Consider the following 144179-nt stretch of genomic DNA (forward strand, 5'->3'; position numbering starts at 1 on the left):
GTGGAAAGTCGCTGGCGTCCATCTGTGCAGCGAGTCTGTTTATAAAGGATGGAAGAAGTTGACAGACTCAGGGCGGGACTCTACGACATCACACCAGCGTCTTTGCCACCACTTTCAAACCAACCGGTCTTGGAGGCGATCCTGTGCCGTCTTTGGTCTTCAGGACCACTTTGGTACCACAGAGGGGGACATGTGACTAAAAACACAGACCAACACTCTGAAACCGCTGACATCACCAAACACATTCCGGGTGTGACCGTAACCAGAACCACACAGGCTGACAGCCAGAGACAACTTGTCCCACAGCATCACCAAAGGTCACAATCTAAAGACGGCAGAGACACACAGGGTCTATGGCAAACGCACCCCCTCACCAAATGCACACCTCACCAAGCATGAATGCAAACCTCACCAAATGCACACCCTTCCCACCCCAATGACTGAGTTCTCAGTCAACTACCAGAACCAAAATTGCAGTGCCTTGTGAAGCAGGTTTCAAATGGACACGTGGGGCCTCATGAAGCAGTGTCATGGTCCACATCAGGCCCACCAGCCAGCAGTTTCACACTACTTTAATTAAATGCCTTAAAAACATGAACATGGGTTCTGCTGAATCTGCTCCACTGGACCACGATGCAGAAGCATCTGGAAAACCTTCCTGCTGGAAAGAAAAGTGTTTTTGTGGTGAAGCATCAGAATGAGTCAAAACTCATCATCATCATCATCAGTTTATTTGTCCGCCTCAAACACGTCAAAGTGTCTCATGACTCACTTTTGTCTACAGACAATGTCTGTGAAGACCTTCAATAACAGCACAATGATCATCCGGTGAAACAAATCAAACCCAAGAAAAATCCTAAAGCAAGACCAATCAGAAAATCAGAATTCCAACCAATCACAGAGTGGATCATTAAAAAAATAAAATAAATGTTATTGAACTGAGAAACTTCCACCATGTTTACTTTTTATAAGATGGTAACAGAATAAAGATGTTAAAGCTCAGAAACTTCAGGTGGGTCAGGTTTGTGACAAAGTTCAAAGGCACTTCAGCAGGAACCAGGTGGAACCAGCGTGGGATCTCTGGGACACGAGCAACAGTCCTGCTGCAGGTCTGGGACCACCGAGGACAGAAGTCAGTTTTGGTTTGAGGCAAAATGTGCCGTCCTTGTTCTTGGCCAATCAGATGACAGCTTTCTGACTGCGATCGTGTCGTTATCTTGCTGAAGTGCAGCTGAAGAAGTTTTAATAAAGGTGTTTTATTTTTGGTCGACGTGAAACATTTTTAAAGTCTCTGTGGAAACATTTTATGAACAGACTTAAATTTTTTGACCAACAGCACCAACAAGGACACTTATTCAAAGCTGATTCAAAGCTAAGCTCCACCCCCTTGGACAGTGAGCCTCTCTGAGTCTCTTCCTGTCTGTTTGATGAAACTGTGAAACAGGTTTCAGAGGCTTCAGTGATAAATGTTTTCATAAGTTACCCTTTAAACGGGTGCGCGCGGGTTTGGTGTGGCCTAAAGCCGAACCGTTTCAAATTCAGCATCTGGCTCCAGAGCACGCAGCAGCAGCCGCCAGGGATTTGGACCCTGAGCTCAGACAGCACTGATATTTAAATATTTTTTGTCTCTGAAATCAGAGTGAAAAACACACTAGTTTAAGGCACATGTTGCCAAACTCGCTTTGGCTTATTTTTCTTCAAATAAAAAATTCATTTCAAGGCCAAACGCTGACAACGTTCATAAGGGTGTGCTTCAGAACCACACGTACGTCTGGCGCGAGATCTCAGATCAGCTGGACCACAGAGTTTACATACATGAAAGCTGGAGTGAAGACTTCCTATACAACTAATGTAACGCTGCAGCACAGCTGCCATTACCAAAGAGGGCAAAAAGGACGCAAAGTACCCAGATGTGCAATACAGCGTGTGCTGAGTGAATGTGGAGGCCATAAAGAAAACAAGAAGAACTAAGAAACAAAAATAAAAACCCAAGACAGACACAGCTGTTTTCCCCTCTCTGATAATGGCTCTTCGCCGGCACACGGCCAGGCGCAAGTCCTCACTCCAGCTTTCATATATGTAACTATGAGTCAGACACTGAATGCTACTGCCCCCTAATGAACATCTCGTTCAACCCGACTATACACTCTTCAACTCACCAGAGACCGACACACTCAGCAGCAAGCACCAAGACAAACCACCAGAGGTGGCGTCGTTCGCTCTGCGCCTGATGCGAGGCTGCCAGCTGAGCCGCCACTCCAACAGTGACGACAAAGCAACGATTCAAAGCTTCGCAACACAGAAGCAATTTGACATTTCTAAAAACACTCACATTAATATTTCTTCAAGAAGAGGTCTGCTCAGAGGGACAGAAGCTGGGACAGGAACAAATGGGGACAACCGCCGTGACAGTGTTTACACGGTTCCATGAAAGAAGGCGGGCTTCATGATTGTCAATCATATCAGAGATGAACTTTGTTCTGCTCATTTTCATCTCAGTGAGTGCCAACATGGGTCCAACGTGAACCCGAACCCAACGTGGGTCAGATGGGAAAATGAGGCCGACTTGCGACACTTGGAGGGGCAGGGCCAACTCAACCCGTTAGGCCAGCCATCTGCCTTTAAGCAGTTTTTTTTTTTTGTTGATTTTAAAATTCTGCTTACTGATTCTTCAAAGTGAAAATTTGGGCTTTCAACCCAAACTGAACATGAAATTAATCTAATGGGATTTAAAAAAAAAACACACCTGTTTTTTTTTTAAAAGTAACTCGAACGTCAGTCAAACTTTGATTTTATGTCCTCAAACATGTTGAAGCTTTTCCAGGGTGTCATGGCGGCTCCCTCTTTTGTGCATGTCCCCCTTTTTAAAACTCCACCTAGTAATAAGAGGACATGGCTCTAAACTTGTTAGTTATGAAGTGGTGACGGCGCCAATCTGTTCCTAATCTGACCGTTGGATGCTGATCGGCTGAGAGCTTCTACATCATCATTCATTCTCACAAATGAGCCGTCGCATGAATGACGACAGAGGAGAAACAACGCGTCACCGAGCGCTGTGCAATTTAAAACAAAACAATTAACTGCATCGCCTGATTGTGCAGCGTCTCCTGATGGTCACAACCAAAAACAGTGTCATCAGTCTGCCGTGTTGGATTCCTGTCGAACTCGCAGAGTGGGGGTGGGTCTCGCGGAGGAACTCTCAGACCAATTTGCACACTCTTTCTTCACCCTTTACTTTTTAAAAATGATGTCACACAAAGATGGTTTGTCTATATGTGGCCCTGCGATAGACTGGCGTCCTGTCCTGGGTGTACGCCGCCTCGCGCTCTGTGACTGCTGGGATAGGCTCCAGCCCCCCGCGACCCTTGATTGGACTAAGCGGTTGAAGATGTGTGTGTGTGTGTGTGTACACGTCACACAAAGAGATTATTTGGGGTTTTATGTTGTAGAGATTCATTTTCAAAGAGATTAAAGAGCATCATTCATTTTTATGTAAAGAAGCCCCCCCCCCCTTTTTTTTCTTTTCTTTTTTTTTTTACTTGATGTCATTTAAAAAAATTTAAATATTAAGGTCAGAGTGCGTACACTGTCCATCGTCACTGTCTGGGTCCCAGTCCAGCGGCTACACGCTTCGAAGGAGTCATCGTAGGCCGTGGTGTGAGGGGGCGGTCCTATTTCAGAGATTGCTGGTGAAGGACAGAACTTCACGAAGAGGACAGAAAAGGTGAGTCCTTCACAGCCCAAACAATCCCATGAGTCACTGCATGAGCCCGCCCCAAGACAAAATGATTGGTAAACAACAACAACAACAAAGAACACAAAAGACACTTTTAAGCTCCGTATGTCCGACTATAAATTAATAACATTTGTAAGTAAAGCATAAATAAATCCTGGAACGCTCACTACAATAGCTCAGAGCGTGCAGCTGTCCAGGGTGCCAAACGACAGGAGGAAGAGGCAGAGAAACGCAATGACAACAGCAAATCAGTCTCATTTCGCTGAAGGACTGAAGCCTGAAGCGTTTCAGGGGACACAGACCTCGGAAGGGCGTAGAACCCCGAACGGGGAAATGGACCTTGGAAAGGCGCATACCCCAAATGGGGACACAGACCTTGGAAAGGCGCAGAACCCCAAACAGGGAAACAGACTTTCGAAGGTGCACAACCCTGAATGGGAACACAGACCTTGGAAGGGCACACATCCCCAAACGGGGACATGGCTGCTGTATGTTCATTTACACTTACTGTTAAATACGCCGATTTTACACCGATTACGCTTTGATTTAAATACTAATACATTAAACATGACGTATAAAACAAATTATTTACGGGATTATTTGACTACTGTTTGACCAGCAGACAAACTTAAAAACATTCAGGGACACGTGAACAGATTAATGGTGTTCTTATGAACGATACAATGCAGTGATAAGAACACAAACATCTTAACAATATTGCATGTGAACTCCAGCGTAATGCCCATGTAGCGTCCGATAAAAACTTAACGATACAGCGCATTTAGAGAGCTAATTTGCTTTAACGTCATCACGTGCACATGAACTATATATATGTGACCGTTATTTTGCACAGACCTGAACGTTTATAAGTTACTCCAGTAGGGGGCGCCATCGGACACCATGACCGATAAATGATCGTACGACTCGGTGACGGCATTCAGGGAGAAACGCTCTCTGGCACAAACGTGATCAGTGAAATTTATTTGGTGCATAAACTGATTGTCTTTAGTTCTGGACGGCTGGTCGGACACATCAAGACACGAGAACCTGTAACCCTCAGTCCACATCCACTCCGACATTCAGGCGGGTTTCGCTTTGGTTTAACATTTTCCAAACTTCAGTGACAACAAGAATCAACAAGCAGAATCAAAGCTATTGATCAACACCCTGCAGCATGTCTGAAGGCGGGACCAGCTGATTGGATGTGGGTGGAGTTTAACCCCACCAACCCTCCGGTTTTGTGCAAAAAATGAAATTGGAGTAACAACAAACAAAACTTTATGTTGACATCAGAAGGTTCTGGCTGGTTCTAGTCCAGCTGCTCGGATCTACTTCAGACCAACCCCCCTTCTTCAAGTGTTAAGGCACGTTTTGGTTTTGACAGCAGCAAGACTGTGCGCTGTCGCTCGTTTGCCGCGGCGGCCGGCTCACGGCTTCCCCACGTCCACTGTGATTTTGGTGAACAGATCTGTCTTCTCGATCTTCACGACGCTGTAGGACAAAGAGTTGATGCCGTCTTTGTGCATGGTGTCCCTCGTGTGAGCGATGCGGTCGAACCTGTGGACAAAACAAGTAAAATCAGTGTTAGAACACGACCTCCATTACAGCAGGGGCGGGGCTCTGAGCATTAGACTCTGCTGTTTTAAAGACTCTTGACCTGAGTTTGACCTTTGACATGTGATAAGCTTTTTGGCTTGAGGTCACATGACCTCAGAGGAACGTCATTTGGGACCACTTTTGGTCGGCACTGAATGAGTTTTGAAGTCTTTGACTTGAAGCCAGCAGACGGTTTTTGGCTCAAACATGTTAAGAACTCGTTTCGATTTCATCATCAGCATTAATCAATAATCAATAAACAGACAGTTTTGTTTTTGTTCTCTCACACTGATCTTTAATCTTAAGCGGGTGTTTATGTTTCGCCGTCGTACTTCTGGATTCGTTTGTCACTCTGCTGACATCTTCTCAGACACGCCCACTCATAACAGGTTTCTTGATTTGGCCAACAACTGTCAAGGTTTTCCTTCATTGGGAAAATAATTCTTCACATCTTCTCGTGGTACATCAGGATGTCTAGACTTACTGAACTCACCTGGAAATGATTTTTGTTTTGTTTTTTCCTTCTTTTTTTTGTAGTAACAGAGTTAAAGGTAAAGTATATGTCGTATTTTCTGAAATATAAGTCGCCCCCTTTTTTTTTTATTTATTTGCTAGTTTTGGAGGTCAACTCCAGAAAACAATGTCAAACATCTGACAGATCAGTTTTGCTTATTGATTGATCGTTTCACTGACAGACAACAAATTAAAATAATCTCCAGAGTTTTTATCTGCTTACTTTTAAATTAAATGACAGAGTAAACAAACATGAAACAGTTAGAGCGTTTTTACCATTTTACTTTATCTGCTCCTGCCGACGGAGATGAACAAAGTTCGTGCTGAGTTTGTCCTTTGTGGACGGTTAATCTTTTTTTTTTTTTTTTTTTTATGACGTGCGGGTAAGTGGCACCGCTGGCTCACCTCTGAGGGTTTGGGTCGTTCTGTTTGTCTCGCTCATGTCGAATCATTCGGCATTTTCCAACACCACTGCTCGGTCTGGAGATGGACATTCCTTTAGACGCCAGCCTGCAAACATCAGCTTCATTTTAAAAATACACTGTAACACACGCCACTTTATTAGGTACACCCTGGTAGCACGGGGTCGGACCCTCTCTTTGGGAACCTTCACCAGGATTCATCTTATGAACTCTGACTCTTGGATGTGGCGGTCTGGGTTCGGCGCCCGTACCTGTTGTAGATGTCGTCGTCCTCTCCTCCCCAGCCCCAGTAGTTATTTGGAAAGCCGTTGATCTTCAGGTACTGCTCCTTACTCATTGAGGACACGCCCCCAAAATACTGGTTGTAGGGCAACCTGAAGACCACAGAGGCACCGTCAAGTCAAACCACAAACCCGCTCAGACAAAAAAAAGTCACAGAGTCAGTCTGATGTGAAATAAAACCCGTCAGAGGAGGAGTGATGCTGTACTTCAGCTCAGGACATTAAACAGGTTAGCAGGTGTTTCACAAAGACATTCAGGTCCAAAAGTCCCTCCCAGACACAGAGGGGGTCAAGTTCTGCTCTGTCAGAAATACGGCATTTCTGTCTGTTCCTTTAAATGGAAAGGAGCTGCTGCTTGCCACGCCCCTTTTTCTTGAGAGCAAAGTCATCTCTTCCTGTCAGTTAGGCTCTGTGGGCGTGTCCCAACAGGCACCGTCAGTCATATCATGTAACACTTGAACGGATTTTAACAAAACCTGATATTACTGCTATTAAAGACTAGACAGAGAGAGGGCGGAGTCAGGAAAGGACTTTCATTCATCATTCATGAAGGAGTTTCATTCACAAAGCCCGCGGGGGCGTTGGATTTCATCCGTCACGAAGCCCGCGGGGGGGTTGGGTTTCATTCATCACGAAGTCCGCGGGGGCAATGGGTTTCAATAGTCACAAAGCCCGTGGGGGTGTTGGGTTTCATTTATCATGAAGCCCTTTGGGTTGCATTTGTCATGAAGTGTTGCCAAAGTTACTTTGAAAAAGTAATGCAATTACTGATTACTCCTTGAAAAATAAGAGTTACTTTACTGATTACTCAAGTTAGATTACTAGTTACTTTATTAGTTACTTTTTCAGCAGCTGCCGACAACAGCCTACCCCCACCTCAACATGAAAATAACCCATTTTGCCAATACTCACTTTATAGTCTCCCTTTCTTGACTTCAATGAGCATAAGTACTTCTTTCTTATATATATATATATATATATATATATATATATATATATATATATATAAAAAGACATCTTTCTTGACCTCATATTTAACCACTGATGGCACTGTAATGGTAAAACTTGCAGTTTCTAACCTACACTCTTTATAAATGTAACTATTAAATTCATTCTAACATTTTTTCTAACATTTAAATTCTGTCTAAATTTTTCTTATAAGTAGTATCATTAGAAGTAAAAAAAAAAAAAGGCTTCAAAAGTGGCCCTTTAATCTAGGGCTGTTTTGGGGAGCACGCCCTCTTCTCACATGGATTCGCCCCTGCTTTGGTGTGTCCTCAAAGAGAGTTTAGGCGCATTTGGGTGCAAAGAAGTGTTAGTTGCGGATCAGCTGTTTTTAGCGAGGACACTCACAGAGCGGCTGAGTTTTAAATAAAGGGGGGAAAAAAGAGCGTAAAAATGTCTTTGTAAAGCTCGGTGCAGGTGTGCTGTCGTCACCACGCTTTGAGAGACATCTCAAAGCGTGATCAGTGAGCACCAGAGTGAGCAGCAGTGAGAACCAGAGCAAGCAGCAGTGAGCACCAGAATAAGCAGCAGTGAGCACCAGAATAAGCAGCAGTGAGCAGACGGTCGGCGTCTGGGTAGACGGCCGTACCGTTGTACAACTCATCAAAGTCTGCGGACCGCCGAAGGCCCCAGCCAGGACCAGGCGCGTCGGTGGACGCCATCAGCGCGCAGTTCGCTGGAGGCCCAGCTCGGCTGCGGCTCGAGGGAGGCCGCCATCAGCCCCGCAGCACACCGGAGGCCCAGCCGGGACTGTGGCTAGAGGGAGGCCGCCATCAGCCCGCAACTCGACAGAGGCCCAGCCGGTACCGCAGCTCGTCAGAGATCGTCACCAGCCCTCCACCGCCGGAGACGCCACCCGGGTCCGAGACTCGTCGCGGCCGCAATTACCATCAGCAGTCGGCTTGTCGGCCCCGCAGAGAAGCCGGGACGTCGCAAGCTAGGCTAAGCCAGCTTGGTTTCGGCTAACAGCTAAAAGCTAACAGCTGTTGCACAACAAACAGCTGTTAAATAAGACGGTGAGAATGGGGCCAAAGAAAACACCCGTGACGGAGGATCTGGACGATATTAAGAAGGTTCTGGATACTCTCATGGAGGAGGTTTGTGCCGTAAAAACTCAGCAGAAGGAGATACTGGCACTAGTGAAGAAAGTTAAGGACCTGCGAGGCCTTATTGAGCAGAAGGACAAACGTATCGCGTTATTGGAAATAAGGGTAACTGAGATGGAGCAGTACACGCGAATGAACGATGTTGTTGTATCTGGGCTCTACATCAGACCCAGATCGTATGCTCGGGCAGCAGCCTCTGGTAACGGGGGGAGCCCGATGAACAAGACCAACGCTCCACAGAGCAACAAGTTGCTGCTTTTCTGCAAACTAAGGGGATTGATCTGGATATAAACACTATTGAAGCATGTCATCCATTACCCAGGAAGAATTCATCCGACAAACCTACAGTCATCATGAGGTTTGTTAACAGGAAAGACAAAACAACTCTGCTCAAACAAGGATATAACTTAAAGGATCCAATGTTTACATAAATGAACATCTCACTAAACACAACGCAGACATAGCAAAAAAGGCAAGATACTTGAGAAAACAAAAAAAAATTCAAAACACATGGACATCAAACTGTAAAGTATTCATCAAACTGAACGGGTCCCCAGAAGAAGCTAAAGTGTTGCTGATCAGAAGCATGGAGGAATTGGAAAAATATGAATAAACATGGTAAGTGAACGCAACCAACTTTCATAATGACTGACAAACATACAGACCATTCATCAGTGCTTCTGAACAGTAATAGTATAACTGAGATCATACATGGTTATGAGAATGTGGAATTACAACCTTTTCAGTATACTGAGCATCATATACAGGATCCGGAACATGAGATAGATCCGGACAATCATTTCTATTCCTTCATAAATAGTAACTGTCAGTATACACAGAAGAACAATACAATAACTGCATTTCAAGTGATGGGAAATTGTCAATAATCCACTTTAATAGCAGGAGTCTGTACAAAAAATTTTGGGAGTATCAAAGACTATTTACAACAATTTTGTCGACCATTCAGTATAATTGCCATAACGGAAACATGGCTTACAGAGGGTGATGATACAAATTATGAGCTGGAGGGTTATGAATTTAATCATTTGAATAGACAAAATAGAGGAGGAGTGGCTTTGTATGTTGACAAAAGGATTAACTACAAAATTAAAGATCAAATGACTGTGGCTGTGGAAAATCTTTTGGAATCCATCACAATTGAAATAGATATGGAAAAAGGCAAAAATATAATTATTAGCTGCATATATAGAGCTCCTGGCTCTAAAATTGAAGAATTTCAAAACTGGACAGAGAAAGTGTTTTCACAGATGGGTAATAAGCAAGTATTTGTTTGTGGAGATATAAACATTGATCTCTTAAACCCACATCAGCATAAAGTAACTGAGGATTTCATTAACACTATGTACACTCTAAATCTATATCCAAAAATTACTAGGCCTTCAAGAATCACCTCACATTCAGCTACTCTCATTGATAATATATTTACTAATGATATCGATACCAAAACACTAAGTGGCTTATTAATTAATGATATTAGTGACCATCTACCAATTTTTATAGTAACTGATTTCAAGTTTAATAAAAAAACGTTCTGAGAAAAAACAATATTGCAAGCGCTTGCAATCTGAAGAAGCTATCACTGCCTTAAAAAATGATTTACTTTTACAGGATTGGAATTCCATTTACAATCAGCAAGATGCAAATTTAGCATATTCCGAATTTGAAAACATATTTCTCAACATATATAACAAAAATTGTCCAATTATACAGTTTAATAAAAAGTATAACTATAAAGCTAACCCATGGATAACAAAAGGCCTTCAAAAGGCGTATATAAAGAAAAATAGGCTATACAGAGAATTTATTAAAAGTAAATCAAGAGAGGCAGGGGTTAAATATAAGGACTATAAAAATAAACTAACAACTATTATGCGGAACTGTAAAAAAAATCATACTTTGGAAAAATACTAAACGATAATAAAAACAATATAAAGGAAACATGGAAAATATTGAATAGTATTATAGCAAATAAACCCAAATCAAATAACTATCCAACATATTTTACTTATGACAACAAAGATGAATATAACATGAGCCAAGTAGTGAATAGTGTCAATAAATTTTTTGCTAATGTTGGGCCAGATCTGGCAGCTGAAATTCCACACAGTACATGGGAAAATCAGCAGTTAATTGATCCACACACAATGTTTCTCAGCCCAGTAGATGAAAGGGAAATTATTAACATAGTTAGTACATGTAAAAGTAAAAAGTCAACGGATCATAATGAGGTACATATGTTCTTAGTAAAGTGAATAATTACTGAAATTGCAAAACCATTATCATATATTTTTAACAAATCATTTCAAACTGGGATTGTTCCTAACAGTATGAAAGTGGCAAAAGTGATACCTTTATTCAAATCTGGCAGCAAGCATCTTTTTACTAACTACAGGCCTGTGTCTCTACTGTCACAATTTTCAAAGATACTGGAAAAACCTTATAACAGCAGACTGGATAAATTTATAGATCGACACAACTTGCCTGATGAAAGTCAATATGGTTTCAGAGCAAAAAGGTCCACGGCACTGGCATTGCTAGATTCCATAGAAGAGATCAATAAACATGTGGACCAAAGGGTAATAGTTGCAGGTTTATTTATTGACTTAAGGCTTTTGATACAATTGATCACAATATACTATTTCAAAAGTTGGAACTGTATGGGATCAGAGGAGTTGCTCTGAGTTGGATTAAAAGCTATTTACAAAACCGAAAGCAGTTTGTTAAACTTGGGGAATACTGTTCTTCATATCTGGACATCGTTTGTGGGCTACCACAAGGTTCTGTGTTGGGCCCAAAATTATTTATTTTATACATTAATGATTTATGCAAAGTCTCAGATATGATTAAAACTGTGCTCTTTGCAGATGACACAAACCTGTTTTGCTCAGGGGAAAATCTGTAACAACTATTATCTGATTTAGGAACAGAAATGATAAAGTTAAAGAGATGGTTTGATATTAACAAATTATCATTAAATTTGTCTAAAACTAAATTGATGTTATTTGGAAATTATAAAAAAGACATACAAATTCAGTTAAATAGACATGGGGTAAACACAGAACGTGTCAAAGAGAATAAGTTTTTAGGTGTCATTATTGCTGAAAAAATTAATTGGAAAGCTCATATTCAGCATATTCAAACAAAGGTATCAAAACGTATTGCAGTATTAAATAAAGTAAAGCATGTTCTTGATTGCAGAGCACTACATACTCTCTATTGTTGCACCCTACTTGACTTACTGTGCTGAAGTTTGGGGCAACAATTACAAAACTACACTGCAACCATTATTCATTCTTCAAAAAAGAGCATTAAGGACAATTCATAATGCAGGTTATCGAGACCACACCAACCCACTGTTCATTAAATCTCAAATACTAAAACTTGATATGATTTTGTTCAAGACTGTTCAATTAATGCACAAAGTGAAAAATAAACAAGTGCCATTTAGAATTCAAGAATATTTTACTGAGAGAGAAGGAAAATATAATTTACAGGGCTTGTATCATTTTAAAATTGCTGGCGCTCGGATGACCAGGAAAGGTTTCTGTGTCTCCATGTGTGGCCCTAGATTATGGAATAACCTGACGGATGACCTCAAACGATGTCCAAATATCAATCAGTTTAAAAATCAATATAAAAAAATGATGTTTTCAAGATATGAATCTAATGAAGTACGGTGAGTTTTGTGTTGTCAGTTGTAATTGTGAAATCAGTAACATTCATTTGTGTATGTATATGTGTATATATATGTATGTGTGTGTGTGTAATTATGTATGTATGTGAAGGTGTATGTTGTGTGTATACTGTATATGTATGTAAATATGTATGTAGAGGAAGACATGGTGTTCACTTGATATGTTTATGATAATGGGATTTGAGTTACTCATCAGTACTCCAGGAGGGTAGGGAACCAGAGACTATTAATCGATGCCGCAATGCAGAAATAACAGTAACGCACAGTGACTTGGAAAAGTAAGTTTAATCCAATTACTGATTTGGAAAGATTTACACGTTAGACTACTCGTTACTGAAAAAAGCGGTCAGATTAGAGTAACGCATTACCGGCCTCATTGGTCATGCAGCCCGTTGTGGCGTTGGGTTTCATTTGTCATGAAGGCCGTGGGGGCGTTGGGTTTGATTTTTCATGAAGCCCATTGGAGCACTGGGTTTCATTTGTCATGAAGCCTGTTGGAGTGTTAGTTGTGACGTGAAATGAACTGAGCTGCTTTGAGTGTTTGAGCTATAACGGGAACTGTTCCAGTTGCGTAAAACAAACCATGTAAACAGGAACAGATGTGAGTGCATACAGGAAACAGTCAGCTGCTGGCTGCTCTTCTTCCTCTCTGGTGTCACTCTCAGCATTTTGCCTTCCTGAACACAGAAGCCCCGCCCACATTTCCACAGAGTGGTCACGATGATCTCTGGTTATCGAAACACTCAACCACCAAATAATTAAAAATAAACATTTTTAAAAGAAAAAACACCTCATCGTGTTTGCTGCCTCTGAAGTTTGTTTTGACAAACATTCAAATGACAAGCTTTTAAAATATAAAAAAAAACATTACCAATTATTACAATTACTTTTTCTGAAGTCAAAGTATGTCCATCAGGTATTGTCAAGACTGTTTGTCTGTCCCTCTGTCTGTGCTCAGTGTGAGTCCAGTCCTCTTATTGCCAGTCTTCAAATTCACAGAGAACATTTTGGGGACAAAGACCTCAGACAAGTTCAAAGATGGCTAACCTTGACCTATTTTAAAAGGTCAAAAGGTCACATACTGTTTCCTATGTTTGTGCTCATACAGCAGAGGGTATTTTAGCGTTGCATTACATTTAAAGTTTGTGAGGACTCCGTGATGATTACAAACAAAACAGGTGATTTGATTTGCTGTCATTTGGACAAATCGCTCAGATCTGATGAGCTCCGGTCAGATCCACGAACCAAAACTCTGACACCATCAGGAGCCGTTTTGCTGTACTTTGGAGTCAAAGGTCAGCAGGGAACTCCTGCAACGTTCAAGCGCATAACAACGTGGCCCAGTTGGAGCGTTTACAACATACAGAAAAATGCCCACAACTCGATTCACTTGCCACGACATGCCGTGCCACGCGATGCCGCCTTTCATTTCAACACGACTTCAGCAGACTGCTGTATTTTACGACTATAATCCAGTCTGTCAGACAGATCAGAACATAGTGTGATTACCGCTCCATAAAAAACACAGACTCACATTGGAGCCTTACTGTTCTCTCTCTACATTCATCTAAACACTTGACTTCTACAACTGATAATGTCTTGGAGTTCACGGTAACGGCAATCCAGTATAAGGGTCAAAATGCATAGGACACTGCCATCTACTGGATGGCACTGTGAATGACGCCCGGTTATATCTCACGGTTGTTGGTTAATCACAACAAAACAGTATTTTCAGTTTAGCAAATGCCTTTTAACAAATATAAAAAGTGACATATTTTACAAATACACATTTATTTGTAAAAGCCAACACACACGTTAACTTGTGTGTTGGGTTTTACATATAATGAATCAACCAATGAGTGATCAGAGGCTCAGTTTACCCATAATGCATTTTGGCATCTGTGTGTGTTAATGTTCAAAACTTCAGAATTGGTGCATTATTTTAAAATGAAAAGATATGTGTTATAGTTTCACTTTGTACAAATAACAGAGTTGACATTAATGTAGTTATTCTATCCGGATTAATTTGGTTTATAAATCAAAACCATAAGTCAACCCTGCTTTCCTTTTGAGGATGTCTGCCTCACGGCTGGACCTCGCTATGCTGTGAAAGTAAATGACTCTTCCTTAGAGCAGTGGGCAGGGTGCACAAAGACAGAAGTGCTGGCTCGTTGGTTGTGTTTGGGTTTGTGATCGGTCTTTGATTCTAATCAGAAGCGCTGGCGGTGTTTAAACTCAAAACCGGCTTGTCAGTAGCTGAGAGTGTACCAGAGACAATACTGAAAGTTAGTGGTTATCTGTAGCTTCCGCTAAACTTTTTAGTGGTCTATCGGTTTAGCGTTATAAAAGCTAACTTTTCAATTAGCTGATTAGCGGTTATCGAAGCTAACTTTTGGTTAGCTGTGCCCACCACTGATGGATTCTGACTTATGCTATCAAAAATAACCTGGAAGCGTTCACCACACAAGTGAATCTGCGGAAGACTTTCATCACTGGTTCCTGTGTTGACCTCATGACCTCAACCACAGAAACGTAAAAAAAACAAAAAAAAACACAACAGAATCCGTTTGAGGTTCTCGTGGTGGATTTCTGACCAGAACATCTTAGGTTTAATTCCCTAATCTGACACAATCACATTGGTGCCCGCGTTTCACCCCAGGCCATGGGGCCCATGTTCCATTCAGCTGCAGCAGATTAGTAATGGACCAACTGTCTGGCTGAGTGGTTGCCACCCAGGACCCAAGGTGGTTTTGTAGTGTGACAGATGAGGTGACGTACGGCACCAGCGCATGCTACCTGACTAGATGTTTGTGACAAAAAGCCCACAGTTATTTGGGGAAAACACAACAGGGTTGGAGTTATCCTGTGATGGATAAAAATAAAAAAACAAAATTGCAAACTATACTCACATTAATGATTATAACAGAGTCCACAGTCGCACTGAGACAAGTCCCTACAAGGAGGCGTGGTCGCCATTTTGTATCCAGGCAACTCAGTGGGTAGTGCGCACTGATGCTCAAAGAATCTCATCAAAAAACAGGTGCAAAATGCTGGAAAGGTGTAAATGTTGTCAAAGCCACAAACAGAGGAAGAAGGGAGACAACATTTGCTTCCATAATTAAGCAGTTTTGGTTATTCCTGTTACTTTTTCTGTGACATTTGGGCGATAAACTGGTGTAAAGCCTAATGCCTGTGTGCCAAATCTGAGGATTTACAAACCACCTGGAATGGAATTTTATTCAAAGCTGAATTTATTCAGTACTGTGCAAAACTGGATTTAATTAATGTGGGCCATGTGGAATTAATTAATGTACTCTGTATTTCAGTCTGGATTGTGTGACATTTTGCATTCATGTCTGCAGAATTTGGAAGCTGGAACATATCAGATCTGTTTAAACTTTCAACACACACAAAAAATAATAATTTCATAGCCGTTGATGCATTTACATTCAGAACTTTGCTGATGAAACCATTTACTCATAGAATCATAAATCATTTACAGCTGCAGGCTGTGTCGTCTACATCGCGCAGTGGAGAACACATTTGGAATCCTCTCCAAGTTTATTATTTATAATAAATATATTGCAACAGATTGAGAGCCGCGCTACACTGAACACAGCAGCAGGACATCCCGGCTCAGCTGCTGATTTATTGCAGCTGGAACAAATCAGATCTGTGTAACTTCCAACAATAATATTTGGGAATGTGGGTGTCACGATAAGTTTAATACTTTTCAGAGACAATTTAATGTAAGTTCATTTTACTGGCTCGATATCCAGGTCAGAACGGCATTTTAACATGTATTTTGTGAGCTTTTCCCCCTGTGTATGTTCACTCACGTATCTGCATTGAAAATGCATTAACAATATTTTGCCCGGTTACAAAGTGTCATGTCACTGTCCATGAAGGGAGACTCGTGTTTATTAGGCAGCATTGGGACCGCGTTCTCATATACGGCTCTCTGGTTTATAATCATCCCTGGTGAGAGGCGAGAGAGCTACAATGTATGCAGCTGGTCTCAGTCGGCTGACGGCACACATGGGGAAGGTGGTGGTCAAGTGGCTAAAATGGTGTGTGATCAGAGCATCCTCAAAGAACGCTAGGGTAAAGTCCTTAACCCCCAAGATGCTGCTGGTGTGCAGTTACATCCCCTGGTGGGCTGTGCTGGTACTGCAGGTGGGCCATGTGAGGTCAGTCAAAAGACAGTGCCATGCTCACCTAGATGATATATCACAGTTTCAGCTAGAACAGTGGGTGTGGCCAAACTCCAAAGGTCGTATCAAGTTCAAAATAAAAAAAATCTTAAAAACCCATCAGACATGTTCTGGAGCTATACCTACTAGCTACCCTTGTGCCAAATTTCAGCTCAATATTTTTAGAAACTGCTGACCAGTGGCTCTATGTGGCATTTTCAATATGGCCACCATGTTATTGGAATGTCTCCAACAAACTTTGGTGTCCTTATAGGATGAAGCATTTATGCCAAGCAATTTTGGAGAAAAAAGACATTTGCCACTGATGCCCACAGACAGGTGACCCATGACATAAGCCCACCAGACCACTGGTCCAGGTGAGCCCAACCCTCTCCTACATCTACAACAATGAATTGGCCAAATCTAGAACAGTCAGCATCACTCTAGTGGACACAGAAATCAAATGTCTGTTTTTGGCAGATGACCTGGTGTTGCTGCCTCCAGCCAAAGAGCTACAACAACTTGACCTTCGACACAATTTCTCCCAAAGCTGGGCCTCAACAATGAATCTAACCAAGACAAAAATGCTGATATTCCAAGCTCAAAAGAAAGTAATTACATTTGATGACCACCTTAAAAATAGTGACCCCAGTACGTTCCATAACAAAGCCCTGATCCACAGAGAGACTGTAGAGAGACGCCCCCTCACCCAGCTGCTTCTGGGACTCTCTACAGAAACACAAGCAGAGCCACCAAACACAAACTTTTCAATTTCAATTTCTTTTAATTTATATAGCGGCAAATCACAACAAAGTTGCCTCAAGGCGCTTCACACAAGTAAGGTCTAACCTTACCAACCCCCAGAGCAAGAACACAGCTGACAGTGGTAAGAAAAAACTCCCTCTGATGATTTGAGGAAGAAACCTCAAGCAGACCAGACTCAAAGGGGTGACCCTCTGTTTGAACCATGCTACCGACACAATTGACAAAATGAATATACAGGAAATGTTGCCAGCGACAGAACAAGACAGACACAGAAAGACACCACACCCATTTCTGAATGGAGTTGCACCTCAAACAGAGAAAAAAAAAACAAAAAACCAAAAAACAATCAGACGGCAGAAAGACAACAAATACAGTATAATTTGTCAGCATTAAACAAGAAAAATAGAAGAAATACTAAGGTGCTCGCCGGCCACTAACCCTAAGCTTCACTAAAAGACCCAGACTTTAGACAAAGTTGAGACTGCGGCCCGCTCCATTTACTAATAAAATGAATTAAAAGAGTAAAAAGCATAATAACATACTATGCCAGTATGATAGCCATACGAAAGGGAAAATAAGTGCGTCTCAAGTCTGGACTTGAAAGTCTGTACAGAATCTGACTGTTTTATTGATACAGGGAGATCATTCCACGGAACAAGGGCACAATAAGTGAAAGCTCTGTGACCCCACATACGTTTTATTCACCCTAGGGACACAAAGTAGTCCTGCACCTTGAGAACGCACAGCCCGGGCCGGTACATAGGGTTTAATTAGGTCAGCTAGGTAGGGAGATGCCAGTCCATGAACAATTTTATAGGTTCGTAGCAGAACCTTAAAATCTGATCTCACAGGGACAGGAAGCCAGGGAAGAGACGCCAAAAGTTAGTGAAACCCTGTTAGACTAAACCAAATTCTAAGAAAACAAAAAGAAAACTGTGTGACGCATTGGGGAAAAAAAAAAAAATCTACCAAAAACCCTAAACAAACAGAACTCTGTGGCGGAACACCTGTGTGACAGAAGCTCCGCTGACTGATCTGACGGAGCAACTGTTGCGCAAAGTGCCCAAGAGGGACTGTTCTTCAGCCACAACAAGGAATTAAAGTATATTCAGACGTCATTTTCCAAAATCAGGAGGCTTTATGTGGATCGTTTTTCTTCAGGATGTGTTGATGAATCCACTAAAACGAACAGGGAAGACTTTATATTTACTCTGTGTATGAATTTATGCCGCATGAGAACCACAGATTTCAGTCAATCAATGCACAGCATCAATTGATGTATTTTGACTTATGAGAAAGCCTGTAAAAATTCATAAATGAGCCGCATCATTGTTTAAGCCTCAGTGTTCAAAGCATGTGAAAAAAGTAGCAGCTTATAGTCTGGAAATTACGGTAATTTTTATTTGTTGCTCCATGTAACATATTGACAATACAAACATATATTTCCCATGTGTGGGGGGGGTCTCTGACGACATTCTGGACAAAACGTCACCAAAGGCAGACAAAAAAAGCTTACTGACGTTGCCTCCAGCTGGACAGAAGCAGGAATGACAAAGTGAGAGGCCATTCTAATGTCCAAAATTACATGTGAAACAGAAGTCAAAGACTCGGGCACTCAAAATTACATTATATCCATTTTGATTTTTATTCATTTACTTTTATCAATTTAGCTTTGCTAAGGGACTATAATTTTTACTCTTAAGTTTATATCGTGATATATACCGTTACTATGAAGGAATTTATACCGAGATATGAATTTTAGGTCATATCGCCCAGCCCTAGTTATTGTTATGGTTTGGGGTTATTATGGTTAGGGGTTTTTGGTTGTGGTTTATTGTTATGGGTTATGGTTATAGTTAGGGGTTACAGTTTATTGTTATGATTAGGAGTTATTTGTTATGGTTATTGTGACGGATTATGGTTATGGGTTATTGTTATGGTTAAGGATTATTGTTATGGTTAGGGGTTATTTGTTATGGTTATAGTTAGGGGTTATTTGTTATGGTTAGGGGATATGGTTGATTGTTACGTGTTATGGTTACCAGAGCCTTAAGGTCTTCTGACCAACTGTTGCTGGAGGTGCCTAAAACCAGATTAAAGATGAGAGGTGACAGAGCCTTTGCAGCGGCTGCCCCCAGGCTCTGAAGTAGTCTCCCCTTTAATATCAGATCATCCCTGGCCCTTTCTTTTTCTCTGGCATTTCTTAAATGATTGATTACATCTCTATTTCATCTTAGTATTTCTTCTGTTTTCTTGTTGCTTAATGCTGACAAATTATACCTTATTTGTTGTCTTTGTTTTTTCTCCCTGTTTGAGGTGCGGCTCCGTCCAGAGGTGGGAGTGGGTGTCTTCTTCTGCAACCCTCCCATCCTGGACACCAGTATGACTCCCAACATTTTGTGTATATTTGTCTAGTGTGTTGGTAGCATGGCCCAAGCAGAGGGTCACCCCTTTGAGTCTGGTCTGCTTGAGGTTTCTTCCTCAAATCATCAAAGGGAGTTTTTTCTTACCACTGTCACCTGTGTTCTTGCTCTGGGGGTTGGTAAGGTTAGACCTTAGTTATGCGATGCGCCTTGAGGCAGCTTTCTTGTGATTTGATTCGATATAAATGACAATAAATGAAATTATATTATTTCCTACTACTTTTTACTCTTTATTTTACTTTGTCTTTATTTGTTTTATTGCCTGTGGCAATTTTATCTTTACTTTTATTTATTTACGACTGGGGATAACTTGGTGACCATTTTTTAATTATGTACAGCACTTTGGTCGTCTGCTGTCATTTTAAATGTGCTTTAGAAATAAATGAGTTGAGAATGGTAAGGGGTTATAGTTACGGGTTATTGTTATGGTTATGGTCATGGGCGCAATTTGGTAGGGGATAGGGGGACATGTCCCCCCCACCTTTTCAACCAGAGGGGACAGAATATGGTATGCCCCTCCACCTTCTGACATACATGTGTGTACTTGAAACATGCTATGCCAGTCTTATGTGCAAACCATGTCAGTCTTATGTGCAAAACCATGTCAGAATAGTATCTTTGTTTCTGAAAGTTTGTATTTTTAGCAGCATTGACGTGTTTACAACACTGTTTCTTGTTTGTCACATTCGGAATTTTCTGGGACTGCATTTGCCCAGATTTGAAACCAAAAATAGTTGCCTCTAGGGACTAGTGTCTACACGTAAGTATCAATGGACCATATGCTAATTTACTAAATGCTGAAAGTTAGAAAAGGAAATCAGAAAAGCTATCTGGGACCTCAGAAAACCCACCTGCAATTATTGCTTGATCTCCAAAATCAGTCTATGCAAGCGAAATTATGTTCAGTATGAGTGTTGTCATTAGTGCCACTTCGAAAATTAAATTCATAAGTAATTTATCCTAAACTTATGATCTGTTGTTTTTCAAACTTATGCAAAAACAAATCTTTAGAAAAAAAATACAGTATGCGATAGTTAATAATTATTAAGAGCCTGTTCTTTCATATTTATGAATACATTTTACCACATTGCAGTTGTTTTTTTTTTTAATGAAAACTCAACCTATCATTCTTTTTGAGTTCTACACATGTGGTGATACCTTATTTACACCAGGATGTTAATAAAATCAATGCTGGCTATTCTCAGAATAAACTACTTATATCCACAGTTTCAAATTGCATAAGTCAAATAGTGTCCACTTTATGGTCTTCCCAAAACATTAAAATTACTGTTCTGGATGCTCAGACTGCATCTGAGCTTATCTAGAAACCGTTGGCTTTTGGGGGTTAGGAGTTATGGGTTATTGTCATGGTTAGGAATTATGAGTTATTGTTAGGGGTTATGGTTATGAGTTGTTGTTGTTGTGTGACGACTGTAGTTTTAGCTGATGGACAGCAGAGGGCTTGCTCAGGGTAATCTGTGATGCTGAGACCGACACAGCGCTGTGTCTTTAAAAAATACAAGAAACACACAGCTTCACTTTAAATACACAATAAGTCTATTTCAAGTGATCAGACCCCCCTCCTCTTTTTATTAGTGGTGGGCAGAGCTAACCAAAAGGTTAGCTTTGAAAACCGCTAATCTGCTAACTGAAAAGTTGACTTTTATAACGCTAAACCGATAAAAAAAAAAAAAAAAATTTGCGGACGCTACAGCTAACCGCTAACTTTTACTATTGACTCTGGTACACTGTCAGCTACTGACAAGCCAGTTTTGTGTTTAAGCACAGCTGACAGTTCTGAGTAATGTGCGAATTCTTAAGGTTTAGCATTAATGTGCACAGATGGCAAAAGATATTATGGGAAAATGAACAGAACACTGTCATCTACTGGATTTGAGTGTGAACAGTGACCATCAATCACACGGTTGCTAAATGCTGCACTGGATCATACTTAAACAGAATTTTCAGTTTTGCAAATGCCTTTTTTAACAAATGAAAAATAAAAGGCATTTACAAATACACACTTATTTGTAAAAACCAATACACGTTACAGTAAGTTGTGTGTTGGTTTTTACAAATAAATGAACCAACCAACCAGTGATAAGAGGAGACTCCCATGATGTCTTTTGACATCTGTGTGCGTTAATGCTCAAACCTTCAAAATTAGCGCATTGCTTTAAAACTAAAAGATAGACAGAGTTGATATTAATGTCGATAAACTACCCAGAATAAGTTTATAAATTAAACCATAAGTCAAAACTGCTTTACTTTTGATGTCTTCTCCACACGTCTGATGCACTGTATGTTGAATGCAAATGCGTTTTTTGTAGCAGCCTGGCAGGCAGGCCCCATTTACTGGGAACTAACATGTATGATTTTAATGTTTACAAATGTTTTTTGACCGTTCTGCTTTACTCACTATGCCAGGAAAAAAAAAAAAAAAAAACGTTAGCGGACTAAAAGTTAGCAGAACTAAATTTAGCGGAAGCTAATTGGTATTGGTCCGCTGATGGTTTTCGAAGTTAGCTGAAAAGCTAACCAGCTAACAAAAAAGTTAGCTTTGCTAATTCGCGGATCTGTGCCCACCACTGGTTTTATTTTACACTGTGTCCCGTTTCTGCTGCCTGCTACAGTATGTTTGTTTGCTTCTCTGTTTTCTGTGGGACCATTACATGGAACCAGTTTGGAAAGGATGTTTTCTTTCATATATATATACAACCCCTGGCAAAAATTATGGAATCACCGGCCTCGGAAGATGTTCATTCAGTTGTTTAATTTTGTAGAAAAAAAAGCAGATCACAGACATGACACAAAACTAAAGTCATTTCAAATGGCAACTTTCTGGCTTTAAGAAACACTATAAGAAATCAAGAAAAAAATATTATGGCAGTCAGTAACGGTTACTTTTTTAGACCAAGCAGAGGAAAAAAAAAATGGAATCATTCAATTCTGAGGAAAAAATTATGGAATCACCCTGTAAATTTTCATCCCCAAAACTAACACCTGCATCAAATCAGATCTGCTCGTTGACATTGACCCTGTGCCATGACATTGACCCTATGTGTCTTTTTGCAAGGAATGTTTTCGCAGTTTTTGCTCTATGGCAAGATGCATTATCATCTTGAAAAATGATTTCATCATCCCCAAACATCCTTTCAATTGTCCAAAATATCAATGTAAACTTGTGCATTTATTGATGATGTAATGACAGCCAACTCCCCAGTGCCTTTACCTGACATTCAGCCCCATATCATTAATGACTGTGGAAATTTACATGTTCTCTTCAGGCAGTCATCTTTATAAATCTCATTGGAACGGCACCAAACAAAATTTCCAGCATCATCACCTTGCCCAATGCAGATTCGAGATTCATCACTGAATATGACTTTCATCCAGTCATCCACAGTCCACGATTGCTTTTCCTTAGCCCATTGTAACCTTGTTTTTTTCTGTTTAGGTGTTAATGATGGCTTTCGTTTAGCTTTTCTGTATGTAAATCCCATTTCCTTTAGGCGGTTTCTTACAGTTCGGTCACAGACGTTGACTCCAGTTTCCTCCCATTCGTTCCTCATTTGTTTTGTTGTGCATTTTTCGATTTTTGAGACATATTGCTTTAGGTTTTCTGTCTTGATGCTTTGATGTCTTCCTTGGTCTACCAGTATGTTTGCCTTTAACAACCTTCTCATGTTGTTTGTATTTGGTCCAGAGTTTAGACACAGCTGACTGTGAACAACCAATATCTTTTGCAACATTGCATGATGATTTACCCTCTTAAGAGTTTGATAATCCTCTCCTTTGTTTCAATTGACATCTCTCGTGTTGGAGCCATGATTCATGTCAGTCCACTTGGTGCAACAGCTCTCCAAGGTGTGATCACTCCTTTTTAGATGCAGACTAACGAGCAGATTTGATTTGATGCAGGTGTTAGTTTTGGGGATGAAAATTTACAGGGTGATTCCATAATTTTTTCCTCAGAATTGAGTGATTCCATATTTTTTTCCTCTGCTTGGTCTAAAAAAGTAACTGTTACTGACTGCCACAATCTTTTTTTCTTGATTTCTTATAGTGTTTCTTAAATCCAGAAAGTTGCCATTTGAAATGACTTTAGTTTTGTGTCATGTCTGTGATCTGCTTTTTTTTCTACAAAATTAAACAACTGAATGAACATCCTCCGAGGCCGGTGATTCCATAATTTTTGCCAGGGGTTGTATATATATATATATATATATATATATATATATATATATATATATATATATATATATATATATATATATATATATGTGTCTGTGTGTGTATTTTTTTTAAACCACAAATGTATAAATTACCACTTCTGTTCAAAACAAACCAGTTGGGAAACAATTCTGGTTCAAAGCCCTGGTTCCCACACCTGAAGTTTGACTCGATAATTTGATCTTTATTATTTATGATCCACGGATACTTTTCTATTTCAAAGAGCCTTTTGAAAACTTCCTTGAAAAGGCTAACTAAACCCAGAGTCCTTTCAGAGGATTAAGTGGATCCTGTTCAAGGACTTAAGCAGCAAACCGACGTGCAAACAGAGCAACTGAAAAATAATGAGGTCTCCTGTGTGTGCGTGCGAGAGAGAGAGCGAGAGAGAGACTGGGACTAAAGACAATGACCACACGTCTTTGGAACTCTCTGGCTGATTAAAGACACCCGCATAAGATGGACTACTTGCATTGTCAGGAACCATCAGATGCTCACGTTCATTAAAACACACAGGTGTGTCACTGCTGAGGACTCCAGAGACTCAGCCAGGAGGGAGCACCCAGGTAAGACCTGAATGCGGGGCTGCCAACGTGACTTCCTGCAGCTGCTCCTTCCTCACACAGAACCAAACAGGTAATTTAGAACTGGAACCAGAAGTCTGACGTACAGAGTCTCTTCTTGAATGAAGTCTCCTGGTAAAGCCTGGGTCACACCGAATGATGAAAGATGAATAATGAGCCATGCAACATGTTTTCTTTGCTACAAAAGGGTTTATTCAACTATTGTGGGAGTTTTGTGGCTCTGAGAGGTATTATCTTCAGTTAATGAGGTTCCTCTCTGAGCGTGGCACTAATTTCAAGAAGTTCAAAATTTAGCAACAACAGCGTGGTGCAGTTTGTGTACGAGTTACTGCAACAGTTTAGAGGCATTTGCGTGGTGCTTACGAGTCTGCTAAAAGCCCATTATCCCTGCGCCTGGCAGCTACGCAGGACCTGAGAGGCTATTTTTAGAGCGGCTGCGCTCTTGTGCACACAATTCCACCCGCTCTGTACGCTGGATGCTGTATATAAAATAATTATTTTTTAGCGGATTAATTATTTTCTGCCAAACCTTGGATGTTGAAAACACCTCTAATCGCTTCTGGAATCACAGAGGACTGTTTCATCTGGATGCTTTTTTTTCCTCTCTTTCCTGCTCCATATGGAATGTATTTTGTATTTTGCTTTTATAGCTAAAACAGTTTGTAGCTGTGGAAGTATATCTATAGTTGATTTAATATCTTGTTAATGGATCACATGAGCGCCGCTGTGTGTGCGCAGTGCGCACTGATACAAACGAGCATTTAGGCAGAACACCAGCTCACAAAAGAGTGATTTTTCAGTCAATACTGGACGGACACAAAGTTAAAATTTGGATGGCTGCGTGAAGTGGATGTGTGTGTAAAGCCGCCGAAGAAATAACTCCAGTGAATCCGCTAAAAGCAGCACCAAGCTGTGCGGCAACACAGAAGGAGAAACACGTAAAAGACTGATTTTGAAGACATAACACAAAGTTAAAAGTTGTATCATGGTGACTTGTAAGCTGCAGAAGAAATATACAGTGAGGAAAATAAGTATTTTAAGCACCCTGCGATTTTGCAAGTTCTCCCACTTAGAAATCATGGAGGGGTCTGAAATTTTCATCTTAGGTGCATGTCCACTGTGAGAGACATAAAATAAAAAAAATTAAAAATCCGGAAATCACAATGTATGATTTTTAATAATTTATTTGTATGTTACTGCTGCAAATAAGTATTTGAACACCTACCAACCAGAAAGAATTCTGGCTCATACAGACCTGTTCATTTTTCTTTAAGAAGCCCTCTTATTCTGCACTCTTTACCTCTGGGTATTTTATTTATATACACTCAACAAAAATATAAACGCAACACTTTTGGTTTTGCTCCCATTTTGTATGAGATGAACTCAAAGATCTAAAACTTTTTCCACATACACAATATCACCATTTCCCTCAAATATTGTTCACAAACCAGTCTAAATCTGTGATAGTGAGCACTTCTCCTTTGCTGAGATAATCCATCCCACCTCACAGGTGTGCCATATCAAGATGAGGATTAGACACCATGATTAGTGCACAGGTGTGCCTTAGACTGTCCACAATAAAAGGCCACTCTGAAAGGTGCAGTTTTGTTTTATTGGGGGGGGATACCAGTCAGCATCTGGTGTGACCACCATTTGCCTCATGCAGTGCAACACATCTCCTTTGCATAGAGTTGATCAGGTTGTCAATTGTGGCCTGTGGAATGTTGGTCCACTCCTCTTCAATGGCTGTGTGAAGTTGCTGGATATTGGCAGGAACTGGTACACGCTGTCGTATATGCCGGTCCAGAGCATCCCAAACATGCTCAATGGGTGACATGTCCGGTGAGTATGCCGGCCATGCAAGAACTGGGACATTTTCAGCTCCAAGAATTGTGTACAGATCCTTGCAACATGGGGCCGTGCATTATCCTGCTGCAACATGAGGTGATGTTCTTGGATGTATGGCACAACAATGGGCCTCAGGATCTCGTCACGGTATCTCTGTGCATTCAAAATGCCATCAATAAAATGCACCTGTGTTCTTCGTCCATAACAGACGCCTTCCCATACCATAACCCCACCGCCACCATGGGCCACTTGATCCACAACATTGACATCAGAAAACCGCTCACCCACATGACGCCACACACGCTGTCTGCCATCTGCCCTGGACAGTGTGAACCGGGATTCATCCGTGAAGAGAACACCTCTCCAACGTGCCAAACGCCAGCGAATGTGAGCATTTGCCCACTCAAGTCGGTTACGACGACGAACTGGAGTCAGGTCGAGACCCCGATGAGGACGACGAGCATGCAGATGAGCTTCCCTGAGACGGTTTCTGACAGTGTGTGCAGAAATTCTTTGGTTATGCAAACCGATTGTTTCAGCAGCTGTCCGAGTGGCTGGTCTCAGACGATCTTGGAGGTGAACATGCTGGATGTGGAGGTCCTGGGCTGGTGTGGTTACACGTGGTCTGCGGTTGTGAGGCTGGTTGGATGTACTGCCAAATTCTCTGAAACGCCTTTGGAGACGGCTTATGGTAGAGAAATGAACATTCAATACACGAGCAACAGCTCTGGTTGACATTCCTGCTGTCAGCATGCCAATTGCACGCTCCCTCAAATCTTGCGACATCTGTGGCATTGTGCTGTGTGATAAAACTGCACCTTTCAGAGTAGCCTTTTATTGTGGGCAGTCTAAGGCACACCTGTGCACTAATCACGGTGTCTAATCAGCATCTTGGTATGGCACACCTGTGAGGTGGGATGGATTATCTCAGCAAAGGAGAAGTGCTCACTATCACAGATTTAGACTGGTTTGTGAACAATATTTGAGGGAAATGGTGATATTGTGTATCTGGAAAAAGTTTTAGATCTTTGAGTTCATCTCATACAAAATGGGAGCAAAACCAAAACTGTTGCGTTTATATTTTTGTTGAGTGTGTATATATATATATATATATATATATATATATATATATATATACACACACACACACACACACACACACACACACACACACACACACACACACACACACACACAGTGAGGATTTGAACACCCTGCAGTCTTGCAAGTACTCCCTCTTACAAATCATGGAGGGGTCTGAAATTTTCATCTTAGGTGCATGTCCACTGTGAGAGACATAATCTAAAAAAAAAAAAAAAAAAAGTATTTCAACACCTGCCAATCAGCAGAAATTCTGGCCCTCAAAGACCTGTTAGTCCGCCTCTAAAAAGTCCACTTACCCTCCACTTATTCCAAAATTGAAGCACCTATTTGAGATCGTAAAAAGACATATATAAAGAAAATAAAGACACCTGTCCACCCCACACCATGGCACATGCAGGGTACAGAAAGACACACAGAGGCACCTTCATAGCGGGTATGTGATAGATGAAAACGTGGGTCATTCTTCAAATAATCGTTGACACACCCATGCGTGGCTCATTATTCATCCTTCATTATTCGGTGGGAACCAGGCTTAATTTGCATTAGATTAACAACTCAAACCAGGCTTTAAAATTCCTTAATCCCAAATTTGCTGCCAGCGCATTTCGAGACAGCACTCTGATGTGTGTGTGTGTGTGTGTGTTACAAGAATTAGCAGCGTCAGTTGGGGGGGGGGGGGGGGGGGGGGGGGGGTCTGGTTACCTGAAGCCAAACTTGTCCATGGACACAGAGAGGTGTCGCGGTTGGCTGAAGCACTTGTAGGTGTTGCGGTCATCCATGGGGATCAGATCGACATCGCTGAAGACGAAGCACCGGTAGTCGTACTCCTTCAGTGCCTCCACATAGCCGATGTTCAGCAGCTTGGCTCGGTTAAAGATTTCGTCACCATCCTGATCCCAGGGACAAACATTAAGAATTTAAAAAAAAGTTACAGCTTCAAATATCCCCTTTTTCTTTTTTTGAAAAAGAAGAATGTACAGTTTATTTAATTAAAAACATTTTTATTTTATCTCTGTTTGCGTGTTTATCTGGAGGATTTAAAAAAAAAGATTTTAAACAAGATTTTACTGAATGTTTACAATAAAGTCTGTCTGCACTAAAAATAGCATTATAAAACACTGTGAGGAATCCAGGAAATTGTAAACATGTTTAAATAATTTAATGTTGGAATAAAAAAAGAAAGAAAAATAACAGAATTGAATTGGTGCAGATCGGGGGGAGGGGGCTCGTGTTAAAGTAGATTTAAAGTGGATAAACAGGAACCTCCATCTGATCCTCTGCAACAGCTCGTCGAACTCTTCAGCAGAAGACAGTTAAGATCAAGACAGTTAAGTTTCATAGGTGTTTTAACTTTTTGGTAAAAATCTCTTGGTAATCTTTTTGGTAAAAAAAAAACAGTAAGAGGAGGTGTAATGAGGAAAAATTGGTTATAAATCATGTAACTGAACATAGAATATTTAAAAAATAAAATGAAAAGCTGGTTTGATGTTCTCAATTTTGAAAGTGGGACTGAAGTCGGTCCTGGGAGGAACACGTCCAAGACACTGAAGAGGACTCAGACTTTTTCTCCTATCGGTCATTAAAAATCACAATCACCATGGTACGATGCAGTAAAACCAGTTCTGATACCCCAGTTTGACCCGTTAATGTCAGCATGAGACGACGTAAAGCTTTCCTCTGATAGTACAACAGATTACGGCTGAAACGATTAATCGAGTAATTGGAATAATTCGATTACAAAAAATGTTCGAGGCAAAGCTTTGTTTAAAGCTGTAGTACATATGCCAGGCCTATAGGTGGCACTGTAACGCTCCCACAAAAAAAACAAGAAGAAGACCGTAGAGCATGCCCATAACTAATGTAAGCCCTAATCAATGTAGCAGGCGATGCTACAAGTTCACAAAGCCACATGCTGATTAAAATAAAACCTTTTAAGAGAAACGGTCTGTGCTGATCGTCTGAAACTGACTTATTATACATTTAAAGGTGAAGCAGTGTGTTTATATATATATATATATATATATATATATATATATATATATATATATAAATCTTAAATGTGGTTTGCTTCACTTCACTGGCTGCTCTCCACCTCTGCAGATGAAGTGAAAGGAAGCGCGCTTTAAATTAATCATGTTTAATTATTCAAAAAAAAGAAGAAGCCTATATTCAGATGTGATAAGAGTTTTGATCAACAGGCTGTAGAGTTAATTTATCAGTGCAGCTGTTGTGGAAATGTTGCATTCCACAGCCATTTTTCAAAGGCTTTGTTATTCGCCAAGTATCCACAGAAAACAAGGAATTTGACTTCAGTTTGAGCTGCTCTGTACGGCATGTAGAAATATACACTAAACAGTGAATAAATCACAGCAATAAAAACTGCAAATGAAATATTCAATAAGAAAAAAAAAAGAATGTCCTGTCCGCAGACTGAAGATTTCACAGAGTGCCTGGGCTTATGGTTTGGCAAAGCTCTAAAACTTTATGTGAAAGAATAAATAATTACCTGGGAAAACAGAGAGAGAGGGAACATCCTAAACTTAAAAATCTGCATGATGGCACAGTGACATTGTGCCACTGCTTAGGGAGAACGCTGCCACTACTGATATTGTTTAAAAATACCAAAGTACTTTTTTATCCGATTACTCGATTAATCGATAAAATAATCGATAGACTACTCGATTCCAAAAATATTCCATAGCTGCAGCCCTACAACAGATAACCGCATATTTACAGAGGAATCCTTCAAATGGTGATACAACCCCTGGCAAAAATTATGGAATCACCGGCCTCGGAGGATGTTCATTCAGTTGTTTAATTTTGTAGAAAAAAAGCAGATCACAGACATGACACAAAACTAAAGTCATTTCAAATGGCAACTTTCTGGCTTTAAGAAACACTATAAGAAATCAGGAAAAAAATATGGAATCACTCAATTCTGAGGAAAAAATGATGGAATCATGAAAAACAAAAGAACGCTCCAACACATCACTAGTATTTTGTTGCACCACCTCTATCTTTTATAACAGCTTGCAGTCTCTGAGGCATGGACTTAATGAGTGACAAACGGTACTCTTCATCAATCTGGCTCCAACTTTCTCTCATTGCTGTTGCCAGATCAGCTTTGCAGGTTGGAGCCTTGTCATGGACCATTTTCTTCAACTTCCACCAAAGATTTTCAATTGGATTAAGATCCGGATTATTTGCAGGCCATGACATTGACCCCATGTGTCTTTTTGCAAGGAATGTTTTCACAGTTTTTGCTCTATAGCAAGATGCATTATCATCTTGAGAAATGATTTCATCATCCCCAAACATCCTTTCAATTGATGGGATAAGAAAAGTGTCCAAAATATCAACAAACTTGTGCATTTATTGATGATGTAATGACAGCCATCTCCCCAGTGCCTTTACCTGACATGCAGCCCCATATCATCAATGACTGTGGAAATTTACATGTTCTCTTCAGGCAGTCATCTTTATAAATCTCATTGGAACGGCACCAAACAAAAGTTCCAGCATCATCACCTTGCCCAATGCAGATTTGAGATTCATCACTGAATATGACTTTCATCCAGTCATCCACAATCCACGATTGCTTTTCCTTAGCCCATTGTAACCTTGTTTTTTTCTGTTCAGGTGTTAATGATAGCTTTCGTTTAGCTTTTCTGTATGTAAATCCCATTTCCTTTAGGCGGTTTCTTACAGTTCGGTCACAGACATTGACTCCAGTTTCCTCCCATTCGTTCCTCATTTGTTTTGTTGTGCATTTTCGATTTTTGAGACATATTGCTTTAAGTTTTCTGTCTTGATGCTTTGATGTCTTCCTTGGTCTACCAGTATGTTTGCCTTTAACAACCTTCCCATGTTGTTTGTATTTGGTCCAGAGTTTAGACACAGCTGACTGTGAACAACCAACATCTTTTGCAACATTGCGTGATGATTTACCCTCTTTTAAGAGTTTGATAATCCTCTCCTTTGTTTCAATTGACATCTCTCGTGTTGGAGCCATGATTCATGTCAGTCCACTTGGTGCAACAGCTCTCCAAGGTGTGATCACTCATTTTTAGATGCAGACTAACAAGCAGATCTGATCTGATGCAGGTGTTAGTTTTGGGGATGAAAATTTACAGGGTGATTCCATAATTTATTCCTCAGAATTGAGTGAGTCCATATTTTTTTCCCTCTGCTTGGTCTAAAAAAGTAACCGTTACTGACTGCCACAATTTTTTTTCCTGATTTCTTATAGTGTTTCTTAAAGCCAGAAAGTTGCCATTTGAAATGACTTTAGTTTTGTGTCATGTCTGTGATCTGCTTTTTTTCTACAGAATTAAACAACTGAATGAACATCCTCCGAGGCCGGTGATTCCATAATTTTTGCCAGGGGTTGTACAAGTACCACATTCGGCACAAATACTCTTTAAACAAACTCTTTCAAAACCCGACTTACCACTTGAAATTTCAATAGACTGCCAGGGAGAGAGATCAACTGAAGAATTACACTGGGGTCAAAATTTATAAACGCTCAAGTCATATTGAAAACAACACCACCTTATTTGCCTGAACATAAAGATTCCAAAAAGGTATAGTTTGGACTATCTATGACTGAATGTTCTGGAGTTATGATGTAAAAACAGCAAGAATGGCGACAAAGGTCAATTTCAGTTTGTACAGGGGTCAAAAGTTAAAGTTGTTCCAATTTTGGTAAAAAGTGATCCAAATTATTGGCCGGGTTAACAGAGTTTTAAAAAGGAATAGTTTGCGCCATGTATCATGTATAGTTATCATGTTACGGGGTATGTCAGATGTCATAGAATCCAATGGATTGTTTGGCCTTGACCTTGTTTGGCTTTTACTTTGGACAGTAAACATTCAACACAGTCAAAACTATTCAATTTATTAATCCTATTAGCTCAACCAATAATTAGTACCACTTTTTACCAAAATTGGAGCAACTTTTAACTTTTGACCCCTGTACAATTTGCAATTTTACAATCTACAGAAATTGAGCTTTCATTTGATATATTAAACATCTAAACCATGTGAAATATTTTGAGCATCACCTCACTGCCCCAAAACACACACCCACACTGACAGCGTGATAAGCAATAACAGAACATTCAATCAGGCACCTACGTCTTTGTCCCAGACAGATATGAAGCACTTGTTTTTATCTGTTAGACTGCACGCAAAGCAGGCAGGTCAAATCCAGTTTGTAACATTAAGTGATCTGAGGACATCTGGGTGTGCGTCTTGGAATATTCCGACAGCTGAAAACTTTCCCATTTGGGAGGAGGTGTATTTTTCTGACCCCAATAACTTTCAGGGTTCCAGCCTGATCAGGACCTAATTCAGGCATGTACCTGGCAACACACAGTCAAACTCGCCTACAAAATCTCGCTGAACTGGGTCTCATATGGAAAAAGTGGGTATTTTTCTAATCACAATAACTTTCACGGTTGTGGCCCGACAGGAACCTAATTTTGGGATGAACCTGGCAACAAACAGCTGAACTCACTCACATGTCAAGTTTTGAGCAGATCGACCCAGTAACTGCGGAAAGGTACACCGCAAACCTCCACCTGACCAAAAGATGTGTAACAGCAATTATTAAAAAAGGTTGAAAAGAGACTCATTCTTTTGCCTAAAAGAAAAAAAAAAAAGAAAAAAAAAAGATCAGAAACCGCATCAGGATCCTGGCCAAAAAAGGTTTTTTGGTTTCTGCTTTGATTACACAATCAGGCTTCCTGAAGATCACCTGAAAACCAGCAGGAATCATTTTTCTAACTAAACTGTTAAAAGGTGGCAATATCACACTTTTAGCCAAGTGTTTCAGAGTTCACGGTGCTTCAGTTTGTCCATCGTTAGAACTTCTGAGGTTCGGGCATTTCCTCCACAAACACTTCCAGCTGGTATGAGAACATTTCAAAGAGCTTCTGACCGAGCGGTCGACTCACATGACAAGCAGGTTTCTGGTTTCAGTGTTTTGTCTGTGAGGAGGTTTCAGAATTCAGTGGAGGAGCAGCTTCCAATCACAAAGGACCAAAAGCCTGCCGGTGTGACTGAAAGAAGTCCAACAACGTCATAAAGAGCTCAGGTTAGTCCCAGAACACCAGAAATTAAAACAACCTCAACAGCACATTCAATACCTACCTAAAAAAAAAAAAAAAAAAAAAAAAAAAAAAAAAAAACTTATTTAGATCCAAATTTAGTCATTTAAGCTTTAACCAAACATTCACAAACAATATTAACAATTTAACAGCATTTACCAAACAAATAAATCAAAGAATCCTCTGACACGCATCACAAACCAAACCAGAGCAGATCATTAAAGTACGTGCTCATTGATCTGAACCCGTTTGACGGAGAAGCCGAAAGAAATTCATTCTTATATTACAATACTGTGGTATAAATTAGTGGACGAGTAGATGTCAGTATGATCACGAGCTGCTGTGTCAACGCCTAAGGTGGGGGGGGGGGGCAGCTAGAAAAAAAGTAAAACATACAAAATAAAAATACAGCGTGACACAAAGTAGTGAAAGTTTGAGTGAAGCTTTGGAGTCACTGCTTCATCACTGTACAACACTTTAAAATTTGCTGCGCTTTAAAATTTTATTTTATTTTTCAGGGATAGTTTCACGATAGCGTTGCATCATAGCAAGGATGTGCAAGCAAAATGCTACGAAGCGCTGGTTGATGATGTCATCTGACTTGGAATGTGCAAGTCATGCAAAATTTACTCAAATTTTATTCCAAACTGTGGAGCGGAAATCTTTATTTAAAACATAAACAATGTATTTTAATGGTTGGGGCAGAGCTATAAGCTATGACTAAATTACAGCTGCATCAATGTAACAACACACGTGTATTTAAAACAGATCTGGATCTGACATTTAGGCGCTTTGGTAAACTTTGTGTCATTTGGGCCGATGTTAATGATGCCTCGACCGTCCTCCTCAAACACAAAATACTTCAACTTGTGATTATGTTCTCGTTAACCAACGGTGTCTGCTGCATGTCTCACCATCGTGCAGTCGTTTGTACTGACTTTTAACAGTCGTTACGGAAGATGCACATCCGCAACCACACCGCAGAAAAACAAGGACCTTCATGTTTTCCTACTTTTGGAACCAATTTGGTCTCAAAGTGTGCGTGTGTGTGTGTTCCCACGACATCCTGAACACACACACTTGACTGATTCATGTATTAGGCCACAGACACACAGGCATCCTTTCCCACCCAGTTTTTCATCAGTCAATCCATTACTAACTCCACTTCGTATCAATTGTGGACGCGTGGAGCAGAGGTGGGTGGAGACATGCAGACAGAACGAGAACGTGAGCATGGGAAAAACCATACCAGTCCGTCCCACCGTGGCTCTGACCCGAGCTCACGTTCAGGGAGGATTTCTCTCTGACCGCTGATCTCTCAGGCTGACTGATGGTGCATCACAGAACTTCAGACACGTCTGGAATGTGGGAGCAGGGTCAAGTCAGAGCTGTGTCCAGGTCGACTCCTGCTCACAAACACAGACACCATGTCCTAGTTAACCATCTCCACACACGGGGCTTGTTCACATCTGAGTGACAATTAAATGCTCAGGACATGTTCATGTGTTTGTGGAACGTCCTGATCCAGAGACACAGTGCCGTCCACATCACATCCTGTACATGAGAATACGCTGAACTGGAACAACAGGTCTTGAAGTTTCCACTTAAGAGTTGGAGCACAAAACAGACGCACATAGCAACTGACATCCGTAATTAACTCTCAGGTGTCACATGTTGTTTACTTCATGCAGAGAGAGATAGAGATAGAGAGCGAGCGAGTGAGCGAGCTAGCGAGAGTGCGAGCGAGCGAGCTAGCGAGAGAGCGAGCAAGCGAGCGAAAGAGCGAGAGACCAAAATAACCAAAAACATGAAGATGTGTCCATAGGAACTGGAGCTGTGTGGGTTAAACCACTTCACCAGGACATCTGGCCCAATAAAGGAAACCAAAGAGAACAAACTACAAAGCTGAGAGTCAAACATCAAAGATGACCAGAACCCACTAGACCCCATGACCCTAAAAGAACTGACCAGAACCCACTAGATGACCCCATGACCCTAAAAAACCTGCAGGACAAAATCAAATCCACAGAAACCAAGAAGGTCTGTGGTGTCAACAACATCCTGAATGAAATGATCAAATCCACAGATCCCAAATGGCTACACTAAAGCTCTTTAACAGTGTTCTGAGCTCCGGGCCTTCCACAATATTTGGAACCAAGGACTGACAACAAACCTCTGGAACATCTTTTGCCTGATCATCAACCACAGACTCCTACACGGCCTGACTGAAAACAAGCCCTGAGCAAATCCAAACTGACCGTCAAACAGATCAGATTTTCACCCTCAGCACCCTGACTGACAACCAAAGAAGCAAAAATAAAGGCAAACTATTTCCTGTTTGTAGATTTAAAAAAGCATTCAATTCCATTTGGCCCACAGGTCTGCTGTCCAAACTGTTGGAAAGTGGGCTGTGTCCACAAACAACGAGCAGCAACAAACATACAACATACAGACTTCTTTGTCCAAAGCAGGGGGTCAGACAGGGACGCAGTCTGAGCCCAACCCTCTCCAACATCTACATCAATTAATTCAATTCAATTCAAATTTATTTATTATAGCACATTTAAAACACAGCTGCAGCTGACCAAAGTGCTTCACAATAATAGCAATACAAAAGTGTAAAATATTAACAAGGAAAATAATAAAAATAAATAAATAAATAAAAAATAAAAATCTAAAAATACAGAGCAAAATAGCACAGCAAAGCATATACCACTTAGCCAGTGTTGAAAGCCAGGGAGAAGAGATGGGTTTTCAGTCTGGACTTAAACTGTCCCACCAACTCTGAGGACCTGACAGTCAGCGGAAGATCATTCCAGAGTCGTGGTGCTGCCACAGAAAAGGCTCTATCACCTCTGGATTTAAGCCTGGCTTTAGGAACAGCCAGGAGAAGCTGGTCAGCTGACCTCAGATCCCTACGTGGAGTGTACGGCTGCAAGAGCTCACTCAGATACATTGGGCCTATACAGTGCAGACACTTAAAAACAATCAGCAAAACTTTATATTTAACACGAAAGCCAACAGGGAGCCAGTGTAAGGTGCAGAGCACAGGGGTGATGTGCTCATGTTTCTTTGTTTTAAAGAAGGTGATGTGCTCATGTTTCTTTGTTGTCAAAAGGCAGGCTGCAGCATTCTGTACACTCTGCAGGCGCTGTAGGGAGCGCTGGTCCAACCCAATGTAAAGAGCATTACAATAATCCAGATGTGACGTTATAAATGCATGGATAGCTCTTTCAAAATCAACTCGAGTAAAATAAGATTTAATCTTGGAAAGAGTCCGCATCTGAAAAAAGCTGGCCCTGATGACAGAGCTGATGTGCTTATCAAATCTGAACAATGGGTCAACTATCACCCCTAGATTTTTTACAAAAGGGCGGCAAAAAGTGGACAGAGGACCAATAACACTGTCTTGTCCTTGTAGAGGGTCACTTTGCCCGAACACTAAAATCTCAGTTTTATTTTTATTAAGATTCAGAAAATTAGCTCTCATCCAGACTTGTACATCATTTAGACAGTCCTGTAGTATTTTTACAGCAGCCTGGGTATCACACGAAATTACAGGAAGGTAAATCTGAATGTCGTCTGCATAACAATGAAAACAGACTTTGTGCTTTTTAAAAACAGACCCAAAGAGGGATCATGTACAAAGCAAAGAGAAGAGGTGCTAAAATTGAGCCCTGGGGCACGCCATATTTAAGAGGAGACACAGAGGAAGAGTACTGTCCTACATTAAGAGAAAAACTTCTATTGGAAAGATATAGGACCGAAACCAATTTAGCGCTGAACCCTTAATACCTATGTGCGTCTCGAGGCGAGTCACAAAGACACTGTGGTCCACTGTGTCAAAGGCTGCAGATAATCTAAAAGCAGAAGAACCGCAGAGTTCCCAGCATCAACAGTTAAAAGAAGGTCATTAAAAACTTTTAAAAGGGCTGTTTCAGTGCTGTGTCTTAATTTAAAACCAGATTGAAACTTCTCCCCTATTTCATTAAGATCCAGATAAGCCTGCAATTGGTCATAGACAACTTTCCCTGAGACTTTAGACACAAGTGGCAATTTAGAGATGGGTCTATAGTTGGACAACACATTTGGATCAAGCTTGCTCTTTTTGATGAGCGGACTGGACTACAGCATGTTTAAGAGCTGACGGAAAACAGCCACTTGATAGAGAAGCATTCACAAGTTCAGCAATGTATGGCGCAATACACTGAAAAACATATTTAAACAAATGACCTGGAACAATGTCCAAAGTGCAGGAAGAAGACTTAAGCTGATTAACAATTTTAGTCAGCCCACAAATAGATAAAGGATTAAAACAATCAAAAACAGCATGACACATGGATGGATCTGCTGACTCCACCTCAAATACAGAAGATGGTCTAAGATCAGAGATTTTATCTCTGAAATAAGAGATTAATTGTCCAAATCATTGGACCAGTCAACAGCACCGGGCGTCACTCTACTGGACACAGAGTCCAAAGGCCTGTTTTTGGCAGATGACCAATCTCGATACCTGAATTTGGATATCTGCCGATACGATACTATTCTGATACCAGAGGTCCGTTTGCTTTAATATTATTATCATTATTGTTGATTTTATATGTATTCCCAGTTATACAGTTTCATGATGAAGTGTTTAGAGAAGGATTTTCTTAAAAAGGAGACCTGAAAATTCAGCTACAATTAGCCAGAAGGTACATCTAAGATGCAAGCCTAGATTTGATGTTTTGGTGAAAGAATTAAGTACTTTTATTTATTGTTGGGTCAGTGGCTAAAGTTTCATCTCTTGAATATCAGATGGCACACCTGACCCAAGTACATGTATAGTTTTAAAGAAGGAGCGCAGTTCCAAAATGAAACAATAAACCACCGAAAAATTAATAAATGTACTTAATTTACTCAAATTTGGAGTCAGTCTGGGTATATCGTCGTAACGTTCCTGTCAACTCCTTTTGTCTTTCTGTCCCCCGGCTAAAAAAAATCCTCAGGCTCTTCAATGTGGTGCTCTTTCAAATGTTTGATTAAGTTTGCTATATTGTACGTAGGTCCTGACACAGTGTCCTCCTCTCGGTACATCAGCTTTGCTAATGTTGCTGTCTTGCTTGCGGACACAGCGTACATGTGATAAAAACTTAGCCAGCTCCAGTGTTGCTTATATTAATGCTCACCTGCTCACTGGCTGTGGACTTGGGGGGGGGGATTTCCTGAATGGAGGCATTTATCATTAGTCCGTGTGTCATTGAAGCTCATCTTTTATCGGGAGGTCCTTTCCACAATTTGCAGATGGCGGGAGTCAGCAAGGAATCCCTTCAGGAGATGTTTCAGCAAGAAAAAAGAAGAAGAAGAAAAAACAACAACAAAAAAAAAACAGACGTGGCTCCTGGATTGCACAACTCCTGATCCATGAATTATGTTGGTATCGGGTTTCGATACAGACAATACAGAGTTAAAAAAAAACAAAAAACGGCAGAATACAAAAAGAATATAGAAATATGGTAGACAGTAGAACGTGGTCAGTGAGGTACCTGGTGTTGGCAGTTTGTCTTGTACGCAAACTGAGCAGTGATTCAACATTGATTATCTTATTCAGACTAATTTAAATTTCATCTAGTCCATAAGCAGGCCTTGGAGATATGTGAACGTGTCTACAGACAGCGGGAGAAGAGGAAAACTTGGAGGGTGGACGTGAGAGTCTGGACTTTGAATGTTGGCAGTTTGACTTGTAAAGGGAGAGGGCTGGCTGATATGATGGAGAAGACAAAAGGTAGACATACTGTGTGTGCAAGAGACCAAGTGGAAGGGAAGTAAGAGCAGGAGCATAGGCGGGGGGTTCAAGTTGTTGTATCCTGGTGAGGACAGGAAGAGAAATGGTGTTGGGGTGATTTTAAAGGAAGAGTATGTTAAGAGTGTGTTGGAGGTTAAGTGAGTGTCTGACAGGGTGATGAGTGTGAAGTTAGAAATGGAAGGGGTGATGATGAATGTCATCAGTGCATATGCCCCACAGGTAGGTTGTTGTGAGATGTGGGGACAACCATCTGACTCAACAAGATGCTAAAGATGTCTGTGAAGACATCTGCTCGTTCTCCCACACCATCCCTCAGAACGTGGCCAGGTATGTTGTCAGGACCAGAAGCTTTGCGAGCATTGATCCTGCTGAGTGTTTTTCTAACACTGTCTGTAGACAGTATGATCACCTGTTTGACTGAAGGGTGGGGGGAGCTTCTGCACAGGCATGGTGCTGAATGACTCAAGATAAACACAGAACCCATCCAGTTCATTCAGCAGAGAGGTGGAGCCATCACAGGCCTCTGATCATCTGGTTGCACAAATCTCTACTGTCACTGAAGCGGTGGACTATCCTCTGCCACTGTCCCACTGCCATTAACAAACATCGACTAGCATGACCCCCCCGGGAAACTAACCCAAAATACCCCAACATAAAAACACTGAAAATATGAATTTTAGCAAATTAGTCAAGTATATAAAATATTCCAAAAAACAAGTTAGGCCTAACTATTTTAGTAAGTTTCTTCATAGCATTTATGAAATACAAGTTGATGAATAAAATAAACTTTATGATCACAGCCATAAAATCTGTCTAATCTGTTGAATTATTGTTTTCTTTGAGTAACTGCTGAGAAAAACACTGACAAATGTGTTCACTGCCCTTCTTAATGAAATATTTCCTCCTTTTAATGTTACTGTCTTTGTATCATATGTTGGATAATTGGATTGGTGCTAGCTTGGGGTTAGTTGCAATGTAAAGGGGTCGACATCGCACTCAACATTAGCATGAGCTGAGCACCTCCACTGTGAGCAAGAGCATTTATAATGCACTTAAAAATATAAATACTTGTGTTGGCTGAGGAGCCGAGTGAGGGGAGCAACTTAAAGTCGCAACTCACCGTGGATTTAATCGTTCACGGTTCTTTAAAACTTGCACTAACAGACTAATGTTAGCATGAAATCTTGCTTGTGGCACATAACGCAACGGTAACAGGCATCACGTAATGCAATGCTAACAGGTTAACGTTAGCATGAAAACTTGCTAGCATCACATAATGGGACACAAACTGGGCAATTAGCATGAAAACTCCCTCATGTCACATCTTATGTGATTATAACCAGGTAAACATTAGCCTCATGTTATGTGATGCCTGTTAGCATCATGTTACGTGATGCTAACAGGGTAATGTTATCACATAATAGGGTAATGTTATCGCATAACTTGATGCTAACAGGGTAATGTTATCACATAACAGGGTAAAGTTATCACATAATTATGTATAGTTATGTGATGACATTACCCTATTAGGATCAAGTTATGCGATGATAACATTACCCTGTTATGTGATGACATTACCCTGTTAGCATCATGTTATGTGGTGAGTTTTTTGCCAGACAGACAGACGCACACACTTCAGACTGCCCATGAACGTGGTCCAGATTCAGATGTTCAATGAACCAAAACAAACTGAAAATGAAATAACTTACAGTTTGACCTTTGACATTTCTGTGTAGACATAAAAAGAAGAGAAACTGAGAAAAGAAAGAAGCCTATATTACCAGTGCGACCCCCCCTCAGCCAACAGGGGTCAAGTAGAGGGCGTGTCTTAACATCTCCAGCGAGCACAGCCATTGGTCAGAAAAGCCTGCCATGCAAAGGGGGGGGGGGGGGGGAGTATGAGCAGGAAAGCAGAGTGAGGAGGAAACCAAAATAAAGGAGGAGAAGAAATGAAGGGGAAGGACACAGGAAAGAGAAGAAACGGAGTCAAAAATGGTTAGAACTTAGAACCATATCTGTTTAGGAGGAAAAAAAGAAAAGAGCTCAGACTGAATCTGCTACTACACGTTCAATCACGTGACACAAGCATGCCGATTTAGAAAAAAAGACAACGTGCACGGGACACACCTGAAGACTGTCGAGTTCATACGACAGCCAAGAACACAGACAGGAAACCAAAGTGCTGAGCAGCACCGACAACACCGGACGCCACAGTCAACTTTAACCAGCTCTTAGTTATTTTAACCGCCTACCACAGCATTAGCTTAAGCACATGACGTCTGCACCGCCTTGCTGAGCCGCACTGAACGGATTTCATATGTGACAGGGAGACGGAGTCACGTCATTTTACCAACAGGACATCAGTCATAGTTCACAGATGATTCGCACAGAGTAAGAAATAACAGAGATGGGAGTGACTGTTCAATAAACACACTTGATGTGCCGCCAAAAACATCAATGGTGCGAGAGTGGAGCGCCCCTCCACAGTGGAGCGTCCCCCTGCGGAGGGACGGGTCAGTGGCTGCTGGTTCGCTGCCACGTTGTGTCATGTGGCACGTTCCTGACACTAACGTGGGTTGCCCCATTTGTACTGTTCTCATCAGTACCTCACCGCTGGAGTAGGTTTTGGTGCGACAGGCATGCGCCCCGTTTGGCTGTGAAGTGACTGATGAAACCTGAGACTGGGGCTTGGTTTGGAGCCTCGGTGAGCGTACAGTCAAATGAGAGGGAACGGCGCCTTTCTCCAATACTACAGCACGCAGGTTCAGAGGCGATGCGTGTTTACCTGCAGTCAAAACATGTCACGGCTCGCCCATCTCCAGTGCGGCTGTCCATCTGCATGCTCTGACTGGCTCAGGTATGACTGTTGATACATTCCAATCCTCCCGTCACTTTGATTTGAATGTGACACTCAAAGGCGGCCTCACATATGCCGCGTCCTGTTAGCAAAGTCTATTTCTGTGGCCTCCACCTGAAAGCTTCAGGCATAAATGCCTCACGCCGTTTATACTCGTTTTAAGTCAGCATCAAGGAGTCGACCCTGTGACCTACAAGTACACCTGCACCCAGGAATAATGTAAAAAAAAAAAAAAAAAAAAAAATTCAACTTTGTCCCTTCATTTTCTAATCAATAAATATTTTTCAGAATCCATCATTTGATGATGGAAGCAGTTTGAAGAGTTTTCTGACCATCCTGAAGAAACACAATTCATTAACCAAAACCCTTTGTCTTCATAAAACAAACTAGCTATCTTTGTAACGTCATTATAATGAATATAATTATTATAAAGTAAATATAATAAAAGCTTTTTACTTTTTCAGGTGATGGTAAAGACTTGTTTTCCTTCTTAAACGGCACTGACCAATGATGTGTTCAGCAAACCATCTTAATCTACACCTCACGGCCTTCTTTTTTTAATGACCTAAGACACTTCTGTATTTGTGTTACTCTGAGTTACTGCACTCAGCTGCCACTGCCAAATGTTCCAACCTAAATGTCCCTGGTCTCAGACTCTAATTGTGAAAGTTTGGGCCTTGCAGTTTGCCCAACAAATCATTAAGAAGAAACATTTTGCTAATCTCAGTTCATATCGCTGAGCCTCCGTGTTTGTATTTTATCCCGAAAGGACAAAAACATCTCTGGGCTCAGCTTCCTCAGCTTTGGAGGATGACACAAGGTAACTTTCACAGTAATATCTGGGTGCCTTAATGATTTGACCTCTTTGACCCCATTGGTGATGGGGCCAACACAAAACAATATAAAAGGAATTAGTTTTGCAGCGTGGACCACAAACAACACTGTGTGCTGCTCACTCTGACGTACAAGTTCTGATGTGTAATTCACGGTTAGATCTGCACATCTCCTGTAACAACCACAACAGTAGCTTTACAATCAAACATACAAAAACAAAAAATATGTCCAAAGCTCTTCATTAACTACTGTTTTATCTCCTTGCTCACATCTGTCCATCTGAAATAAACAAAACAAAAACAGCCATATAGTTGGTTCCTCTCCTTCCTGTCCTCTGTCTTCCTGTTACTCCTCCTCCCCCTGAGTGAGGAGTTGTACAGTCTGATGGCCTGAGGGACAAAGGAGTTTTTCAGTCTGTTGGTCCTGCACTTGGGAAGGAGCAGTCTGTGGCTGAAGAGGCTCCTCTGGTTGTTGATGACGGTGTGCAGACGGTGACTGGCATCATCCATACTGTCCAGCAGTTTGTCTAGTGTTCCCTTCTCTGCCACTGTCACTAGAGAGTCCAGCTTCATGTCAACCACAGAGCCAGCCCGCCTGATCAGTTTGATCAGCCTGGATGTGTCCTTCTTGGATATTCTGCCCACCCAAGTAAAAGAGGACACTGTGGACTGGTAGAACCTGTACTCCTCCTCTCTGTCATCCCTGATGGTTCTAACAATGGCTGTGCCATCTGTGAATTTCTGGATGTGACACAGTTCAGAGTTGTAGCAGAAGTCTGAGAAACATCTCATGATGGGTAAAAGCAAAGAGCTCTCAAGATCTTCACAACCTTATTGTTGCAAAACCTACTGCAGTCATTGGTTACAGAAGGATTTCTAAACGTCTGAACGTTCCAGTGAGCACTGTGTGTGTGTGTGTGTGTGGGGCATAATGATCCTGACATTTACTTTGACTTCTATTTATTGTAGACTGCATGAAGCCAACATATTTCATGTTTTGTTTTCAGCTTTATTTTATTTGTTAATATATATATCCATTCCAACATTTAAGGCCTGCAGCATTTTCTAAGAAAAAAAAAAAAAACAAGGTTGGGACAGGACAGTTTATTCTAAATGTAAGAATTAATTAAATCATTTTTACAACCAGTTTTCTTGAGAAATGGCAGAACATTTCCAAGTCACTGAATATTTCTTAGACTTCATTGACAATCATTCAGAACTACTAACATTGTGGTACTTTATGGTAAATCTGTGTCAAAAACTAAATGTCCATTCTGGAAGGAGACAAGTGAGGGAAGCCACCAAGACAACTCTGGAAGAATTTTTGGCTTCTGTGGATATGAGTGGAGAAACTGGGAATAGGGCAGCATTTTTAATTTTTATCTTCATTTTAAATGCAGTTCCACCTTTTTCTGATTTGTGGTTGTTTTCTGTTGCATTTCTGAAATTACAGAACTGCTATTAAGAAAAGTGTGAACATTTTATTGTTTTTTTTTTTTTTAAACTTTGAATGTAAACACCAAACTCTTATAAAGAAGGAAAAAATACCTGGACATGTGCAGGAAAACTCTGATATAAACTGAACAGAACAAAGCAGGCTGATTAGACTCCATGTTTTTTTGCAAATAAGAATAAAATAAGAGGTAACTTGCTTTGAAATAAACAAACATATAGCTGCAGCCTAATAACTTTGAAAAATTAACAAATTAGCAGCTTGTATTTTTATTCTGACTGGAGTCCATTTTAATGTGATGATGGAATACATCCCGTTTTTTCTCCTCAGTCATGTTCTGTGCTTGAACATAAAACAAGTACATTAACTCATGATCTAAAATAAATACTTAAAAAAAAAAAAAAAAAAGCTTTTTAAAGTTCAGAGTTTTCACCTGCTTAATGTGAGAACCTGCACACACACCTGTTCCGTTCAGCCCTTCCCCCTCTGTGAGCGAGCAGAGCAGCCCTATGCATGCGCACGTGCATGCACACACACACGCACACAGACACACTTCGTTTGGAAAACTCTGCATTTTAGACAGCTTTCAGCACGCCGGTCACGGCTTTTTCCCGCCGTCTTTTTTGAAAATTGACCATCCAAATCAAGGCTGGACGACTCACTATCCAAAACCCTGTTGTAATCATTGAATGGCTGAGCTATTTAAGGCGCCATTTTGAAAAAAAAAAAATCGGACTTGTGAACACTTAATCACAAGACCGACAAGATTTCTGACTAGACATTGGTCTAGCAGAGGAAAATATCAACTAGACATAGGCCAGAAATTACTGGGCTGTGACCTTGGACCAGTGGATTTTTCTACCTCCGATGAGGCATCTTGAAGTTTCATTACAAACAAAGGTTTTTGTACGAAGTATTAAATAAATTTCAGTGAGCATGTTCAATACTTTGTCCCTGTGTCATTACATTTTATTACACATAACTTCATTTCTGTACTTATTTGTGTAGGTTTTTTGTATGCGTGGGTTAGATGACTTGTTACAGACATCGGGAAAATTTCATGCCGGTAGGACCTTTAGAAATATATTTACTGATAAAAAAAAAAAATGGTGCTGTGTTCAATACTTATTTTACCTGCTGTAACTAACCAACTAACTAAGGTGATGTTTTAATTGTATTGTTCTAATAGTAGTGCACACTGGTTTTGGACTTATTGTCTGATCTGAAGATGTGACTTGAACCTACAGAAAACTGCAATGAAACCTTAAAAATACTAATTACAAGGATGTTCAACAGATTTAATAATAATAACAAGAATTCTGCTTCTAGTTGACCCTGAAGAGTGTTAAATACTGACACGCGTGCCACCATGCTGACCAGATAAGTTTAACACTGTTACGTACTTTATGTGTCCATCAGAGCATGTGACTGGCACACGGGAGAATTTTCAGTCTGACACAGTCACAGTGACCTTCACGCAGTGACCTCACCGTTTATCTGCCCACTGATAAAAACGTCACCGTCAGAAACACCAACAGCCGTCCGCACAGTCAGAACACAAACACACACACACACCTCTGCTGAGCTTTAACAAACACTTGACACCAGCCACCATTAATTCCAAATCCATCCATCCATCCATCCATCCATTTTCTTCCGCTTTATCCGGAGTCGGGTCGCAGGGGCAGCAGCTCAAGCAAAGCCGCCCAGACCTCCTGATCCACACACACACCTCCCCCAGCTCCTCCGGGGAAACCCCAAGGCGTTCCCAAGCCAGCCGAGACATGTAGTCCCTCCAGCGTGTCCTGGGTCTTCCCCGGGGCCTCCTCCCAATGGGACGTGCCCGGAACACCTCTCCAGCGAGGCGTCCGGGGGGCATCCGGAAAAGATGCCCGAGCCACCTCAAATGACTCCTTTCGACGTGGAGGAGCAGCGGCTCGACTCCAAGCTCCTCCCGAGTGACCGAGCTCCTCACCCTATCTCTAAGGGAGCGCCCAGCCACCCTGCGGCGGAAACTCATCTCGGCCGCTTGTACTCGCGATCTCGTTCTTTCGGTCATGAGCCAAATCTCATGACCATAGGTGAGGATCGGAACGTAGATCGATCGGTAAATCGAGAGCTTTGCCCACCTACTCAGCTCTCTCTTCACCACGACGGTCTGATACAGCGACCGCATCACTGCAGATGCTGCACCAATCCGTTTATCAATCTCACGCTCCATCTGTCCCGCACTCATGAACAAGCCCCCGAGATACTTACTCCTCCACTTGAGGCAAGGACACTCCACCGACCTGAAGAGGGCAAAGCACCTTTTTCCGGTCGAGAACCATGGCCTCGGATTTGGAGGTGCTGATCTTCATCCCGGACACTTCACACTCGGCTGCAAACCGCCCCAGTGCACGCTGAAGGTCCTGATGTGACGAAGCCAACAGAACCACATCGTCCGTAAACAGCAGAGACGAGATTCTGTGGTTCCCAAACAAGACCCCCTCTACACCCTGGCTGCGCCTAGAAATTCTGTCCATAAAAATAATGAACAGAACCAGTGACAAAGGGCAGCCCTGGCGCAGGCCAACGTGCACTGGAAACAGGTTTGACTTACTACCGGCAATGCAAACCAAGCTCCTGCTGCGGTAGTACAGGGACGGGATAGCCCTTAGCAAAGGACCCCGGACCCCGTACTCCCGGAGCACTCCCCACAGGGTGCCCCGAGGGACACGGTCGAACACCTTCTCCAGATCCACAAAACACATGTGGACTGGTTGGGCGAACTCCCATGAACCCTTGAGCACCCGATGGAGCGTGTAGAGCTGGTCCAGTGTGCCGCGACCAGGACGAAAACTACAATGCTCCTCCTGAATCCGAGGTTCGGCCATCGGTCGAATTCTCCTCTCCAGTACTCTGGAATAGACCTTACCTGGGAGGCTGAGGAGTGTGATCCCCCTATAGTTGGAACACACCCTCCGGTCCCCCTTCTTAAACAGAGGGACCTCCACCCCGGTCTGCCAATCCAGAGGCACTGTCCCCGATCGCCACGCAATGTTGCAGAGGCGTGTCAGCCAAGACAGTCCCACAACATCCAGATACTTAAGGTACTCAGGACGGATTTCATCCACCCCAGGAGCCTTGCCACCGAGGAGCTTTCTAACCACCTCGATGACTTCGGCCTGGGTAATGGATGAGTCCACCTCTGAGTCCCCAGTCTCCGCCTCCTCTTCGGAAGACGTGACGATGGGCTTGAGGAGATCCTCGAAGTACTCCTTCCACCGCCTGACAACATCCCCAGTTAGGGTCAACAAATCAATTACTAAATTAATCACCAATTAATTTGGTAATCTGTTATTGTTTTGAGGGTTTTTTGTTTTAAACATTCAATACTTTGTTTTCTTTCCTCTCTGACAGTAAACTGAATATATCTTCAATAAAACATCGTAGGCTTTGAAAAACACTGATCGATATTTGTCACAATTTTCTGACATTTTATATGCTGAAGAACTCCTGGATTCATCCAGAAGATAATCAACAATTAACAGATAAATAATTGTTAGTTGCAGAAGGACTGAATGTGTTGGGATTTTATTTTTATTGTCTTTTTGTGTCTCAGGAAGAAGCAAAGTGAAGGCCTTTTTGTGCATTTATATGTTTTGATGTTTTGTTCACTCAGATCAGCGGTGTGTTACTTCCAGATTCAATCCAGATCCACCTCATGAAAACCGAAAACCAGCGTGATGTGATCACAGCATCCAGTGTCAAGGAGCAAAGACCCCGCCCACCTTTCAAACGTGTGTCAGCTGATCTGAATTAGCCCATGTTCCGGTATGAAAACGGTTCTCTGTTGGAGAGTTTGAGCAGCAAAAAGAAACCCAACATGGTTCCAGACGGTTGAGTCAGTGAGCTTTGTGTAGGTAAAACCTGCGCATCATCACCTGAGGACTGTGGGAATAATTTGGTTACATGGTGTTGGGAAAAAACAAAAACAAATTAAAGAAAAACACAGATAGCTCAGAAGAGGAAAGCCACCAAACATGCAAAGTCTGTTGTGGAAGTGTGAGAGTGTAAGTGGAGGAAAAACTTCACACAACCCAGAGCTCTTTACTCAACTTCACTCCATGAAGAACAGGACACAGAGCCACACAGACTGTAATGATGAAACAAAACAAGAAACCTGATCCATAAAATAAACCACAGGTTAAAAAAAAAAAAAAAAAAAACCCTCCTATTCCATAAAATGAATTACAGGTTTTAAAAAAGTTTTATAATAATAACAAATAAATAAATAAAACCACCTATTCCATAAAATGAATTAAAGGTTTAAAAAATTAAAATAAAACCTGTTCAATAAAATGAACTACAGGTTAAAAAAAAATAATAATTCTCCACTCCTATTCCATAAAATTAACTACAGGTTAAAAATAAATAAATACATAAATAAAATAAATAAAACCTCCTGTTCCATAAAATCCACAAAATGAATTACAAAAAAAAAAGAAAAAAAAAAAACTGTAGGTGGAAAGGTATTCCTGTCGACTGTGTGATTAGGGAGTCTCAAAACATACCCATTTCACTTTTGCTCCCCAACATACAACTACCCACATGTTGTTCCATGATGCTTCGTTTTAAATAAATTCATTAATTAATAAATAAAAACAGTCAGAGTCTGTGGAGTCATTAAAGTCCAGATTAAAGACTTTCATCTGGCTAACATACGTGTGTGGTGTCAAATAATTTTTCCTCTCCTCTTAAATTGTTTTATTAAAAATGGAGCAGCTCTCGGCCTCATTCTGTCAAATTTTGCGCCTGCTCGTGAGGCAAACGTTTCGCTGCAGGTGACCACGTTAGTACCGACTGAGCGTCTCTGTTGACTTCTTGCTCTCGGTGCTGTCGGTTCTTTGAGGTATCATTGCTGAGGTAATAAACATCAATGTTCAGCAATAATTCATCTCAAAAAAGGTTCTGATGACACACAATGCCAGATAAGTGGAGAAAGAGAACACATCAACATGTCCTGAGGATTTTTTTAGACCAAGGTTAACAAACTGCCCAACACCTGATCTGAACGGGGACACAGACATCAGCAAACCCTGAACGTCGACCCCGAAATGAATTTTAGCTGTTTTTCGCTGACGTTTGGGTCAACGATGTCGGGTTTTAAATCCAAATCTTGAAGCAGAGCTGACACTTTGTTTTTCCAAACCCTACAGATTTGGACACTTGGGTTCCTGCGTGACCTTGTCGGCATGATGTCACTGTGACCTCAGAGCCTGCAGACAGTTTTTCCAAACCCTACAGATTTGGACACTTGGGTTCCTGCGTGACCTTGTCGGCATGATGTCACTGTGACCTCAGAGCCTGCAGACAAACAGTCTTATCAGACCTGATAACGACAGCAGACAAAGTGAGAACCAGAGACAGATTAAAACAAAACTCCCTCACACTTCCACAGGTTTCCCCCAACATTTATTTCCAACAAAACTAACTTTCAGAAAGTTGACTTTTCACAGTCAGGCTGATTAATGTCCAAAAATAAAAGCAGGTCTATTTGCGCCTAAAGCACACCTGTGCAATAATCCTGCTGTCTAATCAGCATCTTGATTATTCAGCAAAGGAGAAGTGTTCACTAACACAGAGTTAGAGAGATAGGTCTTTTGTGTATATAGAAAATGTTTTAGATCTTTGAGTTCAGCTGATGAAAAATGGGAGCAAAAACATAAGTGCTGTATTTATATTTGTGTTCATTGGAATTTCACTTTTGGTTAATTCAAGTTTATGATGGAAAATAATTGTCTGCAATAAACAAAGAATTCCACCAGAATGTTTGATTAAAAAGTATTGTTCCTAAACCACATCATAGAACGTGCATGTATCATATTATTTTATATAATGGCTGAGTAGATCCTTGTCATTTGATTGGCACTTTTTATGTCACATGACAGGGATTAATTCATCCCATTTGTGTTGCATTGCATTTAGAGTGCAGCTTGGTTCCATATGTTTGGTATCATTGCACTCTGCACACACACGTGTGCGTGTCATCGTGCATGCGCTCACACATGTACACGCACATGCGACTGCCCATGCCTGCGCGCCCACACATGCGCACACACACAAAACAAATCCATTGTGCTGTCTGGAGGCTGTTGGCAGGAAGTTGGACGAAAAGCTGGACTCATTTCTGATGAGATTTTTTTTTTTTTCCTTCACTGCACTGAGGAGATACACAGTCTTTTTTTTGGTAGTACACGCACGCACAAGCGCCAACGAGGTTGCGTGTGCACGCGCGTGGGGGACAACAACTCTCCTGAGACATAATTTGATTGAGCTAATTGATGCTGCTAATTCTTGTCTCACACACACACACACACACACACACACACACACACACACACACACACACACACACACACACACACACAAAATAAATCCACTGTGCTGTCTGGAGGATGTTGGCAGGAAGTTGGAATGAAAAGCTGGACTCATTTCTGAAGTGATTTTTTTTTTTTCCTCGCTGCACTGAGGATGTACACAGTTGACCGACCCGGTTGCGTGTGCGCACGGGGGACAACGACATGATGATTTGATTGAGCTAACTGACGCTGCTAATTCTTGTAACACACACACACACACACATGCTGTAAGCCATCTGGATGCATGACGAGTTGTTCAAATGAAATGCTGACGTGATTTTTGGCTGGATTGTGGAACTACATAAAGTCTTTCTTTTTTTATGGAAGTCTGAAGTCAGTGCACAGCATCACTGGACTACATGTTACAATTTGGACTTTAGCATCAGTGGAACACCAAAATGTAAGTCCCTTTTCTGTTTATAAATTAACAAAATATCAAATGACAAGGATCTATTTTAGCCGTTATATAAAACAAACAATGAATGTTTTTGCTTTCACCTCATGAAATATTCGTACCATTGAACTCAAACATTCATTATTTGTATATTATAAGGGATACACGCATACATTTCATGTGTGACTTGAAGATTAGCCAAATGCCAACATGTCATCATCCAGTAGAGTGGAGACAGTGAAACATCTCTTGTGGATTAAACCCGTGACTCGGCACATTAATGAATAAAAAGAGCCCAAAGGGTAGAAAGTGTCCTGGTTTCAGTCTGACTTGAGGTTTGCGGCACCGCCCACATCATGTCCACTGTGCCATTTAAAGGAAATGACTCCATTTACCAAAATAAGACCTGAGCCATTAAAAAAAAAAAAAAAAAAAAACAAGAAAAAAAACAACACATTTTTCCTGTTAGGTTTAAAAACAGGAGTCATGTTGGTGTTGTGGTTCGTACCTGGTTGATGACGTAGACACCGTAGTCCAGCTGCTGCCGCTGCAGGATGGGGTGCAGGTAGTACAGCCAGTACTTTAGGTGCTCCTCGCGGTTACGGAAGGGGATGATAATGGCTACTTTCTGCTGCGCCGTGCAGTCTTTGGGTCGAAAACGTCCACCGGACATCAGGTTGGGGTTTTCCTGCTTGATTTGCTCGAGAGTCACCGGAATGTTGAACTCGACCCACAGAGGACCCACTGCCGCCACACAAAAAAGAAAAAAAAAAGAAAAAAGAATGCATGGAACAGTCCAATGATAAACGATGCACAACAGTTACCTATCCAGAGGGCCAAAAGTCCCGTTCATCAGCGACAAACCCCGCCACTGTTCACTGTGCCTCAAACTTTATAAATTAATCTCTCGTTAACCTCCGGATCTGTTCCTAAATGTTTCAAATCTGCAGTGATTAAACCATTACTTAAAAAAAAAAATCTAATTTTTATCCTAGTGTATTGAAAAACTATAGGCTGATATCAAATCTATCATTTTGCTCAAATTCTGGAAAAAAATTGTTTCACGGTAGCTCATTGGCCACCTTACTGAGAATAATCTTCTTGAGCCACTGCAGTCTGCTTTTAGAAAATATAATTCCACAGAGACGGCTCTCACTAAAGTGGTGAATGATCTTCTGCTTGCAATGGGTTCAGACACCATTATGGTTCTGGTGCTGTAACCTTAGTGACATGAAATTTGAGGTTCCATAGAGGTCTGTCTTAGGCCCCCTGCTTTTCTCCCGTTATATAGCACCCTGTTTGGCACATATTGTGGCGTTTTTGGATTACCTTTCACTGCTACGCTGATAATACCAAGTTATACATGCCGATAACTGCTGGTAATCTCATTCACATAAAATCCTTAGAAGATTGCCTTGCATCAGTGAGAAGCTGGATGTCTAGCAACTTCCTACTTTTAAACTCTGATGACACTGAAATGATGGTTCTTGGTCCAGTGAGACATCGGCATCAATCTGACCAGCTAACACTTAGTCTAGGCTCGTGTGTCATACATCACACTGACAAAATGAGGAACCTTGGGGTAATTTTTGATCCAACATTGTCCTTTGACCGCCACATGATGCCACAAGTCTGCTGCTGCTAGACTTTTGACAAGCAGAAGGTTTGACCACATTACACACATTTTGGCGTCTCTTCACTGGCTTCCTGTCCCTGTGAGATCAGATTTTAAGATTCTGCAACGAGCCTATAAACTGGTTCACGGACTGGCACCTCCCTACTTAACTGACCTAATTAAACCTTACATACCGGCCCGGGCTCTGCGTTCTCCGGATGCAGGACTACTTAGTGTCCCGAGGGTGAATAAAAAGTCTGTGGGGTCACAGAGCTTTCTCTTATTGTGCCCCTGTTCTGTGGAATGATCTCCCTGCATCAATAAAACAATCAGATTCTGTGGAGACTTTCAAGTCCAGATTTAAGACGCACTTATTTTCCCTTTTGTATGGCTAGCATACTGGCATAGTATGTTACTATGCTTTTTACTCTTAATTCATTTTATTAGGGAATGGAGCAGGCCGTGGCCTCAACTTTATCTAAAGTCTGGGTCTTTTAGTGAAGCTTAGGCTACTGGCTGGTGATCACCTTAGTATTTCTTCTGTTTCTTCTTGTTGTTTAATGCTGAGAAATTTCAGGGCTCGAAATAGTATGTGCATGTGCTAGTTTGTGCACGTATTATTCGAATGGTGCACGTAATTTTATACTGCACTTGCACTGGTGCAAGTAACGTTATCCAAGTTTTATCAACTATAAGCACCAGTAAAATGAAGCAATAAAGGAATAAATAAGGAAAAAAACAATTTCCAGTGTGTTGTCTTCATCTTCCCTGTGTTTTATGACTCTCACACATGGAGCGAGTTGCTGTGCTCTATTTGCTGTGTTCGTGCGTGCACATGTAAACAAAGAAAAAAAAAAAACTGGCTGGCTGCGGTTCCTCTCTCTCTCCCTCTCAAACTCTGTCATCATTGTGTTATAAACTAGTCACCATTTGTTTTATTATACATCTGTGTAGTTAACAAAATTATCTTCACGGACGATTAGTTCAAGCGCGCACGTGAAAAAAAAAGAAAAAAAAACTGGCTGCCGCTGCGATTCCTTACAGAGCCCTGGAGAGGTCACTTAAAGTGAAATTTTTTTCTGGCCATGATAATTTGTGCAGACATTTTAGTTTACTTTAATTGAGCCCACAAATTAATAAAACACGCTCTCAAATTAATAAAACGTGTGCACGTGTTCCTGGCCATGATAATTCCTGTGCAGGTTTTCCTTTAATTGAGCCCTCGAATTAATAAAATGTGCACACATTTTCCTTTCGTTCAAAATGAACTCCATAACATGAGCTAAACTGTCATACTCATGAGGGGGAGACGCTTCGCCCTCACCATCCTTTTTAATGTGCTTAAACTCCAGATGATGCCATGCTGGGCAGCTGGAGTTCTCTGTATGTCCTTGTGTGCCCAAACCATGATGATACACCCTAGGGGTGTCGGGGGGGGGGGGGGGGGGGGGGGGATCGATTCATGTCCGAATCGCGATTCTTATTTATTACGATTCTGAATCGATCCAAAATGTCCAAGAATCGATTTTTAAAAAGCATTTTTTTAAACATTTTCTTGCTTACTCGCTGCATGTACTGTTTGTCAGGCAACGGCTTCCGTACTACAGCGTCCCGGCGGGGGAGGGTCCGGCGTACTTCAAACAACCGTGAGCTGCAGCTTAGCATGGCGGACGAAGAGCTAATTCAGCCAGCACCATCTTTGCTGAAGGCTAATGTTTGGGCGCATTTTGGATTTTATTATTTGCTGCATAAGAAGGAGCTTGACATGACTTGTGCAGTGTGCAATATCTGCAAAATGAAAGTCAAGTACTTCGGAAACACTTCAAATCCTCAAGCCCACATGCTACACCATCACCCGGAGCTAAAAGAGGGGAACAGCGGTATCTGCCGACTACTGAGCAGCGCTTCGCTAAACTGCCAGCCAACTCCGAACGAGCAAACCAGTTAAGTAAATTTACATCGAGAATCACTTGATTGACCTTGTGAAGCTGCATTTTCTTAAACAAACATTTTTTTAAATAAAATAAATATTTCTCAGAGCTCTTTGAATCGAAAATCAATTCTGAATTGAATCTTCACCCCAAGAATCGGAATCTTATTGAATCGTGAGTTGTTGTAAGATTCACATCCCTAATACACCCTGACCAAATCCATTTCTAATGGGGAAACATATTACACTGTCTCCTGGTTTGTTGACTAATAGCCAACATTTATGTGTCAAGACAATATTGAGTGCACGTTTTACAAATTGTGGCCACGTTTAAGTAGATTGTGCCCTTGTTTTACTCAAATGATGATTAAAATGAGCGCACAATATCATAAAACGTGTGCACATTCTCTCCACATGCAAAATATTTTGCGATGACACTTCCAGGGCTCTGTAGTTCCTCGCTCTCTCTCCCCTGAAACTCTGTCATAATTGGGTTATAAACCAGTCACCATTTGTTTTATTATACATCTGTGCAGTTAATAAATAAAATAATCTTCACGGACGATTCGTTCGCGCACGCACGTGAAAAAAAAACTAACTCTCCTCAGAGAGGAAGAGTCTGACACAGCAGAGGAGGAGTTTTAAGGTTAAGACTGACTTTTGGTTGTGTAAGTAACTTTTTTTTGGTGCAAGTATTTTTTTTGTTACTAACACCAGTGCAAGTAGGTTAAAAAAATGTATTTCAACCCCTGAATTATACTGTATTTGTTGTCTTTATGATGCCTGATTCTGTTTTTTTCCTCTGTTTGAGGTGCGGCTCCATCCAGAGATGGGTGTGGTGTCCGTTTCTGTAACCCTCCTGTCCTGTTCACCGGCAACATTTCCTGCATATTTGTAATTTGTGTCTGTAACATGGCCCAAGCAGATGGTCACCCCTTTGAGTCTGGTCTGCTTGTGGTTTCTTTCTCAAATCATCAGAGGGAGTTTTTTCTTACCACTGTCGCCTGTGATCTTGCTCTGGGGGTTGGTAAGATTAGACCTTACTTGTGTGAAGCGCCTTGAGGCAACTTTGTTGTGATTTGGTGCTATATAAATGAAAATAAATTGAACTTTTTTTCTTCTCCCCCTTTTCACATATTTATCATATAATTGACAGGAAGTCCCCTCAAGGACATTTCCTCACATCACATGACCACTAAATATCAATTTACATTCAGTTTATTCACAGAGCACCAAATCACAACATAAGTCACCCAAGGCACATCTCAATGCTATCTACCAATTGACCATGTCCAGAAAGTGATGCCAAGACATCAGGCAGTCTGGCTCCAAGTTTATTTGTGGTTGAAGAGTTGATGTGACGCAGAGATGATAAGTATCTCGTCCCAGTGGACAGAGCAGAGAGTGATATGAAACAGCTGACAGAAGACAAACTGCCACAAACAAGGACCAAACTCAGGGTGTCTCCACCGCTGTGGGGTGGTCTATGTAGGCACGGATGAAATCACAGCATCTCCATAATGTCTGTAAATGATTTGCTGAGGGGATCAGGGGGGTTACTTTACATGGATATTGAAGTCATCAACAATCTGTTATCAACACGAGTTGCTAAATCAGAGATGAAAAATATCTCCAAAGGAACTGTGGACATGGTGGGCGCAGAGTTTGTAACTCTGACTGTTAAAGGACATGTCACACCAAAATCATAACAATTTAGATTTAGACTGTTTGTGACCATCCGATGATCCACCGGGATTACTTTGGGCACTTCGGCAAATGGTTACAAAGTATATGGCATTCACAACAACAGCTATGGAAGCGTCCGAAAACAAAGCACTCGTGAGTACTCGGGTGTTTCCAACAATTGACTTCGCAACTAGAAGTGTCCCAGCATGCGCTTCAATGGACTGTAGCTGATAACGTTAAGAATGGAGGCACAGATTAATTCCAAAGTTCACATAAGTGTGATGTTGTGTTATGACGACTCGTTTTTCAGTGAAAACTGTTCATTTTGATGCAGTCATGGTAAAAGCAGCAGCTTTGTGAAGGTTTCTGTGCACCTGCACAGCCACGAGTTAGAAACGCAGCCTGCCAATAACCATCTCTGCTCCAGGATCAGCTTTGTGCACTATTAATTATGAGTGTTATCAAAAAAAGAAAAAAAAAAAATCAAAAATCTGCTGCCGGGGGAAAAAAACTGTCTTGGAGACATTCCTTTTCGTAGCAAGCTGAGAAGGGCAGCGAGCAGCAGCAGCACACACATTCCAAAACATACACACTCCAGCTACTCAAAGCAAAAATAAATAAATAAATAAATAAAATAAAATAGCCACAAAACACAAATGTGTTGCAGCCATCCATTTCAAAATGAGCAAATATTTGCACAAAAACAATAAAGTTTGTCAGTTTGAACATTAAATATCTTGTCTTTGTGGTGTATTCATTGAATATAGGTTGAAGAGGATTTGCAAATCATTGTATTGTTTTTATTTACATTTCACACAACATCCCAACTTCATTGGAATTGGGGTTGTACTCACAGACACTCTTTGAGCAGGGAAAAATTGAGAAAATTACTTCAAGTGCACCTTGCTGCCCAATATAAGGTGCCTGATGAAAAAGCACTAAATTTAGCATTTAACACTTCCTACTGAACAACAATGATCTAAAAAAAATGACCCAGGCAACTGGCAAAAAAAGCAGAAATCTGCCAAAAAGTGGACATTTTTCATCCCTGTAAGTTTTAGGGGCGGACTATTCGATCTGGGACAGCGATTTCCCAAATGTAATTGCCGTTATTGACTGCACACATATTGCTATAATGGTGCCATCACATTGAATTTGTTTTTGTTAATAGGAAACATTTTCATTCCATTAATGTTCAAATCATATGTGATGCACAAATGTATTGGGTTGGGAACAGGCTAGAGGCTGGCACGGTACACGATGGGTGGCTGCTTGGTGAGCATATAGTTTATTTGTGTCATTGTTCCATACAAACACCAGCACGCGCACATGCAAATATGTTGTTTGTTGTCATTATTAATGTCCGATTTTTTTTAATGGTGAAACTGGAGCTGCAGATTCTTAACAGGCTCCCAATTGTCTCCCTGTGTTCAGTATTGGTCATTAAACGTATGTGTAAAGTTGTGATGCCACACACAGTCAGTCGCTGTGCACCTAATTTTTTTTTTTTTTTTTAAGTTCCGTGAGTGTGCACTGCTCTGAACCCACAGGATTTACAGCCTCACACACACACTCCCACTAACCTTCTTTTGTTTCATGTTTATTTAGTTTGACAGGGTACTAAATAAACTATACCTGTGTCTCTCCACATCATTTCCATCATCTGTAGGTCACACTCTGTGTAATTTCTTTTCTGTGTTCATGTGGAATGACCAGACAGAGGGAAATCCCACGTCCCAGGGTGTATTTACATGAATGTGCATCTTTAAATAGGGGTGTGGAGAAGGAGGAGTTTGGTACATCTGCATGTGCACTCAATTCCATGTTCAGTGGGATGTACAAACAGAGTGTGCTTGGATCCATGCGTACGCACGCTTTCATACATCTGGATATTTTTTGTGCTCACATCAGTTTCTGGGATTTAGCGTACGCCATGTTTCAGTAGGAAAACCATGCAAGTCTTTGCACGTGAGACCCTTGGTGTCCACGCTGGACAACAGAGTCCATGTTCATGATGAACTTCAGCTGACTGTCAAACACTGTTCCCAGATATTTCTAAGACTCCACAATCTGAAGTCTTATACATATTTGTTTTATTCACAAGTTGGCTGGACGAAACTCTGTGATTTTAAACATCAGAGTTTCAGTAAAACCAACAAATGTCTTTTCTTCTGTGCATTTTTCAACAAGAGTTCTGTGAGAGCACAATGCCCCCCCTCCGCTGGCAAACGCTGCTTTGGTACAAGCGCTTTTACATTCCGATAACATTTCAAGGTCTGTGATAACTGATTTCAGAATGTGGGCACCATCTCATGATTTGCTAATCGAGGGCCGGAACTCTGCCAAAATGTGTCAACCTTGTACAATATTTCTATTACCAACATATAACAAGGAATTGTACCAAGTTTCCCAAAATTCCTCCTAAAAGTGTAAGAGTTTATTTCAGAACACTTCTACCCTTTGAGGGACGGACGGAGGGACAATGAGACAGACGGAAATCACCACAAAACAAACCCCCGTCAGGCCTTCGGCCAGCCGGAGGTAAAAACCCGAATGAAGTTTATCACAAATGTTACAGGTTTTTTTTTTTCTAAAGTAAGAAGTTTGTTGCAAAACAAGAACTTTTGCTAGCCGTTTGGACAAAAACCTGAACTGTGATTTTGGGCTAAAAATGCATTCAGGTTAGGTTTGTTTGAGCAAATGATCAACAAATGTTTGCTGTGTGTACAGAGGGACGGAACTGTTCCAATGGACAAGTTGGTCAAAACACACACACAGAGAGAGAGCTTCGCTGCAGACGTGGCAGGTTTGTGTTTGAGTCCCGAGTGCTGACAGCGACCGGCTGTTATCTGCAGTAACAGACGTGTTTTTGGCTGGTTTTCAGAAAAGCTTTAGTGGGACGGACAAACGAGAGGAGACAAATTCTTTGGATGAGCTTCTCTGTCCCACTGATTGTGTTATGCAAACATTTCTTTTGGTGTTGTGAAAGTCCTAATTGTTCCTAATGACCATGAAAATGCAGGTCACACGTTTGTCTGTGCCGTTTACGGTTCTTTGTCATCCATCGCTGCATACGCGCGTCCTGACCGGCGGATCAGGCCAGAGACACGCCTGTGCTGTGTCATCAGAAACAAGTCTGTCCTGCCAAAAACACTGTTTAAAAAATCCACATTCTTTCACTGCTCGATGTGCAGTGGGACACCGTCCTTCTGTACCGACAGAACATCTGGAAGAAACAAACAGCAACAGCCAATGAGAAGCAGCGTTACTGCCTTAGCTGCTGAAACATCGTTAGCCATCAAGACTGACCGCAACACCAGAAAAAATTTATTATTTTTTATTTCCTTAGTTTAGGATGTGAACCCGTGAGAGTAGGAAACAGGTGTGAATAAGTGGTTTTTGTTTGGGGGTTTGTTTCCGTGCTGGAGGACAAAAAGAAAAAAAAAAACTGTGTTGGGTCATAAAGAGGAAGTCTGTGTTGTTTTACAGTCATCACTCTCCATTTTACTGCAGAAAAAAAAGTGTATTTAATGATAAACGCACCAAACATGGTGAAGATTAATATGTACCTGCTGAAGACAAACTGGAAAACAAGAGAAACATCATGACTGTGTCTACAGTCAGAATGACCTTTACCCTGACCTTCTGCTACAAGTCAGAATAACAGAGTCACAACCACGTTTATGAGGCGCTAGAAGCATTTTAACGGCTCTGTCCACCCATCCCCGGGACAGAGTGCAGTTTCCACCCATGTCCTGTAGTCAGCATGCGATGGGTCTCACTGAGCAGCTTCACTGGAAAGCAAAGAAGGTCCATATCACGTGTCCAGCTGAAGCAAACCGGATGCACTTCCACCCACACATGCAGCACTTTCGAGGTGAACACATCTAATGCCAAACACGTTGCATCACCAAACGGACTGGGGGTGGCTGAAAAATGGAGCTGGGAGGGTTTAGAGCCAAAGCGGACAACACTTCCTGAAGCTGCAAACGCTGGTTAGGAGCTGATCTGCTGTGGGTGCGAGAAAGAGCACCGTGGAAAACAGAACCACAGGAAGGCATCTCCAGACCCATGACGGCAAATGTTCCAGATCAAGGAGCCAATGGTATTTTTTTTTTTTTTTTTTTTTTTTAAACAAAGTTCTGCAGACTTGGTCCAATTCAAAAGACAGTCTGAAGCATGACCCTAAAGGCAGGAAGGATTACGAATAACCAACCAGAACTCTTAAACCAGATCGTTAACTCGTCTGAATTAAAACTGTTCTGATCACAGTAATCTCCCAAACACATCGCCGTCCCACAATGCCATCACAGACCGATGCGGTCTTAACGGTAAGCGATAATGTTTGCGTTATATCGATACGACGGGTTATAAACCACAGACAGGTTTAAGTCTCGGGATGGATCCACCTCATCCAACCTTCACTTTGGCAATGCAACACTGAGTGGTTTTGATCCTCCTCCCTCTCACACCACAGCATTCATTAAATATTCAGTTATATTAGATGGCCTAATTGGCAGGATCGTTAACATTAAATTGAGACGCTCCGTCTCATTATATATATATATATATATATATATATATATATATATATATATATATATATATATATATATATATATATATACATACACACACACACACACACACACACACACACACACAAGGTCTATTAGAAAAGAAACCAACCTTTTTATTTAAAAAAAAAAAACTATATGGATTTGAATCACGTGCGATTACGTCCAACAAGCTTGAACCCTCGTGCACATGCGTGAGTTTTTTCACGCCTCTCGGTTGCGTCATTCGCCTGTGGGCAGGCTTTGAGTGAGCACTGGTCCACCCCCCTCGTCAGAATTCCTTTGTCTGACTTCTTCCTGAGAGACTGGCGCTTTGCTTGATCAAAATTTTTTCAGAAACTGTGAGACACATCCAAGTGGACACCATTCGAGAAATTCAGACGGTTTTCGGTGAAAATTTTAACGGCTGATGAGAGATTATGGAGTGTTACTGTCGCTTTAAGGACTGCCCACGGCGCCGGACGGCGCGCCACGCCCCGAGCCGCCATCGTCAGCCTGTTTCAAGCTGAAAACTTCCAAATTTAAGCCTCTGTTGACCCAGGACGTCGTGAGAGAACAGAGAAGTTTCAGAAGAGCTCGGGATCAGCAATTTATCCGGACATTCCACTGTTAAAGGAGATTTTGTAATGAAAGACGTGCGGACGGATTCATGGCGCGGCGCCACAGCAAAACACCTCCATGTTGATAAACATTCGTAAGATTCAGGCGGTTTTTGATGGCTTTCAGTCGAGTGAGTATCCGAGAAATTGTTTAACAGCTGGGCATGTTCAAACTTGTCCTGTAATGCTTCCAACATGGAGGTGTTTTGCTGTGGCGCCGCGCGATGAGCGGCTGGGTGCTGACGCGCGAATCCGTCCGCATGTCTTTCATTACAAAATCTCCTTTAACAGTGGAATGTCCGGATAAACTGCTGATCGCGAGCTCTTCTGAAACTTCTCTGTTCTCTCACGACGTCCTGGGTCAACAAAGGCTTAAATTTGGAAGAAGTTTTCAGCTCGAAACAGGCTAACGACGACGGCTCGGGGCACGGCGCGCCGTCCGGCTCCGTGGGCAGTCCTTAAAGTGACAGTAACACTCCATAATCTCTCATCAGCCATTAAAATTTTCACCAAAAACCGTCTGAATTTCTCGAATGGTGTCCACTTGGATGTGCCTTACAGTTTCAGAAAAAATTTTGATCAAGCAAAGTGCCAGTCTCTCAGGAAGAAGTCAGACAAAGGAATTCCGACGAGGGGGTGGACCAGTGCTCACTCAAAGCCTGCCCACAACGCGAATGACACAACCGACAGGCGTGAAAAAACTCACGCATGCGCACGAGGGTTCAAGCTTGTCTGACTCAATCACACGTGATTCAAATCCATATAGTTTTTGAAAAAATAAAAAGGTTGGTTTCTTTTCTAATATACCTCGTATATACACACACATATATATACATACATACATACATACACATAGACAAGCTTGCACGCACACGTGTCCCTCTCCTGTCCAAACAGCAAATCTGAATTGAGCCAAACTTGGCACAAATATACTGACATATAAGGAGTGAGTCTATTGACCACTTTAGCAGTAGCAGCAGCAGTCATAGTAAGTCTGCTGAAAAGGTTGGTGTGGCAAATGATAAATGGACTGCATTTACATAGCGCTTTTCCATCTGTATCAGACGCTCAAAGTGCTTTACAATAATGCCTCACATTCACCACAATGTGAGGGTGTTGCCATGCAAGGTGCTCACTACACACAAGGAGCAATAGGGGATTAAAGACCTTGCCCAAGGGCCCTTAGTGATTTTCCAGGCAGGGATATGAACTGAGGATCTTCTGGTCTCATGCCCAATGCCTTAACCACTAGACCATCACCTTCCCTGGTGACATACCTTTCTATTCTCTTCTTTTTCCTTTAAACCTTTTTTTGGGGAATTAGTAGTACTAGTAACAACAACAACAACAAGAGCAATCAGAGATTTCTGATCTCCACCAATCCAGATCCGAATCACCTCCAAAGTTCAGAGTCTTCCATGCCCTAATATCTATCTGTGGTGAAAATTTGGTGAGAATCTGAAGTATTTTTGAAGTAATCCTTCAAAGTGCATATAATGTGAAACATGATTCAGAATTCGGATCCAAATCACCTCCAAAATTCACTGGAGTCTTCCATGGCCTAATATCTATCTGTGGTGAAAATTTCATTGAAATCTGTGCAGCAGTTTTGATGTAATCTTGCTAACGGACAAATAAACAACAGACAAATATATAAATGCTGATGATTTTATTATGTCCTTGGCAGATGTGATAATAATAGCGGTCTCCTCCCGAGGCAGCTTTAGTCATGCCCTAACAGTTCTTTGGAATCCAGGATAGGTGGCTGGTGATAGCTTTGTTGGTGAAGATGAAGTTTTCATATCAGTCTCTGAGTCAAACCCACCCTGGGGGCAGGGAATCAGCTAGTAAGTTCCTAAGTAATTAATATTCAGCAAATCTGAAGAAATTCTGTTTAGCATCCTTTGATCGATAAAACAAAACAGAACAAAAATCCATCAAGAACAGAGAAGTTTTTTTGTTTTTTTATGTGGACAGACAAAAGACAACAACAGACAGAAGACAGATGCCTTAAGATGGTCTTGAAGATCTCCTTCAGGGTTCTCTCAGTCACATGGACAGCAGAATGTGGCCCAGCAAGGAGAACCACACTCCCCCTCCCCCCACCATCTAACCCGCTGTGGTCGACCTCGATGTGTCTCCGTCTCATCAACATTGAGCAAAAGAGGGTTTATTTCCTCCAGCAGGAGACACTTTAAATCCCAAATATCCGAGTGCCAAGCCGGAAATGTAGATATGCTTTAAAAAAAAAAAACCCTAACGCTCAAAATGACAGCATGAACCCAGCTGCCATTTTTTTTAGTTTTTTTTTTTTTTTTTTTTTTTACTTGATGTTCAGGGTCACGCTAACCTACGAGCTCCGTTAGTTCAGGATCCAACTTGTTTTAATGAGACCTGAAGACACCGGACCATCCACTCTCATTGGTTGCAGGCCACAAGGTCAAAGTTCAACCAATCTGAACGGTCGATGCTGTGCGCCTCCACTGTGCATGTGGCATTCTTCTGTGTTAAGACTGTGCTCCACGTGCACAGTTAAAGAAGGGGCTGTGAACACAGGGCAAGCAGTTTTTCTCACAGCTGAAAGGTGCAGAGTTCAAATCCTGCCGAGTAATTTTTGCCTTCCCGACTCTTTACGTTGCCGTGGGTAACAGCACGCAAGTACTTCAGGTTGTGTCAGGAATTCATGTTCAGGGGCTAACAGTCAGATGAAGAGCCTGCGGTTGAAGTTCACCTTTGACCCGCCAAACACGAGCAAACACAAATGCTGGGACAATAAACTGCTGCGTGATGCATTCAGGTGCTGGAACAACAGCTGACATTTCTTTACAGTGGGTGTACCCAAACACAGCCGCACGCTGTTTTCATGAGTGCGATGGCGCGACCTTCAGCGGCTGTTACTCTGCTACAACACAAGGACCCACAATTCCCTGCACTGGGTCACGTGTTTGGCCGGGGCACAAACTGCTGTTTTGGGTCCAGCTTGGACGGACTTTGGATTCCTTCTCCTCCCTCTGCACCCAAGATGCGGCGATCTGAGTCCAGCTTCCAAACGACCCCCTGCAGCCGTTTGTGGTTAGGAAGCAAACTAAACCAAAGTCAATATTCATTCATTCATTCATTTTCTACCACTTATCCAGGACCAAGCAGCTTTTCCCACACTTCCCTACACCCAGCTAAATCCTGTAATGGTCCAGTCACACAGCATATAATGATTCCTGAATGAAGGGAAAAAAATAAAAAAGTCACAAATGGTTGAGAAAAGGTGGACAAAGAGCTTTATCATCGAACATCCTGGGAAGCAAGAGCGCAAACGGGATGAAAGAGGAACAAAACAAAACCAAAGCTAATGTTGATCTTGAGGCTTTAAACAAAACGTGCCTGGAGCCACAGCTGGAGCAGTGTGTGTCTGCATCTCTGAGTTCCAGGACTTGGCACTGGGACGGAGCTCATCGCGCCTGAGTCCTGGAGAAACTTCAAACAGAAGCTGCGGAGATCTGTGTGCATGTCGATGGATCCACCTGCTCAGGTTCCTCGTCCAGAACAAGAGAGGGATCAGCTCCTCATCAGAACCCTCACTGTCTGACTACAAAAAAAAAAAAAAAACTCTGGCGTGCCTTGGTCACACCTGATCAGATTTTCAAAAGTGTCACATGTCACATCAAAGGAGCTATGAATGCTGGGAGTTGGACTGAGAGGCTGCTCCAGACAAATGCATAAAATTACAATTTCAAAGGACTGCAGTTTCAAAAGTATCAGGTGCAAACCTAAAATATGGCACTTCTTCATAAGTTTGGTAAAGGAGTGCCTGGGAATTATGTTCAGGGGAACCAGGGAAATTCAGGGAAATTTTTGTGAAAGTGAAATTTCATATGGAATCAGCGAGGGCTACACATTGACCAATATGTGCGCACTGCGAACAGCCGCTGAAATATTTAAAATTTTGATGCAATTTATGCTTTCTGCTGCATTCTAAGGCTGAAAATAATGAATTCTAAAACTATACAAACGTGCCATTATTTTAGAACTTTTTTGCATTTCAGTTTTTGTTTGAACATGTTTATGTTTGAACTTACTTTGTACATAACTTTTTGTGTTACTTATTTACATGTTATTCATTGTTGAGCATGTCAATGACACTTGTGCAGAATAACAGGAAAAGTGTTAAATTGTTACTATTTAACGTGTTATTTTGTTTCAAATTTTTGAGAGTTTTTAAAGTTGGAACTGACCTTTTTCCTGGTTGCTGTCCAGGTTTGGGTGGTTGTAACCCATCCCATCCATTTTCTTCCGCTTTATCCGGAGTCGGGTTGCCGGGCAAAGCCGCCCAGACCTCCCGATCCACACACCTCCCTCAGCTCCTCCGGGGGAACCCTGAGGAGTTCCCAAGCCAGCCAAGAGACGTAGTCCCTCCAGCGTGTCCTGGGTCTTCCCCGGGGCCTCCTCCCAATGGAACGTGACCGGAACACCTCTCCAGCGAGGTGTCCAGGGGGCATCCAAAAAAGATGCTTGAGCCACCTCAGCTGGCTCCTTTCGATGTGGAGGAGCAGCAGCTCGACTCAGAGCTCCTCCCGAGTGACTGAGCTCCTCACCCTATCTCTAAGGGAGCACCCAGCCACCCTGTGGAGGAAACTCATCTTGGCCACTTGTACTCGCGATCTCGTTCTTTCGGTCATGAGCCAAATCTCATGACCGTAGGTGAGGGTCGGAACCTAGATCGATCTGTAAATCGAGAGCTTTGCCCCCCTACTCAGCTCTCTCTTCACCACGACGGTCTGACACAGCGACCGCATCACTGCAGATGCTGCACCGATCCGTCTGTCAATCTCACGCTCCATCCGTCCCTCGCTCGTGAACAAGACCCCGAGATACTTAAACTCCTCCACTTGAGGCAAGGACACTCCACCGACCTAAAGAGGGCAAGGCACCTTTTTCCGGTCGAGAACCATGGCCTCGGATTTGGAGGTGCTGATTTTCATCCCGGACACTTCACACTTGGCTGCAAACCGCCCCAGTGCACGCCGAAGGTCCTGATTTGACGAAGCCAACAGAACCACATCGTCTGCAAACAGCAGAGATGACATTCTGTGGTTTCCAAACCGGACCCCCTCTACACCCTGGCTGCACCTAGAAATTCTGTCCATAAAGATAATGAACAGAACCGGTGACAAAGGGCAGCCCTGGCAGAGGCCACCGTGCACTGGAAACAGGTTTGACTTACTACCGGCAATGCGATCCAAGCTCCTGCTACGGTCGTACAGGGACCGGATAGCCCTTAGCAAAGGACCCCGGACCCCGACACGGTCGAACACCTTCTCCAGATCCACAAAACGCATGTGGACTGGTTGGGCGAACTCCCATGAACCCTCGAGCACCCGATGGAGTGTGTAGAGCTGGTCCAGTGTGCCATGACCAGGACGAAAACCACAATGCTCCTCCTACAATCCGAGGTTTGACTATCTGTCAAATTCTCCTCTCCAGTACTCTGGAATAGACCTTACCGGGGAGGCTGAAGAGTGTGATCCCCCTGTAGTTGGAACACACCCTCTGGTCCCCCTTCCTAAACAGAGGGACCACCAAACAGAACCGTCTTAAAATAAGTGTTTTCACTTTCTTGTGTCATCCATGTATTTTTAACATATTTAAAATATATTTTCAGTTCAGCTTTCCAACTTGGACGTAAAATCCTTTTGGAAGGAAGTTAAAATAATGTATCAAAGCCACCTGCTCCCGATGACCACCGTTGACGCAGTGTCAGGTGGTGTTGCCGTAACTGCAATCTGGAAGAGCCACTTTGACGACCTTTACAAGTGCCGTAATAAAACGCATGATAACTACAATGACAAAGTAAATAGCAGATATGAAGAGATTTTTGTTTCTAGTGAGGAGATCAGGACGGCCATCAAGAACCTGGAAAAGAACTAATCTTGTGGACTTGATGGTATCTACACCGAGCACCTTAAATATGCATCCACTCGTCTGTTAGACCTCCTTAGTTGTCATTTTTCTAGTCTCTTAGTATATGGTGTGATCTCAGTGGTATCAGCACCTGTCATGAAGGACAAAGCAAGTAATATCACGTCCAAGGACAACTATCGGCCCAGAGCATTAGCTAGAATTATTAGTTTTAGAAACCATATTATTAAATTGCATGTCTGACTACATGGTAACCAACCCTGATCAGTTTGGCTTCAAAAAGAAGCGGGGCACAGATCAGTGTGTATATATGTGATGGAAGGATAGAGTGCTTAACAGCAGTATGTTTGTATGTTTCCTGGATGCTAGTAAAGCTTTCAATAGGGTAAACCACTCAGTATAATATAAAGCTGTCATCAAGGGAGGAGTTCATGATACTGGGGAGGTGATGGTCTTGTGGTTAAGCATTGGGCTTGAGACCAGAGGACTGCTGGTTCAAATCCTGCCCAGAAAAATCACTTGTGGCACTTGGGCAAGGTCCCCTAGTTGCTCCCGGTGTGTAGTGAGTACCTTGTATTGCAGCACCCTCACATTGTGGTGAATGTGAGACATTATTGTAAAGCGCTTTGAGCGTCTGAGCTGCTATGATAGTGGTATACTAATTAACTAATTAACCACATTATGTATGCAGATGACCTGATGCTAATGGAACCCTCAGTGGCAGGACAAACTGTTGAATGCATGTGAGCGGTTTGGCGACGACCACTGTGTACCACACAACCCCACGAATCAATCAATCAATCAATTTTTTTATATAGCGCCAAATCACAACAAACAGTTGCCCCAAGGCGCTTTATATTGCAAGGCAAGGCCATACAATAATTATGTAAAACTCCAACGGTCAAAACGACCCACTGTGAGCAAGCACTTGGCTACAGTGGGAAGGAAAAACTCCCCCCTAACAGGAAGAAACCTCCAGCAGAACCAGGCCCAGGGAGGGGCAGTCCTCTGCTGGGACTGGTTGGGGCTGAGGGAGAGAACCAGGAAAAAGACATGCTGTGGAGGGGAGCAGAGATCGATCACTAATGATTAAATGCAGAGTGGTGCATACAGAGCAAAAAGAGAAAGAAACAGTGCATCATGGGAACCCCCCAGCAGTCTACGTCTATAGCAGCATAACTAAGGGATGGTTCAGGGTCACCTGATCCAGCCCTAACTATAAGCTTTAGCAAAAAGGAAAGTTTTAAGCCTAATCTTAAAAGTAGAGAGGGTGTCTGTCTCCCTGATCTGAATTGGGAGCTGGTTCCACAGGAGAGGAGCCTGAAAGCTGAAGGCTCTGCCTCCCATTCTACTCTTACAAACCCTAGGAACTACAAGTAAGCCTGCAGTCTGAGAGCGAAGCGCTCTATTGGGGTGATATGGTACTACGAGGTCCCTAAGATAAGATGGGACCTGATTATTCAAAACCTTATAAGTAAGAAGAAGAATTTTAAATTCTATTCTAGAATTAACAGGAAGCCAATGAAGAGAGGCCAATATGGGTGAGATATGCTCTCTCCTTCTAGTCCCCGTCAGTACTCTAGCTGCAGCATTTTGAATTAACTGAAGGCTTTTTAGTCCTACATATTTGTTTAATATGCGCTTTGAATGACATATCCTGATCAAAAATGACTCCAAGATTTCTCACAGTATTACTAGAGGTCAGGGTAATGCCATCCACAGTAAGGATCTGGTTAGACACCATGTTTCTAAGATTTGTGGGGCCAAGTACAATAACTTCAGTTTTATCTGAGTTTAAAAGCAGGAAATTAGAGGTCATCCATGTCTTTATGTCTGTAAGACAATCCTGCAGTTTAGCTAATTGGTGTGTGTCCTCTGGCTTCATGGATAGATAAAGCTGGGTATCATCTGCGTAACAATGAAAATTTAAGCAATACCGTCTAATAATACTGCCTAAGGGAAGCATGTATAAAGTGAATAAAATTGGTCCTAGCACAGAACCTTGTGGAACTCCATAATTAACTTTAGTCTGTGAAGAAGATTCCCCATTTACATGAACAAATTGTAATCTATTAGACAAATGTGATTCAAACCACCGCAGCGCAGTGCCTTTAATACCTATGGCATGCTCTAATCTCTGTAATAAAATTTTATGGTCAACAGTATCAAAAGCAGCACTGAGGTCTAACAGAACAAGCACAGAGATGAGTCCACTGTCCGAGGCCATAAGAAGATCATTTGTAACCTTCACTAATGCTGTTTCTGTACTATGATGAATTCTAAAACCTGACTGAAACTCTTCAAATAGACCATTCCTCTGCAGATGATCAGTTAGCTGTTTTACGACTACCCTTTCAAGAATTTTTGAGAGAAAAGGAAGGTTGGAGATTGGCCTATAATTAGCTAAGATAGCTGGGTCAAGTGATGGCTTTTTAAGTAATGGTTTAATTACTGCCACCTTAAAAGCCTGTGGTACATAGCCAACTAACAAAGATAGATTGATCATATTTAAGATCGAAGCATTAAATAATGGTAGGGCTTCCTTGAGCAGCCTGGTAGGAATGGGGTCTAATAAACATGTTGATGGTTTGGATGAACTAACTAATGAAAATAACTCAGACAGAACAATCGGAGAGAAAGAGTCTAACCAAATACAGGCATCACTGAAAGCAGCCAAAGATAACGATACGTCTTTGGGATGGTTATGAGTAATTTTTTCTCTAATAGTTAAAATTTTGTTAGCAAAGAAAGTCATGAAGTCATTACTAGTTAAAGTTAATGGAATACTCAGCTCAATAGAGCTCTGACTCTGTCAGCCTGGCTACAGTGCTGAAAAGAAACCTGGGGTTGTTCTTATTTTCTTCAATTAGTGATGAGTAGAAAGATGTCCTAGCTTTACGGAGGGCTTTTTTATAGAGCAACAGACTCTTTTTCCAGGCTAAGTGAAGATCTTCTAAATTAGTGAGACGCCATTTCCTCTCCAACTTACGGGTTATCTGCTTTAAGCTACGAGTTTGTGAGTTATACCAAGGAGTCAGGCACTTCTGATTTAAAGCTCTCTTTTTTAGAGGAGCTACAGCATCCAAAGTTGTCTTCAATGAGGATGTAAAACTATTGACGAGATACTCTATCTCACTTACAGAGTTTAGGTAGCTACTCTGCACTGTGTTGGTATATGGCATTAGAGAACATAAAGAAGGAATCATATCCTTAAACCTAGTTACAGCGCTTTCTGAAAGACTTCCAGTGTAATGAAACTTATTCCCCACTGCTGGGTAGTCCATCAGAGTAAATGTAAATGTTATTAAGAAATGATCAGACAGAAGGGAGTTTTCAGGGAATACTGTTAAGTCTTCTATTTCCATACCATAAGTCAGAACAAGATCTAAGATATGATTAAAGTGGTGGGTGGACTCATTTACTTTTTGAGCAAAGCCAATAGAGTCTAATAATAGATTAAATGCAGTGTTGAGGCTGTCATTCTCAGCATGTGTGGATGTTAAAATCGCCCACTATAATTAACTTATCTGAGCTAAGCACTAAGTCAGACAAAAGGTCTGAAAATTCACAGAGAAACTCACAGTAACGACCAGGTGGACGATAGATAATAACAAATAAAACTGGTTTTTGGGACTTCCAATTTGGATGGACAAGACTAAGAGTCAAGCTTTCAAATGAATTAAAGCTCTGTCTGGGTTTTTGATTAATTAATAAGCTGGAATGGAAGATTGCTGCTAATCCTCCGCCCCAGCCCGTGCTACGAGCATTCTGACAGTTAGTGTGACTCGGGGGTGTTGACTCATTTAAACTAACATATTCATCCTGCTGTAACCAGGTTTCTGTAAGGCAGAATAAATCAATATGTTGATCAATTATTATATCATTTACCAACAGGGACTTAGAAGAGAGAGACCTAATGTTTAATACACCACATTTAACTGTTTTAGTCTGTGGTGCAGTTGAAGGTGCTGTATTATTTTTCTTTTTGAATTTTTATGCTTAAATAGATTTTTGCTGGTTATTGGTAGTCTGGGAGCAGGCACCGTCTCTACGGGGATGGGGTAATGAGGGGATGGCAGGGGGAGAGAAGCTGCAGAGAGGTGTGTAAGACTACAACTCTGCTTCCTGGTCCCAACCCTGGATAGTCACGGTTTGGAGGATTTAAGAAAATTGGCCAGATTTCTAGAAATGAGAGCTGCTCCATCCAAAGTGGGATGGATGCCGTCTCTCCTAACAAGACCAGGTTTTCCCCAGAAGCTTTGCCAATTATCTATGAAGCCCACCTCATTTTTTGGACACCACTCAGACAGCCAGCAATTCAAGGAGAACATGCGGCTAAACATGTCACTCCCGGTCTGATTGGGGAGGGGCCCAGAGAAAACTACAGAGTCCGACATTGTTTATGCAAAGTTACACACCGATTTAATGTTAATTTTAGTGACCTCCGATTGGCGTAACTGGGTGTCATTACTGCCGACGTGAATTACAATCTTACCAAATTTACGCTTAGCCTTAGCCAGCAGTTTCAAATTTCCTTCAATGTCGCCTGCTCTGGCCCCCGGAAGACAATTGACTATGGATGCTGGTGTCGCTAACTTCACATTTCGCAAAACAGAGTCGCCAATAACCAGAGTTTGATCCTCGGCGGGTGTGTCGTCGAGTGGGGAAAAACGGTTAGAGATGTGAACGGGTTGGCGGTGTACACGGGGCTTCTGTTTAGGTCTACGCTTCCTCCTCACAGTCACCCAGTCAGCCTGCTTTCCCGGCTGCTCGGGATCTGCCAGGGGGGAACTAACGGCGGCTAAGCTACCTTGGTCCGCACCGACTACAGGGGCCTGGCTAGCTGTAGAATTTTCCACGGTGCGGAGAGTCTTGTAATGTCCTTTAGGGCCAGATATCTGAAAGGGGTGGATCTGCCCGTGTATAAACTAAACGGTGAAGTGCTGAAAGAAGGCGACTCATGTACATATCTCGGACACATAATCAGTAATGACCTAAGTGATGACCTTGATGTAGCCAGACAATGCAGGCAGCTATATGGATATATGATCCTATGCAAATGTCATATATGTAATGTAGACGTTAAATGAACCTTGTTTCGTTCATCCTGCTCTCCTACGGACACAGCTCAATGTTGGTGGAACTACAAGAAGTCATCTATAAACAAACTATGTGTCTGACCATAACAGCTTTTCAATCACTGGATTTGCCAAATAGAGTACAAGTCCACTGTGCACAGTGTTGTCAGGCTGTGATCGGGAATCTGGTCTATGGGCTCACGTAGCATTTAGACAAGTCTGTGAATCGCATCATGTGCTGTTCTTGACCCCAGCTTAAAACACAGGTCCAGGATCAGTGGTTACCAATGTTACATACAAACCTCTCTATATAAGTTGGTAACTGCCCACATGGACCTATGGACATATCACGTATCTGTGTGAGTCTGGAATAAAGTCATTATTATTATTATTATTATTATATTATGTACTTACATTTAACTTACTAAATAAAATCACATACACACGCTTTGAATATATGGATAATTTACCGCCCCTGCTGGAATGACATGTGAGTCCAGAATGTAATCATCAACATCCATTGTTCAGTGTTGTTGAATAATATCTGTAGTTTCTCCAAAAATATTAGTCCTATAAATGTAACGTTTTCACAGTGTTCATCCTTGACCCAAAATAAATAAAAGTAAGTCCCTTCAGCTGCTCCCTTGTTTGCACTCAGGGTCACCACAGCAAAGCCAAGGTGGAACTGCATGTTGAACTGGCACAGGTTTTACGCCGGATGCCCATCCTGACGCAACTCCACATTACATGGAGAAAAGTGGCAGGGGTGGGGTTTGAACCGGGAACCTTTCAAGTTGAAACCAAGAGCACTAACTACATGGCCACCACACCCAAAATACATAAGCATACCAAACGCCAAATATCAGCTCTCCCCAGTTTGTCTGTGACTGAAGGTGCACGCACACACCTACACACACAGACAGTTTTGTCTTTTCTGCATTCTGCTGCAAGTAGGTGCTTTAATTTTTACACACCTACAAACACAGATTGTGGCATAAGACATCAAACGCACTGCTCTTTTCACTCATAGTAACAGCAACATGATACTTGACTAAACTGGCTAACCCAACCGAACTACAAAAGCACAAAAAAAAAAAAAAAAAATCAATAACACTAACAACACTGTTAAACCAACATGAACCACAATAACATTTAAAACCTCAAACTCCCATGGTGCATTGCAACACAATGTCCATTGTTCAGTGTTTTTAGCTAATATCCATTATTTCTCTAAAAAATATCAGTCCCATTTTTTGTGGTGTTCATCCTTGACCCAAAATACATAAGCAAACCAAATGGCAAACACCAGCTCTCCCTGGTTTATCTGTGATCTAAGCCATACACACAAACACACACACACAGAGGCCACTTGCCTATTATAATATAGATTTTATGTTCTGGTTCAGACAGGTCCAAACATGTTATTTGTATATCATCTCCTCAAACACAACTCAAGCTTCTCTTGCTCCAAAAATAAATAATTGAGGAATTAACTGCGGTTGCAGTGACAGGACATTTTAGAATGTGAGGACGAATGAAAGACACAGGAAATAATTATTAAAATAATTGTTAGGAACAGGTCTCCACGTAATTCTGGATTTATACTCCCTTCAGACTAAACAGTCCGGATCAGTTTGTTTGTTTTTTCAGTCTTGTGATCCAGTTGTTGAAGGACAGGGGAAGACTTACCCAGCAGAGGGGAGGTCTCGGGACATTCCTCCAGAATCCGGGTCGGTTTTTCGACTCCGTTCTGCTCGGGTCTTTTCGGGTCACCTCGGCTCTGACCCTGCTGACCTTTGCCCTGAGCCTGATGGTACAGCGGTCGGTCCGCCGGGTCCTCGGTGTGGGTTTTGGCGTTCCTGAGTGCGTTTGACGGGGTTCCGGACTGCTGCTGGTTTTGGACGAAGGCGAACCGGAGGTCCAGAGAGCGGACGTAGAAGACCACGGTGACGGAAATGTGCAGGAAGCAGAGCAGAACCACCAGCTTACACGTTCGGTTCAGCAGGTTAAAGTTAGTGACCGAGTCTTTGGGCATGTTGGACAAAAACCACAAAACCTAAAGAACCAGAACCGGATCCGGGACAGACAAAACGAGCTGTAGTCCACCGACCGTTAGCTTCTACTGACGCGCTGCATTTCGGGTTTTTTTGGGCACCAAACTGCAGCCAAATGTCGATGAAAATCCTCAAAAAAAAAAAAAAAAACGCCAGGCGGCCCACAAAGTTCCGTTCCCGTTCTATCGAAGACAGAGAGGGGAAAAAAAGAAGCGGAACCCCACCGAAAACACGGCGAACCGTTCGACAGGACAGAACCGTTAAATAACGGCTGAAGACCGAATAAAAACTCCTGTCTGATGGAAAACCGTCTTAAAACGCCCCAACGTAAAGAACACCACGTGATTAAAACGCTCGCAGCGTCCACGCCAAATCCACAGTAAAAGTCGACAAAGTTTGCGGGTATCTGACGGGGACCACGGCCGTCAAGTACAACTTAAAACACACACAGCTTCCGCCAAACTCTTTCATAATAAAGGTGACTTTCAAAGCAACAACAACCTGTTGTTGCTTCCGCCGAAGACGATCAGAGAAAGTGCTGCTTATAACAGTTGTTTTAGTTCACTGATGGGTATAAAATTGTCAAACAACAATTTATCCTTAAAACTCTTTTGTTGTATGTACAGATTTACACTTTTTCCATTTGACAACAGCATCATACTGTTATATTTACACGACCTACACTGTTTATATTGTTTTATATTATTTTTATTTTTATTTGTAAATCAGTAATATTTAAGGTAAATTTTTTACTTAGCTTAGTAGTAGTTTTTATTCTATACTCTGCTCCGTGGGTCTGAGAGGACTGAAATGTCATCTGTGCTGTATGTCAAGCTTGTATAGCATAATTGACAATAAAGGCCCTTACGGAAAAAATCTATAGGTAATTCTATAGGCATGACCTATAGGTTGCTATACGCCAGGCTATAGAATTTCCGTGGACAAGCCTGTAGAGAAACCTATAAGGCGCCATAGAAAAACCTATAAGTGCCTATAGGCAACTGGGACGTTTCACTTATAGGCCCTCTATAGGCGGTCCTATAGGATAGTTATAAGAGTCCGCAGGCCAACCCATAGGATCTCTATAAGAACCTATAGGCCGGCCTATAGAATTTCTATCAGAACCTATAGGATCTTTGTGGGAACGTATAGGTCAACCTATAGGATCTCTATAACAATCCATAGGCCAACCTATAGCATTTCTACCAGAACCTATAGGCCAACCTATAGGATCTCTATGGGAACCTATAGGACAATCTATAGCATCTCTATAGGAACCTACAAGTCATAATGCCATAAAATATACAAAGGATAATGGGAACAATTAAACATTTAAATATAAAATTTATTTCACAAATACACAATAAACAATACACAAAAAGTGACAAAATGTAACTTTTTCTTGAATGAAATATTGAACATTAACTTTAGGGCAAGCCTTTAATCAGCGGTATCACACTTCTTCAGCAAGCGTTTGCCTTCGGTGTTCAAGAGGTGAGTGATGGCTGTTTTGACTGGTTGAACATCAGGAGAACGGGTCTGTTCTTTGATATAATGTGCATATGTAAACTAAATTAATAAATAAAATCTGTAATTTGTGGATGCAGCATACAGATAAAAGCAAAATCAAACAGCATAGGGTTTAACAGCAATTAAAACAGTTATTCAAAAATAATTCTCCAAGAAATATTAGTTAAAAATTATACCACCAGTTCCCAAAGCTGGGGAAAAACATTACCATATTTTCTCTATTAGAAGTGCATGGGCTTACGTAAATAACGTGTGTTTTTATGGTCAAAATGAGTAATATTTTAATATTTCTGTATCAAAAGAATTTAATTTTTGGTCTAGGTGCGCCTCTAATAGAGCAAATATATTATATGTGTTGTGTGGGCCGCTGAAGAGGAGGTACTGCTGGCCCACCACCACAAGATGGCGCCCTGCTTGAAGTGCGGGCTTCAAGCACGAGAGGGCGTCGGAGCGACCAGGAGTGACAGCTGTCACTCATCATCCGTACCAGCTGTCACTCATCCACTACTCATCACCACCACCATAAAGGCCGGACTGCAACTCCACCTCCCCGCGAGAAATCAACTACCAATCATGTAATTTTCTCTGCTGACTTAAAATTCAAGTATTAGTCTGATCTCTTTTTGCAGCCGTTTTCCTGGGACGGATACCCTGTCTGTGGAGTTGGCGTTTGGTGTGGACTGCGACGGCTTCGCCTCACACCCCACCCAGATAAGTGGTTATCTCAGGAGCTGCACGAGTGTGTGATTGGAGGTGGAGGTTCTCCCTCCTTTACTGAATACAGACTGTGGGATTACTGAGTGTGCGACCTCACACTCATCTGGACTGTCTCTGTTCTCTGCCAGCAGTACCGGGTCTGACTGCTGAAGACAGCGGCCACCTGGGGCGCAGGGCTTGGCGGCTCCGGTGTTCTTCAGCTCCGTTGGCGGTGGAAGCTGTGTGGATCTGGCTTTTCTCTCGCCAGGCGTCTTCTATCGTCGAGCCTGCCCACACGTCACGTGGTGTATGATTGACAGTCACTGTATTGTTATTGTCTGTACATCGTTGTGTGATTCACAACATTAAATTGTTACTTTTTGGCTTATCTATTGTCCATTCATTAACACCCCCTGTTGTGGGTCCGTGTCACGACACTTTCACAACAGGATTTCTCTGCCAGCGTCATGGATCCTGAGGGGCGTCAACCATCGCTTGAACAGCCAACGGAAGAGCGAGGTGCACAGGCGCCAGCAGGAGGCGTGTTGGGTGAGCTGCAGCACATCTTAACCGCCTTTACTGCTCGGTTGGACTTAATTACCGAGCAGAGCAATGTTCTCAATCGTAGGATGGAGGCTCTCACCGCCCAGGTGGAAGCGCGTGCTCAGGGCACTGCTGCAGCACCTCCTCCTGCTGACCGTGTGCCAGAAACAGACATTCCGCTGGTCGTTCAACGAACCCCCCCACCTTCCCCTGAAGCATACATAAGTCCTCCGGAGCCGTACGGAGGCTGTGTGGAGACGTGCGCGGACTTCTTGATGCAGTGCTCGCTCGTCTTTTCACAGCGTCCCGTCATGTACGCAGCAGACGCCAGCCGGGTGGCTTATGTGATCAATTTGCTTCGAGGAGAGGCACGCGCCTGGGCTACGGCGCTTTGGGAGCAGAATTCACGGCTCCTAACGGTTTATACTGAGTTTGTGAGGGAGTTCCGACAAGTGTTCGACCACCCTCATAGAGGCGAGACCGCTTCAAGTGTGCTGCTGTCGATACGGCAGGGGCGTCGGAGCGCAGCGAAGTATGCAGTCAACTTCCGCATCGCGGCAGCGCGAGCCGGCTGGAATGCTGTTGCGCTCCGCGCCGCCTTTGTAAACGGACTGTCTCTGGTCCTTAAGGAGCACCTGGTGTCGAAGGACGAGCCGCGGGATTTAGATGGGCTTATCGACCTGGTTATACGGTTAGACAACCGATTAATGGAACACCGACGGGAACGAGACGAGGGGCGTGGCCAGGCACAAGCCGTCCCTCTTCCTCCCGGGTCCCAAAGGAAGCCGCTTTCCCCACGCTCCACTGCCAGGGCTCTCCACGTGACAACAGCTCCCCCTGCTGACGTTGCTATGGAAACGAGCAGGGCCAAAAAACGATCAGATCAGAGACAAAGGAGGCTGATCCGTGGAGAGTGTTTTCTCTGCAGCTCTACCAAGCACATACAGAGAGAATGCCCCAAACAGTCAAAACAACAGCACTCGTCCTTAGAGACTGGGCTAAGGGTGGGTCACAACACCCACGTGGGGAAACCCCGACGATCTGCACGAATCCCAGTCACGATCCTGAGTGGGGATCTAACCCTTCACGCCCCAGCACTGGTGGACACGGTCGGAGGGGAATCTGCTGGATAGCAGATGGGCAAAGGAGGTTGGGCTCCCTCTAGTGGCCTTACCGTCACCATTGTCGGTGCGGGCGCTAGATGGCACCCTTCTTCCACTAATCACACACCAGACACAGCCAGAAGGACGGCGGACTCCGTCCATGCATTGATTACAGAGGGCTGAACAAGATCACGGTTCGCAACCGATACCCGTTACCTCTGTTGGATTCAGTGTTCACGCCCCTGCATGGAGCCCAAATTTTCACGAAATTGGATCTTAGGAATGCTTATCACCTGGTTCGGATCCGGGAGGGAGACGAGTGGAAGACGGCATTTAACACCCCGTTAGGTCACTTTGAGTACCTGGTCATGCCGTTCGGCCTCACCAATGCGCCCGCGACGTTCCAAGCATTGGTTAATGACGTCTTGCTGGACTTCCTGCATCGGTTTGTCTTCGTATATCTAGATGATATACTCATCTTTTCTCCGGATCCTGAGACCCATGTCAAGCATGTACGTCAGGTCCTACAGCGGTTGTGGGAGAACCGGCTGTTTGTGAAGGGCGAGAAGTGTGAGTTCCACCGCACTTCTTTGTCCTTCTTGGGGTTCATCATCTCCTCCAACTCCGTCGCCCCTGATCCGGCCAAGGTTGCGGCGGTGAGAGATTGGCCCCAACCAACGAACCGTAGGAAACTACAACAGTTCCTCGGTTTTGCAAATTTCTACCGGAGGTTCATCAAGGGCTACAGTCAGGTAGTTAGCCCCCTGATAGCCCTGACCTCCACAAAAGTCCCCTTCACCTGGTCGGATCGGTGCGAAGCCGCGTTTAGGGAGTTGAAACGCCAGTTCTCGACTGCACCGGTTCTGGTGCAGCCCGATCCCAAGCGCCAGTTTGTTGTTGAAGTGGATGCCTCTGACTCAGGGATAGGAGCCGTGCTGTCCCAGAGCGGGGAGTCCGACAAGGTTCTCCATCCATGTGCCTACTTTTCCCGCAGGTTGACCCCAGCTGAACGGAACTATGACGTCGGCAATCGGGAACTTCTTGCGGTGAAGGAGGCTCTTGAGGAGTGGAGACACCTGTTGGAGGGAGCATCGGTACCATTTACGGTTTTCACGGACCATCGGAACCTGGAGTACATCCGGACCGCGAAGCGTCTGAACCCCAGGCAAGCCCGCTGGTCGCTGTTCTTCGGGCGTTTTGACTTCCGGATCACCTACCGCCCCGGGACAAAGAACCAACGATCTGACGCCCTGTCCCGGGTGCACGAAGAGGAGGTCAAGACCAAGCTGTCACACCCCCCTGAAACCATCATCCCCGAGTCCACTGTCGTGGCCGCCCTTACCTGGGACATGGAGAAGACCGTCCGGGAGGCCCTGACACAGAGCCCGGACCCGGGGACAGGTCCGAAGAACAAACTGTACGTCCCACCAGAGGCCAGGGCTGCGGTCCTTGACTTCTGTCACGGTTCCAAGCTCTCCTGTCACCCAGGGGTGCGAAGGACCGTGGCAGTGGTCCGGCAGCGCTTCTGGTGGGCATCTATGGAAGCCGACAACTGGGAGTATGTCCAGGCCTGCATCCACCTGTGCCGGGGCAAAGCCGACCATCACAAGGCCCAAGGCCTCCTCCAGCCTCTGCCCGTGCCTCGTCGCCCCTGGTCTCATATCAGCCTGGACTTTGTCACGGGCCTTCCGCCGTCCCAGGGCAACACCACCATCTTAACGATAGTGGACCGGTTCTCCAAGGCGGCCCACTTCGTGGCCCTCCCGAAGCTCCCGACGGCCCAGGAGACTGCAGACCTCCTGGTCCACCATGTCGTGCGTCTGCATGGGATTCCATCAGACATTGTCTCGGATCGTGGTCCTCAGTTCTCCTCCCAGGTCTGGAGGAGTTTCTGCAGGGAACTGGGGGCCACCGTCAGTCTCTCGTCTGGGTACCACCCCCAGACGAACGGGCAGGCAGAGCGGACTAACCAGGAACTGGAGCAGGCCCTCCGCTGCGTGACCTCCACGCACCCGACGGCCTGGAGTGACCATCTGGCCTGGATCGAGTACGCTCATAATAGCCAAGTCTCATCTGCCACCGGCCTCTCCCCGTTTGAGGTGTGTTTGGGGTACCAGCCCCCATTGTTTCCACTGGTGGAGGGAGAGGTTGGGTGCCCTCAGTCCAGGGCCCATCTGAGGAAGTGCCATCGGGTGTGGCGTACCGCCCGCTCTGCCCTGCTCAGAGCCCGGACGAGGGCTAAGGCCCATGCAGACCGCCGGCGTTCCCCGGCCCCTGCATACCAGCCCGGGCAGGAGGTCTGGCTATCCACTAAGGACATCCCCCTGCAAGTGGAATCCCACAAACTAAAGGACAGGTACATCGGACCATTTCCCATACTCAAAGTCCTCAGTCCGGCCGCAGTGAAGCTGAAGCTGCCAGCTTCACTGCGGATACACCCCGTGTTTCATGTGTCAAGACTCAAGCCCTGCCATACCTCACCACTGTGTGCCCCGGGACCAGCGCCGCCTCCTGCCCGGATCATTGATGGGGAGCCCGCGTGGACGGTACGCCGGCTCCTGGACGTCCGTCGAAAGGGCCGGGGGTTCCAGTATCTGGTGGACTGGGAGGGTTATGGCCCTGAAGAGCACTCCTGGGTGAAGAGGAGCTTCATCCTGGACCCAGCCCTCCTGGCCGACTTCTACACCCGTCACCCGGACAAGCCTGGTCGGGCGCCTCCTGTTGTGTGGGCCGCTGAAGAGGAGGTACTGCTGGCCCACCACCACAAGATGGCGCCCTGCTTGAAGTGCGGGCTTCAAGCACGAGAGGGCGTCAGAGCGACCAGGAGTGACAGCTGTCACTCATCATCCGTACCAGCTGTCACTCATCCACTACTCATCACCACCACCATAAAGGCCAGACTGCAACTCCACCTCCCCGCCGAGAAATCAACTACCAATCAGGTAATTTTCTCTGCTGACTTAAAATTCAAGTATTAGTCTGATCTCTTTTTGCAGCCGTTTTCCTGGGACGGATACCCTGTCTGTGGAGTTGGCGTTTGGTGTGGACTGCGACGGCTTCGCCTCACACCCCACCCAGATAAGTGGTTATCTCAGGAGCTGCACGAGTGTGTGATTGGAGGTGGAGGTTTTCCCTCCTTTACTGAATACAGACTGTGGGATTACTGAGTGTGCGACCTCACACTCATCAGTACTGTCTCTGTTCTCTGCCAGCAGTACCGGGTCTGACTGCTGAAGACAGCGGCCACCTGGGGCGCAGGGCTTGGCGGCTCCGGTGTTCTTCAGCTCCGTTGGCGGTGGAAGCTGTGTGGATCCGGCTTTTCTCTCGCCAGGCGTCTTCTATCGTCGAGCCTGCCCACACGTCACCTGGTGTATGATTGACAGTCACTGTATTGTTATTGTCTGTACATCGTTGTGTGATTCACAACATTGAATTGTTACTTTTTGGCTTATCCATTGTCCGTTCATTAACGCCCCCTGTTGTGGGTCCGTGTCACGACACTTTCACAACAATATGTAAGGCATTTCATTAATAATGTTATCGTTATGCCAGTTAACTTACCAATTGTGAACTCTACACCAGGCAGCTTCTTTTTGGCTCTCACATCTTTAAAAGCCTTGCTTTTCTTTCCAGTGAGGGAAGATGATTGTAGCACTTCTGGTATGTGAATCATCCACACCAGGGTGTTTGTGTATTCTTTAACATTTGGGGGGTTTTTTGCATTTAGTATCCTCTTTTGCCAAACTGTTATGGCCACCTCTGGCCACAAAGTTACCTGAAATTAAAAGACATAAAGCTTGAGATGATGTACAACAGTAAAAAGTTTCCTACAACAAACAGTATACAAAGCATTGTCTAGAATAAGAAAAACATCTTCTTTTTTTTCACCATGGAGGCTTGATGTGCACAAATGGAAGAAAAAAATATTATTGCCTGGTTTAAAATGGTAAATGCCTGGTTTTGAATATTCCATTATTATTTTGTCTTTTTTTTCCTCTCTTATTAACTGACCAAAAGATAACTCAATGGCAGTGACTGTTTTTTTTTTTTTATCTGGTATGTGTTATCAGTAAATTGCACCAAGTAAATAATTTGGCTTTTTGCACAGAACATGATTTTTGTTCACAATTGACCCCCCCATAAGAAAGCACATATACTTGTATGTGTGCACACATTTATCCTTATGCTAAAGAAAACAAAACAGAATTCCAGTATATGTGGAGGTGCCACTTTAAATTTGACACAATGTACAATTATTGTCAATTTTTTTACATCATTGGCACACATAAATGCAACAAGGGAGTTAAGTCCAGCTGTAAATAAATGCAGATTGTTCAATAATTATACAAAGTCAAAATGATTGACACTATTGCCACTGGGTGTTTTATACGAGTTAAAAAGGACAATGAGGTGCTCACCAATGCAATCTGCATGCTCTTGTCCATCATCATCTTCACTCTGTAACAGAATAATAATCATGATTAATTTAACCCTGTGAGCATGGACCGGGCAGCCGGGCCACCCGCCCTCAACCACCACCCAATCCTCTCTGCACCCGACCCTGCAGGTGGTGAACCCACAGGAGGGTGGGCCCACGTCACTCTTTCGGGCTGAGCCCGGCCGGGCCCCATGGTTGGGCCTCATGACCGAGGCTCATGACCGAAAGAACGAGATCGCGAGTACAAGCGGCTGAGATGAGTTTCCTCCGCAGGGTAGCTGGGCGCTCCCTTAGAGATAGGGTGAGGAGCTTGGAGTCGAGCCGCTGCTCCTCCACGTCGAAAGGAGTCAGTTGAGGTGGCTCAGGCATCTTTTCCAGATGCCCCCTTGACGCCTCGTTGGAGAGGTGTTCTGGGCACGTCCCATTGGGAGGAGGCCCCGGGGAAGACCCAGGACACGCTGGAGGGACTACATCTCTCGGCTGGCTTGGGAATGCCTTGGGGTTCCCCCGGAGGAGCTGGGGGAGGTGTGTGTGGATCAGGAGGTCTGGGCGGCTTTGCTTGAGCTGCTGCCCCTGCGACCCGACTCCGGATAAAGCGGAAGAAAATGGATGGATGGATGGATAATTTAACCCTACTGAAATTAAACTGAGTTGCGATGATAAATAAAGCAAGCAAAGAACAATAAGAATTGTAGATGTAGCTTACCTCAGGACTCAAAATACATTCTTCTTCTTGTGAAGCCGCTGGGGTCTGTACATGTGTGGTAAAAAGAACAGTTTAATATGATGTGTATGTAAAGCATGGCAGTAAATGTACTTTATATACTATTATACCATTCCTTGGAAACAATCATAATGTTGCTTTATACATACCTTCTCTTTCATTTCCTTCTATATAGCTCTTGCCAGCTCTTCTTCATCACTGTTCTTTGAAACCACTTTCTTTTTCTTCTTAATCTACAGAGACAAAATTATACGAGTATTCTGAGTCATACATGCAACATTAACAAAGTGAAATACACATGTGACAAGGACATAAACAGACACTATCATAGTGCATTCATGAAGAAAACAGTGTCTGGTTGACCCGCTCCACTGCCGACTCGCGCTGGCTGACTCGCTCCGGTTTTCTGGACGACCCGCTCCACTCACAAAGCGGAGCGGGTCGTCCTAGATATTTATTCTTATTTACCAGATACCATTCACTTGTTTTTCATTCTTATTCATCAGATAACTTAATGTCATTCCCCTAGCAAAATTCGTCGTTTTCTTATATATACCCAAACATGTTTACGAATTATAAACAAACGTCATCTGCAGCGCACCAAGTCATGTTCACTCAGTCATGTCAGTTAGTAAGTGTTATTCCTTCTACATTTACGAGGTGTATCATTAAATAAGTGATTCTTTCAACTGAGAAGTAGAGCAGGCCTCGGAGGATGTTCATTCAGTTGTTTAATTTTGTAGGAAAAAAGCAGATCACAGACATGACACAAAACTAATGTCATTTCAAATGGCAACTTTCTGGCTTTAAGAAACACTATAAGAAATCAGGAAAAAAAATTGTGGCAGTCAGTAACAGTTACTTTTTTAGACCAAGCAGAGGGAAAAAAATATGGAATCATGAAAAACAAAAGAACACTCCAACACATCACTAGTATTTTGTTGCACCACCTCTGGCTTTTATAACAGCTTGCAGTCTCTGAGGCATGGACTTAATGAGTGACAAACAGTACTCTTCATCAATCTGGCTCCAACTTTCTCTGATTGCTGTTGCCAGATCAGCTTTGCAGGTTGGAGCCTTGTCATGGACCATTTTCTTCAACTTCCACCAAAGATTTTCAATTGGATTAAGATCCGGACTATTTGCAGGCCATGACATTGACCCTATGTGTCTTTTTGCAAGGAATGTTTTCACAGTTTTTGCTCTATGGCAAGATGCATTATCATCTTGAAAAATGATTTCATCATCCCCAAACATCCTTTCAATTGATGGGATAAGAAAAGTGTCCAAAATATAAACGTAAACTTGTGCATTTATTGATGATGTAATGACAGCCATCTCCCCAGTGCCTTTACCTGACATGCAGCCCCATATCATCAATGACTGTGGAAATTTACATGTTCTCTTCAGGCAGTCATCTTTATAAATCTCATTGGAACGGCACCACACAAAAGTTCCAGCATCATCACCTTGCCCAATGCAGATTCGAGATTCATCACTGAATATGACTTTCATCCAGTCATCCACAGTCCACGGCGGTTTCTTACAGTTCGGTCACAGACGTTGACTCCAGTTTCCTCCCATTCGTTCCTCATTTGTTTTGTTGTGCATTTTCGATTTTTGAGACATATTGCTTTAAGTTTTCTGTCTTGACGCTTTGATGTCTTCCTTGGTCTACCAGTATGTTTGCCTTTAACAAGCTTCCCATGTTGTTTGTATTTGGTCTAGAGTTTAGACACAGCTGACTGTGAACAACCAACATCTTTTGCAACATTGTGTGATGATTTACCCTCTTTTAAGAGTTTGATAATCCTCTCCTTTGTTTCAATTGACATCTCTCGTGTTGGAGCCATGATTCAGGTCAGTCCACTTGGTGCAACAGCTCTCCAAGGTGTGATCACTCCTTTTTAGATGCAGACTAATGAGCAGATCTGATTTGATGCAGGTGTTAGTTTTGGGGATGAAAATTTACAGGGTGATTCCATAATTTATTCCTCAGAATTGAGTGAGTCCATATTTTTTCCCTCTGCTTGGTCTAAAAAAGTAACCGTTACTGACTGCCACAATTATTTTTCCTGATTTCTTATAGTGTTTATTAAAGCCAGAAAGTTGCCATTTGAAATGACTTTAGTTTTGTGTCATGTCTGTGATCTGCTTTTTTTCTACAAAATTAAACAACTGAATAAACATCCTCCGAGGCCAGTGATTCCATAATTATTGCCAGGGGTTGTACAAAAGAAGATGGAATCTCAGATTAAATGGCTTTAAAGAAGAAAAAGAAGAAAACACAAGGGATCTTGTTGCAAGTCTGCTCACAAAGATTGCCCCACACTGGAAGGAAAAAATGGGCTTCATTCTGAACTCTGTACATAGATTGGGTCCCCCCACAACCAACCATCCACGTCAGAGCATCATGCAGTTCACCCTAAGAATCTACAGGGACGAGCTTTGGAGAATGACAAAGAACCACCAGATCTGCAAAGACCTCAGCATCCGCTTTGTAGAGGATCTCATCAAAGAAGACGGGAAAGCAAGGAAAGCGGTTTGGCCCAAGGTGGAACAAGCCAGAAAGGAAGGTCAAAAGACTATGTTCCGTGGGCCCTATGCTTATATCAACGGTCAGAAGGTTATGCCTTAATTCATATGGTCCTACAGGCATAATATATTCTAAATATTCAGGTTATTGCTACCACCTCTTTGTTGGTAACACTTTTGATACTGTTATTGACTGTTCAATTGTTTACATCTAATTCTTACTGTTTAATATTCTATGTTTGAATTGAAAAACTCTATTTCTTTTCTATCTATTAATGCAAGGGGTCTTAGAGACTTAACAAAAAGGAAAAGCTTATTTTTATTTTGTAAGGGGAAAAAGGTGCAATTATTTTTCTTACAGGAGACACTCAAAGGAAGAAGATGTCACATTTTGGACTCAACAATGGGGCGATAAAGCCTACTTTAGCTATGGCACTACCAGTTCAGCAGGAGTAGCTATTCTTCTAAAGAATTTCACTGGCCAGGTAATATATAATGATGCAGCTGTGAATGGCCACTGGCTCACTATTGTGGTAAATATAGATAATATCAAATTTATTTTGATGAATGTCTATGGATACAGTAATATAAGTGAAAACAAACAATTGCTGAAAGAATGAAATTCTCTTTTGAATCACCTTAAAGTAGTACATTCAACTGAGAATATATTGCTGGGAGGTGACTTAAATTTGGTAAAAGATGATTTTCTTGATAAAATTCCCTCTAAATACTCCTCTGCTCATCCAGTAGGGTATTCCATAATTTTTGTAATGAACTTTACCTAACTGATGCTTGGAGACATCTTAATCCTGACCTGAAGCAGTTTTCATGGTTCAGCCCAAACTGTAACTCAAAATCTAGAATTGATCATTGGTTCATTTCAAATAATTTAGTACACTTTGATTACAGCTGTAATATATCGGCTGCTCCCTTGACAGATCATAGTGTGCTATATTTTGAAATTAAATCCAAAACCAAATCTTACTCGAATAAATATTGGAAATTCAATTTAAATTTGCTCAAAAGTGAGGAATACTGCCAGCATATTTGATCACTTATCAGTGATATTATATCTAATGAAGAGCTTAATACCCCAATCAAGAAATGGGAATTCCTAAAATTTAAAATTCGCAAATTTTCAATTTCTTACAGCAAAAAAAAAGAAAAAAGAAACAGGAACTTGATCAGAAAGAATATGAAATCATTAACCAATTAAATATCCTCTGCAACAAACACAATCAAAACGAAGATGATAAACAAATGATTTTTAATCTCCAATCTTCTTTAGATGAAATGTATATTGACAAAGCTCAAGGAGCTTTTGTTAGATCAAGAGCAAAATGGATAGAAGAAGGAGAGAAGAACTCTGCTTACTTTTGCGGCTTAGAAAAAAGACGCCAAGAAAGAAATGACACAAAATCTTTATTAACTGACAATATGTTGGGGAAAGTGTAATGCACGGACCCACAACAGGGAGAGTAAATGAACGGTCAATAGATAATCCAATAAATACAATTTATTGCGGCAAATGTGCACAACAGGTCGAATACTGCTTGTAGACAGTCAATCACAAGATACAATAAGTGACGTGTGGGCAGGCCCGAGGGTAGGAGACGCCTATCCAGAGAAGAGCCGCGGCCCACAAGGTTCCGCCGCCAACGAAGACCTGCAGTATACCGAAGCCGCCAAGTCCCGAGTCCCCAGGTGGCCTCAGCTTCCAGCTGTCAGAAACAAAAACAGGTTAATGGTGGGTGTGTGGACACCCAGTAAGCAGTCAGCAAAAAAAGTCACCAGTCCTTCCTGAGGGAATAATCCACCACACCCAGGAAACAGGAAACGCTAAGTACGTGCAGCACCAGTAGTATACTTAGGTGAGAAGTGAGGAGTAGGAAACGCCGACTCCTTCCAACTTCTACCACCCAGCTCCAAGCTGCGAGTATACAAGGTTAAACACTGCCAAACTTAGAAACAGGAATATGTGCGAACGGCACAGTAATGGCTGAGAAGTTTACCTGTGAGGTAAGCTGATATCTCGGCAGAGATGTGGTGTCTCCTCCAGGCTTTTATGGTGCAGATGATGATGATTGCTGACAGCTGTCAACCCTGGCTCCTGGATGGTAACTGCGCCCTCTGGTGCCTGAAACCTGACAACAGGCAGGGCGCCCTCTTCGGGCGGCCCACACAACAGGACCCCCCCCCAACGGGCGTCTCCTGGCGCTCGACCAGGCTTGTCGGGGTGTCGTTGATAGAACTCGGCCAGGAGGGCCGGATCCAGGCTGAAGCTCCTCTTCACCCAGGCGCGTTCTTCAGGTCCGTAACCCTCCCAGTCCACCAGATACTGAAGACCCCGACCCCTCCGGCGAACATCCAGGAGCCTGCGGACTGCCACAATCTTTTTTTCTTGATTTCTTATAGTGTTTCTTAAAGCCAGAAAGTTGCCATTTGAAATGACTTTAGTTTTGTGTCATGTCTGTGATCTGCTTTTTTTCTACAAAATTAAACAACTGAATGAACATCCTCTGAGGCCAGTGATTCCATAATTTTTGCCAGGGGTTGTAGAAGTGCATGCGCTTACATGACACACTTTTGGTAAAAATAAGAAATTAACATTTCTGTATACAGTAAATGCAGTGTTTGGTTTAGGTGCACTTCTGATAGAGCAAATACGGTATTTAAGAATTTAAGATAAGTAGTTGTAGCGCCCTTTTAGTTTCACGCTATATTCTACATGGGTAATCTAGGGGGAATGCATTTTCTAGCACTGTTGTGTAGGGATTGCATCAGACAATACATTGCCAATGTTAAAAATATGACCCATTGTTACTATGAACATGTAGATATCACCTGAGCTTCGAAGAGAAAATATAATATCTGAGGAAAAGGGAATAAAAGTTGCATTTTGTATATAACAAATAATAGCAAAATATTCAGTGTAAAACGTAAAAAGGAATTTGGATTTATATGAAAAAAATTCCTTCCTTGACCACACCCCCCTCCCAAGAGCTAGTGATCCATTCCTAAGATAACAGATTTTTGTAGAAGAAGCATAATGTTGGGTGGCAGTCAAGGGTGGGTGGCCCAGCGGCCCGGTCTGTGCTCACAGCCCCTAGCTGTTGGGACGTGGAATGTCACCTCGCTGAGGGGGAAGGAGCCTGAGCTTGTGCGGGAGGTTGAGAGATACCGACTAGAGATAGGTGGGCTCACCTCCACTCACAGCTTGGGCTTTGGTACACAATTCCTGGAGAGGGGCTGGACGCTTCATTTTTCTGGCGTTGCCCACGGGGAGAGGCGGAGAGCTGGGGTCGCATTGCTTATTGCTCCCCAACTCAGTCGCCATGTGTTGGAGTTTACTCCAGTGAACGAGAGGGTCGCGTCCCTACGCCTTCGGGTCGGGGACAGGTCTCTCACCGTTGTCTCAGCCTACGGGCCGAGCGGCAGTGCAGAGTACCCAACCTTCTTGGAGTCCCTGGGAGGGGTACTAGATAGCGCTCCAACTGGGGACTCCATTGTTCTCCTCAGGGATTTCAACGCCCACGTGGGCGGCGACAGTGAGACCTGGAGGGGGGTGATCGGGAAGCACGGCCTCCCCGATCTGAACCCGAGTGGTGTTCAGTTGTTGGACTTATGTGCTAGTCACAGTTTGTCCATCACGAACACCATGTTCGAGCACAAGGGTATCCATAAGTGCACGTGGCACCAGGACACCCTGAGCCGGAGATCGATGATCGACTTTGTAGTCGTATCATCTGACCTTCGGCCACGTGTCTCGGACACTCAAGTGAAGAGAAGGGCAGAGCTGTTGACCAATCACCACCTGGTGGTGAGTTGGATCCGCTGGGAGTGGAGGAAGCCGGGAACGACTGGCGGAACCCTCTGTCAGCGAGGTCTTCAACTCCCACCTCCGGGAGAGCTTCTCCCAGATCCCGGGGGAGGTTGGAGACATGGAGTCCGAGTGGACCATGTTCTCCACCTCCATTGTTGATGCAGCCGCTCGTAGCTGTGGTCACAAGGTCTCTGGAGCCTGTCGCGGCGGCAATCCCCGAACCCGGTGGTGGATGCCGGAAGTAAGGGATGCCGTCAAGCTGAAGAAGGAGTCCTACTTATCTTTGTTGGTAGATGGGACCCCGGAGGCAGCTGACAGGTACCGGCAGGCCAAACGTGCCGCAGCCCGTGCAGTCGCAGAGGCAAAAACTCGGGTCTGGGAGGAGTTTGGGGAGGCCATGGAGGAGGACTATCGCTCGGCCTCTAAGTGATTCTGGCAAACCGTCCGGCGCCTCAGGAGGCGGAAGCAGCTCTCCACCACCACTGTTTATGGTGCGGGTGGGGAGCTGTTGATCCTGACTGGGGATGTTGTCGGGCGGTGGAAGGAATACTTCGAGGATCTCCTCAATCCCATCATCACGTCTTCCGAAGAGGAAGCAGAGACTGGGGACTCAGAGGCGGACTCATCCATTACCCAGGCCAAAGTCACCAAGGTGGTTAGAAAGCTCCTCGGTGGCAAGGCTCCTGGGGTGGATGAAATCCGTATTGAGTACCTTAAGTCTCTGGATGTTGTGGACTGTCTTGGCTGACACGCCTCTTGCAACATCGCTGGTGATCGGGACAGTGCCTCTGGATTGGCAGACCGGGGTGGAGGTCCCTCTGTTAAGAAGGGGACCGGAGGGTGTGTTCCAACTATAGGGGGATCACACTCCTCAGCCTCCCCGGTAAGGTCTATTCCAGAGTACTGGAGAGGAGAATTCGACCGATGGTTGAACCTCGGATTCAGGAGGAGCAGTGTGGTTTTCGTCCTGGTCACGGCACACTGGACCAGCTCTACATGCTCCATCGGGTGCTCGAGGGCTCATGGGAGTTCACCCAACCAGTCCACATGTGTTTTGTGGATCTGGAGAAGGCGTTCGAACCGTGCCCTCAGGGCACCCTGTGGGGGGTGCTCTGGGAGTACGGGGTCCGGGGTCCTTTGCTAAGGGCTATCCGGTCCCTGTACGACCGCAGCAGGAGCTTGGTTCGCATTGCCGGTAGTAAGTCAAACCTGTTTCCAGTGCACGTTGCCCCGCTAGGGCTGCCCTTTGTCACCGGTTCTGTTCAGTACTTTTATGGACAGAATTTCTAGGCGCAGCAGGGTGTAGAGGGGGTCTGGTTTGGGAACCACAGAATCTTGTCTCTGCTGTTTGCGGACGATGTGGTTTCTGTTGGCTTTGTCAAATCAGGGACCTTCAGCGTGCACTGGGGTGGTTTGCAGCCGGTGTGAAGCGTCCGTGATGAAAATCAGCACCTTCCAAATCCGAGGCCATGGTCTCGACGGGAAAAGGTGCTTTGCCCTCTTCAGGTCGGTGGAGTGTCCTTGCCTCAAGTGGAGGAGGTTAAGATATCTCGGGGGTCTTGTTCACGATGAGGGAACGGATGGAGCGTGAGATCAATAGACGGATCGGTGCAGCATCTGCAGTGATGTGGTCGTTGTATTGGACCGTCATGGTGAAGAGAGAGCTGAGTAGGGGGGCAAAGCTCTCGATTTACCGATCGATCTACGTTCCGATCCTCACCTATGGTCATGAGATTTGGCCCATGACCGAAAGAACGAGATCGCGAGTACAAGCGGCCGAGATGAGTTTCCTTCGCAGGGTGGCTGGGCGCTCCCTTAGAGATAGGGTGAGGAGCTTGGAGTCGAGCCGCTGCTCCTCCACATCGAAAGGAGTCAGTTGAGGTGGCTCGGGCATCTCTTCCGGATGCCCCCTGGACACCTCGCTGGAGAGGTGTTCCGGACACGTCCCATTGGGAGGAGGCCCCGGGGAAGACCCAGGACACGCTGGAGGGACTACATCTCTCGGCTGGCTTGGGAATGCCTTGGGGTTCCCCCGGAGGAGCTGGGGGAGGTGTGTGTGGATCGGGAGGTCTGGGCAGCTTTGCTTGAGCTGCTGCCCCCGCGACCCGACTCCGGATAAAGCGGAAGAAAATGGATGGATGGAAGCATAATGTTTTTACACATGATCATAATGTTTTTACATATGATCAGGATATAGATATCAGAGTATGATATTGGCTTTTAAACATCAATCAAGATTAAAAATATTAAATGCTACTTCTCTGCATACTTGAAATTCATCTTGCTAAAGGTGCATGTATCCTATATTTTTTTCCTAGGAGCATCCAGAGACTGACGAAGGGATTGATTGTAACCACTTGGCACTGATGTTGAACAACCTGAAACTGACTTACCAATGAAGGAGCTGTGTTTCAACATAGTAGTTCTCAAGATGGTGGTGGTTTTAGAACAGGATGATCAAGTGGACAATGGAACTCGAGGTGATATTCACAATGAAGTAGACCAAGCAGATTGAGCAGACATGTGGTATGGGTGATGTTGGATCTGATCATAACGTTGAAGATGATAACACTTGGCATATTGATGGCAACAAGGAAGGCGAGGATGATTTGGGGAAAGATGAGGGTGGAGACTCAGGACAAAATGAAGAAATGGATCAGGGGGATGATGAAGATTGGCATGACAATGGAGTTGACTCTGGAGGAGATGATGAAGATGATGATTTTCAGCATGGTGATGAGGAGGAGGAGATAAACCAGATGATAATTACCGGGTAAGTCAGCATCATGACTGAGACCAATTACTGTACCATATTCTCTATTATACAAATAAATAGAAGCACACCTAAACCAAATATTGCATTTATTGCATATAGAAATGTTAACATAGACTTATTTTGACCATAAAATTGCTTCTGTCATTTACATAAGCACATGCCCTTCTAATAGAGCAAATATGGTGTTTGGTTTTTCTATGCGCTGTAACCGTATGAATTAGGGCATTGTCTACTCATTTCATGACCCTTAACCTTAACAAAGAAAACAAATTAAAAATATTTCTTACTTCAAACATACACTCAACAAAAATATAAACGCAACACTTTTGGTTTTGCTCCCATTTTGTATGAGATCTAAAACTTTTTCCACATACACAATATCACCATTTCCCTCAAATATTGTTCACAAACCAGTCTACGTCTGTGATAGTGAGCATTTCTCCTTTGCTGAGATAATCCATCCCACCTCACAGGTGTGCCATATCAAGATGCTGATTAGACACCATGATTAGTGCACAGGTGTGCCTTAGACTGCCCACAATAAAAGGCCCTCTGAAAGGTGCAGTTTTGTTTTATTGGGGGGGGGGATACCAGTCAGTCATCTGGTGTGACCACCATTTGCCTCATGCAGTGCAACACATCTCCTTCGCATAGTTGATCAGGTTGTCAATTGTGGCCTTGGAATGTTGGTCCACTCCTCTTCAATGGCTGTGGCGAAGTTGCTGGATATGGCAGGAACGGTAACACGCTTTCCGTATACGCCGGTCCAGAGCATCCCAAACATGCTCAATGGGTGACATATCCGGTGAGTATGCCGGCCATGCAAGAACTGGGACTGGGACATCCTGGACCGGGTCCAGGAGAAGCTCCTCTCTTCACCCAGGAGCGTTCTTCAGTTCCATACCCCTCCCCAGTCCACCAGATATTGGAACCCCCGGCCCTTACGACGGACGTTCCAGGACCTGCGGACTGTCCAAGCAGGCTCCCCGTCGATGAGCCGGCAGGAGGCGGCGTAGGTCCCGGAGCACAGAGGGCAAGGTGTGGTGTGCTTCAGACGGGAAACATGAAAAACAGGGTGGAATCCGCAGTGGAAGCCGGGAGTTTGAGCTTCACTGCGGCCGGGTTGATGATCTTGAGGATACGGAATGGACCAATGAACCGTCTTTCAGTTTGGGGAGGCAACACAAGAGGGATGTCCTGGTCGAAGCACACCTCCTGCCCGGCTGGTATGTGGGGGCCGGGGATGCTGGCGGTCCGCATGGGGTCTTGCCCTCATCCGGGCCTTTAACAGGGCAGAGCGGGCGGTCCGCCACACCCGGCGGCACCTCCTGAGGGGGGCCTGGACCGAGGCACACCGACCTCTCCCTCCACCAGCGGGAACAATGGGGGTGTACCCCAAACATGCCTCAAAGGGGAGAGGCCGGTAGCAGACGAGACTTGGCTGTTATGGGCATACTCGATCCAGGCCAGATGGTGACTCCAGGCCGCCGGTGCGCGGAGGTGACGCAGCGAAGGGCCTGTTCCAACTCCTGGTTAGCCCGCTCTGCCTGGCCATTTGTCTGGGGGTGGTACCTGGACGAGAGACTCACGGTGGCCCCCAGCTCCTTACAGAAACTCTTCCACACCTGCGAAGAGAACTGGGGACCACGATCTGATACAATGTCCGATGGTATCCCATGCAGCCGCATGACGTGGTGGACCAGGAGGTCTGCCGTCTCCTGGGCCGTCGGAAGCTTCGGGAGGGCCACGAAGTGGGCCGCCTTGGAGAACCGGTCCACTATCGTGACAATAACGGTGTTGCCCTGGGACGGCGGGAGGCCCGTGATGAAGTCCAGGCTGATGTGAGACCAGGGGTGATGAGGCACCGGCAGGGGTTGGAGGAGTCCCGAGGTCCTCCGATGGTCTGCCTTGCCCCTGGCGCAGATGGTACAGGCCTGGACGTAGTCCCGGACGTCGGTTTCCAGGGACGCCCACCAAAGTGCTGCTGGACTACTGCCATGGTCCTACGCACTCCGGATGACAGGACAGCTTGGACCCGTGAAAGAAGTCCAATACGGCAGCTCTTGCTTCTGGTGGGACGTACATTCTGTTCTTGGGGCCGGTCCCCGGTCCGGGCTCCTTGCCAGGACCTCCCGGACGGTCTTCTCCACGTCCCAGGTGAGGAGGCCACGACAGTGGACTCGGGGATGATGGTCTCGGTGGGTTCGACAGCCCCGCTTTGGCTTCTTCTTCGTGCACCCGGACAATGCATCTGATTTTTGGTTTTTGGTCCCGGGGTGGTACGTGATCCGGAAGTCAAAGCGCCCGAAGAACAGAGACCAGCAGGCTTGCCTGGGGTTCAGCCGCTTGGCGGTCCGGATGTACTCCAGGTTCCGATGGTCCGTGAAAACCGTGAAAGGCAATGATGCCCCCTCCAGCAGGTGTCTCCACTCTTCAAGAGCCTCCTTCACCACGAGGAGCTCCCGATTGCCGACATCATAGTTCCGTTCAGCTGGGGTCAACCTGCGGGAAAAATAGGCACAAGGATGGAGAACCTTATCAGCCTCCACGCTCTGGGACAGCACGGCTCCTATCCCTGAGTCAGAGGCGTCCACTTCCACTATGTACTGGCGATCAGGATCAGGCTGCACCAGAACTGGTGCAGTCGAGAACCGGCGTTTCAACTCCTGGAACGTGGCTTCGCACCGATCCGACCAGGTGAAGGGGACCTTGGTGGAGGTCAGGGCAGTCAGGGGGCTAACTACCTGACTGTAGCCTTTAATGAACCTCCTGTAGAAATTTGCAAAGCCGAGGAACTGCTGCAATTTCCTGCGGCTTGTTAGTTGGGGCCAATCTCTCACCACCGCAACCTTGGCCGGATCAGGGGCGACGGAATTGGAGGAGATGATGAACCCCAGGAAGGACAAAGAAGTGCGGTGAACTCACACTTCTCGCCCTTCACAAACAGCCGGTTCTCCAACAACCGTTGTAGGACCTGACGTACATGCTGGACATGGTCTCAGGTCCGGGGAAAAAATGAGTATATCGTCCAGATATACGAAGACGAACCGATGCAGGAAGTCCCGCAAGACGTCATTTACCAAAGCTTGGAATGTCGCGGGGGCGTTAGTGAGGCCGAACGGCATGACCAGGTACTCATAGTGACCTAATGGGGTGTTAAATGCCGTCTTCCATTCGTCTCCCTTCCGGATCCGAACGCGTTTCTAAGATCCAATTTAGTGAAAATTTGGGCTCCATGCAGGGGCGTGAACACTGAATCCAACAGAGGTAACGGGTATCGGTTGCGAACCGTGATCTCGTTCAGCCCTCTGTAATCAATGCATGGACGGAGTCCGCCATCCTTTTTGCCCACAAAAAAGAAACCAGCACCCATCGGGGAGGTGGAGTTCCGGATCAGCCCGGCAGCTAAAGAGTCCCGGATGTAGGTCTCCATTGATTCGCGTTCCGGACGTGAGAGGTTGTACAACCTACTGGACGGGTACTCAGCGCCCGGGACCAAATCGATGGCACAATCGTACGGTCGGTGCGGGGGAAGAGTGAGCGCCAGATCTTTGCTGAAAACGTCAGCAAGATCGTGGTACTCCTTAGGCACCGGCGATAGATTGGGGGGGACTTTAACCTCCTCATTAGCCGTCGTGCCGGGAGGAACCGAGGATCCTAAACACTCCCGGTGGCAGGTTTCGCTCCACTGCGTCACAACCCCAGATGGCCAATCTATCCGGGGATTGTGCTTCACCATCCATGGAAATCCCAAAATCACTCGGGAGGTAGAAGGTGTTACATGGAACACAATCTCCTCCCTGTGATTTCCAGACACAACCAAGGTCACTGGCTGTGTCTGATGTGTAATTAATGGAAGCAGGGTGCCATCTAGTGCTCGCACCTGTAATGGTGCCGGCAGAGCCACCAGGGGGAGCCCTACTTCCTTTGCCCATCCGCTATCCAGCAGATTCCCTTCCGACCCCGTGTCTACCAGTGCTGGGGCATGAAGGGTTAAATCCCCACAAAGGATCGTTACTGGGATTCGTGCAGATTTGCGGGGTTTCCCCGCGTGCGTGTTATGGCCCACCCTTAGCCCAGTTTCTAAGGACGGGCGTTGTAGTTTGACCGTTTTGGGGCAGTCCTTCTGCATATGCTCACAAGAGCCGCAGACAAAACATTCCCCGCGGGCCAGCCTCCTTTGTCTGACGTTTGTTTTTATTTTGGCCCTGCTCGTGTCCATAGCCTCCTCAGCAGGGGGAGCTGTAGCCACACGGAGCTCTCTGGCAGTGAAGCGTGGGGATGACGTCACCCTTTCGGAACCGGAAGGGGGAGGGACGGCTCGTGCCCGGTCACGCCCCCCGGCCTGCTCCCGACGATGCTCATTCAAACGGTTGTCTAAGCGTATAACCAAATCGACAAGCCCGTCAAAATCCCGCGGTTCCTCCTTAGCCAGCAGGTGCTCCTTCAGGACCGGAGACAGTCCATTTACGAAGGCGGCGCGGAGTGCAACGTTATTCCAGCCGGACCTCGCTGCCGCGATGCGGAAGTCGACTGCATACTCGGCTGCGCTGCGGCGCCCCTGTCTCATTGACAGCAGCACGCTCGAAGCGGTCTCGCCTCTGTTGGGATGGTCAAAAACTTGTTTGAACTCCCGTATAAACTCAGCATAAGACGTTAGGAGCCGTGAATTCTGCTCCCAAAGCGCCGTAGCCCAGGCGCGTGCCTCTCCTCGAAGCAGACTAATAACATAAGCCACCCGGCTGGCGTCTGACTCGTACATGACAGGACGCTGTGTAAAGACGAGCGAACACTGCATGAGGAAATCTGCGCACGTCTCAACACAGCCTCCGTACGGTTCCGGAGGGCTTATGTATGCTTCAGGGGACGGTGGGGGGGGGGGGTCGTTGAACGACCAGTGGAACGTCTGTTACAGGCCCAGGACCAGCAAGAGGAGTGGCTGCAGCAGCGCCCTGATCGCGCGCTTCCACCCTGGCGGTGAGAGCCTCCACCCTCCGGTTAAGGAGAACATTCTGCTCGGCCACTAAATCCAGCCAAGCCGTGAAGGCGGTTAAGAATTGCTGCAGCTCACTCAACACGCCTCCCGCTGACGCCTGCGCTCCTGGCTCTTCCATTGGCCGTTCAAGCTCGGGTTGACGCCCCTCGGAGTCCATGACGAATGGCCGAGAAATCCTGTTGGGAAGGTGTCATAGCACAGACCCACAACAGGGGGCGCTAAAGAACGGACAATGAATAAGCCAAAAAGTAACAATTTAATGTTGTGACAACACACTAAACACACAAAAATTGTAAAGCCAATTAACACCAGGTGACGTGTGGGCAGGCTCGAAGATAGAAGACCCCCGACGAGAGAGAAGCCGCATCCCACACGGCTTCCACCACCAACGGTCTGAAGAACACCGGAGCCGCCAAGTCCCGAGTCCCCAGGTGGCCTCTGTCTTCGGCTGTCGACCCTGGTACTGCTGGCAGAAAGCAGAAACAAGATGAATGAGTGTGAGTCCGCACACTCAGTAGTCCACAGTCTGTACACAGTTAGGAGGGAGCACCTCCACCTCCAATCACACACTCGTGCAGCTCCTGATTAACCACTTATCTGGTTTGGGGTGTGAGGCGAAGCCGTCGCTGTCACACCAAACGCCAATTCCGCAGATAAGAAAACCACCAGGAAAACGGCTGCAACAGAAGTTCAGATTATTACACAATGTATGTGTCAGCAGAGAAATTACCTCTTGGTAGTCGATTTCTCGGCGGGGAGGTGGAGTTGCAGTCCGGCTTATGTATTGGTGTAGATGAGTGACAGCTGGTGCGATGAGTGACAGCTGTCACTTCCTCTGGGTCTGGCGCCCTCTCGTGCTTGGAGCCCGCACTCCAAGCAGGTCGCCCTCTGGTGGTGGTGGGCCAGCAGTACCTCCTCTTCAGCGGCCCACATAACACACCAATTGTTTGCAAGCTAACTTGAGAATTGCTGATTCATGACTTGAGAATGACTTGACAGTGACTTTGTACCACCTCTGGCATATAGGATATAGACGTTCCTACAGGATTGTATACACTGGTGTACGAGTTGAACTGATATAACATGTGCATGTGTAGTTTCAGTTACAGATGTTATAGTAACCATTTTAAGCAAACTGTCTTTATTAATGCTGACCTGTTTGGATGTTTACAACTATACTTGTGTTTGATGATACTGCAGTTTCCAAATTCCATGGTTCTACAAAGAAAATGATATATGTGATTATGTATATACATTTAATGATTTTGAATTTGTAATAATGTTGTGTAACTTTTTTATATTTTGCCTTTTATATCTGCTGTGTATAAGTGTGATGTGTATATACACACCTCAAATATATTATGGTTACAGGTGAACAAAAGTAATGTCTCCTTGCTAGTACATTGGCAACATTATCTTGCATAAAAATATGCAGACAAAATAAAACAATCTGTTCATTCAAATTCCACATTTTTTTTTCTATCAGATAATTTATCGGCTAAATTTGAGTAAAATGCCAGAATTGATTAATATGGTGTTTCTATATGCTGGCATGTCTATAGAAACCTATATAGGTTTCTGTAGGCAATGGAGCCTATAGGTTCTTGTGTCTGTAGAATGCTATTGGTCTCTATAAGCCAAGACCCCTGTAGGTTGCGTGTCTATAGGTGTTCTATAGAAACCTGTAAGACCTCTATAGAATCCTATACAAACCTATTGAACTTTTTCGTAAGGGGGTGACTTTGACTTGACTTTGACTTCTATTATTATTATTATTACTAGTGGGTGTCCGTGGGGATCCATGGGCTCTAGATTGGGTCGTGTTTATAAAATAGGTCGCTGATATTTTTCAAGGGTGGTAATAAATTCTGCAAAGTTTCTATAATGAGTTGCAATGGTGTGCAAGTCCAGAATATTTTTAGAACCGAGACCTCAACAGTTTTTGGAAGAAACCTTTTATTTCCTGTTCATTAAGTAATTTTTTTATGTTAATTTACTGTCTTAATTTATAAATTGTTTAGGTTCTTGTTATGAATTACACACTATTATCATTATTATTATTTTTTTTATTATTACTTCTATTTTGTCCTTTGATGTTTAAATGGACCACAATGGAAATAATTGTTTTCACTTTCTTGTGTCATCCACTCACTCATCACTCACTCGTCTTCAACCGCTTATCCGGGATCAGGTCGCAGGGACAACAGCTCCAGCAGGGGACCCTGCGCCTTCCCTTTCCCGGGCCACATTGACCACCTTTGACTGGGGGATGCCGAGGTGTTCCCAGGCAAATGTGGAGATATAATCTCTCCACCTAATCCTGGGTCTTCCCCGGGGTCTCCTCCCAGACAGATGTGCCTGGAACACCTCCGTAGGGAGGCACCCAGGGGGTCATCCTTACCAGATGTCCAAACCACCTCAGCTGGCTCCTTTCAACATGAAGAAGGAGCTGCTCTACTCTACTCTTGTGTCATCCATGTATTAATGAATTTACAATTACATTTGTATGCAAAGGTTTGGGCACCCCTGATAATTTTCATGACTTTCCTTTATACACCCCAATTCCAATGACGTTGGGACATTGTGTAAAATGTAAATAAAAACAGAATACAATGACTTGAAAATCCTCTTCAACCTATATTTAAATGAATACACCACAAAGATGATATTTAATGTTGAAACTAATAGACTTTTTTGTTTTTGTGTAAATATTTGCTCATTTTGAAATGGATGCCTGCAACACATTTCAAAAAAGTTGGGACGGGGGCAACAAAAGACTGAGAAAGTTGATGAATGCTCAAAGAACAACTAATTGGAAACAGGTGAGTGTCATGATCGGGTATAAAAGGCATCCCCAAAAGGCTCAGCCATTCACAAGCAAAGATGGGGCGAGGATCACCACTCTGTGAACAACTGCATGAAAAAATAGTCCAACAGTTTAAGAACAATGTTTCTCAACATTCAATTGCAAGGAATTTAGGGATTCCATCATCTACAGTCCATATAAATCAGAAAACTCAGAGAATCTGGAGAACTTTCTACACGTAAGCGGCAAGGCTGAAAACCAACACTGAATGCCCTGACCTTTGATCTTTCAGGTGGCACTGCATTAAAAACCGACATCAATGTATAAAGGATCTTACTGCGTGGGCTCACGAACACTTCAGAAAACCATTGTCAGTTAACCCAGTTCGTCACTACATCTACAAGTGCAAGTTAAAACTCTACCATGCAAAGCGAAAGCCATACATCAACAACATCCAGAACACCACCGCCTTCTCTGGCCTGCCTGAGCTCATTTGAAATGGACAGACGCAAAGTGGAAAAGTGTGCTGTGGTCTGATAAGTCCACGTTTCAAATTGTTTTTGTAAATCATGGACGCAGCACAAAGTTCAAAAGCCAGCATCTGTGATGGTATGGGGGTGTGTTAGTGCCCATGGAATGGGCAACTTACACATCTGTGATGGCACCATCAATGCTGAAAGGTACATCCAGGTTTTGGAGCAACACATGCTGCCATCCAAGCAACGTCTTTTTCAGGGACTCCCTGCTTATTTCAGCAAGACAATGCCAAGCCACATTCTGCACGTGTTACAACAGCGTGGCTTCGTAGTAAAAGATGCGGGTACTAGACTGGCCTGCCTGCGGTCCAGACCTGTCACCCATTGAAAATGTGTGGCGCATTATAAAGCGCAAAATACGACAACGGAGACCCCGGACTGTTGAACAACTGAAGTCGTACATCAAGCAAGAATGGGAAAGAATTCCACCTACAAACTTCAAGAATTAGTGTCCTCAGTTCCCAAAAGCTTATTGAGTGTTGTTAGAAGGAAAGGTGATGTAACACAGTGGTAAACATACCACTGTCCCAACTTTTTTGAAACGTGTTGCAGGCATCCATTTCAAAATGAGCAAATATTTGCACAAAAACAAAGTTTATCAGTTTATCTTGTCTTTGTGTTCAATTGAATATAAGTTGAAGAGGATTTGCAAATCATTGTACGAGGGTAGGCTGAAAAGTTCTAAGGCTCCGAAAGGAGTAATGCATTAACTGCATCATAGTGAGCCTTAGAACTTTTCAGCCTACCCTCGTATTCTGTTTTTATTTACATTTTACACAACGTCCCAACTTCATTGGAATCGGGGTTGTAAATCATTGGCTGTCTGGATCAGAAATTTCAGCAGAAATTATAGCAGACAAACACACTGATATTTGAGAAGTGAAATGAAGTTTCTAGTATTTACAGAAAGTGGGCAATAATTGTTTAAACAGGCATATTCCACCTGTTTCTTGACAAGACTAATCGAACTTCAATGAGTGCGCTCAGTAACTGCACTCGTCCCCAGCAGAGGAGACGCCAACCAGTGACATCAACCAGAAGTGCCCTCCATTGACAGCCAGTGGCCATTTACATGTCAATTTGATTCAGATAATATCTACACTGAGCTGAAACATTCTAAAGTGTATGAATAATACTTAATTTTTACCAAGGAATGCACAAACAAATTCTCAAAAGTGTTTCTGTTGCCCTTTAAACATCTTTTTAACATTTAAACATCTCTGTGTGTTTTAAACATCTTTGACATAACTACACATTTTAACATAAAAATATTAATTAAACTTTTATACATATTTAGTCTCTCGTCTAGTCTCACCTCTTATTTAGTGCGAGCAATGAGTCTGGGTCTTTGATGCGCACAGGCGGCTGATGCGTGGATGCACTGTGGAGTGGAGCAAACCAAGATTGTCCTCTACTTTCTTCTTTTTTTGGATGCCCCAAACTCTGTCTTCTCACTGGAAAATTTACACACTAAAAATGTATCCACTTTGCTCCTAACAATGTTTTCTTTTTTCCCCCTTCTTCTTTTGTTGGTTAACAGTGTTTACAGCTATTTGTTTGCGCCCCCCCCCCCCCCCCCCACACACACAGAGGCCACTTAGCTATTATAATATAGATGATGATGATGATGATTATTATTATTACCCAGAAGCTTCAGGCCTCAGTTGATGATTCTGATACTATTCTGAAAAAGGAACAGTTTGCTCCATGTGTCGTGCTTATTACATTACGGGATAACATATGACCTTGTTTGACCTTTACTTTGGAGACTAAACATTCAGCACAGTCAAAACTAGTCCATTTATTAATCCTATTAGCTCACCCAGTAATTTGCATTACTTTTTACCAAGACTGGAGCAACTTTAACTTTTGACCCCTTTACAAACTGAAGTTGACCTTTGTCATAGTTCCTGCTGTTTTTACCCCATAACTCCAGAACATTCAGTCACAGATAGTCCAAATTATACCTTTTTAGAATCTTTATGGTCAGACGAATAATGGTATAGTTTTCAATATGACTGGAGGATCTTTATATTTTGACCCCTGTGTAATTCTTCAGTTGACCCCTACCTGATTGCCTATTGAAAATTCAAACAGCCAATCTGGTTTTTCTAAGAGTTAATGTCTCAGGTGTATTTGTGCCAAATTTGTTTTTTCTATCACCATTTGCACAATTGTTTCAGTTATCTGCTGCACTGTTCAGGGTCCTGGCGCTTCCTGTCTTCCTGTCTGGTTGTCAGTCTTGGACTCTAACCGGGTGAGGACTGGATGCCTTTGGTACCAGGTCTCTGAGGAGGATCTTTGGGTCCCACTGGAATGACTTTGTGTCAAATGAATGGTTAGTTAGTGAGACTCAGATGAGGAGGATCACTGACACCACATTTAGTCCATGTGGTGTGTTTCTCTGGACATGATGCAGCATGCAGGTGTCTCAGTGTTCAGTGGCCTAGAGACTGGAGAAGGTCAAGGACATGCCCACATTTCACCTGGCTGCAGCAGGTAGATGATTACTTTGGAGAGGTGGGGATGGACCAGTTGTCTGCCTGGCTGGTTGCCATCCAGGTTCCCAAGTGTTTCCATGGTGTGGTGGATCCAGAGACCTGACCCCAGTCACATCATGTGCAGCTGTTATGCTGATGATACTCAGCTGCTGTAGATGACTGGTTGTGGTGGAAAACTGGATGTCACATGACTTCCCGTTTCTAAATTCAGAGAAGACTGCTCACTGAAGAAAGAAAACCTATCTTACCATGACCTCTGACCCCACCTTGTTTGGCATGCATGTCGTGTTCCTGTCATACATGATCAGAAAGATGCACAGCGTGTAATCACAGCATGACTACAGTGATGTCACAGCTCATAATGGCTGATGGTGCAGCGGGATGTAAGTTCTTGTGATTCCAGATATGATGTTATCGTTTCGTTGTTGGTTTTGTCCGTTTCTGAAACTCTGCTGCACCTGCTGAGACTTTATCGAGACATAAACAATTAAATCCTACCTGCACCCTGTGGATACTTACCAGACGCTGCAGACATCTGTGAGGCCAGGATTCCAGGACATGAGCATACAGGGACAGATGGACATATACAGGGTAAACACAAAAACACTCCTTGGTTTGAAATATGAATAATATCAAAAGTTACATGAATAATTTTACAAGTTTGGTATCAACAGTTGCAGAAACTCATCAAGTCTTTTGCAGATTCTTCTTCTTCAACATTGTAAAAGTATTCATGTGACTTTTGATATATAAATATTTGAAACCAAGGAGTGTTTTGTGTTCACCCTATAGTATCTCTGTTTCTACATACAGAGACAGATGGACATATAGTATCTCTGTTTCTACATACAGAGACAGATGGACATATAGTATCTCTGTTTCTGCATACAGAGACAGATGGACATATAGTATCTCTGTTTCTACATACACAGACAGATGGACATATAGTATCTCTGTTTCTGTAAACAGAGACAGATGAACATATACTATCCCTGTTTCTACATGCAGAGACAGATGGACATATATATCTCTGTTTCTGCATACAGAGACAGATGGACATATAGTATTTCTGCTTGTGCATACAGAGTCAGATGGACATATAATAACTCTGTTTCCACATACAGAGACAGCTGGACATCTCTGTTTCTACATACAGAGACAGATGAACATATACTATCTCTGTTTCTACATTCAGAGACAGATGGGCACATAGTATCTCTGTTTCTTCATACAGAGACAGATGGGCATATAGTATCTCTGTTTCTACATACAGAGAGGTGGACATATTGTGTCTGTGTTTCTACATACAGAGACAGATGGACATACAGTATTTCTGTTTCTGCATACAGAGGCAGATGGACATATAGTAACTCTGTTTCCACATACAGAGACAGCTGGACATCTCTGTTTCTACATACAGAGACAGATGGGCATATCGTATCTCTGTTTCTTCATACAGAGACAGATGGACATATAGTATCTCTTTTTGTACATACAGAGACAGATGGACACATTGTATCTCTGTTTCTGCATACAGAGACAGATGGACATATACTATCCCTGTTTCTACATACAGAGACAGGTGGAGATATAGTATCTCTGTTTCTTCATACAGAGACAGATGGACATATAGTATCTGTGTTTCTACATGCAGAGACAGATGGACATATATCTGTGTTTCGCATGCAGAGACAGATGGACATATAGTATCTCTGTTTCCACATACAGAGACAGATGGACATCTCTGTTTCTGCATACAGAGACACATGGACATATTATTTCTGTTTCTGCATACAGAGTCAGATGGATATATAATAACTCTGTTTCCACATACAGAGACAGCTGGACATCTCTGTTTGTACATACAGAGACAGATGGACATCTCTGTTTCTACATACAGAGACATATGCACATATACTATCTCTGTTTCTACATTCAGAGACAGATGGGCACATAGTATCTGTTTCTGCATACAGAGACAGATGGACACATAGTATTTCTGTTTCTGCATACAGAGACAGCTGGACATCTCTGTTTCTACATACAGAGACAGATGAACATATACTATCCCTGTTTCTACATAGAGAGACAGATGGGCATATCATATCTCTGTTTCTTCATACAGAAACAGATGGAGATATAGTATCTCTGTTTCTTCATACAGAGACAGATGGACATATAGTATCTGTGTTTCTACATGAGAGACAGATGGACATATAGTATCTCTGTTTTTGCATACATATACAGAAGGACTATCGTATCTCTGTTTCTGCATGCAGAGACAGATGGACATATAATATCTCTGTTTCTGCATACAGAGACAGATAGACATATAGTATTTCTGTTTCTGCATACAGAGACAGATGCATATATTTCTGTTTTCTTTTGCATACAAAGTCAGATGGACACATAGTATCTCTGTTTCTTCATTTCTTTGTCCTTCTTGGGGTTCATCATCTCCTCCAACTCCGTCGCCCCTGATCCGGCCAAGGTTGCGGCGGTGAAGATTGGCCCCAACCAACGAACCGTAGGAACTACAACAGTTCCTCGGTTTTGCAAATTTCTACCGGGGTTCATCAAGGGCTACAGTCAGGTAGTTACCCCCTGATAGCCCTCCTCCACAAAAGTCCCCTTCACCTGGTCGGATCGGTGCGAAGCCGCGTTAGGGAGTTGAAACCCAGTTCTCGACTGCACCGGTTCTGGTGCAGCCCGATCCCAAGCGCCAGTTTGTTGTTGAAGTGGATGCCTCTGACTCAGGGATAGGAGCCGTGCTGTCCCAGAGCGGGGAGTCCGACAAGGTTCTCCATCCATGTGCCTACTTTTCCCCAGGTTGACCCCAGCTGAACGGAACTATGACGTCGGCAATCGGGAACTTCTTGCGGTGAAGGAGGCTCTTGAGGAGTGGAGACACCTGTTGGAGGGAGCATCGGTACCATTTACGGTTTTCACGGACCATCGGAACCTGGAGTACATCCGGACCGCGAAGCGTCTGAACCCAGGCAAGCCCGCTGGTCGCTGTTCTTCGGGCGTTTTGACTTCCGGATCACCTACCGCCCCGGGACAAAGAACCAACGATCTGACGCCCTGTCCCGGGTGCACGAAGAGGAGGTCAAGACCAAGCTGTCACACCCCCCTGAAACCATCATCCCCGAGTCCACTGTCGTGGCCGCCCTTACCTGGGACATGGAGAAGACCGTCCGGGAGGCCCTGACACGGAGCCCGGACCCGGGGACAGGTCCGAAGAACAAACTGTACGTCCCACCAGAGGCCAGGGCTGCGGTCCTTGACTTCTGTCACGGTTCCAAGCTCTCCTGTCACCCAGGGGTGCGAAGGACCGTGGCAGTGGTCCGGCAGCGCTTCTGGTGGGCATCTATGGAAGCCGACAACTGGGAGTATGTCCAGGCCTGCATCCACCTGTGCCGGGGCAAAGCCGACCATCACAAGGCCCAAGGCCTCCTCCAGCCTGCCCGTGCCTCGTCGCCCCTGGTCTCATATCAGCCTGGACTTTGTCACGGGCCTTCCGCCGTCCCAGGGCAACACCACCATCTTAACGATAGTGGACCGGTTCTCCAAGGCGGCCCACTTCGTGGCCCTCCGAAGCTCCCGACGGCCCAGGAGACTGCAGACCTCCTGGTCCACCATGTCGTGCGTCTGCATGGGATTCCATCAGACATTGTCTCGGATCGTGGTCCTCAGTTCTCCTCCCAGGTCTGGAGAGTTTCTGCAGGGAACTGGGGGCCACCGTCAGTCTCTCGTCTGGGTACCACCCCCAGACGAACGGGCAGGCAGAGCGGACTAACCAGGAACTGGAGCAGCCCTCCGCTGCGTGACCTCCACGCACCCCGGCCTGGAGTGACCATCTGGCCTGGATCGAGTACGCTCATAATAGCCAAGTCTCATCTGCCACCGGCCTCTCCCGTTTGAGGTGTGTTTGGGGTACCAGCCCCCATTGTTTCCACTGGTGGAGGGAGAGGTTGGGTGCCCTCAGTCCAGGGCCATCTGAGGAAGTGCCATCGGGTGTGGCGTACCGCCCGCTCTGCCCTGCTCAGAGCCCGGACGAGGGCTAAGGCCCATGCAGACCGCCGGCGTTCCCCGGCCCCTGCATACCAGCCCGGGCAGGAGGTGGCTATCCACTAAGGACATCCCCCTGCAAGTGGAATCCCACAAACTAAAGGACAGGTACATCGGACCATTTCCCATACTCAAAGTCCTCAGTCCGGCCGCAGTGAAGCTGAAGCTGCCAGCTTCACTGCGGATACACCCCGTGTTTCATGTGTCAAGACTCAAGCCCTGCCATACCTCACCACTGTGTGCCCCGGGACCAGCGCCGCCTCCTGCCCGGATCATTGATGGGGAGCCCGCGTGGACGGTACGCCGGCTCCTGGACGTCCGTCGAAAGGGCCGGGGGTTCCAGTATCTGGTGGACTGGGAGGGTTATGGCCCTGAAGAGCACTCCTGGGTGAAGAGGAGCTTCATCCTGGACCCAGCCCTCCTGGCCGACTTCTACACCCGTCACCCGGACAAGCCTGGTCGGGCGCCTCCTGTTGTGTGGGCCGCTGAAGAGAGGTACTGCTGGCCCACCACCACAAGATGGCGCCCTGCTTGAAGTGCGGGCTTCAAGCACGAGAGGGCGTCAGAGCGACCAGGAGTGACAGCTGTCACTCATCATCCGTACCAGCTGTCACTCATCCCTACTCATCACCACCACCATAAAGGCCAGACTGCAACTCCACCCCCCGCCGAGAAATCAACTACCAATCAGGTAATTTTCTCTGCTGACTTAAAATTCAAGTATTAGTCTGATCTCTTTTTGCAGCCGTTTTCCTGGGACGGATACCCTGTCTGTGGAGTTGGCGTTTGGTGTGGACTGCGACGGCTTCGCCTCACACCCCACCCAGATAAGTGGTTATCTCAGGAGCTGCACGAGTGTGTGATTGGAGGTGGAGGTTTTCCCTCCTTTACTGAATACAGACTGTGGGATTACTGAGTGTGCGACCTCACACTCATCAGTACTGTCTCTGTTCTCTGCCAGCAGTACCGGGTCTGACTGCTGAAGACAGCGGCCACCTGGGGCGCAGGGCTTGGCGGCTCCGGTGTTCTTCAGCTCCGTTGGTGGTGGAAGCTGTGTGGATCCGGCTTTTCTCTCGCCAGGCGTCTTCTATCGTCGAGCCTGCCACACGTCACCTGGTGTATGATTGACAGTCACTGTATTGTTATTGTCTGTACATCGTTGTGTGATTCACAACATTGAATTGTTACTTTTGGCTTATCCATTGTCCGTTCATTAACGCCCCCTGTTGTGGGTCCGTGTCACGACACTTTCACACAATATGTAAGGCATTTCATTAATAATGTTATCGTTATGCCAGTTAACTTACCAATTGTGAACTCTACACCAGGCAGCTTCTTTTTGGCTCTCACATCTTTAAAAGCCTTGCTTTTCTTTCCAGTGAGGGAAGATGATTGTAGCACTTCTGATGTGAATCATCCACACCAGGGTGTTTGTGTATTCTTTAACATTTGGGGGGGTTTTTTTTTGCATTTAGTATCCCTCTTTTTGCCAAAACTGTTATGGCCACCTCTGGCCACAAAGTTACCTGAAATTAAAAAGACTAAAGCTGAGATGATGTACAACAGTAAAAGTTCCTACAACAAACAGTATACAAGCATTGTCTAGAATAAGAAAACAATCTTCTTTTTTTTCACCATGGGAGGCTTGATGTGCACAAATGGAAGAAAAAAATATTATTGCCTGGTTAAAATGGTAAATGCCTGGTTTTGAATATTCCATTATTATTTTGTCTTTTTTTTTCCTCTCTTATTAACTGACCAAAGATAACTCAATGGCAGTGGACTGTTTTTTTTTTTTTATCTGGTATGTGTTATCAGTAAATTGCACACAAGTAAATAATTTGGCTTTTTGCACAGAACATGATTTTTGTTCACAATTGACCCCCCCATAAGAAAGGCACATATACTTGTATGTGTGCACACATTTATCCTTATGCTAAGAAAACAAAACAGAATTCCAGTATATTGGAGGTGCCACTTTAAATTTGACACAATGTACAATTATTGTCAATTTTTTTTACATCATTGGCACACATAAATGCAACAAGGGAGTTAAGTCCAGCTGTAAATAAATGCAGATTGTTCAATAATTATACAAAGTCAAAATGATTGACACTATTGCCACTGGGTGTTTTATACGAGTTAAAAAGGACAATGAGGTGCTCACCAATGCAATCTGCATGCTCTTGTCCATCATCATCTTCACTCTGTAACAGAATAATAATCATGATTAATTAACCCTGTGAGCATGGACCGGGCAGCCGGGCCACCCGCCCTCAACCACCACCCAATCCTCTCTGCACCCGACCCTGCAGGTGGTGAACCCACAGGAGGGTGGGCCCACGTCACTCTTTCGGGCTGAGCCCGGCCGGGCCCCATGGTTGGGCCTCATGACCGAGGCTCATGACCGAAAGAACGAGATCGCGAGTACAAGCGGCTGAGATGAGTTTCCTCCGCAGGGTAGCTGGGCGCTCCCTTAGAGATAGGGTGAGGAGCTTGGAGTCGAGCCGCTGCTCCTCCACGTCGAAAGGAGTCAGTTGAGGTGGCTCAGGCATCTTTTCCAGATGCCCCCCTTGACGCCTCGTTGGAGGGTGTTCCGGGCACGTCCCATTGGGAGGAGGCCCCGGGAAGACCCAGGACACGCTGGAGGGACTACATCTCTCGGCTGGCTTGGGAATGCCTTGGGGTTCCCCCGGAGGAGCTGGGGGAGGTGTGTGTGGATCAGGAGGTCTGGGCGGCTTTGCTTGAGCTGCTGCCCCTGCGACCCGACTCCGGATAAAGCGGAAGAAATGGATGTATGGATGGATAATTTAACCCTACTGAAATTAAACTGAGTTGCGATGATAAATAAAGCAAGCAAAGAACAATAAGAATTGTAGATGTAGCTTACCTCAGGACTCAAAATACATTCTTCTTCTTGTGAAGCGCTGGGGTCTGTACATGTGTGGTAAAAAGAACAGTTTAATATGATGTGTATGTAAAGCATGGCAGTAAATGTACTTTATATACTATTATACCATTCCTTGGAAACAATCATAATGTTGCTTTATACATACCTTCTCTTTCATTTCCTTCTATATAGCTCTTGCCAGCCTCTTCTTCATCACTGTTCTTTGAAACCACTTTCTTTTTCTTCTTAATCTACAGAGGACAAAATTATACGAGTATTCTGAGTCATACATGCAACATTACAAGTGAAATACACATGTTACAAGGACATAAACAGACACTATCATAGTGCATTCATGAAGAAAACGGTGTCTGGTGACCCGCTCCACTGCCGACTCGCGCTGGCTGACTCGCTCCGGTTTTCTGGACGACCGCTCCACTCACAAAGCGGAGCGGGTCGTCTAGATATTTATTCTTATTTACCAGATACCATTCACTTGTTTTTCATTCTTATTTCATCAGATAACTTAATGTCATTCCCCTAGCAAAATTCGGTCGTTTTCTATATATACCCAACATGTTTACGAATTATAAACAAACGTCATCTGCAGCGCACCAAGTCATGTTCATTCAGTCATGTCAGTTAGTAAGTGTTATTCCTTCTACATTTACGAGGTGTATCATTAAATAAGTGATTCTTTCAACTGAGAAGTAGAGCAGGCCTCGGAGGATGTTCATTCAGTTGTTTAATTTTGTAGGAAAAAAAGCAGATCACAGACATGACACCAAACTAATGTCATTTCAAATGGCAACTTTCTGGCTTTAAGAAACACTATAAGAATCAGGAAAAAAAATTGTGGCAGTCAGTAACAGTTACTTTTTTAGACCAAGCAGAGGGAAAAAAATATGGAATCATGAAAAACAAAAGAACACTCCAACACATCACTAGGTATTTTGTTGCACCACCTCTGGCTTTTATAACAGCTTGCAGTCTCTGAGGCATGGACTTAATGAGTGACAAACAGTACTCTTCATCAGTCTGGCTCCAACTTTCTCTGATTGCTGTTTGCCAGATCAGCTTTGCAGGTTGGAGCCTTGTCATGGACCATTTTCTTCAACTTCCACCAAAGATTTTCAATTGGATTAAGATCCGGACTATTTGCAGGCCATGACATTGACCCTATGTGTCTTTTTGCAAGGAATGTTTTCACAGTTTTTGCTCTATGGCAAGATGCATTATCATCTTGACAAATGATTTCATCATCCCCAAACATCCTTTCAATTGATGGGATAAGAAAAGTGTCCAAAATATAACGTAAACTTGTGCATTTATTGAGATGTAATGACAGCCATCTCCCCAGTGCCTTTACCTGACATGCAGCCCCATATCATCATGACTGTGGAAATTACATGTTCTCTTCAGGCAGTCATCTTTATAATCTCATTGGAACGGCACCACACAAAAGTTCCAGCATCATCACCTTGCCCATGCAGATTCGAGATTCATCACTGAATATGACTTTCATCAGTCATCACAGTCCACGGCGGTTTCTTACAGTTCGGTCACAGACGTTGACTCCAGTTTCCTCCCATCGTTCCTCATTTGTTTTGTTGTGCATTTTCGATTTTGAGACATATTGCTTTAGTTTCTGTCTTGACGCTTTGATGTCTTCCTTGGTCTACCAGTATGTTTGCCTTTAACAAGCTTCCCATGTTGTTTGTATTTGGTCTAGAGTTTAGACACAGCTGACTGTGAACAACCAACATCTTTTGCAACATTGTGTGATGATTTACCCTCTTTTAAGAGTTTGATAATCCTCCTCCTTTGTTTCAATTGACATCTCTCGTGTTGGAGCCATGATATCAGGTCAGTCCACTTGGTGCAAACAGCTCTCCAAGGTGTGATCACTCCTTTTTAGATGCAGACTAATGAGCAGATCTGATTTTGATGCAGGTGTTAGTTTTTGGGGATGAAAATTTACAGGGTGATTCCATAATTTATTCCTCAGAATTGAGTGAGTCCATATTTTTTCCCTTCGTGCTTGGTCTAAAAAAGTAACCAGTACTGACTGCCCCCAATTATTTTTCCTGATTTCTTATAGTGTTTATAAAGCCAGAAAGTTGCCATTTGAAATGACTTTAGTTTTGTGTCATGTCTGTGATCTGCTTTTTTTCTACAAAATTAAACAACTGAATAAACATCCTCCCGAGGCCAGTGATTCCATAATTATTGCCAGGGGTTGTACAAAAGAAGATGGTAATCTCAGATTAAATGGCTTTAAAGAAGAAAAAGAAGGAAAACACAAGGGATCTTGTTGCAAGTCTGCTCACAAAGATGCCCCACACTGGAAGGAAAAAATGGGCTTCATTCTGAACTCTGTACATAGATTGGGCTCCCCCCACAACCAACCATCCACGTCAGAAGCATCATGCAGTTCACCCTAAGAATCTACAGGGACGAGCTTTGGAGAATGACAAAGAACCACCAGATCTGCAAAGACATCAGCATCCGCTTTGTAGAGGATCTCATCAAAGAAGACGGGGAAAGCAAGGAAAGCGGTTTTGGCCCAAGGTGGAACAAGCCAGAAAGGAAGGTCAAAAGACTATGTTCCGTGGGCCCTATGCTTATATAAACGGTCAGAAGGTTATGCCTTAATTCATATGGTCCTACAGGCATAATATATTCTAAATATTCAGGTTATTGCTACCACCCTCTTTGTTGGTAACACTTTGATACTGTTATTGGACTGTTCAATTGTTTACATCTAATTCTTACTGTTTAATATTCTATGTTTGAATTGAAAACTCTATTTCTTTTCTATCTATTAATGCAAGGGGTCTTCAGAGACTTAACAAAAGGAAAAGCGTTATTTTTATTTTGTAATGGGAAAAAGGTGCAATTATTTTTCTTACAGGAGACGCTCAAGGAAGAAGATGTCACATTTTGGACTCACCAATGGGGCGATAAAGCCTACTTTAGCTATGGCACTACCAGTTCAGCAGGAGTAGCTATTCTTCTAAAGAATTTCACTGGCCAGGTAATATATAATGATGCAGCTGTGAATGGCCACTGGCTCACTATTGTGGTAATATAGATAATATCACAATTTATTTTGATGAATGTCTATGGATACAGTAATATAAGTGAAAACACAATTGCTGAAAGAATGAAATTCTCTTTTGAATCACCTTAAAGTAGTACATTCAACTGAGAATATATTGCTGGGAGGTGACTTAAATTGGTAAAAGATGATTTTCTTGATAAAATTTCCCTCTAAATACTCTCTGCTCATCCAGTAGGGTATTCCATAATTTTTGTAATGAACTTTACCTAACTGATGCTTGGAGACATCTTAATCCTGACCTGAAGCAGTTTCATGGTTCAGCCCAAACTGTAACTCAAAATCTAGAATTGATCATTGGTTAATTTCAAATAATTTAGTACACTTTGATTACAGCTGTATATATCGGCTGCTCCCTTGACAGATCATAGTGTGCTATATTTTGAACATTAAAATCCAAAACCAAATCTTACTCGAATAATATTGGAAATTCAATTTAAATTTGCTCAAAAGTGAGGAATACTGCCAGCATATTTGATCACTTATCAGTGATATTATATCTAATGAAGAGCTTAATACCCCAATCAAGAAATGGGAATTCCCTAAAATTTAAAATTCGCAAATTTCAATTTCTTACAGCAAAAAAAAAGAAAAAAGAAACAGGAACGTGATCAGAAAGAATATGAAATCATTAACCAATTAAATATCCTCTGCAACAAACCAATCAAAACGAAGATGATAAACAAATGATTTTAATCTCCAATCTTCTTTAGATGAAATGTATATTGACAAAGCTCAAGGAGCTTTTGTTAGATCAAGAGCAAAATGGATAGAAGAAGGAGAGAAGAAACTCCTGCTTACTTTGCGGCTTAGAAAAAAGACGCCAAGAAAGAAATGACACAAAATCTTTTATTAACCTGACAATATGTTGGGGGAAAGTGTAATGCACGGACCCACACAGGGAGAGTAAATGCACGGTCAATAGATAATCCCATAAATACAATTTATTGCGGCAAATGTGCACAACAGGTCGAATACTGCTTGTAGACAGTCAATCACAAGATACAATAAGTGACGTGTGGGCAGGCCCGAGGGTAGGAGACGCCTATCCAGAGAAGAGCCGCGGCCCACAAGGTTCCGCCGCCAACGAAGACCTGCAGTATACCGAAGCCGCCAAGTCCCGAGTCCCAGGTGGCCTCAGCTTCCAGCTGTCAGAAAACAAAAACAGGTTAATGGTGGGTGTGTGGACACCCAGTAAGCAGTCAGCAAAAAAAGTCACCAGTCCTTCTGAGGGAATAATCCACCACACCAGGAAACAGGAAACGCTAAGTACGTGCAGCACCAGTAGTATACTTAGGTGAGAAGTGAGGAGTAGGAAACCCGACTCCTTCCAACTTCTACCACCCAGCTCCCAAGCTGCGAGTATACAAGGTTAACACTGCCAAACTTAGAACACGGAATATGTGCGAACGGCACAGTAATGGCTGAGAAGTTTACCTGTGAGGTAAGCTGATATCTCGGCAGAGATGTGGTGTCTCCTCCAGGCTTTTATGGTGCAGATGATGATGATTGCCTGACAGCTGTCAACCCTGGCTCCTGGATGGTAACTGCGCCCTCTGGTGCCTGAAACCTGACAACAGGCAGGGCGCCCTCTCGGGCGGCCCCACAAACAGGACCCCCCCCCAACGGGCGTCTCCTGGCGCTCGACAGGCTTGTCGGGGTGCCGTTGATAGAACTCGGCCAGGAGGGCCGGATTCCAGGGCTGAAGCTCCTCTTCACCCAGGCGCGTTCTTCAGGTCCGTAACCCTCCCAGTCCACCAGATACTGAAGACCCCGACCCTCCGGCGAACATCCAGGAGCCTGCGGACTGCCACAATCTTTTTTTCCCTTGATTTCTTATAGTGTTTCTTAAAGCCAGAAAGTTGCCATTTGAAATGACTTTAGTTTTGTGTCATGTCTGTGATCTGCTTTTTTTCTACAAAATTAAACACCTGAATGAACATCCTCTGAGGCCAGTGATTCCATAATTTTTGGCAGGGGTTGTAGAAGTGCTGCGCTTACATGACACACTTTTGGTAAAAATAAGAAATTAACATTTCTGTATACAGTAAATGCAGTGTTTTGGTTTAGGGTGCACTTCTGATAGAGCAAATACGGTATTTAAGAATTTAAGATAAGTAGTTGTAGCGCCCTTTTAGTTTCACGCTATATTCTACATGGGTAATCTAGGGGGAATGCATTTTCTAGCACTGTTGTGTAGGGATTGCATCAGACAATACATTGCCAATGTTAAAAATATGACCCATTGTTACTATGAACATGTAGATATCACCTGAGCTTCGAAGAGAAAATATAATATCTGAGGAAAAGGGAATAAAAGTTGCATTTTGTATATAACAAATAATAGCAAAATATTCAGTGTAAAACGTAAAAAGGAATTTGGATTTATATGAAAAAAATTCCTTCCTTGACCCACCCCCCTCCCAAGAGCTAGTGATCCATTCCTAAGATAACAGATTTTTGTAGAAGAAGCATAATGTTGGGTGGCAGTCAAGGGTGGGTGGCCCAGCGGCCCGGTCTGTGCTCACAGCCCCTAGCTGTTGGGACGTGGAATGTCACCTCGCTGAGGGGGAAGGAGCCTGAGCTTGTGCGGGAGGTTGAGAGATACCGACTAGAGATAGGTGGGCTCACCTCCACTCACAGCTTGGGCTTTGGTACACAATTCCTGGAGAGGGGCTGGACGCTTCATTTTTCTGGCGTTGCCCACGGGGAGAGGCGGAGAGCTGGGGTCGCATTGCTTATTGCTCCCCAACTCAGTCGCCATGTTTGGAGTTTACTCCATTGAACGAGAGGGTCGCGTCCCTACGCCTTCGGTCGGGGACAGGTCTCTCACCGTTGTCTCAGCCGACGGGCCGAGCGGCAGTGCAGAGTACCCAACCTTACTTGGAGTCCCTGGGAGGGGGTACTAGAATAGCGCTCCAACTGGGGACTCCATTGTTCTCCTCAGGGATTTCAACGCCCACGGGGGCGGCGACAGTGAGACCTGGAGGGGGTGATCGGGAAGCCAGGCGCCTCCCCGATCTGAACCCGAGTGTGGTTTCAAGTTGTTGGACTTATGTGCTAGTCACAGTTTGTCCATCACGAACACCATGTTTCGAGCACAAGGGTATCCATAAGTGCACGTGGCACCAGGAACACCCTGACCGGAGATCGATGATCGACTTTGTAGTCGTATCATCTGACCTTCGGCCACGGTCGCGGACACTCAAGTGAAGAGAAGGGCAGAGCTGTTGACCAATCACCACCATGGTGGTTGAGTTGGATCCGCTGGGAGTGGAGTGAAGCCGGGAACGACTGGCGGAACCCTCTGTCAGCGAGGTCTTCAACTCCCACCTCCGGGAGGAGTCTCTCCAGATCCCGGGGGAGGTTGGAGACATGGAGTCCGAGTGGACCATGTTCTCCACCTCCATTGTTGATGCCGCCGCTCGTAGCTGTGTCACAAGGTCTCTGGAGCCTGTCGCGGCGGCAATCCCCGAACCCGGTGGTGGATGCCGGAAGTAAGGGATGCCGTCAAAGCTGAAGAAGGAGTCCTACTTATCTTTGTTGGTAGATGGGACCCCGGAGGCAGCTGACAGGTACCGGCAGGCCAAACGTGCCGCAGCCCGTGCAGTCGCAGAGGCAAAAACTCGGGTCTGGGAGGAGTTTGGGGAGGCCATGGAGGAGGACTATCGCTCGGCCTCTAAGTGATTCTGGCAAACCGTCCGGCGCCTCAGGAGGCGGAAGCAGCTCTCCACCACCACTGTTTATGGTGCGGGTGGGGAGCTGTTGATCCTGACTGGGGATGTTGTCGGGCGGTTGGAAGGAATACTTCGAGGATCTCCTCAATCCCATCATCACGTCTTCCGAAGAGGAAGCAGAGACTGGGGACTCAGAGGCGGACTCATCCATTACCCAGGCCAAAGTCACCAAGGTGGTTAGAAAGCTCCTCGGTGGCAAGGCTCCTGGGGTGGATGAAATCCGTATTGAGTACCTTAAGTCTCTGGATGTTGTGGGACTGTCTTGGCTGACACGCCTCTGCAACATCGCATGGTGATCGGGGACAGTGCCTCTGGATTGGCAGACCGGGGTGGAGGTCCCTCTGTTTAAGAAGGGGGACCGGAGGGTGTGTTCCAACTATAGGGGGATCACACTCCTCAGCCTCCCCGGTAAGGTCTATTCCAGAGTACTGGAGAGGAGAATTCGACCGATGGTTGAACCTCGGATTCAGGAGGAGCAGTGTGGTTTTCGTCCTGGTCACGGCACACTGGACCAGCTCTACATGCTCCATCGGGTGCTCGAGGGCTCATGGGAGTTCACCCAACCAGTCCACATGTGTTTTGTGGATCTGGAGAAGGCGTTCGACCGTGTCCCTCAGGGCACCCTGTGGGGGGTGCTCTGGGAGTACGGGGTCCGGGGTCCTTTGCTAAGGGCTATCCGGTCCCTGTACGACCGCAGCAGGAGCTTGGTTCGCATTGCCGGTAGTAAGTCAAACCTGTTTCCAGTGCACGTTGGCCTCCGCTAGGGCTGCCCTTTGTCACCGGTTCTGTTCATTACTTTTATGGACAGAATTTCTAGGCGCAGCCAGGGTGTAGAGGGGGTCTGGTTTGGGAACCACAGAATCTCGTCTCTGCTGTTTGCGGACGATGTGGTTCTGTTGGCTTTGTCAAATCAGGACCTTCAGCGTGCACTGGGGTGGTTTGCAGCCGAGTGTGAAGCGTCCGGGATGAAAATCAGCACCTCCAAATCCGAGGCCATGGTTCTCGACGGGAAAAAGGTGCTTTGCCTCTTCAGGTCGGTGGAGTGTCCTTGCCTCAAGTGGAGGAGGTTAAGTATCTCGGGGTCTTGTTCACGAGTGAGGGACGGATGGAGCGTGAGATCAATAGACGGATCGGTGCAGCATCTGCAGTGATGTGGTCGTTGTATTGGACCGTCATGGTGAAGAGAGAGCTGAGTAGGGGGGCAAAGCTCTCGATTTACCGATCGATCTACGTTCCGATCCTCACCTATGGTCATGAGATTTGGCCCATGACCGAAAGAACGAGATCGCGAGTACAAGCGGCCCGAGATGAGTTTCCTTCGCAGGGTGGCTGGGCGCTCCCTTAGAGATAGGGTGAGGAGCTTGGAGTCGAGCCGCTGCTCCTCCACATCGAAAGGAGTCAGTTGAGGTGGCTCGGGCATCTCTTCCGGATGCCCCCTGGACACCTCGCTGGAGAGGTGTTCCGGACACGTCCCATTGGGAGGAGGCCCCGGGGAAGACCCAGGACACGCTGGAGGGACTACACTCTCGGCTGGCTGGGAATGCCTTGGGGTTCCCCCGGAGGAGCTGGAGGAGGTGTGTGTGGATCGGGAGGTCTGGGCAGCTTTTGCTTGAGCTGCTGCCCCCGCGACCCGACTCCGTATAAAGCGGAATAGAAAATGGATGGATGAAGCATAAGGTTTTTACCACATGATCATATGTTTTTACATATGATCAGGATATAGATATCAGAGTATGATATTGGCTTTTAAACATCAATCAAGATTAAAATATTAAATGCTACTTCTCTGCATACTTGAAATTCATCTTGCTAAAGGTGCATGTATCCTATATTTTTTTCCTAGGAGCATCCAGACTGACGAAGGGATTGATTGTAACCACTTGGCACTGATGTTGAACAACCTGAAACTGACTTACCAATGAAGGAGCTGTGTTTCAACATAGTAGTTCTCAAGATGGTGGTGGTTTTAGAACAGGATGATCAAGTGGACAATGGAACCGAGGGTGATATTCACAATGAAGTAGACCAAGCAGATTGAGCAGACATGTGGGTATGGTGATGTTGGAATCTGATCATAACGTTGAAGATGATAACACTTGGCATATTGATGGCAACAAGGAAGGGCGAGGATGATTTGGGGGAAAGATGAGGGTGGAGACTCAGGACAAAATGAAGAAATGGATCAGGGGGATGATGAAGATTGGCATGACAATGGAGTTGACTCTGGAGGAGATGATGAAGATGATGATTTTCAGCATGGTGATGAGGAGGAAGGAGATAAACCAGATGATAATTACCGGGTAAGTCAGCATCATGACTGAGACCAATTTATGTACCATATTTCCTCTATTATACAAATAAATAGAAGCACACCTAAACCAAATATTGCATTTATTGCATATAGAAATGTTAACATATGACTTATTTTGACCATAAAATTGCTTCTGTCATTTACATAAGCACATGCCCTTCTAATAGAGCAAATATGGTGTTTGGTTTTTCTATGCGCTGTAACCGTATGAATTAGGGCATTGTCTACTCATTTCATGACCTTAACCTTAACAAAAGAAAAACAAATTAAAATATTTTCTTACTTCAAACATACACTCAACAAAAATATAAACGCAACACTTTTGGTTTTGCTCCCATTTTGTATGAGATCTAAAACTTTTTCCACATACACAATATCACCATTTCCCTCAATATGTTCACAAACCAGTCTACGTCTGTGATAGTGAGCATTTCTCCTTTGCTGAATAATCCATCCCACCTCACAGGTGTGCCATATCAAGATGCTGATTAGACACCATGATTAGTGCACAGGTGTGCCTTAGACTGCCCACAATAAAAGGCCACTCTGAAAGGTGCAGTTTTGTTTTATTGGGGGGGGGATACCAGTCAGTATCTGGTGTGACCACCATTTGCCTCATGCAGTGCAACACATCTCCTTCGCATAGAGTTGATCAGGTCTGTCAATTGTGGCCTGTGGAATGTTGGTCCACTCCCCTCCATGGCTGTGCGAAGTTGCTGGATATTGGCAGGAACTGGTACACGCTGTCGTATACGCCGGTCCAGAGCATCCCAAACATGCTCAATGGGTGACATATCCGGTGAGTATGCCGGCCATGCAAGAACTGGGACTGGGACATCCTGGACCGGGTCCAGGATGAAGCTCCTCTTCACCCAGGAGCGTTCTTCAGTTCCATACCCCTCCCAGTCCACCAGATATTGGAACCCCCGGCCCTTACGACGGACGTCCAGGAGCCTGCGGACTGTCCAAGCAGGCTCCCCGTCGATGAGCTGGGCAGGAGGCGGCGTAGGTCCCGGAGCACAGAGGGGCAAGGTGTGGTGTGGCTTCAGACGGGAAACATGAAAAACAGGGTGAATCCGCAGTGAAGCCGGGAGTTGGAGCTTCACTGCGGCCGGGTTGATGATCTTGAGGATACGGAATGGACCAATGAACCTGTCTTTCAGTTTTGGGGAGTCAACACAAAGAGGGATGTCCTTGGTCGAGAGCCACACCTCCTGCCCGGCTGGTATGTGGGGCCGGGGAATGCTGGCGGTCCGCATGGGTCTTGGCCCTCCCGGGCCTTTAACAGGGCAGAGCGGGCGGTCCGCCACACCCGGCGGCACCTCTCTGAGGTGGGCCTGGACCGAGGGCACACCGACCTCTCCCTCCACCAGCGGGAACAATGGGGGCTGGTACCCCAAACATGCCTCAAAAGGGGAGAGGCCGGTAGCAGACGAGACTTGGCTGTTATGGGCATACTCGATCCAGGCCAGATGGTGACTCCAGGCCGCCGGGTGCGCGGAGGTGACGCAGCGAAGGGCCTGTTCCAACTCCTGGTTAGCCCGCTCTGCCTGGCCTTTGTCTGGGGGTGGTACCTGGACGAGACTCACGGTGGCCCCCAGCTCCTTACAGAACTCTTCCACACCTGCGAAGAGAACTGGGGACCACGATCTGATACAATGTCCGATGGTATCCCATGCAGCCGCATGACGTGGTGGACCAGGAGGTCTGCCGTCTCCTGGGCCGTCGGAAGCTTCGGGAGGGCCACGAAGTGGGCCGCCTTGGAGAACCGGTCCACTATCGTGACAATAACGGTGTTGCCCTGGGACGGCGGGAGGCCCGTGATGAAGTCCAGGCTGATGTGAGACCAGGGGTGATGAGGCACCGGCAGGGGTTGGAGGAGTCCCGAGGTCCTCCGATGGTCTGCCTTGCCCCTGGCGCAGATGGTACAGGCCTGGACGTAGTCCCGGACGTCGGTTTCCAGGGACGCCCACCAGAAGTGCTGCTGGACTACTGCCATGGTCCTACGCACTCCGGGATGACAGGACAGCTTGGACCCGTGAAAGAAGTCCAATACGGCAGCTCTTGCTTCTGGTGGGACGTACATTCTGTTCTTGGGGCCGGTCCCCGGGTCCGGGCTCCTTGCCAGGACCTCCCGGACGGTCTTCTCCACGTCCCAGGTGAGGGAGGCCACGACAGTGGACTCGGGGATGATGGTCTCGGTGGGGTTCGACAGCCCCGCTTTGGCTTCTTCTTCGTGCACCCGGACAATGTATCTGATTTTTGGTTTTTGGTCCCGGGGCGGTACGTGATCCGGAGTCAAAGCGCCCGAAGAACAGAGACCAGCAGGCTTGCCTGGGGTTCAGCCGCTTGGCGGTCCGGATGTACTCCGGTCCGATGGTCCGTGAAAACCGTGAAAGGCAATGAATGCCCCCCTCCAGCAGGTGTCTCCACTCTTCAAGAGCCTCCTTCACCACGAGGAGCTCCCGATTGCCGACATCATAGTTCCGTTCAGCTGGGGTCAACCTGCGGGAGAAAATAGGCACAAGGATGGAGAACCTTATCAGCCTCCACGCTCTGGACAGCACGGCTCCTATCCCTGATCAGAGGGCGTCCACTTCCACGATGTACTGGCGATCAGGATCAGGCTGCAACCAAACTGGTGCAGTCGAGAACCGGCGTTTCAACTCCTGGAACGTGGCTTCGCACCGATCCGACCAGGTGAAGGGGACCTTGGTGGAGGTCAGGGCAGTCAGGGGGCTAACTACCTGACTGTAGCCTTTAATGAACCTCCTGTAGAAATTGCAAAGCCGAGGAACTGCTGCAATTTCCTGCGGCTTGTTAGGTTGGGGCCAATCTCTCACCACCCGCCACCTTGGCCGATCAGGGGGCGACGGAATTGGAGGAGATGATGAACCCCAGGAAGGACAAATGAAGTGGCGGTGAACTCACACTTCTCGCCCTTCCAAACAGCCGGTTCTCCAACACCGTTGTAGGACCTGACGTACATGCTGACTGGGTCTCAGGGTCCGGGGAAAAAATGAGTATATCGTCCGATATACGAAGACGAACCGATGCAGGAATCCCGCCAAGACGTCATTTACCAAAGCTTGGAATGTCGCGGGGGCGTTAGTGAGGCCGAACGGCATGACCAGGTACTCATAGTGACCTAATGGGGTGTTAAATGCCGTCTTCCATTCGTCTCCCTTCCGGATCCGAACGCGTTTTCTAAGATCCAATTAGATGAAAATTTTGGCTCCATGCAGGGGCGTGAACACTGATCCAACAGAGGTAACGGGTATCGGTTGCAGACCGTGATCTCGTTCAGCCCCTCTGTAATCAATGCATGGACGGAGTCCGCCATCCTTTTTGCCCACAAAAAAGAAAACCAGCACCCATCGGGGAGGTGGAGTTCCGGATCAGCCCGGCAGCTAAGAGTCCCGGGATGTAGGTCTCCATTGATTCGCGTTCCGGACGTGAGAGGTTGTACAACCTACTGGACGGGTACTCAGCGCCCGGGACCAAATCGATGGCACAATCGTACGGTCGGTGCGGGGGAAGAGTGAGCGCAAGATCTTGCTGAAAACGTCAGCAAGATCGTGGTACTCCTTAGGCACCGGCGATAGATTGGGGGGGACTTTAACCTCCTCATTAGCCGTCGTGCCGGGAGGAAACCGAGGATCCTAACACTCCCGGTGGCAGGTTCGCTCCACTGCGTCACAACCCCCAGATGGCCAATCTATCCGGGGGATTGTGCTTCACCATCATGGAAATCCCAAAATCACTCGGAGGTAGAAGGTGTTACATGGAACACAATCTCCTCCCTGTGATTTCCAGACACAACCAGGTCACTGGCTGTGTCTGATGTGTAATTAATGGAAGCAGGGTGCCATCTAGTGCTCGCACCTGTAATGGTGCCGGCAGAGCCACCAGGGGAGCCCTACTTCCTTTGCCCATCCGCTATCCAGCAGATTCCCTTCCGACCCCGTGTCTACCAGTGCTGGGGCATGAAGGGTTAAATCCCCACAAAGGATCGTTACTGGGATTCGTGCAGATTTGCGGGGTTTCCCCGCGTGCGTGTTATGGCCCACCCTTAGCCCAGTTTCTAAGGACGGGCGTTGGAGTTTGACCGTTTGGGGCAGTCCTTCTGCATATGCTCACAAGAGCCGCAGACAAAACATTCCCCCGCGGGCCAGCCTCCTTGTCTGGACGTTTGTTTTATTTTGGCCCTGCTCGTGTCCATAGCCTCCTCAGCAGGGGGAGCTGTAGCCACACGGAGCTCTCTGGCAGTGAAGCGTGGGGATGACGTCACCCTTTCGGAACTGGAAGGGGGAGGGACGGCTCGTGCCCGGTCCACGCCCCCCGGCCTGCTCCCGACGATGCTCATTCAACGGGTTGTCTAAGCGTATAACCAAATCGCAAGCCCGATCAAAAATCCCGCGGTTCCTCCTTAGCCAGCAGGTGCTCCTTCATGACAGGAGACAGTCCATTTACGAAGGCGGCGCGGAGTGCAACGTTATTCCAGCCGGACCTCGCTGCCCGCGATGCGGAAGTCGACTGCATACTCGCTGCGCTGCGGCGCCCCTGTCTCATTGACAGCAGCACGCTCGAAGCGGTCTCGCCTCTGTTGGGATGGTCAAAAACTTGTTTGAACTCCCGTATAAACTCAGCATAAGACGTTAGGAGCCGTGAATTCTGCTCCCAAAGCGCCGTAGCCCAGGCGCGTGCCTCTCCTCGAAGCAGACTAATAACATAAGCCACCCGGCTGGCGTCTGACTCGTACATGACAGGACGCTGTGTAAAGACGAGCGAACACTGCATGAGGAAATCTGCGCACGTCTCAACACAGCCTCCGTACGGTTCCGGAGGGCTTATGTATGCTTCAGGGGACGGTGGGGGGGGGGGGGGGGGGGGTCGTTGAACGACCAGTGGAACGTCTGTTACAGGCCCAGGACCAGCAAGAGGAGTGGCTGCAGCAGCGCCCTGATCGCGCGCTTCCACCCTGGCGGTGAGAGCCTCCACCCTCCGGTTAAGGAGAACATTCTGCTCGGCCACTAAATCCAGCCAAGCCGTGAAGGCGGTTAAGAATTGCTGCAGCTCACTCAACACGCCTCCCGCTGACGCCTGCGCTCCTGGCTCTTCCATTGGCCGTTCAAGCTCGGGTTGACGCCCCTCGGAGTCCATGACGAATGGCCGAGAAATCCTGTTGGGAAGGTGTCATAGCACAGACCCACAACAGGGGGCGCTAAAGAACGGACAATGAATAAGCCAAAAAGTAACAATTTAATGTTGTGACAACACACAACTAAACACACAAAAATTGTAAAGCCAATTAACACCAGGTGACGTGTGGGCAGGCTCGAAGATAGAAGACCCCCGACGAGAGAGAAGCCGCATCCCACACGGCTTCCACCACCAACGGTCTGAAGAACACCGGAGCCGCCAAGTCCCGAGTCCCCAGGTGGCCTCTGTCTTCGGCTGTCGACCCTGGTACTGCTGGCAGAAAGCAGAAACAAGATGAATGAGTGTGAGTCCGCACACTCAGTAGTCCACAGTCTGTACACAGTTAGGAGGGAGCACCTCCACCTCCAATCACACACTCGTGCAGCTCCTGATTAACCACTTATCTGGTTTGGGGTGTGAGGGCGAAGCCGTCGCTGTCACACCAAACGCCAATTCCGCAGATAAGAAAACCACCAGGAAAAACGGCTGCAACAGAAGTTCAGATTATTACACAATGTATGTGTCAGCAGAGAAATTACCTCTTGGTAGTCGATTTCTCGGCGGGAGGTGGAGTTGCAGTCCGGCTTATGTATTGGTGTAGATGAGTGACAGCTGGTGCGATGAGTGACAGCTGTCACTTCCTCTGGGTCTGGCGCCCTCTCGTGCTTGGAGCCCGCACTCCAAGCAGGTCGCCCTCTGGTGGTGGTGGGCCAGCAGTACCTCCTCTTCAGCGGCCCACATAACACACCAATTGTTTGCAAGCTAACTTGAGAATTGCTGATTCATGACTTGAGAATGACTTGACAGTGACTTTGTACCACCTCTGGCATATAGGATATAGACGTTCCTACAGGATTGTATACACTGGTGTACGAGTTGAACTGATATAACATGTGCATGTGTAGTTTCAGTTACAGATGTTATAGTAACCATTTTAAGCAAACTGTCTTTATTAATGCTGACCTGTTTGGATGTTTACAACTATACTTGTGTTTGATGATACTGCAGTTTCCAAATTCCATGGTTCTACAAAGAAAATGATATATGTGATTATGTATATACATTTAATGATTTTGAATTTGTAATAATGTTGTGTAACTTTTTTATATTTTGCCTTTTATATCTGCTGGTGTATAAGTGTGATGTGTATATACACACCTCAAATATATTATGGTTACAGGTGAACAAAAAGTAATGTCTCCTTGCTAGTACATTGGCAACATTATCTTGCATAAAAATATGCAGACAAAATAAAACAATCTGTTCATCCAAATTCCACATTTTTTTTTCTATCAGATAATTTATCGGCTAAATTTGAGTAAAATGCCAGAATTGATTAATATGGTGTTTCTATATGCTGGCATGTCTATAGAAACCTATATAGGTTTCTGTAGGCAATGGAGCCTATAGGTTCTTGTGTCTGTAGAATGCTATTGGTCTCTATAAGCCAAGACCCCTGTAGGTTGCGTGTCTATAGGTGTTCTATAGAAACCTGTAAGACCTCTATAGAATCCTATACAAACCTATTGAACTTTTTCGTAAGGGGGTGACTTGACTTGACTTTGACTTCTATTATTATTATTATTACTAGTGGGTGTCCGTGGGATCCATGGGCTCTAGATTGGGTCGTGTTTATAAAATAGGTCGCTGATATTTTCAAGGGTGGTAATAAATTCTGCAAAGTTTCTATAATGAGTTGCAATGGTGTGCAAGTCCAGAATATTTTTAGAACCGAGACCTCAACAGTTTTTGGAAGAAACCTTTTATTTCCTGTTCATTAAGTAATTTTTTTATGTTAATTTACTGTCTTAATTTATAATTGTTTAGGTTCTTGTTATGAATTACACACTATTATCAGTATTATTATTTTTTTATTATTACTTCTATTTGTCCTTTGATGTTTAAATGGACCACAATGGAAATAATTGTTTTTCACTTTCTTGTGTCATCCACTCACTCATCACTCACTCGTCTTCAACCGCTTATCCGGGATCAGGTCGCAGGGACAACAGCTCCAGCAGGGGACCCTGCGCCTTCCCTTTCCCGGGCCACATTGACCACCTTTGACTGGGGGATGCCGAGGTGTTCCCAGGCAAATGTGGAGATATAATCTCTCCACCTAATCCTGGGTCTTCCCCGGGGTCTCCTCCCAGACAGATGTGCCTGGAACACCTCCGTAGGGAGGCACCCAGGGGTCATCCTTACCAGATGTCCAAACCACCTCAGCTGGCTCCTTTCAACATGAAGAAGGAGCTGCTCTACTCTACTCTTGTGTCATCCATGTATTAATGAATTTACAATTACATTTGTATGCAAAGGTTTGGGCACCCCTGATAATTTTCATGACTTTCCTTTATACAACCCCAATTCCAATGACGTTGGGACATTGTGTAAAATGTAAATAAAAACAGAATACAATGACTTGAAAATCCTCTTCAACCTATATTTAAATGAATACACCACAAAGATGATATTTAATGTTGAAACTAATAGACTTTTTTGTTTTTGTGTAAATATTTGCTCATTTTGAAATGGATGCCTGCAACACATTTCAAAAAAGTTGGGACGGGGGCAACAAAAGACTGAGAAAGTTGATGAATGCTCAAAGAACAACTAATTGGAAACAGGTGAGTGTCATGATCGGGTATAAAAGGAGCATCCCCAAAAGGCTCAGCCATTCACAAGCAAAGATGGGGCGAGGATCACCACTCTGTGAACAACTGCATGAAAAAATAGTCCAACAGTTTAAGAACAATGTTTCTCAACATTCAATTGCAAGGAATTTAGGGATTCCATCATCTACAGTCCATAATATAATCAGAAAACTCAGAGAATCTGGAGAACTTTCTACACGTAAGCGGCAAGGCTGAAAACCAACACTGAATGCCCGTGACCTTTGATCTTTCAGGTGGCACTGCATTAAAAACCGACATCAATGTATAAAGGATCTTACTGCGTGGGCTCACGAACACTTCAGAAAACCATTGTCAGTTAACCCAGTTCGTCACTACATCTACAAGTGCAAGTTAAAACTCTACCATGCAAAGCGAAAGCCATACATCAACAACATCCAGAAACACCACCGCCTTCTCTGGGCCTGAGCTCATTTGAAATGGACAGACGCAAAGTGGAAAAGTGTGCTGTGGTCTGATAAGTCCACGTTTCAAATTGTTTTTGTAAATCATGGACGCAGCACAAAGTTCAAAAGCCAGCATCTGTGATGGTATGGGGGTGTGTTAGTGCCCATGGAATGGGCAACTTACACATCTGTGATGGCACCATCAATGCTGAAAGGTACATCCAGGTTTTGGAGCAACACATGCTGCCATCCAAGCAACGTCTTTTTCAGGGACTCCCTGCTTATTTCAGCAAGACAATGCCAAGCCACATTCTGCACGTGTTACAACAGCGTGGCTTCGTAGTAAAAGAGTGCGGGTACTAGACTGGCCTGCCTGCGGTCCAGACCTGTCACCCATTGAAAATGTGTGGCGCATTATAAAGCGCAAAATACGACAACGGAGACCCCGGACTGTTGAACAACTGAAGTCGTACATCAAGCAAGAATGGGAAAGAATTCCACCTACAAAACTTCAAGAATTAGTGTCCTCAGTTCCCAAAAGCTTATTGAGTGTTGTTAGAAGGAAAGGTGATGTAACACAGTGGTAAACATACCACTGTCCCAACTTTTTTGAAACGTGTTGCAGGCATCCATTTCAAAATGAGCAAATATTTGCACAAAAACAAAGTTTATCAGTTTATCTTGTCTTTGTGTTCAATTGAATATAAGTTGAAGAGGATTTGCAAATCATTGTACGAGGGTAGGCTGAAAAGTTCTAAGGCTCCCGATGAAGGAGTAATGCATTAACTGCATCATAGTGAGCCTTAGAACTTTTCAGCCTACCCTCGTATTCTGTTTTTATTTACATTTTACACAACGTCCCAACTTCATTGGAATCGGGGTTGTAAATCATTGGCTGTCTGGATCAGAAATTTCAGCAGAAATTATAGCAGACAAACACACTGATATTTGAGAAGTGAAATGAAGTTTCTAGTATTTACAGAAAGTGGGCAATAATTGTTTAAACAGGCATATTCCACCTGTTTCTTGACAAGACTAATCGAACTTCAATGAGTGCGCTCAGTAAACTGCACTCGTCCCCAGCAGAGGAGACGCCAACCAGTGACATCAACCAGAAGTGCCCTCCATTGACTTCAGCCAGTGGCCATTTACATGTCAAATTTGATTCAGATAATATTATCTACACTGAGCTGAAACATTCTAAAGTGTATGAATAATACTTAATTTTTACCAAGGAATGCACAAACAAATTCTCAAAAAGTGTTTCTGTTGCCCTTTAAACATCTTTTTAACATTTAAACATCTCTGTGTGTTTTTAAACATCTTTGACATAACTAACACATTTTAACATAAATAATATTAATTAAACTTTTATACATATTTAGTCTCTCGTCTAGTCTCACCTCTTATTTAGTGCGAGCAATGAGTCTGGGTCTTTGATGCGCACAGGCGGCTGATGCGTGGATGCACTGTGGAGTGGAGCAAACCAAGATTGTCCTCTACTTTCTTCTTTTTTTGGATGCCCCAAACTCTGTCTTCTCACTGGAAAATTTACACACTAAAAATGTATCCACTTTGCTCCTAACAATGTTTTCTTTTTTCCCCCTTCTTCTTTTGTTGGTTAACAGTGTTTACAGCTATTTTTTTGCGCCCCCCCCCCCCCCCCCACACACACACAGAGGCCACTTAGCTATTATAATATAGATGATGATGATGATGATTATTATTATTACCCAGAAGCTTCAGGCCTCAGTTGATGATTCTGATACTATTCTGAAAAAGGAACAGTTTGCTCCATGTGTCGTGCTTATTACATTACGGGATAACATATGACCTTGTTTGACCTTACTTTGGAGACTAAACATTCAGCACAGTCAAAACTAGTCCATTTATTAATCCTATTAGCTCACCCAGTAATTTGCATTACTTTTTACCAAGACTGGAGCAACTTTAACTTTTGACCCCTTTACAAACTGAAGTTGACCTTTGTCATAGTTCCTGCTGTTTTTACCCCATAACTCCAGAACATTCAGTCACAGATAGTCCAAATTATACCTTTTTAGAATCTTTATGGTCAGACGAATAATGTGGTATAGTTTTCAATATGACTGGAGGATCTTTATATTTTGACCCCTGTGTAATTCTTCAGTTGACCCCTACCTGATTGCCTATTGAAAATTCAAACAGCCAATCTGGTTTTTCTAAGAGTTAATGTCTCAGGTGTATTTGTGCCAAATTTGTTTTTTCTATCACCATTTGCACAATTGTTTCAGTTATCTGCTGCACTGTTCAGGGTCCTGGCGCTTCCTGTCTTCCTGTCTGGTTGTCAGTCTTGGACTCTAACCGGGTGAGGACTGGATGCCTTTGGTACCAGGTCTCTGAGGAGGATCTTTGGGTCCCACTGGAATGACTTTGTGTCAAATGAATGGTTAGTTAGTGAGACTCAGATGAGGAGGATCACTGACACCACATTTAGTCCATGTGGTGTGTTTCTCTGGACATGATGCAGCATGCAGGTGTCTCAGTGTTCAGTGGCCTAGAGACTGGAGAAGGTCAAGGACATGCCCACATTTCACCTGGCTGCAGCAGGTAGATGATTACTTTGGAGAGGTGGGGATGGACCAGTTGTCTGCCTGGCTGGTTGCCATCCAGGTTCCCAAGTGTTTCCATGGTGTGGTGGATCCAGAGACCTGACCCCAGTCACATCATGTGCAGCTGTTATGCTGATGATACTCAGCTGCTGTAGATGACTGGTTGTGGTGGAAAACTGGATGTCACATGACTTCCCGTTTCTAAATTCAGAGAAGACTGCTCACTGAAGAAAGAAAAATATACCTATCTTACCATGACCTCTGACCCCACCTTGTTTGGCATGCATGTCGTGTTCCTGTCATACATGATCAGAAAGATGCACAGCGTGTAATCACAGCATGACTACAGTGATGTCACAGCTCATAATGGCTGATGGTGCAGCGGGATGTAAGTTCTTGTGATTCCAGATATGATGTTATCGTTTCGTTGTTGGTTTTGTCCGTTTCTGAAACTCTGCTGCACCTGCTGAGACTTTATCGAGACATAAACAATTAAATCCTACCTGCACCCTGTGGATACTTACCAGACGCTGCAGACATCTGTGAGGCCAGGATTCCAGGACATGAGCATACAGGGACAGATGGACATATACAGGGTAAACACAAAAACACTCCTTGGTTTGAAATATGAATAATATCAAAAGTTACATGAATAATTTTACAAGTTTGGTATCAACAGTTGCAGAAACTCATCAAGTCTTTTGCAGATTCTTCTTCTTCAACATTGTAAAAGTATTCATGTGACTTTTGATATTATAAATATTTGAAACCAAGGAGTGTTTTTGTGTTCACCCTATAGTATCTCTGTTTCTACATACAGAGACAGATGGACATATAGTATCTCTGTTTCTACATACAGAGACAGATGGACATATAGTATCTCTGTTTCTGCATACAGAGACAGATGGACATATAGTATCTCTGTTTCTACATACACAGACAGATGGACATATAGTATCTCTGTTTCTGTAAACAGAGACAGATGAACATATACTATCCCTGTTTCTACATGCAGAGACAGATGGACATATAGTATCTCTGTTTCTGCATACAGAGACAGATGGACATATAGTATTTCTGCTTGTGCATACAGAGTCAGATGGACATATAATAACTCTGTTTCCACATACAGAGACAGCTGGACATCTCTGTTTCTACATACAGAGACAGATGAACATATACTATCTCTGTTTCTACATTCAGAGACAGATGGGCACATAGTATCTCTGTTTCTTCATACAGAGACAGATGGGCATATAGTATCTCTGTTTCTACATACAGAGAGAGGTGGACATATTGTGTCTGTGTTTCTACATACAGAGACAGATGGACATACAGTATTTCTGTTTCTGCATACAGAGGCAGATGGACATATAGTAACTCTGTTTCCACATACAGAGACAGCTGGACATCTCTGTTTCTACATACAGAGACAGATGGGCATATCGTATCTCTGTTTCTTCATACAGAGACAGATGGACATATAGTATCTCTTTTTGTACATACAGAGACAGATGGACACATTGTATCTCTGTTTCTGCATACAGAGACAGATGGACATATACTATCCCTGTTTCTACATACAGAGACAGGTGGAGATATAGTATCTCTGTTTCTTCATACAGAGACAGATGGACATATAGTATCTGTGTTTCTACATGCAGAGACAGATGGACATATAGTATCTGTGTTTCTGCATGCAGAGACAGATGGACATATAGTATCTCTGTTTCCACATACAGAGACAGATGGACATCTCTGTTTCTGCATACAGAGACACATGGACATATATTATTTCTGTTTCTGCATACAGAGTCAGATGGATATATAATAACTCTGTTTCCACATACAGAGACAGCTGGACATCTCTGTTTGTACATACAGAGACAGATGGACATCTCTGTTTCTACATACAGAGACATATGCACATATACTATCTCTGTTTCTACATTCAGAGACAGATGGGCACATAGTATCTGTTTCTGCATACAGAGACAGATGGACACATAGTATTTCTGTTTCTGCATACAGAGACAGCTGGACATCTCTGTTTCTACATACAGAGACAGATGAACATATACTATCCCTGTTTCTACATAGAGAGACAGATGGGCATATCATATCTCTGTTTCTTCATACAGAAACAGATGGAGATATAGTATCTCTGTTTCTTCATACAGAGACAGATGGACATATAGTATCTGTGTTTCTACATAGAGAGACAGATGGACATATAGTATCTCTGTTTTTGCATACAGATACAGAAGGACATATCGTATCTCTGTTTCTGCATGCAGAGACAGATGGACATATAATATCTCTGTTTCTGCATACAGAGACAGATAGACATATAGTATTTCTGTTTCTGCATACAGAGACAGATGGACATATAGTATTTCTGTTTCTGCATACAAAGTCAGATGGACACATAGTATCTCTGTTTCTTCATACAGAGACAGATGAACATATACTATCCCTGTTTCTACATAGAGAGACAGATGGGCATATCATATCTCTGTTTCTTCATACAGAAACAGATGGAGATATAGTATCTCTGTTTCTTCATACAGAGACAGATGGACATATAGTATCTGTGTTTCTACATACAGAGACAGATGGACATATAGTATCTCTGTTTTTGCATACAGATACAGAAGGACATATCGTATCTCTGTTTCTGCATGCAGAGACAGATGGACATATAATATCTCTGTTTCTGCATACAGAGACAGATAGACATATAGTATTTCTGTTTCTGCATACAGAGACAGATGGACATATAGTATTTCTGTTTCTGCATACAAAGTCAGATGGACACATAGTATCTCTGTTTCTTCATACAGAGACAGATGGACATATAGTATCTGTGTTTCCACATACAGAGACAGCTGGACATCTCTGTTTCTACATACAGAGAAAGATGGACATCTCTGTTTCTACATACAGAGACAGATGAAAATATACTATCCCTGTTTCTACATACAGAGACAGATGGGCATATCATATCTCTGTTTCTTCATACAGAAACAGATGGAGATATAGTATCTCTGTTTCTTCATACAGAGACAGATGGACATATAATACCTTTGTTTGTACATACAGAGACAGACAGACATATAGTATAGATCAATCAATCAATCAACTTTTTTCTTATATAGCGCCAAATCACAACAAACAGTTGCCCCAAGGCGCTCCATATTGTAAGGCAAGGCCATACAATAATTATGAAAAACCCCAACGGTCAAAACGACCCCCTATGAGCAAGCACTTGGCCACAGTGGGAAGGAAAAACTCCCTTTTAACAGGAAGAAACCTCCAGCAGAACCAGGCTCAGGGAGGGGCAGTCTTCTGCTGAGACTGGTTGGGGCTGAGGGAAAAAAACAGGAAAAAGACATGCCGTGAAGGGGGGCAGAGATCGATCACTAATGATTAAATGCAGAGTGATGCATACGGAGCAAAAAGAGAAAGAAACAGTGCATCATGGGAACCCCCCCACAATCTACGTCTAAAGCAGCATAACCAAGGGATGGTCCAGGGTCACCCGATCCAGCCCTAACTATAAGCCTTAGCGAAAAGGAAAGTTTTAAGCCTAATCTTAAAAGTAGAGAGGGTATCTGTCTCCCTGATCTGAATTGGGAGCTGGTTCCACAGGAGAGGAGCCTGAAAGCTGAAGGCTCTGCCTCCCATTCTACTCTTACAAACCCTAGGAACTACAAGTAAGCCCGCAGTCTGAGAGCGAAGCGCTCTAATGGGGTAATATGGTACTACGAGGTCCCTAAGATAAGATGGGACCTGATTATTCAAAACCTTATAAGTAAGAAGAAGAATTTTAAATTCTATTCTAGAATTAACAGGAAGCCAATGAAGAGAGGCCAACACGGGTGAGATATGCTCTCTCCTGCTAGTCCCCGTCAGTACTCTAGCTGCAGCATTCTGAACCAACTGAAGGCTTTTTAGGGAACTTTTAGGACAACCTGATAATAATGAATTACAATAGTCCAGCCTAGAGGAAATAAATGCATGAATTAGTTTTTCAGCATCACTCTGAGACAAGACCTTTCTGATTTTAGAGATATTGCGTAAATGCAAAAAAGCAGTCCTACATATTTGTTTAATATGCGCTTTGAATGACATATCCTGATCAAAAATGACTCCAAGATTTCTCACAGTATTACTAGAGGTCAGGGTAATGCCATCCAGAGTAAGGATCTGGTTAGACACCATGTTTCTAAGATTTGTGGGGCCAAGTACAATAACTTCAGTTTTATCTGAGTTTAAAAGCAGGAAATTAGAGGTCATCCATGTCTTTATGTCTGTAAGACAATCCTGCAGTTTAGCTAATTGGTGTGTGTCCTCTGGCTTCATGGATAGATAAAGCTGGGTATCATCTGCGTAACAATGAAAATTTAAGCAATACCGTCTAATAATACTACCTAAGGGAAGCATGTATAAAGTGAATAAAATTGGTCCTAGCACAGAACCTTGTGGAACTCCATAATTAACTTTAGTCTGTGAAGAAGATTCCCCATTTACATGAACAATTGTAATCTATTAGACAAATATGATTCAAACCACCGCAGCGCAGTGCCTTTAATACCTATGGCATGCTCTAATCTCTGTAATAAAATTTTATGGTCAACAGTATCAAAAGCAGCACTGAGGTCTAACAGAACAAGCACAGAGATGAGTCCACTGTCCGAGGCCATAAGAAGATCATTTGTAACCTTCACTAATGCTGTTTCTGTACTATGATGAATTCTAAAACCTGACTGAAACTCTTCAAATAGACCATTCCTCTGCAGATGATCAGTTAGCTGTTTTACAACTACCCTTTCAAGAATTTTTGAGAGAAAAGGAAGGTTGGAGATTGGCCTATAATTAGCTAAGATAGCTGGGTCAAGTGATGGCTTTTTAAGTAATGGTTTAATTACTGCCACCTTAAAAGCCTGTGGTACATAGCCAACTAACAAAGATAGATTGATCATATTTAAGATCGAAGCATTAAATAATGGTAGGGCTTCCTTGAGCAGCCTCGTAGGAATGGGGTCTAATAAACATGTTGATGGTTTGGATGAAGTAACTAATGAAAATAACTCAGACAGAACAATCAGAGAGAAAGAGTCTAACCAAATACCGGCATCACTGAAAGCAGCCAAAGATAACGATACGTCTTTGGGATGGTTATGAGTAATTTTTTCTCTAATAGTTAAAATTTTGTTAGCAAAGAAAGTCATGAAGTCATTACTAGTTAAAGTTAATGGAATACTCAGCTCAATAGAGCTCTGACTCTTTGTCAGCCTGGCTACAGTGCTGAAAAGAAACCTGGGGTTGTTCTTATTTTCTTCAATTAGTGATGAGTAGAAAGATGTCCTAGCTTTATGGAGGGCTTTTTTTTATAGAGCAACAGACTCTTTTTCCAGGCTAAGTGAAGATCTTCTAAATTAGTGAGACGCCATTTCCTCTCCAACTTACAGGTTATCTGCTTTAAGCTACGAGTTTGTGAGTTATACCACGGAGTCAGGCACTTCTGATTTAAAGCTCTCTTTTTTAGAGGAGCTACAGCATCCAAAGTTGTCTTCAATGAGGATGTAAAACTATTGGCGAGATACTCTATCTCACTTACAGAGTTTAGGTAGCTACTCTGCACTGTGTTGGTATATGGCATTAGAGAACATAAAGAAGGAATCATATCCTTAAACCTAGTTACAGCGCTTTCTGAAAGACTTCTAGTGTAATGAAACTTATTCCCCACTGCTGGGTAGTCCATCAGAGTAAATGTAAATGTTATTAAGAAATGATCAGACAGAAGGGAGTTTTCAGGGAATACTGTTAAGTCTTCTATTTCCATACCATAAGTCAGAACAAGATCTAAGATATGATTAAAGTGGTGGGTGGACTCATTTACTTTTTGAGCAAAGCCAATAGAGTCTAATAATAGATTAAATGCAGTGTTGAGTCATTCTCAGCATCTGTGTGGATGTTAAAATCGCCCACTATAATTATCTTATCTGAGCTAAGCACTAAGTCAGACAAAAGGTCTGAAAATTCACAGAGAAACTCACAGTAACGACCAGGTGGACGATAGATAATAACAAATAAAACTGTTTTTTGGGACTTCCAATTTGGATGGACAAGACTAAGAGTCAAGCTTTCAAATGAATTAAAGCTCTGTCTGGGTTTTTGATTAATTAATAAGCTGGAATGGAAGATTGCTGCTAATCCTCCGCCCCGGCCCGTGCTACGAGCATTCTGACAGTTAGTGTGACTCGGGGGTGTTGACTCATTTAAACTAACATATTCATCCTGCTGTAACCAGGTTTCTGTAAGGCAGAATAAATCAATATGTTGATCAATTATTATATCATTTACCAACAGGGACTTAGAAGAGAGAGACCTAATGTTTAATAGACCACATTTAACTGTTTTAGTCTGTGGTGCAGTTGAAGGTGCTATGTTATTTTTTCTTTTTGAATTTTTATGCTTAAATAGATTTTTGCTGGTTATTGGTGGTCTGGGAGCAGGCACCGTCTCTACGGGGATGGGGTAATGAGGGGATGGCAGGGGGAGAGAAGCTACAGAGAGGTGTGTAAGACTACAACTCTGCTTCCTGGTCCCAACCCTGGATAGTCACGGTTTGGAGGATTTAAGAAAATTGGCCAGATTTCTAGAAATGAGAGCTGCTCCATCCAAAGTGGGATGGATGCTGTCTCTCCTAACAAGACCAGGTTTTCCCCAGAAGCTTTGCCAATTATCTATGAAGCCCACCTCATTTTTTGGACACCACTCAGACAGCCAGCAATTCAAGGAGAACATGCGGCTAAACATGTCACTCCCGGTCTGATTGGGGAGGGGCCCAGAGAAAACTACAGAGTCCGACATTGTTTTTGCAAAGTTACACACCGATTTAATGTTAATTTTAGTGACCTCCGATTGGCGTAACTGGGTGTCATTACTGCCGACGTGAATTACAATCTTACCAAATTTACGCTTAGCCTTAGCCAGCAGTTTCAAATTTCCTTCGATGTCGCCTGCTCTGGCCCCCAGAAGACAATTCACTATGGTTGCTGGTGGCGCTAACTTCACATTTCTCAAAACAGAGTCGCCAATAACCAGAGTTTGATCCTCGGCGGGTGTGTCGTCGAGTGGGGAAAAATGGTTAGAGATGTGAACGGGTTGGCGGTGTACACGGGGCTTCTGTTTAGAACTACGCTTCCTCCTCACAGTCACCCAGTCGGCCTGCTTTCCCGGCTGCTCGGGATCTGCCAGGGGGTAACTAACGGCGGCTAAGCTACCTTGGTCCGCACCGACTACAGGGGCCTGGCTAGCTGTAGAATTTTCCACGGTGCGGAGCCGAGTCTCCAATTCACCCAGCCTGGCCTCCAAAGCTACGAATAAGCTACACTTATTACAAGTACCGTTACTGCTAAAGGAGGCCAAGGAATAACTAAACATTTCACACCCAGAGCAGAAAAGTGCGGGAGAGACAGGAGAAGCCACCATGCTAAATTGGCTAAGAGCTAGTAGCTACGCTAAGCTAGCGGATTCCTAAAAACACGCAAAGTGAATAATGTGTAAATAATTTAAAGGTGATTCAGCAGAAGGAGTGCTTTAGTTAAGGCACGTAAAGATTACACTGGGAAACAAATCGTAATCTAGATAACTAGATCAATCTAACTGCGCAGATTAAACAGCTAACAGATACAGCAAAACACCGCTGTGCTCCGGAACAGGAAGTGATACAATACCGCAGTGAGAGCCAACCACCAGTAGAGGCCTGGCTCTACTGGTGGTTGGTGATATTACCCATGTAATATCGGTTATTGTCAGTGTATTATTGTTTTTTTAACTGATAAATTGATTTTGTTGTAGAACTGTCTTATACCCATGCAGTATATGTCATTGTCAGTGTATTATTGATTTTTAATTGATAAATTGACTTTGTTGTAGAACTGTATTATGCCCATGCAGTATATGTCATTGTCAGTGTATTATTGTTTTTTAATTAATAAATTGATTATGTTGTAGAACTGTCTTATACCCATGTAATATATGTTATTGTCAGTGTATTATTGTTTTTTAATTGATGAATTGATTTTGATGTAGGACTGTCTTATACCCATGGAATATGTTATTGTCAGTGTATTATTGTTTTTTTAACTGATAAATTAATTTTGTTGAACAGTCTTATACCCATGGAATATAGGTTATTGTCAGTGTATTATTGTTTTTTTAATTGATAAATTGGTTTTGTTGTAGAACTGTATTATGCCCATGGAATATATGTCATTGTCAGTGTATTATAGTTTTTTAATTGATGAATTGGCTTTGTTGTAGAACTGTATATGCCCATGGAATATACACTCAACAAAAATATAAACGCAACACTTTTGGTTTTGCTCCCATTTTGTATGAGATGAACTCAAAGATCTAAAACTTTTTCCACATACACAATATCACCATTTCCCTCAAATATTGTTCACAAACCAGTCTAAATCTGTGATAGTGAGCACTTCTCCTTTGCTGAGATAATCCACCCCACCTCACAGGTGTACCATATCAAGATGCTGATTAGACACCATGATTAGTGCACAGGTGTGCCTTAGACTACCCACAATAAAAGGCCACTCTGAAAGGTGCAGTTTTATCACACAGCACAATGCCACAGATGTCGCAAGATTTGAGGGAGCGTGCAATTGGCATGCTGACAGCAGGAATGTCAACCAGAGCTGTTGCTCGTGTATTGAATGTTCATTTCTCTACCATAAGCCGTCTCCAAAGGCGTTTCAGAGAATTTGGCAGTACATCCAACCAGCCTCACAACCGCAGACCACGTGTAACCACACCAGCCCAGGACCTCCACATCCAGCATGTTCACCTCCAAGATCGTCTGAGACCAGCCACTCGGACAGCTGCTGAAACAATCGGTTTGCATAACCAAAGAATTTCTGCACAAACTGTCAGAAACCGTCTCAGGGAAGCTCATCTGCATGCTCGTCGTCCTCATCGGGGTCTCGACCTGACTCCAGTTCGTCGTCGCAACTTCACACAGCCATTGAAGAGGAGTGGACCAACATTCCACAGGCCACAGTTGACAACCTGATCAACTCTATGTGAAGGAGATGTGTTGCACTGCATGACGCAAATGGTGGTCACACCAGATACTGACTGGTATCCCCCCCAATAAAACAAAACTGCACCTTTCAGAGTGGCCTTTTATTGTGGGCAGTCTAAGGCACACCTGTGCACTAATCATGGTGTCTAATCAGCATCTTGATATGGCACACCTGTGAGGTGGGATGGATTATCTCAGCAAAGGAGAAGTGCTCACTATAACAGATTTAGACTGGTTTGTGAACAATATTTGAGGGAAATGGTGATATTGTGTATGTGGAAAAAGTTTTAGATCTTTGAGTTCATCTCATACAAAATGGGAGCAAAACCAAAAGTGTTGCGTTTATATTTTTGTTGAGTATATGTTATTGTCAGTGTATTATTGTTTTTTTTTTTAAATTGATGAATTGATTTTGTTGTAGAACTGTCTTATGCCCATGGAATATATGGTATTGTCATTGTATTATTGTTTTTATAATTGATAAATTGATTTTGTTGTACAACTGTCTTATACACATGGAATACATGTTAATGTCAGTGTATTATTGTTTTTGTAATTGATGAATTGATTTTGTTGTAGAACTGTATTATGTCCATGGAATATATGTTATTGTCAGTGTAGTATTTATTTTTTTAATTGATGAAATGGTATTGTTGTAGAACTGTCTAATGCTCATTGAATATAAGTTATTGTCAGTGTATTATTGTTTTTTTTAACTGATGAATTGATTTTGTTGTAGAACTGTCTAATACTCATGGAATATATGTTATTGTCAGTGTATTATTGTTTTTTTAATTGATAAATTGATTTTGCTGTAGAATTGTATTATATCCATGGAATGTATGTTAATGTCAGTGTATTACTGTTTTTTTAATTGATAAATTGGTTTTGTTGTAGAACTGTCATGCTAATGGAATATATGTTGTCAGTGTATTATTGTTTTTTTAACTTATGAATTGATTTTGTTGCAGAACTGTCTTATACCCATGTAATATCGGTTATTGTCAGTGTATTATTGTTTTTTTTAACTGATAAATTGATTTTGTTGTAGAACTGTCTTATACCCATGCAGTATATGTCATTGTCAGTGTATTATTGATTTTTAATTGATAAATTGACTTTGTTGTAGAACTGTATTATGCCCATGGAATACATGTTATTGTCAGTGTATTATTGTTTTTTTAATTGATAAATTGGTTTTGTTGTAGAACTGTATTATGCCCATGGAATATATGTTATTGTCAGTGTATTATTGTTTTTTTTTTTAATTGATGAATTGATTTTGTTGTGGAACTGTCTAATGCCCATGGAATATATGTTATTGTCAGTGTATTATTGTTTTTTAATTAATAAATTGATTATGTTGTAGAACTGTCTTATACCCATGGAATATATGTTATTGTCAGTGTATTATTGTTTTTTAATTGATGAATTGATTTTGATGTAGGACTGTCTTATACCCATGGAATATGTTATTGTCAGTGTATTATTGTTTTTTTAACTGATAAATTAATTTTGTTGAACAGTCTTATACCCATGGAATATAGGTTATTGTCAGTGTATTATTGTTTTTTTAATTGATAAATTGGTTTTGTTGTAGAACTGTATTATGCCCATGGAATATATGTCATTGTCAGTGTATTATAGTTTTTTAATTGATGAATTGGCTTTGTTGTAGAACTGTATATGCCCATGGAATATATGTTATTGTCAGTGTATTATTGTTTTTTTTTTTTTAATTGATGAATTGATTTTGTTGTAGAACTGTCTTATGCCCATGGAATATATGGTATTGTCATTGTATTATTGTTTTTATAATTGATAAATTGATTTTGTTGTACAACTGTCTTATACACATGGAATACATGTTAATGTCAGTGTATTATTGTTTTTGTAATTGATGAATTGATTTTGTTGTAGAACTGTATTATGTCCATGGAATATATGTTATTGTCAGTGTAGTATTTATTTTTTTAATTGATGAAATGGTATTGTTGTAGAACTGTCTAATGCTCATTGAATATAAGTTATTGTCAGTGTATTATTGTTTTTTTTAACTGATGAATTGATTTTGTTGTAGAACGGTCTAATACTCATGGAATATATGTTATTGTCAGTGTATTATTGTTTTTTTAATTGATAAATTGATTTTGCTGTAGAATTGTATTATATCCATGGAATGTATGTTAATGTCAGTGTATTACTGTTTTTTAATTGATAAATTGGTTTTGTTGTAGAACTGTCATGCTAATGGAATATATGTTGTCAGTGTATTATTGTTTTTTTAACTTATGAATTGATTTTGTTGCAGAACTGTCTTATACCCATGTAATATCGGTTATTGTCAGTGTATTATTGTTTTTTTTAACTGATAAATTGATTTTGTTGTAGAACTGTCTTATACCCATGCAGTATATGTCATTGTCAGTGTATTATTGATTTTTAATTGATAAATTGACTTTGTTGTAGAACTGTATTATGCCCATGGAATATATGTTATTGTCAGTGTATTATTGTTTTTTTAATTGATAAATTGGTTTTGTTGTAGAACTGTATTATGCCCATGGAATATATGTTATTGTCAGTGTATTATTGTTTTTTTTTTAATTGATGAATTGATTTTGTTGTGGAACTGTCTAATGCCCATGGAATATATGTTATTGTCAGTGTATTATTGTTTTTTAATTAATAAATTGATTATGTTGTAGAACTGTCTTATATCCATGGAATATATGTTATTGTCAGTGTATTATTGTTTTTTTTTTAATTGATGAATTGATTTTGTTGTGGAACTGTCTAATGCCCATGGAATATATGTTATTGTCAGTGTATTATTGTTTTTTAATTAATAAATTGATTTTGTTGTAGAACTGTCTAATGCCCATGGAATATGTTATTGTCAGTGTATTATTGTTTTTTAATTGATGAATTGATTTTTGATGTAGGACTGTCTTATACTCATGGAATATATGTTATTGTCAGTGTATTATTGTTTTTTTAACTGATAAATTAATTTTGTTGAACAGTCTTATACCCATGGAATATAGGTTATTGTCAGTGTATTATTGTTTTTTTAATTGATAAATTGGTTTTGTTGTAGAACTGTATTATGCCCATGGAATATATGTCATTGTCAGTGTATTATAGTTTTTTAATTGACGAATTGGCTTTGTTGTAGAACTGTATATGCCCATGGAATATATGTTATTGTCAGTGTATTATTGTTTTTTTTAAAATTGATGAATTGATTTTGTTGTAGAACTGTCTTATGCCCATGGAATATATGTTGTTGTCAGTGTATTATTATTATTTTTAATTGATGAATTGATTTTGTTGTAGAATTGTATTATATCCATGGAATATATGTTATTGTCAGTGTATTATTGTTTTTTTTTTTTAATTGATGAATTGATTTTGTTGTAGAACTGTCTTATGCCCATGGAATATATGTTATTGTCAGTGTATTATTGTTTTTTAATTGATGAATTGATTTTGATGACCAGATCATTTCCAAAGTGAAGGCTGTGTTGATCCGGGATGTCGTCTGACTACCACAGAAATGGCAGAAGATGTGGACATCAGCACTTTTTCGGCACATTCCACTGTTACAGGAGTTTTTGTCATGGAAAGAGGAGCGGAGGAATGCGCTACAGAGCCGCGGATGGCGCGGGACAAAAGCACCTCCGTGTTGGTCTCACAGGACGGCTTTGAGATGGCTTTCAGACGGCTTTCGGTGGCTTTTCAGTTGTGTGACTATCCGAGAAATTGTGGATGAGCTGGACATGCCAGAACATGTCCTGTGAGGCTTCATCACGGCGTTGCTTTGCGCCATGCGGCAACGTCCTGATGCCCGAATTCCTCCGCACATCTGTCTCAATGTGCCGAAAAAGTGCTGATGTCCACATCTTCTGCAATTTCTCTGGTAGTCAGACGACGTCCCGGATCAACGTTCGGCATTCAGTTTGGAAATGAATGGCACATTCCACTGTTACAGGAGTTTTTGTCATGGAAAGAGGAGTGGAGGAATTCGTGCGTCGGGACGGAGCCGCATGGCGGAAAGCAACACCGTGATGAAGCCTCACAGGACATGTTCTGGCATGTCCAGCTCATCCACAATTTCTTGGATACTCACACGACTGAAAAACCACCGAAAGCCGTCTGAAAGCCATCTCAAAGCCGTCCTGTGAGACCGTCTTCTGCCACTTCTGTGGTAGTCAGATGATGTCCCAGATCAACAAAGCCTTCACTT

The 144179-nt window shown here is 43.7% G+C and overlaps 1 protein-coding gene across 1 annotated transcript; it reads right to left on the minus strand.

Annotated features, from left to right (window-relative positions):
- Window positions 1–709: 709 nt before the first annotated feature.
- Window positions 710–75236, minus strand: LOC117520914 (beta-1,4-galactosyltransferase 1-like). Its single transcript, XM_034182257.1, has 6 exons — window positions 74445–75236; window positions 51866–52101; window positions 28224–28411; window positions 6519–6641; window positions 6251–6355; window positions 710–5293 (listed from the first exon to the last, which is right to left on the minus strand). The coding sequence occupies exons 1-6, from the start codon at window positions 74788–74790 to the stop codon at window positions 5164–5166; spliced, it is 1128 nt and encodes a 375-aa protein (XP_034038148.1). The 5' UTR covers window positions 74791–75236; the 3' UTR covers window positions 710–5163.
- Between the last annotated feature and the right edge of the window lie 68943 nt (window positions 75237–144179).

This window comes from Thalassophryne amazonica, chromosome 11 (assembly GCF_902500255.1).
Source record: "Thalassophryne amazonica chromosome 11, fThaAma1.1, whole genome shotgun sequence".
NCBI lineage: Eukaryota > Metazoa > Chordata > Actinopteri > Batrachoidiformes > Batrachoididae > Thalassophryne > Thalassophryne amazonica.

Coding starts and splice junctions, on each gene's coding strand:
- LOC117520914 (XM_034182257.1), bottom strand. CDS start 74,790: ATGCCCAAAGACTCGGTCACTAACTTTAACCTGCTGAACCGAACGTGT. Junction 28,412..51,865: donor GTGTCTACGTCATCAACCAG/GTACGAACCACA, acceptor CCCTGGGATCAG/GATGGTGACGAAATCTTTAA. Junction 6,356..6,518: donor GACGACGACATCTACAACAG/GTACGGGCGCCG, acceptor TGATGTTTGCAG/GCTGGCGTCTAAAGGAATGT.